We start from the raw sequence: 144,179 nt of genomic DNA on the forward strand, positions 1-144,179 counted from the left end.
AGCTTCAGAGTTAGGAAAGAGTTTTATTAGGTCAGGTCTACTCGACAACAAAAGTGCAACATTGTTCTATTAGGAATTGCAATTTTGATGCCTGTTCATCTGTGGATAACAATGTTATGAAAATATGATAGTCTGTACTTTATGAACGACTCGATACTACTCATTACAGTTCAAATAGATTATATATATATATATATATATATATATATATATATATATATATATATATAATCTATCTGTAACACATCAAAATATGATTCAGCTGTGAACGTTCACCACTTAACACTGAATGGGGACAGGAACAGAGATATGGTATAGTATTTGCTGCGAATAGTTTTGATATTTCTGAGATGAAGAACAGGAAGAAAATCCTTTTCCACTCCAGTTGTTCCCAATTAAAAATACGATAGGTTACAGAATTCCGCAAAATTTGCAACACATTGAGGATTTATTTTTGTCTGAATCGTTAACTGTTTCTCATTTGAAGAAGCACTATCACTTATGAGTAATGACTACATTTATCTTATTGGCAGGTTTAATTTTGCATGTTTTGCCAAAACACAGCATAATTTGCACAAACTCACCTTACAGTAGCTATTGCGACAGAATCTTGAAATAGTGTGTCTTATTAAACAAGTAATTGGCGTCAGAAAACCTGATTGTGTTGGTCTGCAGTAACATAAGAGAAGAAATTTCATGTTTGGTTTCATACCAGGAAGCGAATTCTCTTTTGACAAGCCATTGAAGACTTATTAAAAAATACAGAACTGGATTGAAAACAAATTTGTAGCATCTTCTATATCGACGTAGAAAAGAAAGTTCCAATGTTAACCATATCGTAAAAAATCTCCTCTTTGAGTGCTACTATTTGCCAAATTCTCGTTTCGATATCTTGAACAGATTAGGAGGTTGAGATGTGATAGAATTATTTTATTCTCACACGTGTTTGATCGGTAACGAAGAAGCTACATGTAATACATTTTTTTCAAGATTGGAGACAGAGACTTCTAAGTCTAAAGAAAAATTTAATATCTTAGCTAAATTTCATTTGCAGCAACACATGGTGAAATGTGCATTAAACTCAAATCATAGTGATTCGTGTTTTTCATTGCAGACTTTTCGAATTTCTTGCAGTGTCTTCCTTAAATGCGAAATGATCTTTATGGAGATGGCTGGCACTTCACCACGAGGCTGACACTTAAAGCTATAAGTGACGTAAAAATCGAATTCCTTTGCCGAATAGTTTCTGTAAAACTGTTCGAGAATGATTGCAGGGCGCACGCCTCTACTCTGCCAGCGCAGCGCATTGCCAACCAGCGCGTTGAAAGCGGCCAAAGAATGTCGCGTTCAGTCTGGCTCGCCGGTTTCCGCGAGACTGCGCTGGTCAGTGGTCGGTAGCACCACCCGGCTGTCATTGCGTGCTGCCTCATGAGATAACGAGGGGATGATTTTTGGGCTAGGTCAAACCGCCTGGCGCTGGGGCCCCCTGGACAGGTAGCCTGCTGTCTTTCTATGTACACTATTAGGGTTGTGACGTGGCTATTAATAGAAGTCGCTAGGATGGTCATGTGCCATGGGGTTTTAGTTTAGTCTATTGATTTTGCCATTCATACGAATATCCATCCAATCAAATGTTACACATATTGTATTTTTATTTTCATCAGAATGACAAAATTTGGTGAAACTGTAGACCTCTGCAGTCATTCTTTGCACTTTAAATTAATGACGTGAGGCAGTGAATAGACGACTACTTCATTTGCAAGGGGGAGCCTCATTATATAAGACCAGACCTATTTACAGCTTACGTGAAACTAAGTTTCATTTTCTGCCAACTCTGACATAGCTTATGGACTCAAATCGTGACTTCTGTTTCATTACACGTCCTGTTATCGTTACTGGACTGGATAAACATATTTGGTACATTGTTGAATCAACACTACGAGAGTGATCGAGTTTACAATAATGAAAAATTTTCTACAATAAGGACAGTAAGCACCATATCCATTTCGAGGAACGTATGTTTTAGAATCCGAAGTACAGATTGCCAGCAAATGTTAGTCCTCCCATGTCATATTGCACATTCATCAGAAAATAATACTGTCGAGGGATACACACTTTTTTAAATTGAGTCAACAAAGCAGGGCAGGCTGTAAGTTGTTGTTCCACGTCTTGCTGGTGACTGACCAATGAAGGTAGCATTTCCTTTTATTTTCAAATATTTTTTTTTTTAATGTTGTCATGCATTGTTCGGTGTGGAACTTCAAGCTTAGCTGCTCTTTTGTGGATTAGTTTCATTGCAGACGACTTAACTGACTGCATGATGGCAACACTCGTTTCCTCTCGCGTTTTCTTAAGTGGTACAGGGGCTGCTCGGGCATCCTGTACAACAGCAATAGCTTCTAAATGACGCAGGAAATGCGAGATGCACTTGACGGTGGTTTTTATTGTACCAAAAACCTGAAGTAATGAAATGACTTATCATTATCTTTTATTAGGTATTTTATTTCATAATGATTCCTTATATACTGCTTATCATTTTTTAGCATCTGCAAGTCTCTTCCTTGAGGCAGCAACCTTCTCGAATATTGCTTCGTACTTCCTCGCCTTGCCGCCTAGCCTGCGAGCCAAGTCCAATGGGAGCTGCCCTTGGCTGTTCCTGGCCCTGTGGTCCGCGCCGGCCTCCAGCAGGAGTCGCACCAGCCTCACGTGGTTGGCGTCGACGGCGGCGTGCAGCGGCGTGTTGCCGTCGCTGTCCCGCGACTCGACGTCGCACCCAGCGCTCAGCAGCAGCCTGCAACAATGCTCCCGTGTATTATGGAGGGAGAGGGGCGCTCACAAAGAAACGAGCCCGAGGCATAATTACAGAAACCAGTCCTTGTGTGTTAGAAGTTGCTGTGGCCTTCCCCACCAGACTGCACGCCTAGAGTATCAGCAACCAAACTGACAGCCTGCAGCCTCGGGCTGCCCGCCTCGCAGGCACACCGAAGCACTACACAACCGACGGCCACAGCAACAACCACAACAACAACACGACAGCAAAGACACCAGCGGCCACCAGGAGCCACTACCGGCCCACATAAACATAAGGAAGAGGTCGCTGCAGATCGCGGAACTATTTTCACACGTCAAACCACGTGATGGAAAATATCCGCCGAAGCGCTATAAAGGCCGGCGCTCGGCCTCACATTGGCATCTCCGGCGGTACACCGCAAGGTTACCGCCCTTCGATAGTGCCCTTCTAGCGCTTATCAAAGTGTTAGGTGTTCCAGGTGCCAGCCAGCCAGCCAGCCAGCCAGCCAGCCCAGAAGAAGCAGCAACAGCAACAGCAACAGCAACAGCAGCAGCAGCAGCAGCAGCAGCAGTAGCAGTTCCCGGTCCCGACCTGCGGCAGTGGTCGGGCAGCCAGCCAGCCCTCCGGTGGCAGCAGCAGCAGTCCCGCCAGCAGCAGCTCCGCCAGCAGCAGCAGCAGCAGCAGCCGCAGCCGCCGCCGCCGCCGCCCCGGCCCCGTCCGCGGCAGCAGCGTTCCTGCCTCTCGCCGTCCAGCCAGCAGCAGCAGCAGCAGCAGCAGCAGCAGCAGCCGCCGCCCCGGCCCCGTCCGCGGCAGCAGCGTTCCCGCCGTCCGCCGTCCGCCGTCCCCCAGTGTGTGTCCTGTCCTTTAGTGCTGTGTTTTTTCTTCTCTTTGTCATCATGTCCGCCCCCACCACCACCGTCACTACTACCACCACCGTCATCGTGTATACGTCCCCTTCCGCCGCCTCCACCACTATCACTTGGTGTGCCCAGTCCCACCCCCCTCCTTCCATCCCTCCCCTCCTCTCTATCCCTTCGCCCTCGCTCTTTGTCCCCCCCTCTTCCGCTTCTTCCTCTCGTTCTGATCCCTTCCCCCCACTCCCCCAGCCTGTCACTGCAGCTCCGGCTCGGGTGGTGGCCCGTCGGGCCACTGCCCACGCCCAGCTTTCCCCGTCGCCATCGCCATCTCCGCCGCCACCACCACCACCACCGCCATCTTCGTCGCCGTCACCATCACTGCCACCTTCGCCTGCACCGTCACAGTCATCTCCGGCGCCGACTGTTGCGTCCGTGCCGGGACCTGCCCCTTCCCACCACCTCCCCATCGTTCCCGTCCCTCTTATCACCACCCGCCCATCTGCAGCTGTCAAACGCCCTAGTGGCGCCCCCACTTCCTCTGCTCCTAAAAAGGCTCCACCCCGCCCCCCATCCCCACCCCAAAATGCCATGGACGTCTCCCCACCTGGCCCCGCTCCCTCCTCCTCCTCCTCCTCCTCCCCACCCGGTCTCTACAAATATCTCCTGTCCCGTCCCGATCCTTCCTTCCTCGAGGCCCGGAATCTCTCCCTCCTCCTCCGCCGCCATTTCCCTGGCGCCCCCATATCTCTCCTTACTCCCAGACGGGACTCTGTTCTTATCTCCTCCCCCAGCCCGACCCTCCATACTGACATCCTCTCCCGCCTCCCCGTCACCCGTTTTGGTCCTAACGCCTCCCTCACCCCTGCTCCCTCTCCTTCTCCTACCCGCCAACCCCAACCCCCGCGTCGCCCGCCGACCCTCACCGCCGTGATCACTCGGCTTAGTCCGTCGATCACGGAGGAGGAGGTGTTGGCGGAGCTGAAGGCCCATCCCACCCTGGAGGTGCGGGCAGTCCGCCGCATTTTTAACGCGACCGGCCCCACCCGCCTTATGCGGGTGTTCTCTGAGGACGCCCCCTCCATTGACCGCCTCCTGAAGGAGGGTGCCCTCCTCTTCAATCAGCGGTACAAGGTCGACCCCTCCCGTTCCCCCCCTCAATCCCTGCGCTGCCAGAGATGTCTGCGCTACAATGCACATACAACAGCCGAGTGCCGCGAGGCCCCCACCTGCCCGCATTGTCGACAAGCGCACTTTCTCCGGCAGTGCCCCAACCTCCAATCCCCTCCCTCCTGTAATACCTGCAGCCTCCCCCACCCTACCTACTCCCAAAAGTGTAAAGCCCGGCCCCCTCCCACCACCCCTGAACTCACCGTACCTGTCCGTCCCCTGGACGCCCCCACCCCTCCTGGCAATTCCCTTCGTCCCCCCCCCCACTGCTGAGGACATCATCAGGTTCCTCACTATTGTCCTCCAAAACGTCCATCCCTTTCAGCGCCCCCACACCCTCCAACAGATCTCCCTCGCCGCCCGTTCCATATTCCACCTTAAAATGTACGCCACCTATTCCAATAACCAGGCCCATTTCACCTTCTCCCGCCTTGACACCCTCGTCTAAATCCTATCATGGCGTGACAGCATCGTATCCTTTTCAACAATATCCGCTCCCTTCCCGCCAACAAGAACCTCTTCCTGCACACCCTTGCTACCCACCGTGTGGATGCCTTCCTCCTCAATGAAACCTTTCTCCAACCCCACCACTCCATTCACACCTCCCCCTATCTCCTCCACCGATCCGATAATCCCCTCCCAGTGGCGCGTGGCGGCGTTGCCATTGGCCACCACCGCCAGATCCCCGTTCGGCTCCAACCTCTCCTTCCCGACCCCACCGAACACCTGATCCTTAGTCTCTTCTTCCCCGGCCTTACCGTTACCTGTGCCACCATCTATGTCCGCCCTAACGCCCCTCTTCCTTTCGACTTCCTCTCCCACATCGACCGTACCTTCTCCTCCTATGTGATCGCCGCCGACCTCAACATCCATAGTCGCTCCGCTGCCCAGTTACGGCGGTGGCATCGGTTCCTCTCCTCCCTTCAAGGCGACCTCATCCCCATCCCCCAGCACACCCGCCCCGAATCCAATTCCACTCCCGATGTTATTCTTTCCTCCCCCAACCTCCTTGGTCGCATTACGGTGGATGTCCTGGAGCCTATTGGTAGTGACCATCTCCCTGTCCTCCTCACCGTTTCAGACGGTCGTCGCCCCCGCCCCGACCCTCGTAATGACCCTCCCCCCAAGTACATCCATGACTATTCCCGTGCCGACTGGAATGCCTACCGGGATACCCTCTCCACTCAGGTCGACAGCCACCCTCTCGCCTACCGCCGTCCCGATGATGTCTCCCATGCCGCCTCCTTTCTCCAGCAGACCTTGTCTGAGGCCGTGGAGGCCCACGTCCCTACTGTTGCCATCCACCCCCACCGTCCTACCTTGCCACCACAGGCCGTCCTCCTCCTCCGTGAATCCCGTCGTCTCTACCGTGCCTTCCTCCACACGCGTGACCCGGACACCCTACGACGCCACCGGCAACTACAGCGACACATTCGAAATTTGCTCGCGGCTAAGAAACGCCGGGACTGGCGACAGACATGCACCCGTTTAAATGCTACCCTTCCTATAAACTCGTCCAAGTTCTGGACCGCCTTCCGTCGCCTTACCGGAACAAAGCCCTCCCCCTACTATCCTCTTCTCCACGATGACCACCCATTCCCTGATGCCCTTAGTAAGGCCAACCACTTTGCCTCCTACCTGTCCGATGTGTTTTCCATCCCTGATGATCCCCGGTTCGATTACTCCCTCTTCCCCGATATCCGCGATCGAACTGACACCTCTGTCCCTCCCCTCGCTCCTGGTTTCCAGTACTTGGACAACATTCCACACACGGAACTTAATGCCCCCATCACTACACAGGATCTCATTACTACACTCCGCACCAAACGCAACACCGCTCCTGGTCACGATCGTGTCACCTACCGTCACCTTCGTGAAGCTCCTGTCTCTTTCCTCTCCACCCTGGCCAGGCTCTACAATGTAGTCCTGTCCACTGGTTACTACCCCGACCTGTGGAAAACCTCTCGTATCCTCATGTTCCTCAAACCTGGCAAATCGCCGTCCGCCGTCTCCTCCTACCGTCCCATCAGCCTTACCTCGGTCTTCAGCAAGGTCCTGGAATCTATCCTCACCCGCCGCATCCACCAGCATCTCCGCCAGCACCGCCTCCTCCCCGTTACCCAGTGTGGCTTTCGGCCGTCCTTCTCTTCCGACGATCTTCTCCTTCACCTCACTCATCTCCTTTCCGAACAGCTCAATTCCCGTCGCTCCGCAATCTTCCTCTCTCTTGACCTCGAACGCGCATATGACCGCGTATGGCATTCCGGTCTCCTCTTCAAGCTCCAAACCTTCGCCCTTCCCATTAACTACGTTCGTCTGATCGGTTCCTTTCTCTCCCGCCGTCCTTCCCATGTCACCATCCATAACACCGATTCCTACACCTTTTTCCCCTCCGCCGGTGTGCCCCAAGGCTCCGTCCTCTCCCCCCTTCTGTACTTGTTGTACACGGCGGACATGCCGCCGCCGCCACCCCCCGTCCACCTTCTCCAGTTTGCCGATGACACCGCCTTCCTTGCCCTTGCCCCCACCCTGCAACGCTCCCAACACCTTCTCCAATCCCATCTTGACCGGTTCACCGCTTGGTGCAACCAGTGGTTGCTCAAGGTCAATCCTTCCAAAACCCAGGCGATCATTGTAGGCAAAACCACTCCTTCCTTCCGCCTCCTTGATTTCTATCTCACCGTTTATGGCCGTCCCATCGCTCTCACCCCCACCCTTAAGTACCTTGGCGTCACCCTCGACCGTCGTCTCTCCTGGACTCCCCATCTCCAGACAATCCAAGCCAAGGCACGTTCCCGACTCCGTCTCCTCAAGCTCCTTTCTGGCCGTACGTGGGGTCTGGACCCCTCCACCATCCTCCACACCTATAAGTCCCTCATCCGCCCTATCCTCTGTTACGCCCATCCAGCCTGGATCTCCGCCCCCCTTCCTTTTATAAATCCCTCCAAATCCTTGAACGCCATGCTCTCCGCCTTGCCTATCGCATCCGTCTCCCCTCCCCCACGCGGATCCTGTATGACCTTATCCCCTTCCCCCACCTCCTCCTCTTCCTCGAAAGGATACGAATCCTATACACCTCCCGTAAACTCGATCCTCCTCACCCGCTCGTCTCCCCGATCCTCTCCCACCCCCGCCCGCTGCCGCGCCTGTACTCCCATGTCCCACCCGGTCTCCATCTCTCCACCCTCCTTACCCTCTCCCGAGGTGGCTTCCGCCAGCTCCCTCTCCCTGATGATGTCCTCCTCCCCTCCATCTACCCCTCCTATCAACTTTGATCCCCCCCCCTCCTCCTGTGTCCTATCCTTTAGGCACCCTCCCTCCCTCCTATCCCCTCCCTTCTCTTTCCTTTCCCCCCTCCCTCCTCCCCTCTCCCCCGGGCTTCCCCAACCCCTTCCTCCCTCCCCCTCTCTCCTTTGCCCATGGCATCCCTGCTCTCCCCTCTCGCTCTCCCTCTCCACTTCCTCCTCCTCCTCTCTTGGCAGGTCCCCGGACTCGCACACGCCTAGTGAACATTCGCGCGCCGGAGATCATCGCCTTCTGTGTCTCGTGTGTGTGCCGCCGTTTAGTGTTTTTGGTGTCCGCCGTCCCACTACTACGTTCACTTGTGCCGTCGGATTCATCAGTGTTGTGTGCGCCGTGCCAATGTGTTATCAGTGTTGTTATCGTCACGTCTGAACGACTCCGTGTTTTTTGTGTCTATGTGACATCTTTCTTTTGCCCGTCACCTTGTTTCATTGTCTTTCTCCGTTTTTCTACTTTTGTAAACCGCTGTGGCTGAAGAGCGGCGTAGTGTGCCGCTGCCAGCCTACTTGCTTTGTACAGGTATTAAAATAACAATAAAGTAAAAAAAAAAAAAACCTCACATTGGCATCTAGAGGGTTGGATCCCCTCCTTCGAAAGCGTCAGATTGCAAAGCCTGGGCTACTCTCAGGGTGGAATCTCCGTCTTCGAAGATTGTGTGTGTTTGTCTGTGTGCCCGCCGCTTGTTGCTGTCGCTGTTCGTTCGTTCGTTCGTTCGTTCGTTCGTCCGTCCGTCCGCCTGCCTGCCTGCCTGCCTGCCTGCCTGCTCGCTGTCCATCGCCGTCGTCGTAACCGCTGCCGCCGCCGCCGCCGCCGCCGCCGCCTGCTGTTCGCCGCCGACCATCGCCGACGCCGACGCTGACGCCGCCGCTGCCTGCTGCACGTCCGTCTGTCCGTCGCCGTTCGTCTGCAATGAGTACTCCCACCTCCACCGTCATCTACACCTCCCCCTCCCCTTCTCCCACAGTCACTTCCTGGAGTGCCGCCCCTGGCCTCCCTCCTTCCGCCTCCCCTTCCCTTCCCCCGCTCACACATCCCCCTATATCCTCCCCTGCTGTATACCCACACCTCTACACCCTTCCTCCAGCTTCCACGCCCTCAACAGCTCCCACTCCTACCCCCGCCCTCACGTACGCCTCTGTTGCCGCCTCTGCTGCCGCCCCTCAGGTCGTTGGCTTCCCCTCTCTCACCGACCCCGTCGCTTCGTCTTCTGCATCTCCCGCACGCATCACGTCGCGCCGAGCCACCATCGCCACCACTGAACCAGCTGCTTCTCCCGGTGCCTCCGCTATGCCACAGGGATCTGCCACCCGCCACCTCCCTCTCCTCCCCGTCCCTCTCCCCTCATCCCAGCCTCCAGTCTCCAAAAAACCCCAAAAGCGCGTCCTTACCGACTCTGCTCCCGAGACTTCCCACAAAAAATCAACACCACCTCCCCCTCCCCCTGCCGTCACCATGGACACCACCCCTCCTCCTGCCACCCATACCTTGGCCCCCACCCTCCACACCTTCGTCCTGTCAACTCCCGATCCTCAGTTCCTCGAGGCTCGTACCCTCACCAAGGAAATACGAAAGTACTTACCTGGTGCTCCCATTTCCCAACTCATTCCCCGCAGGGACTCAGTCCTTATCAAGTCCCCGTCCCCATCCTTTCACACAGACCTCCTGCAAAAACTCCCACGAGTTATGTTTGGCCCCCACGCCTCTCTGACACCCTTCCTTTCTGCTTCCACTCCTCGTCAGCCCCAGCCTCCCCGTCGCCCCCCCCCACCTACACCGCTGTGATCACCAAGCTCAGCCCGGTGATCACAGAGGATGAAGTGTTGGTAGAACTGAACTCCCACCCGGACTTGGAAATCCGCTCTGCCCGCCGTATCCACAATGCCTCTGGTCCCACCTACCTCATGCGGGTATTCTCTGAATCCGCCCCATCCATAGACCATCTCCTCACCCAGGGTGCCCTGATATACCACCGTCGCCACCCTGTTGAATCCTCCAAATCCCCTCCCCAATCCTACCGTTGCCAGCGGTGCCTGATGTACAATGACCACCTGACTCCCAACTGCAAAAACCCCCCCACCTGTCCCCATTGCAAGGCCTCCCACTTTCTTAAAAACTGCCCCAACCTCGCTGCTCCTCCTTCCTGTAATACCTGCAATGGCCCCCATCCCACATACTCCCACAAATGTAAAGCTAAACCTCCTCCAGCCACCCCTGAACTTACAGTCCCAGTTCGTCCCGTCGATCCCCCTGTCCATCCCAACAATTCCCTCCGTCCACCCCCCACGGCCGAGGACATCATCCGGTTCATTACCGTTGTCCTCCAAAACATTCACCCTTTTCAGCGCCCCCACACCTTCCAACAAATTTCCCTTGCTGCTCGCTCTGTTTTCCACCTGAACGCCTTCGCCACTTACTCCCACAACCAAGCCCACTTCACCTTCACCCGCCTCGACACCCTAGTTTAAGTCTCTTCCCTTCCCTCTCTTCCCCCCCTCCTTCCCGTCATGGCGCGGCACGAGTCTCGCATCCTCTTCCAGAACATTCGCTCCTTCCGCTCCAACAAATACCTCCTCATGCACACCCTCTCCCACCACCAGGTCGACACCTTCCTCTTGAACGAAACCTTTCTCCCGCCCCACCATTCTATCCGCACCTCCCCCTATATCCTCCACCGCACTGACGCTCCTGGTCCTCGTGCGCAGGGTGGAGTCGCGATTGGCCACCTTAAGCATATCCCTGTCCGGCCACAACCTCTCCTCAATGACCCCACTGAACACCTTATCCTTAGCGTCTTCTTCCCCTCCCTCACCATTACCTGTGCCACCATCTATGTCCGCCCCACTGCTCCTCTTCCTTATGACTTCATCTCACACATTGACCACACCTTCTCCACCTATGTGATTGCCGCCGACCTCAACATCCATAGCCGCACTCCTGCTGCCCTTCGGCAGTGGCATCAGTTCCTCTCCACACTTCAAGGTGACCTTGTTCCTCTTCCCCAGCACACCCAACCTGAAAGTAACACCACCCCCGATGTTGTCATTGCCTCCGCCAACCTCCTTGGGCGTATCACTGTCGCCGTCCTTGACCCCACAGGTAGCGATCACCTCCCTGTCCTCACCATCACATCTGCAAACCGCCCCCCTCCGGCTCCGCACCCTGCACCCCCTCCCAAGGTCGTCCATGACTATCGCCGTGCCAACTGGGATGCCTACCGGGACTCCATCTCCGCCCAGGTCGAAAGCCACGCTCTTACCTATCACCATCCTGACGACATCAACCACGCCTCGTCCTTCCTTCAGCAGGTAATTACTGACGCCGTGGAGGCCCATGTTCCTACTAAAACCATCCACCCACACCGTCCCACTCTCCCTCCGCAGGCTGTCCTCCTCCTCCGTGAATCCCGCCGCCTCTATCGCTCCTTCCTGCGCACTCGTGACAGGGATACACTCCAACGCCACCGGCAAATACAGCGACACGTACGGAACCTTATTACAGCAACGAAACGCCGAGACTGGCGCCAGACCTGCACACGACTCAACGCCACCCTCCCTATCAACTCCTCCAAGTACTGGTCCGCCTTCCATCGTCTTACTGGTTCCCTTTCCGCTCCCCACTACCCCCTTCTCCATAACGATCGCCCACTTCCTGACAACCTCAGTAAGGCCAACCACTTCGCTTCCCACCTTTCCGAGGTCTTCTCCATCCCCGATGATCCCCACTTTGATTATTCTCTTTTCCCCACGGTCATGGAACGTGCCGATACCTCGGTCGCTCCTCTTGCTCCTAGTCTCCAGTACTTGGGGCAGTTGCCCCCCTCCGACATAAACACTCCCATCACAGCACAAGACATTAAACTTATCCTCCGGTCCAAACGCAACACGGCCCCTGGTCACGACTGTGTCACCTACCGTCACCTTCGCGAAAGCCCCTATTCCTTCCTGACTGTCCTCGCCCATCTCTATAATGTCGTCCTCTCTACTGGCTTCTACCCTGACCTGTGGAAGACCTCCCGCGTCCTCTTATTCCTCAAACCCAACAAACCCCCTTCTGCCGCCTCTTCCTATCGTCCCATCTGCCTCACCTCCGTCTTCAGTAAGGTCTTTGAATCCATCCTCTCCCGCTGTATCCATCAGCACCTTGCTCAACACCACCTCCTCCCCCTTACCCAGTGTGGCTTCCGACCCTCCTTCTCTGCTGACGACCAACTCCTCAACCTTGTTCACCTTCTGTCCCTCCAGCTTAACTCCCGTCGCTCCGCCATTTTTGTTTCCCTTGACCTCCAAAATGCCTATGACCGTGTATGGCATCCCGGTCTCCTCTTTAAACTCCAAACCTACGCCCTGCCTATCAATTTTGTCCGTCTGATCGCTTCCTTCCTCTCGCACCGTCCTTCCTATGTCACCCTCCACAACACCAACTCCCGTATCTTTTATCCCATGGCTGGCGTCCCCCAGGGTTCTGTCCTCTCCCCTCTCCTCTATCTCTTATATACAGCTGATATGCCCAAGCCACCCCCACCAGTCCACCTTCTCCAGTATGCTGATGACACCACCTTCCTGGCTCTCTATCCTACCCTTCAACGGTCTCAACGTACCCTCCAAACCCACCTTAACCAGTTCACCACTTGGTGTAACCAGTGGTTCCTCCGTCTCAACCCCTCCAAAACCCAGGCAATCATCATAGGCCGCACCACTCGCTCCTTCCGCCTCCATGATTTCTACCTCACCCTTTATGGTCGTCCTATCCAACTCACCCCCACCCTGAAATACCTTGGCCTCACCCTTGACCGCCACCTCACCTGGACCCCTCATCTCCTGACCATCCAGCAGAAAGCCCATTCCCGCCTCCGCCTTCTGAAACTCCTGTCTGGCCGGACATGGGGCTTGCATCCTTCTACCATCCTCCACACCTACAAATCCCTCATCCGTCCTATCCTCTGTTATGCCAGCGTTGCCTGGATCTCCGCCCCCACCCGCTTTTACAAGGCCCTCCAAATCCTTGAACGCCATGCGCTCCGCCTTGCCTTCCGTATCCGCCTTCCTTCCCCCACACGGCTCCTGTATGCACTGATCCCCTTCCCCCACCTCCTCCTGTTCCTCCAACATCTCCGCATCCTTTACATTGTTCGCAGGCTTGATCCCCCCCACCCTCTGGTTTCCTCCTTCCTCTCCACCCCCCGCCCGTTGCCGCGCCTCTATCGCTGTATCCCTCCCTCTCTCCACCTCCACACCCTCCATCTCCTTCGTCAGGGCAATTTCCAACGCCTCCCCCTCCCGGATGACGAACTTCGCCGTGACATCTACCCTTCCTTCCAACTATAACCTGGCCTTGTTCCCCCCCCCCCCCACTCCCCAGGGCCCCTTTCCCTCTTTCCTCCTTCTCCCAGAGCGGATTTTCCTCAGTCCCCCCCCTCCCCTGAGACCCTGCACCCCATACTTGCCTCTCTCCTTCCCACATCCCTCCCTCCCTGGCCCTCCTCCATGCGCCCCCCGGTCACCTCCCCCATCTCTTCCCCTCCCTCCCTTCTTCAGGTCTCCCTCATCTCCTAGCGCCTGGCAGATCCTCTGTGTTGCTCTTCATCAGTGTGCCACATCAGTGTTGTTTAGTGCTGTTTCTCGTGTGCGTCAAGAGGTGTGATTTTAATTGTGTCCTGCCTTGAGGTTCGCCGTCAGTGTTACATTATGTGCTATGCCATACGTCGCTACCTTTATGCTCCAGTCATACTGTGCCTCGTGTTCTTTTAACCGTCGCAGTGTGTGGCTTTTTGTGTGTGCTACTTTTAAACAGTTTTTTTATCTCCATTTTACAGTCACCCCGTTTTTTGTCTATTGCCTTCCATGATGTTCCCCTTTTTTATATCTATGTTCACCTTATTCTCTCCTTTGCTGTTTTTAAATGTCTTCTATTGTTTTGTTCTATGTCTTTCGGCTGAAGAGCAGCGCCTATGCTGCTGCCAGCCCGCCCCGATGGGGAATTGAAATACAATAAAGGAAAAAAAAAAAACTCACATTGGCAGTTCATCGACTGCCAGCAGACTTGGATAGCTGCCGCCCCAGCAGCCCGGCTTGGATCTTATCGCTGGTCTCTGGATTAGGGTTGGTATACCGGAGAAGTCTCTGGCGGTGACTAGTAGGAAATTATTTCAGTTGTTTTCTATGTTATTCTTGTATGTAGTTGTGATTCGAAGATGGATCACTGTTTTGTGTTGGTGTTATACTTGGAGAATTTGTTTTGGTTAATTGAACAGTCTAATAAATTGTTTTCAGACTTTGATCGTTAGTTTCTTCTGCTTATGCAGACATATCAGAAGTACTGACCCTGGCTGTTGATACTGTGACACAAGGCGATGAATGTGTGTCTCATAAAATTCCCGGGGCTGCAATATTAACCAGTTCCGCACGTACAGCTCGACGTCGTCGTCCGAGGTGAATCGTTTGTCCCTCAGAGCCTTTTTAAGCGGACCAAAAATGGCGTAATCACAGGGAGAGAGGTCCGGACTGTATCGAGGGTGGCCGAGAACCTCCCATTTGAATTTCTGCAGGAATGCCGCGACTGTGTCGGCCGTATGAGGCTTTGCATTGTCGTGGAGCAGAATGACCCCACAGGTGAGATCGCCTGGTCGTTTTGATTTGATCGCTTGGCAAAGGGTGGTCGAGATTTGCGAGTAACGCTGGGCATTCACTGTTGTCCCGTGCTGAAGGAAGTGAATCAGAAGGAGACCATCTTGGTCAAAGAAGAACGTCAGCATATGGGCAAACGATTCACCTCGGACGACGACGTCCAGCTGTACATCCGGAACGGTTAACATCGCAGCCCCGGGAATTTTATGAGACAGCCGTTCACCGCCTTGTGTCACAATGGGACAAGTGTCACAACAGCCAGGGTCAATACTTCTAACATACAGGTACTCGTTTCTGTAATTATGCCTCCAGCTCGTTTGTTTTTGAACGCCCCTTTTAATATCCTATCCGTACCATACAGTTGCATCATTGTTGTTTTTATGATGGTGGAAATATTCTAGGTGGAAAATGGGTCCTACATTCGCAAAATATTAGCGTTTGTCCTTCAAGCGTAACTGTTCACTGTAATGATCGCATATTGAGCGCGTTTTTGTGTTGTTGACTCACTGTTGGCACATTCCACAATACACATTCATAGCTTCAGGGTGACCTGAACGTCGTCGTTTGCCTGACAGAGCGTCATCAGTCTTGTGACAAAACACTCATTCTTCGGGACGAAGCTACTTTGCTGTTTCCAATGTATACTGCTTGCAGTTTCTCAGGAATGACCTCTACCAGTCTCAGACACTTGTCTATAGTCTAGCCCTCAACAACTGAGCTGAGGTGTGCCTTGAGTTTACTCGAAGTTCTTCGGTGGTGACCACAAGTCGTCACCATACCAACACCAACTGAAATTATATGCTCTAAGTAAAAAAGACGCTCCATGAAGGAATTAGCCGAATGGAACAGAATTATGTAGATGTTGTGCACATGTACAGACAAACAAATGATTACAGTATCAGAAAAATTGGATGATTTATTCAAGAAAAAATAAAATGATCATATAGCATTGATGGCAGGGACTCCCTAGGGGAAGTTCGGCCGCCGAATGGCAAATCTTTTCAGTTGACGCCACTTTGGGTGATTTGCATGCCGATGTGCTTAATTGGTGACAGATACGGTAATCGAGGAGGCCAAGGAAGCTTGTCGACACTCTGTAGAACAAATGGGTTACAACAGCTATATGTGGACGAGCGCTATCCTGTTACAAAACACCCCCTGGAATTGTGTTCATGAATAGCAGCACAACAGGTCGAATCACCAGACTGATGAACAAGTTTGCAGTCAGGGTGCGTGGGATAACCACGAGAGTGCTCCTGCTGTCATACGAAATCGCACCTCAGACCATAACTCCAGGTGTGGGTCCAGTGTGTGTAGCACACAAATAGGTTGCTTGCAGGTTTTCAACTGGCCTCCTGCAACCAACACATTGCCATCAGTGGTATCCGAGCAGAACCAACTTTCACCAGAAAACAGAAGACCTCAAAATGCCCTCCAATGAGCTCTCGCTTGACAGGACTGATATATCAAGATGGTATCTGTTCTTTCCGACATGTCTGAAGGAACAGATACTATCTTCATATAGTTAAGGCTAACCGGTCATTGACCTCCTTCTTATGTGCGGATACACACAAATTGCCCAAACTCTTATGGGACTTGGTAAGATTGTCTGCCGCGAGCAATGAATGTAATGGGCAGGGGAACTACGAATGTAGTCTGTGGACATTAAGGTGGGACTGTGGGTGTCACAGGGAGTGTGCTAAGGATAAGTCCCTGCAGTTGCACTATCCTCTGTGCCCTCGGTGGCTCGGGTGGATAGAGCATCTGCCATGTGAGCAGGAGATCCCGGGTTCGAAACCCTGTCGGGGCACACATTTTCAACTGTCCCCACCGGAGTACATCAACGCCTGTCGACAGCTTAGGGTCTTTATTTAATTATCATTTCATGACAGCACTGAAGTCGCAAATGGCTGTGGTTTGGGGTCAGTGGGATTCATGTCACAGGGTGTCTCGCTCGGAGCTGTTGTTGAAGTAACTGATTTGTAAGAGTTCCTTGTGTTACTGTGGCGCTAGCTGCTGCTCAGATTGCTGCTGCAGATGCAGTGCGATGCGCCAGAGCCATACATGAACATGATGGTCTTGCCTCTCGATAGTGCCTCATGGCTGTCCAGAACCAGGTTTTCTTGAGGCCATACATTCTCCTGACCACCACTGCCCATAATAATATACAGCGGCTAAATTCCTGCAAAGCATTTCTGCAGTATCGCAGAAGGAATATCTAGCTTCTCGTAGCGCTATTACACGACTTCGTTCAGACTCAATGAGGTGTTGGCAATGGCGTCTTTGTCGCCTTAAAGGCGTTCTTGACTAACATCAACTCACCACGTTCAATCGCAAAGGCAAGTAACGGCCGTTACAATTACTATGTGTGTTTAAAGGAAACCTGATTGGTATCCTCTTAGTAGCACTACTAACGCCACTCTTATGTGACTGGCGCGAAATTTGAGTGGACATCGTCTTTCAGATGTAAAAACACACCTACGAGCTTTCGTTTATGCTGTACAACTCCTTCTTCGTGTTGTAATTTTTTTTCCACCCCGTGTAATTGAATGTCCTCTTCCAGACCTCTTCCACTGACCCAAGAATTTGTCTCAAGATCTTATTTCGCTAATCTCTAATTTTGTGTTTAATGCTGTAACGCGGTAAAGGTGCGCGACAGAAAGCAGCAGCGCCCGCGCCCGCTCCTGTCGCGGCCTCCGCGCGCCAGCTCACCTGGCGACGTCGTGGCGTTCGTCGGCGCAGGCGGCGTGCAGAGGCGTGCGGCCCCTGAGGTCGCGCGCGCCCGCCTCCACCCCAGCGGCGCCTAGCAGGGCCTGCGTCGTCCTCTCGTCGGCCGCGTCGTGCAGAGGTTGGCGGCCCTGCGCGTCGCGCGCGCGCACGTCCGCTCCGTACTGCAGCAGCAGCTCGCACACCTCGCTGCTCCCTGCACACGCGTTATCCTCTTTGCACACTCACTGCATTTTCCCAGTATCCTACCAACGATTCAAAGTCTGTCAACATCTTTACCTACGACTGAGGCAATGTGATCATTTTATATCGTACCTCTACAAAGCAGATTTAGAGAAGACATTTGACAATGTGGAGAGGAATACACACTCATATTTTTAAGTTATAGGAATAAAATAGAGGCCGAAAGATTCTCTATTCGTGCAGAAACCAGACTGTAGTTACAAGTGTGGAAGGATGTGAACGAGAAGCAGCAGTAGAGGAGGAAGGGAGGCAGTGTTGTAGCCTATCTTTGACGTTACGTTTGTCAAGCAGGAAAGTAAATCGAGGAAAAATATGGAAAGGGAATTAAATGTGAGGGAGAAGAAATAAAACTGTGAGGCTTTCCGATGACACTGCAGTTGTGTCAGAGACAGCAAAGGGCAAGAAAGAACAGTTGAATGAAATGGAAGTAGTGGGGCTGTGTACGTTCACACACAGCCGTTACTGTTGACACATTTCCTTCCATCCTGCGCAATGCTAACAGGTTTCTCCCCTCCTGCTCCTCCCCCAACCCAATAAAATAAGAGAGTTGTCTTGTGTCATAAAATGGTGGGAAATTCAAGAAGTGGTGGGAAATCCAAAATAGCCCAATTCTTCTACAGGATTTCTTCCATTTCTATTGTATCACAACTCACAGTCCACTGTCCTGGGTGTGAACTGGCAGGAATTCCTAGATGGGCACTTATTCTACTGGTTCGAGATCCAATATGGTGGAACTGAAAATTCGGCCACAGTCCTGTGACATCGTAGTTCAAGATGGCCAACCTGGGAATATCAGCGCAGCCTCACGCAGGTAAGTAACGAGCATCCCTAAACTTGCAACTATTCATTTCCAACAACTTTTAAGTGTAGTACAACTACACAATTTCAACAACTTTTGAAGAAAACCATCGAAACACACATGTAGATTAACATAAATACAAGACTTTTAATGTGTAAACAATTACCACTATTCGTGTGTTCTAGGATACGATAGGACAGGAACATTTATTTATTCAAACGTTGTGGTCCAAGTGTTGAGCCACATGTCGTGATCCTTGTCGTAACAGCACCAACCATCACAAAGTTCAGAAGCCCCCCCACATGTTGCCTAAGTTGTTTCAGCTGCACTGTACAAGTTCGCCGGGAAGTTCTTGCGCATCCTCCATACAGTCCAGATCTCTCCCCATGCTGTTTCCACGTTTTTGGAAACCCGAGGAAAGACAATTCGTGGCCATCGATTTGCTTCCGATGCAGAGTTGCACACCTGGGTAAATCATGTTTCCTTGTGAAACTGCCAACATTCTTCCTTGAAGAAGTTGACCATCTTGCCACACAGCGGAATAAATACAGTGTGTTTGAAAAAGAACTCCCTAGTTTTAATGTGTCCTACAATCTGTACAAAGTGATATACACTATTCTAGTTGGTGGTGTTTGATTCATCAACTCTCCAAGTTTGGCTCTCCTGCAGTTGGCAGGTCTGCTTGACCTAGAGATGGCACCAGTGCTGCTTTTTTCCTCCGTTCCCTTAGTTCAATCCAGCTCTGCATGCAGTGCAGTGCAGAGCAATTCCGTGACAGCGTGTACTCCACGACAGAAAGCATTGTGTTTTATTCGGCTTGTGAAAACAGACACTTATAACAGTGCAACGCAGTTTTAGACGTCAGTATGGCGGTGAACCATCTACAGCAAAAACTATCCGTCGTTGGGTAAAGTCATTCAAGGAAACCGGTAGTGTTTTAAAAGCAAAATCACCAGGTAGATCAAGAACTTCTGAAGATGTTGTTGAACAGATCCGTATTTCGTGTGTTCGCTGCCCAAAGAAGTCACGGGCCAGATGTAGTCTACAATTAGGAGTGCCTATAGGTACTGTGTATGATGTTGTGTGTAAAAGACTTAAGTTGTGGGCCTACAAATTGCAACTGTTACATGAAATAAAACCTACTGATAAAATCGAAAGGTATGAGTTTGCTGCTGACTTTCTACACAGAATTGATGATGATGTGAATTTTTAAAAAAAGATTCTCTTTTCTGATGAGGTTAGATTTCATGTCAGTGGAACAGTTAATCGTCATAACTGTAGAATTTGGGGGGGGGGGGGGGCAGAGCATACACACGAAGTCATTCAGCAACAACGTGACTCTCTCAAAGTTAATGTCTGGTCCGATTTGATGGGAGATCATTTTTGTAGAAAAGCAATAAACTGGGACATATACTGCGATATGTTTACAGAGACGTCTTTCCCCAATTGGACGATATCGAGGAGGAAAAGGGACATATGTTTTTCCTACAAGATGGCGCCCCAACGCATTATAGTAAACGTGTGTGCGGTTCTTGACACTCGCTTTCCAGGATAGGCAGGGCTGGCCCAATACCTTGGCCACCACGAAGCCCAGACTTAACCTCACTGGAATTTTTGTTTTGGGGCCACATAAAAAATGTTGTGTACAGTGAAAAGATCAGACACATCAATCATTTACGGGAAAGAATCGTCGTGGCAGTTGGGACAGTTACATCAGAAATATTGGTGAATACGTGGCCGGAAGTGGAATATCATCTCAATGTGTGCAGGGCAACAGATGGATCCCACGTTGATGTCTACCAACATTAAACAAATGGTTCAAATGGCTCTGAGCACTATGGGTCTTAATTTCTGAGGTCATCAGTCCACTAGAACTTAGAACTACTTAAACCGAACTAACCTAAGGACATCACACACATCCATGCCAGAGGCAGGATTCGAACCTGCGACCGTAGCGGTCGCGCGGTTCCAGACTGTAGCGCCTAGAACCACTCGGCTACCCCGGCCGGCTGTGGCCATCATTTTCACCTAATCTCACCATACTTGATTTCTTTTTGTAGGACCATATGATACACTAAGTCATCAAAAGTATCCGGACACCCCCAAAAAAGTACATTTTTCATATTATGTACATTGTGCTGCCATCTACTGCCAGGTACTCCATATTAGCGACCTCAGCAGTCATTAGACATCGTAAGAGAAGAATGTTGTCAGGTGATTGGGTGTCACTTGTGTCATACGTCTGTAAGCGAGATTTCCACACGCCTAAACATCCCTAGGTGCACTGTTTCCGATATGATAGTGAAGCGGAAACGTGAAGGGACGCGCACAACACAAAAGCGTACAGGCCGACCTCGTCTGTTGACTGACAGAGACCGCCGACAGTTGAAGAGGGTTGTAATGTGTAATAGGCAGACATCTGTCCAGATCATCACACAGGAATTCCAAACTGCATCAACTGCATCGGGATCCACTGCAAGTACTATGACAGTTAGGCGGGAGGTGAGAAAATTTGGGTTTCACGGTCGAGCGGCTGCTCATAAGCCACACATTACGCTAGTAAATGCCAGACGATGCGTCGCTTGGTGCAAGGAATGTAAACATTGGACGACTGAACAGTGGAAAAACGTTGTGTGGAGTGACGAATCACGGTGCACAATGTGGCGATCCGATCGCAGGGTGTGGGTATGGCTAATGCCCAGTGAATGTCATCTGCCAGTGTGTGTAGTGCGAACAGTAAAATTCGGAGGCGGTGGTGTTATGGTGTGTTCGTGTTTTCCATAAATAGGGCTTGCACCCCTTGTTGTTTTGCGTGGCACTATCACAGCACAGGCCTACACTGATGTTTTAAGTACCTTTTTGCTTCCGACTGTTGAAGAGCGATTCGGCGATGGCGATTGCATCCTTCAACACGATCGAGCACCTGTTCATGATGCACGGCCTGTGGCGGAGTGGTTACACGACAGTAACATCCCTGTAATGGACTGGCCTGCACAGAGTCCTGACCCGAATCCTACAGATCACTTTTGGAATGTTTTGGAACGTCGACTTCGTGGCAGGCCTCACCGACCGACATCGATACCTCTCCTCAGTGCAGCACTCCGTGAAGAATGGGCTGCCATCCCTCAAGAAACCTTCCAGCACCTGATTGAGCGTATGCCTGCGACTGGAAGCTGTCATCATGGCTAAGGGTGGAAGGGTGGGCCGACACCAAATTGAATTCCAGCATTGCCGATGGACGGCACCACGAACTTGTAAGTCATTTTCAGCCAGGTGTCCGGATAATTTTGATCACATAGTGTATGTGAAAAGTCTTGAGTACCAGAGGCCTGTAGAGATTGAAGAGCATCTCGTGGCCTAAATTCTTGCTGCCTGCGACACTGTTCAAACAACATCGGGGATGTTAGAACTCTTGAGTGACGATACCATGCCTGTATTGACGCTGGGGGGACCATTTTGAACAACTGCTGTAAATATAGCGGCTTGTGAAACTTGTGGAGGTTATGGAACTCGTTGTTACTGCAAGTAGATTTAGAATTTACGCCACCTCTGACATCAGGTTGTATGCGCCGTTACTATAGTTGCAGTCACGAACACAGGCGGTCGAGTTTAGTCTCGTTTTGCGGACCGAAGTCACGCATACTCCGACAGCCAGTGAACGTTCAGTAGTGTTCTGAGCGCTCTGCTCTGAATTCCTCAGCTAATGAGAGCATTAAATGTGATCGTAGCAAGTTGTTCAGTGAATTTCTATTTCATTCGTTGAGAGTTGTCATCACTGATGGTGGTATGAGTGATAAATTCTGCGTAAGCAAGGGAGAGACATAGTTGGCAGGATGTACGCTTCCTTCAAGCGAAAAGCACGCGCGTGCGCGGACCGCAACTGTCGCTCGGAATCGTCAATAATGTCGATCTCGTCCGTGCCTCGACATTCGAGAACCACCATCGTTCGTGGATCGGACTGTAGTTCGTGAACAGGGGAAATTATCTGAGGGTATTGAGGAGTGCTGATCGTGAAATCTGTAAGTCAGGATTAGGAAGTTGGGACCCTTAGTCTGAACACTGCTTGAAGTAGGGGGGGGGGGGGTTCATTTCCAGACTAGAGTCCCTTACCTGAAAGGTAGGAGTATGTAGAGGGCCTATACAAGGGCGATGTACTCTTGAGGGCAGTGTTATAGAAATGGAAGAGGATGTAGATGAAGATGAAATGGGAGATATGATACTGCGTAAAGAGTTTGATAGAGCACTGAAAGACCTAAGTCGAAACAAGGCCCCGGGAGTAGACAACATTCCATTAAAACTACTGACGGCCTTGGGAGAGCCTGTCCTGACAGAACTCTACCATCTGGTGAGCAAGATGTAAGAGACAGGTGAAATACCATCAGACTTCAAGACGAATATAATAATTCCAATCCCAAAGAAAGCAGGCGTTGACAGATGTGAAAATTACCGAACTACCAGTTTAATAAGTCACGGCTGCGAAATACTAACACGAATTCTTTACAGACGAATGGAAAAACTGGTAAGAGCCGACCTCGGAGAAGATCAGTTTGGATTCCGCAGAAATGTTGGAACACGTGAGGCAATACTGACCCTACGACATATCTTAGAAAATAGATTAAGGAAAGGCAAACCTACATTTCTAGCATTTGTAGACTTAGAGAAAGCTTTTGACAACGTTGACTGGAATACTCTCTTTCAAATTCTGAAGGTTGTAAGTAGGCTGTTTAGGTTTTTTTTATTGGTAACGCCACCTCTGTATGAAAATCACTGGCTGTGCTGTGTGCAGTCTGTGGCTGCTTTGCATTGTTGTAATACTCGCCATTGTAGTGTTAGGCAGCTGGCTGTGAACAGCGCGTAGCGTTGCGCAGTTGGAGGTGAGCCGCCAGCAGTGGTGGATGTGGGGAGAGAGATGGCGGAGTTTTGTAATTTGTCATGAACTGCTATATATATTATGACTATTAAGGTAAATACAGTGTTTGTTCTCTATTAATATCTTTCATTTGCTAACTATCCCTATCAGTAGTTAGTGCCTTCCATAGTTTGAATCTTTTATTTAGCTGGCAGTAGTGGCGCTTGCTGTATTGCAGTAGCTTGAGTAGCGAAGATTTTTGTGAGGTAAGTGATTTGTGAAAGGTATAGTTTAATGTTAGTCAGGGCCATTCTCTTGTAGAGATTATTGAAGGTCAGATTGCGTTGCGCTAAAAATATTGTGCGTCAGTTTAAGCACAGTCGTGCATAATTGTTCAAAAGGGGACGTTTCATATGTCGACCCTTAGCCTAGGATACCTCACTGGAATCTTCTGATTTTTGTCTTGTAGTTTGTGTAATTAGTGTAGCTATTGTTTATTGCTAGCGCGTAATTATAGAGAGAATTTCCTTTGTAGTTGTAGTTTTTCATTGTTGTACAGTAAAACAGTTGTGGCATGCATGTAGATTTGCACCAAGTATTTCGCAGCTGCAATTAACTAGATATTATTTTCAGTGTTATGTTAATGTGTTCTCTTATTTTTGCTCTTCAAATTGTGTTTTTCTGTGTTGTCGTGTGAAATACTGTGACAATAATGGCGTGTGAGAAACGTAATACTAGGCTCCAAAGTAAACTGAGAAATGACAGTGAAAACGAAAGCAGTGTGTTAGCGCCACCGAGTAATGAATTAACTGATGTTCAAAGTAGTAATTTGGTAATTGTGCATAGGGAAATGGAGCGGGCGGCAAACAATGGCGTAGACAGTGAAACAATTAGTGAGCAGGGAAGCATTATCGATCGGTCGGTCGGCAACAGCTCGCCTCAGGAATCCGAAATGATAGGACATAATTTTGCAAATACTGTAGATTCAGGTTTTGCGTCCTCACCGTTTTCTCAAATGAGTCAAGACACATTTTCCGCTTGTCAAAATGTGAATGTTGCCGGTGCAAATTCACTGCCGAAAAGCGTAGAGAAACAGATTCCAGACACTAACACATTATTATTGCAATTAATGCAGCAAATGAAACAAAATCAGAGACAAACACAGCAACAGTTAGACACAATGGAACAACACCAGAGACAAACACAGCAAAAGCTTCAACAGTTAGACACAATGGAACAAAATCTTCAAAAGTTAGACACAGTGGAACAAAATCTTAAAAAGTTAGACACGACGCTTGAACAAACACTGTATTTACCTTAATAGTCATAATATATATAGCAGTTCATGACAAATTACAAAACTCCATCTCTCTCCCCACATCCACCACTGCTGGTGGCTCACCTCCAACTGCGCAACGCTACGCGCTATTCACAGCCAGCTGCATAACACTACAATGGCGAGCAGACTGCACACAGCACAGCCAGTGATTTTCATACAGAGGTGGCGTTACCAATTAAAAAAAAAACCTAAACAGCCTACTTACATAGATAATAATTTTTTTTTGAAAATGAGGGAGCACAAAAAGACATTTACCTTCACAGGAACTGCAATCATAGTTTTCTTTTCAAGTACTTGTTAATTTGTAGAATAAATTGTGATGCATCACTCTAGTGTTAAGATGTGACATAGGTATTAGACATGGCCATTTTTAGTGTAATACTTTTTCTACTTGAACTTTGTCATGTTTAGGTATAAGTTATGCTGTTTGCCAGGCATAGTGCTACTGAATTTTAATTTGTGTTACTCTGCTAAGCCAGATTTATTTTTCTTGTTTGCTGCTCATTGCCTTATATTAGTTGTAATATTGCATTTGCTTTGCTAATTTATGCTGCTTGCTTTGCCTTTTCTATTTTTTATCATTGTTGTTTGTGTTAATTGTTTTATGTGCTGCTGAATTGCCTCGTCCCTTAGTTTAGCATCTGAGCTCAGTAGATTTAAGTTAGCTTAAGAGGGGGTAGACTATATAAGAAACTAGTTGTGATGAATGGAAAGAAATGCATTGAAGGTATATGAAAACGTTTTGGGCCAAAATGAGTATTGTACAATGATCCGTAATTATTTTGAAAGAAATATGGTTAGAATACAGAAAGGAGGTATAGATAGGACTTTTTGGGAATAATGATGAACGAAGGGAGATCTCCAAGAACAAAAAAAGTTTTGTTCGCAAGATACTGCAGTAAAACAAACCCTGTCCTTTCCCTTTCTGTTATTACACTATGTGTATTTGTGTTTTTCCTGTCTTAATGTGTTTAGCTAATAAGAGTTATGTTGTAGAATTTTTCTAATAATATGTTATTTTCTTTGTAAAGATGTTTAGACATTATTTATTCTGTTTTGTTTTAATGCTCATGTGTGAAATTAATGTTTCGAAACTATTCTCACTATTTTATGTATTTACTTATCTCATAATTCCTGTAACACTGATGTATATGTTTATTTCTATTCTGTTGTAAAACCTGTACTACAAATGTTATCTGTATTGTTATGTCCTTTAATGATGTATTTTGTACCTTTGTAATTGTATTCTCATGTTATAAAATTGTAATTGACACCAGTTTATCAAACTAAGTAACTTGTAAGCATTCATTTCACTGCACACATTTCTGTTGGTCATAGTATATGGACAATATGTGAGAAGTAGGGACTGTCGGTGTTTTCACGTGTGTTAATAATTCAGCAAGGGACTGGTTAACAGCATTGCTGGTTCTCAGGACAATTCAAAAACTTTGTGAGTGCACAAGTGGTGGTTATGGACTTGCTATATTATCCGCAAGATTCTTCAATGGTGATTGTGCACCTGCACAGTCACAACAGATGGCTGCTGGCCATCTCTACAAGGACTACAGTGGGTCTGCATCTTTGATGACCCACCAGTACCATTATCTCTACAAGGACTACAGTGGGTCTACTGATGATCCATCAATACCATTATTTCTACAAGGACTGCAGTGGGTCAGCACCTCTGGTGGCCCACCAATACCGTAATCTCTACTAGGACTACAGTGGGTCTGCTCTGTGATGACCTACCCACCAATACTCTTCAAAACTTCGACTGACTCCGCTGTGGGTTTGCTCTGTTGTGGCCCATTACCTGTCAGCATGTCAAGAGTCAGCACTGTCTTTCCGTTGGAAGGACAACGCTACTTCTTCAAGACTGCATGGAAATCCACTACTTCCGTGAGCATTTTCTTTTACTGCTCAGACTTTGAGAAAAACACTACTATTTTACTGTGATAAACAATCAGGACTGTCGTTATGGACTGTGAGAAAATTTTAGCTTTTGACCAACATTGTATCGATAAGTGTGTGCATTTGATTTCTTTGTTATTGTAATTATGAAAATTTTTTTCAAATCTGTATTGGGCACTGCCCAAACCGATTTGTAAAATTTTTTGTGGGGAGCATGGGGGCTATGTAAGTAGGCTGCTTAGGTTTTTTTTATTGGTAACGCCACCTCTGTATGAAAATCACTGGCTGTGCTGTGTGCAGTCTGTGGCTGCTTTGCATTGTTGTAATACTCGCCATTGTAGTGTTAGGCAGCTGGCTGTGAACAGCGCGTAGCGTTGCGCAGTTGGAGGTGAGCCGCCAGCAGTGGTGGATGTGGGGAGAGAGATGGCGGAGTTTTGTAATTTGTCATGAACTGCTATATATATTATGACTATTAAGGTAAATACAGTGTTTGTTCTCTATTAATATCTTTCATTTGCTAACTATCCCTATCAGTAGTTAGTGCCTTCCATAGTTTGAATCTTTTATTTAGCTGGCAGTAGTGGCGCTTGCTGTATTGCAGTAGCTTGAGTAGCGAAGATTTTTGTGAGGTAAGTGATTTGTGAAAGGTATAGTTTAATGTTAGTCAGGGCCATTCTCTTGTAGAGATTATTGAAGGTCAGATTGCGTTGCGCTAAAAATATTGTGCGTCAGTTTAAGCACAGTCGTGCATAATTGTTCAAAAGGGGACGTTTCAAGGTGGCAGGGGTAAAATACAGGGAACGAAAGGCTATTTACAATTTGTACAGAAAGCAGATGGCAGTTATAAGAGTCGAGGGGCATGAAAGGGAAGCAGTGGTTGGGAAGGGAGTGAGACAAGGTTGTAGCCTATCCCCGATGTTATTCAAAAGCAATAAAGGAAACAAAAGAAAAGTTCAGAGTAGGTATTAAAATCCATGGAGAAGAAATAAAAACTTTGAGGTTCGCCGATGACATTATATGAAAATCAACAAAAGCAAAGCGAGGATAATGGAATGTAGTCGAATTAGGTCGGGTGATGCTGGGGGAATTAGATTAGGAAATGAAACACTTAAAGTAGTAAAGGAGTTTTGCTATTTGGGGAGCAAAATAACTGACGATGGTCGAAGTAGAGAGGATATAAAATGTAGACTGACAATGGCAAGGAAAGCGTTTCTGAAGAAGAGAAATTTGTTAACATCGAGCAAAGATTTAAGTGTGAAAGTATTTGTATGGAGTGTAGCCATGTATGGAAGTGAAACGTGGACGATAAATAGTTTGGACAAGAAGAGAATAGAAGCTTTGGAAATGTGGTGCTACAGAAGAATGCTGGAGATTAGATTTGTAGATCATATAACTACTGAGGAGGTACTGAATAGGATTGGGGAGAAGAGGAGTTTGTGGCACAACTTGACTAGAAGAAGGGATCGGTTGGTAGGACATGTTCTGAGGCATCAAGGGATCACAAATTTAGCATTGGAAGGCAGCGTGGAGGGTAAAAATCGTAGAGGGAGACCAAGAGATGAATACACTAAGCAGATTCAGAAGGATGTAGGCTGCAGTAGGTACTGGGAGATGAAGAAGCTTGCACAGGATAGAGTAGCATGCAGAGCTGCATCAAACCAGCCTCAGGACTGAAGACCACAACAACAACAACCCTTCTCCTCCATCGCCGAGTGTTTGTGACGTCACTGTGCCGCATCGAGGACGGCCTCGTGTCAGAGAACTGACCTGCCGCGGCGGCGGCGTGCAGGGCGGTGCGGCCCCCCGCGTCTGCGGCTGCGGCGGGGAAGCCGTAGCACAGCAGCGCCTCGAAGACCCCCGCGTCGCCGCGGGTCGCAGCCCGGTGCAGCAGCCGCAGCCGCTGCGAGTCGTCGTCCAGCAGGTCGCCCGCCTCCACCAGCGTCCGCGCCGCCTGCGCGTCACACCGCTCGACGGCGCGCCACAGCGCGTCTGTGCTCGAACCGGCAGGGTAAACACTAATCTGGCATCCGTCATTGTTGTACATCGTTACAAAACTCTTACGTCAAAGGGAACGCCGCGAGAAGGAATTTGCCATCGTGAAAGGCTAATAGTAAATTCTTAATTCTTGTCTTACACAATATTCTAGAAAAATTTAAAATCGACGTTGTAGTGCACTATAATACGTGCTGGATGCACATGACAACACGTGATCGTCTCTCAACCTCTCAATGTTAGTCTCTGATACTCCATAGAACCTTATCAGCCTGAGTTACTGGCTCACAGATCAAGTAACTGCTGGTGTACTGCCCAACTGATGTATCGATACCACACTACTGGCCATTAAAATTTCTACACCAAGAAGAAATGCAGTCAAAGATTTTCTGTATCCAGAAAGGTCCGTACAGGACCTACAACATGCGGTCGTGCATTATCCTGCTGAAATGTAGGGTTTCGCAGGGATCGAATGAAGGGTAGAGCCACGGGTCGTAACACATCTGAAACGTAACGTCCACTGTTAAAAGTGGCGTCAGTGCGAACAACAGGTGACCGAGACGTGTAACCAATGGCACCCCATACCATCAAGCCGAGTGATACGCCAGTATGGCGGTGACGAATACACGCTTCCAATGTGCGTTCACCGCGATGTCGCCAGACACGGATGCGACCATCATGATACTGTAAACAGAGCCTGGATTGATCCGAAAAAATGACGTTTTGCCATTCGTGCACCCAGGTTCGTGGTTGAGTACACCATCGCAGGCGCTCATGTCTGTGATGCAGCGTCAAGGGTAACCGCAGCCATGGTCTCCGAGCTGATATTCCATGCTGCTGCAAACATCGTCGAACTGTTCGTGCAGATGGTTGTTGTCTTGCAAATGTCCCCATCTGTTGACTCAGGGATCAAGACGTGGCTGCACGATCCGTTACAGCCGTGCGGATAAGATGCCTGTCATCCCGACTGCTAGTGATACGAGGTCTTTGGAACCCAGCACGGCGTTCCGTATTACCCTCCTGAACCCACCGATTCCGTATTCTGCTAACAGTCATTGGATATCGACTAACGCGAGCAGCAGTGTCGCTGTACGATAAACCGCAATCGCGATAGGCTACAGTCCGACCTTTATCAAAGTCGGAAACGTGATGGTACGCATTTTTCCTCCTTACACGAGGCATCACAACAACGTTCCACCAGGCAACGCCGGTCAACTGCTGTTTGTGTATGAGGAATCGGTTGGAAACTTTCCTCATGCCAGCACGTTGTAGGTGTCGCCACTGGTGCCAACCTTGTGTGAATGCTCTGAAAAGCTAATCTTTGCATATCACAGCATCTTCTTCCTGTCGGTTAAATTTCGCGTCTGTAGCACGTCATCTTCGTGGTGTAGCAATTTTAATGGCCAGTAGTGTATTTAATGGGCCCAGGAAATGACCTGGGAGGGGCTCTGCAGACATCATGAGACTCTGACATAAAATGGGGGTGATACGCGATTACAAGAACTCAGCAAGAGAGTTCTCACAGCCTCTGTCACCTCAATTCTCCAACTTCCTACCTACACGTGATGCCCCTGTTAAGCCGAGCAACTCAGCGGAAGGTTGGGTAACCAACCCCACCGGGAAACTGAGTCGGTGAGCAGATAGGAGTTGGAGGACAGTGGAAGGCAACGGGAAACCACCACTGAACTATCCCAAGAGAACCCCATGGCTTCGCTCAGCTCAAAATGTTCCGGAGTTTCAAGTTCCCCGATCGGATCTCCGGGGGGGAACCAGGTTGAGAGGAGCTTCACGAAGAGTAAGATGGTGCAAAGAGAAGCACTGCATAGGAACATGGAATGTAAGATCCATGTATCAAGGAAAACTAGACATAGTGAAAAGAGAAATGGAGAAAATTAATATCGACATATTGGGAATAAGTGAAATGAGGTGGACTGGCATGGGAGAATTTGCTTCGGATGGCCATATGGTGTATTATTCTGGGCACGATAACAACAGAAGTAATGGAGTAGCCTTCATAGTTAGTGATAAAGTGAGAAAAGCTGTGATGGCATGCAAATATAAAAATGATAGAATGATGTCCATCAGACTTCAAGGTCAGCCCCTCAACATCACAGTAATTCAAGTTTATGCACCAACAACCGATGCTGAAAAGGAAATTATTGACCAGTTCTATGGAGATTTACAAGAATTACTACTGTCAACACCAAAAAAGGATATCGTCTTCATAGTTGGAGATTGGAATGCAAAAGTGGGAAATGAAGCTGTAGAAGGTATAACAGGGAAATATGGTCTTGGTACAACAAATGAAGCTGGACAGAGACTCCTAGAATTCTGCCAAGAAAATTCATTGATAATTACTAATACACTGCTTCAACTACCAAAACGACGCCTATATACCTGGACTTCGCCAGATGGCCAACACCGGAACAAAATTGGTTACATACTTTGTAATCAGAGGTGGAAGAGCGCGGTTCAGTCAGCTACAACAAGACCTGGGGCTGACTGCGGATCAGATCATGAGCTCCTGATTGCAAAATTTCGGCTGAAACTTCAGAATGTAGCAAAAAGTATCCCAACTTGCAGATACGACCTTAACTCTATACCCTCCGACTATGCTGTAGAGGTACAAAACAGATTTAATGTATTACAGCTGGAGGACAAAAGCTAGCAAGAGATGTGGACAGAAGTAGCTAATACTGTCAAGGAGGCCGCAGAGAAACACATTCCCAAGAAAAGGAACAGTAAGAAGGCTAGATGGCTATCAGTTGAGGCACTGCAAGTTGCAGAAGAACGAAGGAAAGCAAAAATCAAGGGAGATAGATCAGCTATGTTTGAATTAAATAAAGATTTTCAGAAATTAGCTAGAAGAGATAAAAATATATTCTTTAATGAACAGTGCAAGGAAGTTGAAGATAGTAACGTAATGGGGAAGACAAGAGATCTTTATAAGAAAATTACAGAAATTAAAGGTAAATTCCAGGCAAAAATTGGAATGATAAAAGATAGAAACGGGAAAGATCTGAGTGAGGCAGAGGATGTTAAGGAAAGATGGGCAGAATATGTAGAAGACCTATACAAGAAAGAACTGCATCATGACAGGGCTCCTACTGCTGATGTTAATGTTAATTTAGAACTAGAGCCAGATATTTTGGAGAGCGAAATCCAGTGGGCCCTTGAAAATATGGCTGATAACAAAACTAGTGGACATGATGAAATACCAGCAGAATTGTTTAAAGTCACTGGAAAAGATGCAGTGAAAGTGCTGCACGCAATATGTCAAAAAATATGGACCACGCAGCAGTGGCCAGAAGACTGGAAAAGATCAGTATTCATCCCCATTCCAAAGAAGAAAAGTTCTAAAGAATGCACAGATTACCGAACAATCGCACTTATTTCACATGCTAGCAAAGTTATGTTGAAAATCTTACAAAATAGACTTCGCCAATATCTAGATCGAGAGCTGCCAGAAGAACAAGCTGGATTTAGGAAAGGAAGAGGAACTAGAGATCAAATTGCTAACATTCGGTGGATTATGAAAAAAGCGAGAGAATTCCAGAAAGATGTGTACCTCTGCTTTATTGACTATGCCAAAGCCTTTGACTGCGTCGATCACAACAAATTATGGAACGTAATGAAAAACATGGGTGTACCAGATCACCTCATTCATCTGATACGGAGTTTATACCTTGACCAAGAAGCCACGGTGAGAACTATGTATGGAACAACGAAATGGATAAAGATTCAGAAAGGGGTCCGGCAAGGCTGCATACTGTCACCGTACTTATTCAATCTGTATGCAGAACATGTCATGAGGAATGCGAGGCTAGATGAAGGAGAAACAGGAATTAAAATAGCTGGAATAAATGTAAACAACCTCAGGTACGCGGATGATACTATCCTGTTGGCAGAAAGTGAAGAAGAATTGAGAACACTCTTACTGAAGGTGAAAGACGAAAGTGAAAAGGCCGGTCTTATGCTGAATGTGAAGAAAACGAAAATTATGGCAACTACACCTACCAATTCGTGGGATATAGCAGGAGAAACCATGGAGGTAGTGACCACATTCAGTTATCTCGGTTCCCAGATCTCTGCTGACGGCGACTGCAGCCATGAAATCCGGAGACGCCTGTTGCTCGGTAGACAGGCGATGTCAAACCTTGACAAGATTATAAGGTCCAGAGATATAACACTAGCAACAAAGATCCGTATTGTGAGGGCTATGGTCTTTCCAGTTGTGATGTATGGATGTGAGCCCTGGACCATTAGAAAGGCCGAGCGGCGAAGAATTGACTCCTTCGAATTGTGGTGTTGGAGGAAACTTCTTAGAGTTCCATGGACTGCAAAGAGAACCAACAGATCAATATTGGAGCAAATTAAACCAGATTTCTCCCTGGAAGGTCTAATGCTAAAACAAAAGCTGACCTACTTTGGACACACAATGCGAAGGCATGCCTCGCTGGAAAAAACATTAATGCTGGGGAAGATTGAAGGAACTAGAAGAAGAGGACGTCAGAGGATGAGATGGATCGATGGCATCACAGAAGCAATGTGTTCCAACCTGGAAGGTCTACGGGAGAAAGTGCAAGACAGGAAAAAGTGGCGTGATTTGGTTCATGGGGTCACGAAGAGTCGGAACCGACTAAACGAATAGAGAGAGAGAGTGTGTGTATTTAATTGTGAGGGTGTTTGTGTTTGCCTACATGCAAATGGTATGGGAGGTAACTGCACATAAGTCCCCTCTTACTAGCATACAGTCGATTCGTAATGCTCTATATGGTGCACAACTGGTACCAGCATGTCTCTCCATCGCTGACCATTAGCTGTGGCAGTGAAATGGTGTGTGCCAGTAGATTCCATGGAATCAGCTCAGGAAGATGGGCGACATAGGGGCTTGACGGAATGGCAGAAAGGAGCTGTCAAATTTGGACACTATGTATAAAGTTACCTGATAGTTCATGGATCAATGCGAGTTGTTCCATTCATTTTCAGGAAATGGTGTAGGCCTACTTCTCCCAGCTATGTAACAATGGCTGTGAAAAGATCCTGACAAGAGGCAGTGACAGGTGTCATGTGTCAACAACAACAATTATTGCCTAGCCTGGGAGGAGTTGCCGATGTCAGTAAATGCAGGTCCATATCGACCAGTTTCAGTGGGCACGTTGGGAAGGGAACTGCATGTTGCTGATTTTTTGAGTCAGATACATCGCAAATTCTAATGGCTCACAGTGGCATATAACGGTGAATCGCTGCAGAGGCTTTCGAGAGTAACTAGATGGGGCCGAGTACTGCAGTGTGATGAACTGTGGTTTTGTCTGATTTCAGACGATACAGGGCACAGAATGCACTGTGGTGTGTTTAAACTGCAGCGTGCGAAGGCTGTTTCAGGTGGGAAGTGATTCTGTGATGTTTTGGGAGAGTTTTTCGTAGCATGACTTGAGCCTACTCGTAGAGGTTACTGTGAACATGAAACAGGATGATTATGTCAACATTCTCACTCACCCACCCAGTTTTCCCCTTTCTTCTACATCTTTGTGATGAGAATGCTGTAGCAATTCCCGTCTTCCAAGATGGCTACAGACGTGTTTACAGACATACGTTTCCGGCTTGACGACCACACTGCATCTCGACTGACTTGTTAAGTCACCCAGTCTTGATTCCACATAAAATGTCTCTGACTACTTGGCACAGCAGGTGAAACACAGCAGTCAAGATCCCTACAATCTTGTAGTTCTAAGGGATCTAATCGTCCACGAGTGGCTTCAGCTGAATATGGCATATCTGAGGCACCTTGTGGACTCTTTTTCTCTTCAAGCTAAAGCCATCATCAAGGTTTGAGACGTGGAAGTGACCAAATTTCCGCACAATCTTCATAAATCTCAGAAAACCACTTTACCGCTGTGTACACATTCATACTGAAACAGCAGCTGACAAGTTGGTGGGAACTACAAACTCAGTCAAAGGCTGACATATAATTCTTCAAAAACTCACACAGCTACTTTGACTTCAATAACCTTGAAACACGTATGTATTCAGTGTATTCATTGACAGCGATGGCGAGGCATGACAGAATCTCTGACCAGACAGTTTTTTATCGTTGCTAGTCTGCGCTTGAGCGCGCGAGAGCTCAGTTGCGAGTTGGACTCAGTGGAAGTTGCGTATAGGGAGTCGCGAGGAACAGTTGTGAGTTGGACTGTGTCGGTAGTTGTGTGTGAGGAGTCGGCAGTAGCAGTAGCGAGTGGACGGTTGTAGTGAGCGGGCGTCGACATGGGTCTCTGGTCACGGTTCTGGACGAGGTATATTGTTATCAAAGGCAATGAAGCAGCATTGCGCTCAGCTAATAACATATGTTAATTGTAATTAATTTGTTCAAGAATTGCCCCAATAATAATTTTCTTTTAAAGTAACTGTTTTAAACAAAAAGATTCATTTCAAGTTAAATAATATTTCCTATGCATTCCCTCCAAGAATCAAAATTAAACATGGGCCAGCATTGCACGAAGCTGTGCCATAAAATAAGAGCAGATATAGATGCAGTTTTACTGAGGTAAGAATTTTGGTTTCTCTATTCAGGTACAATTATTGCACAGGGCCGGAGGTCAGCGGAGCTGCCCTTATAAAATTTATCAGGTTCATCTTAACGTTAATTTTGTGGGGACTTAACATTTTTGCACATTTTTATATAATCATTGACTTTTTATTATTTTCACGGGGAGGTTACAACCTGGTAGTCTGCAGCCCAATCGCTGGTTCGGCCAATAGGGTTCTGATGTGCAATGTCACCTAATCTATTACATCTGACATCTGGTAGATGCATCATAGGTTTTCTTCCAGCAGCTAGTAATTTCCTTGCTACCTACTTTTACATTTGTGTATAAGTTTATACATCCTTGCTATTCAGATAGGTAGGTCAAGCTCCTCATTCTTCGTCATATCTTATGATCATCAGCAAAGTATCTTAGTATGAACATCTCAAGTTAAACCTGAAAGGATTCTATTTTCACTGTGATGTACAGATTCCCTCACACGGAAATATGTGAAATTACAGATATGTTGTGCGCCTGGCTAGAGGTACTCGGCAATTTCACGAGAGGTCGTCACTACGCAGGCACAACTACTTGCGTGGCTCCTTCTCAGTTCTGAGCCGCTAATTGCGACTGTACAGGGTGATTCAAAAAGAATACCACAACTTTAGGAATTTAAAACTCTGCAACGACAAAAGGCAGAGCTAAGCACTATCTGTCGGGGAATTAAGGGAGCTATAAAGTTTCATTTGGTTGTACATTTGTTCGCTTGAGGCGCTGCTGAGTAGGCGTCAGCGTCAGTTGATGCTAAGACGGCGACCGCTAACAGAAAGCTTTTTGCGTTATTGAGTACGGCAGAAGTGAATCGACGACAGTTGTTCAGCGTGCATTTCGAACGAAGTATGGTGTTAAACCTCCTGATAGGTGGTGTATTAAACGTTGGTATAAACAGTTTACAGAGAATGGGTGTTTGTGCAAAGGGAAAAGTTCTGGACGGCCGAGAACGAGTGATGAAAATGTAACACGCATCCAGCAAGCATTTGTTCGCAGCCCAGGAAAATCGACTCGCAGAGCTAGCAGAGAGCTGCAGATTCCACATCAACTGTATGGAGAGTCCTACGAAAAAGGTTAGTTATGAAACCTGAACGTCAACTACCCGAGGCGATGGATCGGCCGCCAGGCAGCCCGTGACAGAGCACTTCATCACTGGCCTCCAAGAAGCCCTGTTCTTACCCCCTGCGATTTTTTCTTATGGGGGTATGTTAAGGATATGGTGTTTCGGCCACCTCTCCCAGCCACCATTGATGATTTGAAACGAGAAATAACAGCAGCTATCCAAACTGTTACGCCTGATATGCTACAGAGAGTGTGGAACGAGTTGGAGTATCGGGTTGATATTGCTCGTGTGTCTGGAGGGGGCCATATTGAACATCTCTGAACTTGTTTTTGAGTGAAAAAAAACCTTTTTAAATACTCTTTGTAATGATGTATAACAGAAGGTTATATTATGTTTCTTTCATTAAATACACATTTTTAAAGTTGTGATATTCTTTTTGAATCACCCTGTACTCTGGTTCCACGCCATGTTCATAAGCGCTCCCTATACGTCCGCCGATAGCGTTGCCAGCCTCCAGGGAGAGCGCTGTGAACAGTGGACTACTTCGCTTCCACGTAGTGCTGATGCAGATGGAGATGCTTCTGCCAGCGCGAACAAAAGACGATGCGTCGCCGACACTTGCTCAGTTTCTGCAGTTAAGTTGTTCTTACAGTGCCAGCATTTCTTGCAATTACGCTTCGGAGGACATTTCCGTATGTTGCTCACAGAAGGCAAAACTTCCTACTTACGAAGCAACAGATAAAGCTAATCACGAGTGTTTGCATAGTACTTTCAGTCATAGTCACAATATCATAGATAGCCAAGAGACAGCAAAGTTATCAAGATTTCATTGTGTTAGTTATAGGAAATCAAGTGTCATGAATCAGACTTTTACCAAAGTTCTACTATTAATATACAGGATGTCTTAGTCCGTTTGGGTCAAACTGAAACAGGTGATAGTAGGTCCACAACCAATCGTATTGAGATAGGGAACCAATGGCGGAAATGCATACTGACTGTGTTATGGACATGCACAGCATACACTGCTTAAAACAACGTAGTTCATAGTAATTGTTCAATGTGATGACCGCCATTCTTAAAGGTACGTATTGCAATGGCTCATGCCTTTATCACTCTCGCAAAGATGTTGGGTGTGTGTTGTACACTGGTGCCAAACGACATGCAACCCTGACCACAAGCGGCATACAGTACACAAACTTGCTCATAGCATGTGTGTCATGTGATGACCACACGCATCACACTGGCACATTAACTTGTGCCTGACAGACATCACTATCCCTGGTGTCAGACAGCTTGTCAGACTAATGGATTTTGAGCCCAGCATTCACGTCTGTCAATGTACTTGTATTATGCACAGCAGTGTTGTAGTGCTGAACTTCGTACAGTTTGTATTATTCATGGATGGGGCCTCGTTCACCTCTGACGGTCTTTTAAAAGCCGCAATGGCAGCGTCTGGAATGAGAACAATTCCTGTGTCCCCACATCAGTGACCGAGAGCAACGATTCGCAGTCAATGTGAGAGTGGGAATCGTCCAAGATCACCTAATAGCACCTTATTTGCTGCCTCCCCCTTTAACTGGCCCTTGTTACCTGGTGTTCGTGCAATATGTGCTGCTGCAGTTCTCGGAGACTGTCTCCGTCACTATCCATAAAAGAATGTGCTTTCAACACGATGGTGCACCAGCCCACTTCAATGTTAATGTCCAGAGCACCTGAATAACGCGTATCCTGACCATTGGGCTGGAAGGGGAGGTTCTGTCCCACGGCCAGCACGATTGCCGGATCGCACACATCCGGATTTTTTCCTCCACGGTTACGTCGAGATGTTGTTGTAAGAAACCCTTGTAGAAATGGTTGAAGACTTGCTTGCAAAGGTCCACGTTGCCTGTCTGCCATTACAACAGATACCAGGAATCTTCTAGACTTCATGCACTGTTGCCATGCAAGCACTGAGACCTAACATTTGCTATGAGTGACACTGTTATTACGTGATGTGCACTGGGTATGTCCATTGGTTGTGGCCCCACTATCACCCATTCAAATTTGACTCAAAATGATTGAGATACTCTGTATCCTGTTGATTATTTCTTGCTGTGTTGCCATATTTCTGTTTGAGTGCTACTCTCAAGCAAGTGTAATAATAGATTTTAGCTAGCGTGCGTGCATACTGCCATCTTTTTAGTGAACTATATAGAAATACGTTTTCCACTACTGTGGGTGTTTGGGTTGAATTGAGGGTAACATTCAGTTACAAAATTGCAACAATACATAACTCAGAACTTCATTTTCACTAGCGAACAGACAAAACGCAGACCGTGAAACATGTGGTACAATTACTGTCAGACAGTCTCAAGGCGAAGACTACGTAAGCTGTGAGAAAGATTCGGACAGCACGAGAAATTACAGGAAGAGCCTCTCAGCTGGGGCCATTCAGCAGGTGCTAGCAAGCCCTGTATGCTAAATCTGACTTGTGGCTTCAGACGCCCTGTACAGCTGCGAATTGGTCCGACCGCTACATACCTTCGGCGGCTTTCTTGTTGTTCTTCATCATTATGGCGACCGCGTGAGTGCTTCCAGTGCTCGCCGCCACGTAGATGGCGGCGTTGCCGTCGCTGTCAGCGGCCGTGACGTCAGCGCCGTGGTGCACCAGCGACGCCACCAAGTTACTGAAAGGTCAAGCACAGCCTTCTGTAGGACACGAAGAAAGATGCATACCCCACTTTTCTCGGCCTTCAAGGCTCTACAACTAGCTGAGACGCTCAAGGAAGCGCTGGAACTAAACAGAGACAAAACGAGCTGTTTCAGTATTTGGAAAATAATATACAAGGTAACTCCCGAAACATATGGAACCGTCGTCTGCAAAAATTACAGATGATTTGAACCTCCGTGACAGATTAGCGCCGTGCACTGGACCTGCTCGCATAGTACTGGCGGAAGTGAACCTGTAAGGGTGGGCCGTGAAATGTGGTACGAAAGCCAAGTCGGTAGACCATTTTCCCGTGAAAGGCAATGGTTTATGGTTCGACTCCTGGCCTGGCATATAGTTTTAAACTGCTAGGAAGATTCAGATCAGCTTTGGAGAGTAAAAATTCATTCTGGATACAGGCAATTTGTAGGTGAAATTCATGTTACATTTTGTTTTGTTTGGACAACGGTGAGTAATTAACTAACGTCAAAGATTTCGTTTATATTCCGTACTGGAGGCAGTCAGTGCCCACTTGTTGGAATGACCAGCTGAGCGTCAGGCTTGCCGAAGCCGTGCAGTCTCAGGGTACCCTGGCTCGGTTGCCGTGGCTCCCTCCGTCGGATGTTCGAGCCCTCGGGCATGGGTGCGTGTGTTGTTGTTAGGGTAAGTTAGTTTAAGCTACACCACGAAGATGTCGTGCTACAGACGCGAAATTTAACCGACAGGAAGAAGAAGCTGTGATGTGCAAATGATTAGCTTTTCAGAGCATTCACACAAGCTTGGCGCCGGTGGCGACGACTATAACGTGCTGACATGAGGAAAGTTTCCAATCGATTTCTCATACACAAATAGCAGTTGACTGGCGTTGCCTGGTGAAACGTTGTTGTGATGCCTCGTGTAAGGAGGAGAAATGCGTACCATCACGTTTCCATCTTTGATAAAGGTCGGATTGTAGCCTATCGCGATTGCGGTTTATCGTATCGCGACATTGATGCTCGCATTGGTCGAGATCCAATGACTGTTAGCAGAATATGCAATCGGTGAGTTCAGGAGGGTAATACGTAACGCCGTGCTGGATCCCAACGGCCTCGTATCACTAGCAGTCGAGATGACAGGCATCTTATCCGCATGGCTGTAACGGACCGAGCAACCACGTCTCGATCCCTGAGTCAACAGATGGGGACGTTTGCAAGACAACAACCATCTGCACGAAGAGTTCGACGACGTTTGCAGCAGCATGGACTATCAGCTCGGAAACCATGGCTGCGGTAACCCTTGACGCTGCATCACAGACAGGAGCGCCTGCGATGGTGTACTCGACGACCAACCTAGGTGCACTAATGGCAAAACGTCATTTTTTCGGATGAATCCAGGTTTTGTTTACAGCATCATGATGGTCGCATCCGTGTTTGGCGACACCGTGGTGAACACACATTGGAAGCGTGTATTCGTCATCGCCACACTGGCGTATCACCCGGCAGGATGGTATGGGGTGCCATTTGTTACACGTCTCGGTCACCTCTTGTTCGCACTGACGGCACTTTGAACAGTGGACGTTACATTTCAGATATGTTACGACCCGTGACTCTACCCTTCATTCGATCCCTGCGAAACCCTACATTTCAGCAGGATAATGCACGACCGCATGTTGCAGGTCCTGTACGGGCCTTTCTGGATACAGAAAATGTTGGACTGCTGTCCTGGCCAGCACATTCTCCAGATCTCTCACCAATTGATAACGTTGGTCAATGGTGGCCGAGCAACTGGCTCGTCACAATACGCCAGTCACTACTCGTGATGAACTGTGGTATCGTGTTGAAGCTGCATGGGCAGCTGTACCTGTACACGCTGTCCAAGCTCTGATTGACTGAATGCGCAGGCGTATCAAGGCCGTTATTACAGCCAGAGGTGGTTGTTCTGGGTATTGATTTCTCAGCATCTATACACCCAAATTGCATGAAAATGTAATCACATGTCAGTGTTAGTATAATATATTTGTCCAATGAATACTCGTTTATCATCTGCATTTCTTCTTGGTGTAGCAATTTTAATGGCCAGTAGCGTAGATTAAGTAGTGTGTAAGCCTAGGTACCGATGAAAGCAGTTTGGTCCCATAGGAACTTACCACAAATTTTCATAAGGCTTGCCGATTCGTACTGACAACACAAGGCGAATACACACAAGGAAAAGTACACAATATTTGACGTGCGACAGTCACCAGGCAGAGATACCAGCGGCGGTGGAGGCTGTATGCTGTTACAAAGTTTCGTGAATTTTGTGGCTTGTCGTTTGTGGGTTACAGTAAAATAGTGATTTCCATAAAATATTGGTTTCCATTAAAAATGGTACATAACGTGTTTTCCTTTCAGCATTATTTGTCGGATCCCTTGAGCAGACAGTGTAGACAGATAGATAGGAGGCTGAAAAGTGGACCTGTAACGATTTTTAAAACGGTAACTGCAAACAAACAGTGCCCACATACGTAGTCGCTGTGCCGTGTCTGAAAGTTTTAATTAGGAGCCGAACAAGGAAATCAGTGGCCTGCGGTCCATTATTAAATGTAATTTCATGTCATGTAAATAATGTTGAACTTAATAGCGGCAAGTGGTTCCTTCTCTACATGGGAGTAATTTATTTGTGTGGTGCTGATAGTGTTTCGGGGGCATACACAATAAGTTGCTTCGTGAAATCAGTATCTTTGTGTGATAGTATCACACTGATTCTATACTGTAATACGTCAGTGGGTAGCCTTTTGTCACGTGCATAGGTTGTGAGGCAGAGAGAAAATGGCAGGCTCGTTTCTAAGTGAGTAATAGTCTTTTGAAACATTGTGGACCACTTACAGCTAATATCCTTGAAGTGTAACTGGCTTCATGGGAAAGCTACCTGAACCGTGTTGGCTATGAATTTGCTATTGTGTGTTATCTTCCCCAGAAATTATTGTAATTCCTTCAGATTTTTAGCTGCAGTCAGATAATGTATTGCATTTACATGCTTGACAGTTGGATTTACCTCAGCTTTGGTTAGTATATGCCCTAACTAATGACACTAGGTTGGAAAAAACTACATTTACCGAGATGACAGTGTAACCCATTCAACTGGAGTCTATCAAAGAGTAACCGATTAACTGTAAACTGGTCCGCCTACACCAGTTCACACATGGTGAATGAGACTGCACGAGCTCTGCAATATACCGGCTGAGTCGAGGGGTTGGCGATTTGCGAATTGCAAAATTTATTTTCCGTAACTCACTTCAGATTAAAACAGTTTCATGCACTGTTGACACGATGTTACCAAGTGATTGAATGGTATCATGTGAGAGGTGAGCTTAACATTGTCACTAACTGAACAATGAAAAAATTTCAAGAACAAAAATGTTAGCTGCTAAGCGTGAAGCTACTACTGAAAATGTTAAAATTCTACACACGTTTTTAGCCCCAATTCGCACCGACGTTTGGACTTTGAGTGGCAGTGTATGCTCAGTCTACAGAACCAGCCGCCATGCCTGCAGTGCTGGAGAGCGCAGAGCCAGTATGCAGTGGCGGCTGCTTGTCATGTGCTAATGTGCTGCAACACACTGTAAATATTGCACTGAAACTGTGCCGTTTCTCTTGTAATACCACAACCCCTTTTGGGATCCTGTATCCTATTCCAATCTCACCTCTACTCCCCCGAAAAGGGCATATGTGTAAATTAGTAATTTACAACAATTTAAACTGTTGCTTTGACATTGTTGACGCTGGGCTTCAGCAGTATATAGAATGAAGGAAACATCTTGGATTAAAAACTAACGTACCATCATAATTTACACACAATACAAACCATAGGCACATGGTAGGAATAAAATTGCTATTGTAATTATGGAGTAATTAACGACTAAAGTTCGAACATTTCAAGTCATCGAGAGACAGCTATTTTTTGTGTTTTTTTTAAGTCACAAATTGTTCATTCTCCTAACGGGAATATGACATGATGATTTTTTAGACAGTATCAAAACATGCTTAAGTTCTAATTGGTGTTAGTTAATACAACTATGATTACGACTATATACAAATGTAAAATTTTATTTACACAAAATTTAATTAATTGAATCTAGGCCTTTCATTCAATAAAACTGATCGCTCTGTTAACCTGAAAATGATAGGATAATTTTACTTTTAAGTGAGTAAAATAATAGCCAGCTGGGGTGGCCGAGCGGTTCTAGGCGCTACAGTCTGGAACCGCGCGACCGCTACGGTCGCAGGTTCGAATCCTGCCTCGGGCCTGGATGTGTGTGATGTCCTTAGGTGAGTTAGGTTTAAGTAGTTCTAAGTTCTAGGGGACTGATGACCTCAGAAGTTAAGTCCCTACTCAAACTTCTCTACTTCTTCATGGAACATTTCGAAGGACAGGCCCTGGACTCGGCGACTTGTAAACTTAAAGTGTGGTACAGGTACGTCGATGATACTTTCGTTGTATGGAGCCATGGTGAAGAACAGCTCGGTGTCTTCCTAAGACACGTGTACAGCCTCCACACCAACATAAAAAATTGACCATGGAAGTAGAGAAGGACAAAAAACTACTATTTCTAGTCGTTCAGGTCACAAGGGACGGCGAAAACCTGGGACACAGCGTGTACCGAAAACTGACACACACGGACCGATACCTGCACAAACTATCAAACCACCACCCAAGCCAGAAAAGAGGCATGATTCATACGCTCGTAACGCGAGCAGGACGAATATGTGAGCCGCAACACCTCAAACGCGAAATGCAACACTTGGAAAGTGTTCTGAGGAGCGATGGGTACACCACAAGTTATATTAGAAGTGTAACGGAGCCAAACAGTCGGCGAAGTAAGCAATCAGAAAAAGAAATGTCGGGTACGGCCTTTCTGCCATACATTCCCAGAGTGACGGACAGAATCGTCAGTATATTGCACAAACACGGAGTAAAGACAATTTTCAAACCGACAAGGAATATCAAAGAATGTCTTAGATCGGCAAAGGATAAAAGGGACCCACTTGCAATGTCGGGAATATGCCGCTTACCACGCACATGCGTAAAAGTTGATGTCGGAATGACTGGACGATCAATCAGCACCAGGATCAAAGAACATACGCGACATTGCAGGTTGGGGCACATGGAGAAATCGGCCGTGGCAGAGCACGCACTGAATGAGACCGACCACGTAATAAAATTCGCCGACACGGCAGTTCTGGCTGTAGAGAAGCACTATCACACGCGCATGTTCAGAGAAGCTGTAGAAATACAAAAACACGTGAACAGTTTGAACAAGAAAGAGGAAAGCCTTAAGGTAAACGGATCCTGGCTTCCCGTACTGCAGCGAACGACCGTCGCAGGTAGCAAGAGGAGAACCGCACCGGAAATGACCGCGGAGAAGCCCTCGGACGTTGGCGCGCCAGGTACATATAGTCTGCGGCCGCGAGCTCGCCTCCAGTTCACCACCGGCAATGGAGGGTGAAGCTTTGACAATGCCAGCCACTCGTGCTGGCGAAACGTCAGAAAAATCATTAGATGAACGTCGGCCGAAGAACCCGAGATAGAAGCAACAACTGGCCACGAAAGCCTGAACAATTTTATAAAGGCAAAAGACCGACATCCAAAAAGTTTGTATCCCGTACGTCAGTCGACCTGTATAGATCAACTGACGAATAGGATACTAATGTTAGCAAAGACGAAAAAGCAACATACATAACCCATATACGTAGGTCAACTGAAGTATGAGACACAAACCTTATGTATGTCGCTATTTTCCGCCTGTGCGAGCGTGATACAAATTTTACCTGTGTCGAGAATTTCGCTTTCGCTAGCACTAGTATCCTATTCTTCAGTTCACATGCATAGGTCAGCTGAAGTGCAGGATAAAAATTTTACTGTTGTCGATTTTTTCGCCGTCAATACTAATGCGATAATTTTCAGTCGATACAGTTGTAGCGGAGGGGAAAACGTTTGTATCCCATATTTCAGTAGACATATACAAGTCAACTGAAGTGTTGTTATTGTTCTGATCTTCAGTCCTGAGACTGGTTTGGTGCAGCTCTCAATGCTGCTCTATCCTGTGCAAACTTCTTCATCTCCCAGTACCTACTGCAACCTACATCCTTCTGAATCTGCTTAGTGTATTCATCTCTTAGTCTCCCTCTGCGATTTTTACTCTCCACGCTGCCCTCCAATACTAAATTGGTGATCTCTTGATGCCTCAGAACATGTCCTACCAACCGATCCCTTCTTCTAGTCAAGTTGTGCCACAAACTCCTCTTCTCCCCAATCCTATTCAATACCTCCTCATTAGTTATGTGATCTACCCATCTAATCTTCAGCATTCTTCTGTAGCACCACATTTCGAAAGCTTCTATTCTCTTCATGTCCAAACTATTTATCGTCCACGTTTCACTTCCATACATGGCTACACTCCATACAAATACTTAAATCTGACACTTAAATCTATACTCGATGTTAACAAATTCCTCTTTTTCAGAAACGTTTTCCTTGCCATTGCCAATCTCCATTTTATATCCTCTTTACTTCGACAATCATCAGTTATTTTGCTCCCCAAATAGCAAAACTCCTTTACTACTTTAAGTGTCTCATTTCCTAATCTAATTCCCTCAGCATCACCCGACTTAATTCGACTACATTCCATTATCCTCGCTTTGCTTTTGTTGATGTTCATCTTATATCCTCCTTTCAAGACACTGTCCATTCCGTCCAACTGCTCTTCCAAGTCCTTTGCTGTCTCTGACAGAATTACAATGTCATCGGCGAACCTCAAAGTTTTTATTTCTTCTTCATGGATTTTAATACCTACTCCGAATTTCTCTTTTGTTTCCTTTACTGCTTGCTCAATATACAGATTGAATAACATCGGGGAGAGGCTACTACCTTGTCTCACTCCCTTCCCAACCACTGCTTCCCTTTCATGCCCCTCGACTCTTATAACTGCCATCTGGTTTCTGTACAAATTGTAAATAGCCTTTCGCTCCCTGTAGTCAGTAGTTCTAATGGAATGTTGCCTACTCCCGGGGCCTTGTTTCGACTTAGGTCTTTCAGTGCTCTGTCAAAATCTTCACGCAGCATCATATCTCCCATTTCATCTTCATCTACATCCTCTTCCGTTTCCATAATACTGTCCTCAAGTGCATCGCCCTTGTATAGACCCTCTATATACTCCTTCCACCTTTCTGCCTTCCCTTCTTTGCTTAGAACTGGGTTGCCATCTGAGCTCTTGATATTCATACTAGTGGTTATCTTTTCTCCAAAGGTCTCTTTAATTTTCCTGTAGGCAATATCTATATTACCCCTAGTGAGATAAGCTTCTACATCCTTACGTTTGTCCTCTAGCCATCCCTGCTTAGCCATTTTGCACTTCCTGTCGATCTCATTTTTGAGACGTTTGTATTCCTTTTTGCCTGCTTCATTTATTGAATTTTTATATTTTCTCTTTTCATCAATTAAATTCAATATTTCTTCTGTTACCCAAGGATTTCTACTAGCCCTCGTCTTTTTACCTACTTGATCCTCTGCTGCCTTCACTACTTCATCCCTCAGAGCTACCCATTCTTCTTCTACTGTACTTCTTTCCCCCATTCCTGTCAATTTTTCCCTTATACTCTCCCTGAAACTCTGTACAACTTCTGGTTCTTTCAGTTTATCCAGGTCCCATCTCCTTAAATTACCAGCTTTTTGCAGTTTCTTCAGTTTTAATCTACAGTTCATAACCAATAGATTGTGGTCAGAGTCCACATCTGCCCCTGGAAATGTCTTACAATTTAACCTGGTTCCTAAATCTCTGTGTTACCATTATATAATCTATCTGAAACCTGTCAGTATCTCCAGGCTTCTTACATGTATACAACCTTCTTTTGTGATTCTTGAACCAAGTGTTAGCTATGATTAAGTTACGCTCTGTGCAAAATTCTACCAGGCGGCTTCCTCTTTCATTTCTTCCCCCAATCCATATTCACCTACTACGTTACATTCTCTTCCTTTTCCTACTATCGAATTCCAGTCACCCATGACTATATAATTTTCGTCTCCCTTCACTATCTGAATAATTTCTTTTATCTCCTCATACATTTCTTCAATTCCTTCATCTGCAGAGCTAGTTGGCATATAAACTTGTACTAGTGTAGTAGGCATGGGCTTTGTGTCTATCTTGGCCACAATAATGCGTTCACTATGCTGTTTGTAGTAGCTAACCCGCACTCCTATTTTTTTTATTCATTATTAAACCTACTCCTGCATTACCCCTATTTGATTTTGTATTTATAACCCTGTAATCACCTGACCAAAAGTCTTGTTCCTCCTGCCACCGAACTTCACTAATTCCCACTAGATCTAACTTTAACCTATCCATTTCCCTTTTTAAATTTTGTAACCTACCTGCCTGGTTAAGGGATCTGACATTCCACGCTCCGATCCGTAGAACGCCAGTTTTCTTTCTCCTGATAACGACGTTCTCTTGAGTAGTCAACTGAAGTATGGGATACAAATATTACATATGTCCGTATTTTCGCTTCCGCTAATACTAGTACCAGGTGAAGAGTAGGATGCTAGTAATAGCGGAGGCGAAAAAAGCAACACTTGTAAAATTTGTATCGCATATTTCAGTTGACCTACACAGGTCAAGTGAAGAATAGGATACTAGTGCTAGCGAAGGTGAAAAAGTTGACATACGTTAAATGTTTATCCTGTCCTGCAGTTAACCTATAATGATCAGCTGAAGTTCAGGATACAACTCATATGTCAGCTGAGGTACACCATGCTAACGTTATTTCTCTTCCTTTTTTATCTTTCTTTTCGCACTATGTGACCGTACAAGCTTGGGGGGGGGGGGGGGGGCGTAGGGAGATTAGAGTGGCAGTTTTCCGCCGCAGAGCACGTGGCTGGCGGTTGCTACGGAGCCGTAGGGAGAGGCCAGCGTCTATGCGTCTTGGAAAAACCCGAGCGCTTGGCAGGGGCGCGTATGGTCGTGTCTGCGCGCTTGGAAAAATTTATATGCCAGAGAAAAGTTGATAAAAACAAAACTAACAGTGACACGGAGGTGTGAGTTGGCACTCATGGACAAAAAAATATGTAAAGCTAAATTATCTAGACGCGCCACAAAATTATATAATAGTTTAAAAGTTATTGTCGTCTTAAAAATTGTAAATTTATGAAAGTTCAAAAGCCAATATCTCGGCAATGCTTTGGCCGATTAATATGAACAAAGTTTCTATGGATGCGGCTATTAGAGCTGCATCGGGCAATCATAGCCGATTTAGCATAGTGTGTTTTTTTTTTTTTGAATGAGAGGTCGGAATATGGGATTCGACTGAGAGAAACTGTGTTTTTGGTAATAAATAAATTTAAGGAGATCAAACTAGCGGCAGCATTCTAAGGTTTAAAGAGGTACATGAGTCATTAAGTATGTAGTTTTATTTGCTTTTTTATGTTTAGTATTGAAACTACGGGAAAAGCAAAATCACGCCAGAAGAACATTATTTGTGAAAAAATGGTGGCAGATACAAAAAATTGGGGTTTAAATAGTTATTGCCCGGAAAATTTTCATATTTTTCAATATATCATATATGTTTTTCTGTTTAGTTTTAGAATATTCGTAATTTTTGTCAAACATTGTTTTGAGTTAGACAGTCGTTACGAGGGTGCATGGGGCGGCTATCTTTGATGACAGGGGAGTTGAATTTGAGCGATGCTAAGAGACGGACGTGCCGTCCATCTGGGTGTAGCAGTGGGTTGGTAGCCACGTTCGGGGACAAGTATGTGTGTAGCGACGGTCGAAAGCGATCAAGTGGAGTGCAATACATTGGATTAGGACAGCAGATTGTCGAGTGTCGTGATCGCGACAAATGAATTTTATAGTGGACTGTTGTAGCATCAGTTATTAACGGCCGCCCTTACGTAAAAGCCCCTCTGGCTGAATTTCAAGTGTTTACTCAATATAATGAAGACTATTCGTGGAAAAAATAAACTTCTTGTTCAAATTATAAATCAATATTTTTTAAATTTCACCGCACTACCTGCCTGCATTGTTTTTTATATTTTATTTCAGCTTTAAAAATTTAGTTTACGACAGGTGTGAGCTGGCACCCTATGACGAAAAACGTAGCCAAACGTTGAGACAAGCCACCTCTCTGGGCCGCTCAATTAAGCTGAGTGTAAGAAATATATAGATTTTCGTGCCATAACACGTGGAGGCTCGAGCCAAACTATTCAAACTGCAATGTGTAGTGCCCAGGACAGTCCTAACTAGTATCCCAACCTTCAGTGGAGCTGTATAGGTCAACTGAAGAGCAGGATACCAGGACTCAAAGAAGCGATGTACTTAAAATTATGTTCGAAATATGAATGTACATGATATATGTCTGCCATCTGCTTTCTCCATAGACCATAGATAGCATAGACTGCGCATGACGTCATTTTACTGAAACTGACTCGGGGCACGAAACCGAGCATGTCATTACGCATTTATAGTGCACAATTTATGACATTGTTGCTACAGATAAAATGTTGTGCTGTTTGCTAGATACAGAAGTAAAGACCACCACATATGCTCAGATTATATAGTTGTTTCGTATCCTGCAGGTTAGGTCAAGTGACGAAAATCTCAGTTGTGTAAGTGAATTACTTTAAAATACTTGCAGAGGTACTTCCATAAGTTGAAAGCTAGTATGAATGTTGAGCCTTGGATGTAAAACTTCGTGAATGACAAAGATTTTGAGACGCCCTTTCATTAATATCTAGCTTACTACAGCAGTATAATCGACGTTTTGAAATATATTATGCTTCCTATCTTGATATCGTTTCGGTATCTGTACTGGATTAAGCAGAAGTCAGGAAACATACGTGCTTATTTTGTGTAAATACCTGACATTATGTACATAAACGAATTTCCTTTGTTACAAAAGCTTACTAAAGCATTTACACATATTCTTGTGGAAAACTAATTCTGCTTTCGGAATGTTGTTTTCCATTTCTGTGGAAGCTGCGATCTACAAGAATTCACAGTTCGAAAAAAATAAGTATTCACTAAACAGTTTAGATTACTTCCGCTCGACGTGCTGTTGTCGCAGTGTATAACAAAAATGAGCAGCGTTCATAGAGGCGTTGCCATAGAAACGTAAATAAAATCGCGTTACGGGATTCGTTTGTGGAGGACACGTGAATTGGCCGAGCCGAATCCACTTTAAATGTCAGGGATCTTCTCCCGGCCAGGCTCGTTAACAGAGCGACTAAGTGGATGAGAACATACGGGGTGCAGCCGTTGGCGACGGCGAGAGACAGCGGCGTGATCCCGTCATCGGATGGCTGGTTGGGGTCGGCGCCCGCCTTCACCAGCTCGTCGACGCACTGGCCTGTGGTGGCGTAGTGCAGCGGGGTCCGTCCAGCACGGTCCCTGACGCCGGGCGAGGCGTCAAAGGCCAGCAGCAGCCGCACCTCCTTCACGAACCCGTGTCCTGAGGAAACACACAACGTAAGTCTCCCGGGGTTCTTACCTGCTGTGCGTTGTCCCCTGCACATCTACTCACATCCTTCAACTTCATTAAACTCATTGTGCATCAAGATGTCCAACTGTGGAAAAATTACAAGAACGCTTGCAAGCGATGTACATTACCGGCCGCCGGCCGATGTGGCCAAGCGGTTCTAGGCGCTACAGTCTGGAACCGCGCGACCGCTACGGTCGCAGGTTCGAATCCTGCCTCGGGCATGGAGGTGTGTCATATCTTTAGGTTAGTTAGGTTTAAGTAGTTCTAAGTTCTAGGGGACTGATGACATCAGATGATAAGTCCCATAGTGCTCAGAGCCATTTTTTTTTACACTACTGGCCATTAAAATTGCTACACCAAGAAGAAATGCAGATGATACACGGGTATTCATTGGACAAAGATATTATACTAGAACTGACATGTGATTACATTTTCACGCAATTTGGGTGCATAGATCCTGAGAAATCAGTACCTAGAACAACCACCTCTGGCCGTAATAACGTCCTTGATACGCCTGGGAATTGTGTTAAACAGAGCTTGGATGGTGTGTACAGGTACAGCTGCCCATGCAACTTCAACACGATACCACAGTTCATCAAGAGTAGTGACTGGCGTATTGTGACGAGCCAGTTGCTCGGCCACCATTCACCAGACGTTTTCAATTGGTGAGAGATCTGGAGAATGTGCTGGCCAGGGCAGCACTCGAACAGACCTGCAACATGCGGTCGTGCATTATCCTACTGAAATGTAGGGTTTCACAGGGATCGAATGAAGCGTAGAACCACAGGTCGCAACACATCTGAAATGTAACGTCCACTGTTCAAAGTGCCGTCAATGCGAACAAGAGGTGACCGAGACGTCTAACCAATGTCACCCCATACCATCACGCCGGGTGATACCCCAGTATGGCGATGACGGATACACGCTTCCAATGTGCGTTCACTGCGATGTCGCCAAATACGGGTGCGGCCATCATGATGCCGTAAACAAAACCTGGAATCACCCGAAAAAACGACGTTTTGCCATTCGTGCACCCAGATTCGTCGTTGAGTACACCATCGCAGGCGCTCCTGTCTGTGATGCAGCGTCAAGGGTAACCGTAGCCGTGGTCTCCGAGCTGATAGTCCATGCTGCTGCAAACGTCGTCGAACTGTTCGTGCAGATGGTTGTTGTCTTGCAAACGTCCCCATCTGTTGACTCAGGGATCGAGACGGGGCTGCTCGGTCCGTTACAGCCATGCGGATAAGATGCCTGTCATCTCGACTGCTAGCGATACGAGGCCGTTGGGATCCAGCACGGCGTTCCGTATTACGCTCCTGAACCCACCGATTCCGTATTCTGCTAACAGTCATTGGATATCGACTAACGCGAGCAGCAGTGTCGCTGTACGATAAACCGCAATCGCGATAGGCTACAGTCCGACCTTTATCAAAGTCGGAAACGTGATGGTACGCATTTCTCCTCCTTACACGAGGCATCACAACAACGTTTCACCAGGGAACGCCAGTCAACTGCTGTTTGTGTATGAGAAATCCGTTCGAAACGTTCTTCATGTCAGCAAGTTGTGGGTGTCGCCACCGGCGCCAACCTTGTGTGAATGCTCTGAAAAGCTAATCATTTGCATATCACAGTATCTTCTTCCTGTCGGTTAAATTTCGCGTCTGTAGCACGTCAGCTTCGTGGTGTAGCAATTTTAATGGCCAGTTGTGTATATCGAACGGGCGACTGTCACGGAGCAATATATCAATTTGGTTTACGATGACACATTATCTGTGGCAAATTATCTCGTTTCGAGCAACAGCACTGACACTTAATAAGTGGCAAAGAATATTCATTTTCAGTAGTCTCGTAGAGATTGCCGAAGCTGCAACAGTTTCCAGTAATGTTGGTCTCACGTGGCATGATTTGATTCCTAGGTTGTGTATTGTTGAAAATTGTTTATACTTTTGTGGGAATACCATCTGCTATCGAATCACGACGCTAGAAATTGCGTGCACTGCTCCGGGCAAAACTGGGTCAAACTTGGTTCAAAAAGTAGCGATTGTGAGTTCCCATCACAGTTGTAGCAAATGTCGAAAAAGAACAAGTAGAAGAAAAACACATGGTCTCATAATCCTAAACTGACAATATAGCAGAGCACTATCTTGGTTTCCAACTGGGTTAAAGACTGCATCAAACCAGTCTCTGGGTCGATGACCACACACACGAACACACACACACACACACACACACACACACACACACACACACACACACACACACGCTGGAAAACACAGGACTGGCTATTACGGTTTCTGTCGAGAATTGTAACTAATGACAGTGGTCCAGTAGGTGATGTCAACAAAATTGGAAATAGGTGAGTCCCACATAACTCGAAAATATGCGAAAGGACGACTTCTCAAGAACAAACCTGAATAGATTTGGGTATTCGGAGGCATAGAAAGAGACGCAAAAAAATGATTATATGAAAGTGTATTCGACGACTAAACAAACTTTCGTCCCTCTTATTAAGAACTTCATGTTGCTGGCGCCTAATTCATTGCAGGTGGATGGAAAACGTACAACACTTTGAAAGTAGAGGGATTTAACCACGAGTTTTTAATCCATTCTGTCGAATTTGTGCCTTCTGTGATCCGTCTAGGCGCTTCAGTCCGGAACCGCGCTGCTGCTATGGTCGCAGTTTCGAATCCTGCCTCGGGCATGGATATGTGTGATGTTCAAAAAATGGTTCAAATGGCTCTGAGCACTATGGGACTCAACATCTGTGGTCATAAGTCCGCTAGAACTTAGAACTACTTAAACCTAACTAACGTAAGGACATCACAGACATCCATGGCCGAGGCAGGATTCGAACCTGCGACCGCAGCAGTCGCGCGGTTCCTGACTGAGCGCCTAGAACCGCTAGACCACCGCGGCCGGCTGTGTGTGATGTCCTTAGGTTAGTTAGGTTTAAGTAGTTGTAAGTCTAGGGGACTGATGACCTCAGATGTTAAGTCTCATAGTGCTTAGAGCCATTTGAACCATGATCCGTCTGTGCAGACACATAACATCGAGCAATTATGGAAATTCCTAAAATCATCCATGAAAAGAGAAGGACGACAGGGAGATCGGTGTGAACTGCATATTTTCCAGTATATCTACTACCATAGTATGCGCTTACACGGTATAAAACTTCACTGTGAGACTTTCACAATCCTCATAACAGAAACTGCTGGAGTGTACCCCGGTTATGTAAAGAAAAGAACTTCTAGCGGCAGTATACAAATCACCCGGAATTGTCCAGATATCGGTGACGAATAGGGTAAGTGAAATTACATTTAATGCCGTCACCGGACATTTTCACATATTGTTTTTGCCGTTGGCAACGCTATAACCGAAAATTAACATCGTTGCTCTTTTCTCGTAGTAGTTACGATCACTGTATACCAAATCGGTATCTAGCTCCGCGACAGTCGCGCGTTCGGTATATATCGCTTGCAAGCTTATGAAAGTGTGATATGCAACCAGACGCTTTCAGAATTTGATACGATTGATTGTACCACCAACCAGTTTTCGAGGTACAGCAGGATCATCGGATGTAGAAACATTATTTTATGGACCATGTTCAGCTAGACGCTAGGGACATGGTACTGAATAAATGAGGAAATTAAGGCATAAGAAGTGTCCACACCTCTCCTGGACAACAATTTTTTTAGGCACAGGCTAACGCAACAGTCACGAAACGAAAAGTTCGTTATGTTAAGGTTACTTACATTGCATTGCTCTGGTCTTTGCTGTCCGTGACAAAAATTCATTTCAGTAATGTAAGTTTTAGGCAGCTGAGCCGATTCACACACACACACAGAGAGAGAGAGAGAGAGAGAGAGAGAGAGAGAGAGAGAGAGAGAGACAGAGAGAGAGGAGGGGGGGAGGGAGGGAGAGAGATATTTAGGTGGACTTCATTGTACAGTAAACAAACACTTAAAATAAATACAAAGAATGTGAGGAACCTAGATGTTACACTCCATCACATCGCAGCCTTTACCGTGAGCTACATTAAATTACGGAATAAAATACATGGAATCATGGATAATGGACAAAAGTAAACATTGCAATCTGTAGATATGTCCATACGTTGGCAACGTACACGTACTGTCAGGCAAAAAAGTTACAAGTAAACAAACAGAGTATTTATGTATAAAGTATGAGTATTATTTATTAATGAATGAGTGAATGAGCTACCTATACTTATGTGATAGGCAGAAATGAACATGGAAAATTGTAGGCGTGTACATGGATAGGGCTTTTGTTTGTGGAAACATAGCAGTGTAAAATAATGAGGAACAAAACAGTTTCAGGTAAACTAACAGAGTTAAATAATTGTAACATGAATGAAGGTGTAAAAGAATTTCAAGCATACATGGTAGGTACAAATAAACCATCTGTTTAGTTGAATTTGACTCTGAGCACTATGGGACTTAACATCTGAGATCATCAGTCCCATAGAACTTAGAACTACTTAAACCTAACTAACCTAAGGACATCACACACATCCATGCCCGAGGCAGGATTCGAACCTGCGACCGTAGCGGTCGCGCGGTTCCAGACTGAAGCGCCTAGAACCGCTCGGCCACACTGGCCGGCTTTAGTTGAATTTAATTGCTGATGTCTGTTGGCGGAATAAAAAATTATACAGAAGGATGAACATATCACATCATTGTGTGTTCTGAAGGTGATTTAGTGCCGAACTGTCTTACAAGTTCTGGAAGCATGCGTTTTCGTTTGGTTCAGTTTTTTCGTTAAGTATTTTAGCCTCTTTGGTGACCTTAGCTCATGAATGTGGATCTCTAGCTGTTCAAGGAGAACTATGTGTAAACCTTTGTCAGCAATGTAAAACAAAAAAAGGCTGTCATTGGTACCACCATCAGAGTGTTCATGATTGGGAATATTTAATACCTCCATCTGACGATGGGCCTGCTCTGGCTAAAAAAATAGGGACAATAAGTCATTTCAAATTTTAAAAAAAGCCACAGGTCACATAATATCATACATACGTAAATGGGCAACATACTTTAAACGACAAAAACATTTAATATTTTTGTAACACAATAAAATTTGGTGGGAACTTGACAAGCAGAAGGGCTCCCTCCAAAGACACTGATCATGATAAGTCAACGCGCTCTCTTCACTTGGCAGTCTGAAAGCTATGTACGTAGGTAACCAGCTGCATTTGCCAAGTTTTCGGAAAAATTGGGATATAGTAAATTGGTATCTTCTTAGTGTACAAATACTCAGTAAATGTCTGAAGATGGCCTTGTAAGCCGAAAACCAGTTAACAATAAAAGTAATATTATAGAAAAAAAGCAAACTGGTGCTTTTCATTTATTATAATGTTGTTCTACCAAGAACCGTCGGAAGATTTTGTTAATACAAATACAGTCTCTGTGGACAAATGGAAGGCTGTTTGTTGGTCGCCATGCGCGAGTCTCTTCGTTCATTTCTGCAGCGTTTTCAGTGTTCTGTAATTCATGTTTTGTTTCTTACTATTTTTATATAGCAGACATGTAATGAAAAATTGTGAAATTCTTTCTACGTAACAGCTTTCTGGCTTTGACAAAGCAAACACAAAGATAGGCTACAAATTTCTGTAGTACTACAGATATGTGACAATATAATACACTAATTCTCGTAGATAAAGCATCAGGGAAAATACACTAACTCTGTGCAGATGTAAACATGGTACATAAAAATATTGAGTTCAGTGTAGAAAATTTGATACAAAAATAAGTACACTTCCTGGACATAACAATAAAAAATGAAACAATAATCCTAAGTTTATTACTTACAGGGAGCCAACAGCAACAGACACAGTTGCAGATCTTGCACATAGTAGCGTTGCTCTTGCTCAGAGACGCATTCTTGTTCTTACCACTGGGTGTGTCCACCCCTTTGTTCAGAATCTAATTTCGCTTTCCGTGTTGAACTGGTTACTTCGCCTGTTTTGAACGAAATATTCTTTGCCAGCTTAGGCTTGGCCAATGACCGACTCGCCACAAAGCGGGAACGATAGCATATGTACATCATCTCTCTACAATTTTTCTAATATGAGGGTCATACACAATGACGAATCGCTACTGGACCACCGACTGCGACCGAAACACGAGTCACATACGAACGACAGACTTCGTCCGCAGCGTTCGCTCGACTTTATAAGATTGTAACAGATTGCGCGGCCCTTATATCCTCGCATATCGCAGTTGTATACCAGTGGCATGCTTCCGGGTGTTCTGCCGAGTTGTTTCCCCTTTCTGCACAATATTTCGATGACCGACGCAGCTGTCTTCTTCAAGTGCCGCGAGTTTTTCTGTTATGTGTACTCGCCAGTATGCAGTTTATGCTTTTACCACTGAGGCGAGGATGTCCTTGTGGGTTGCACATATTTTAAATTTTATATTGCAACTATATTAAACACTTTTTCTTATGTATAATGCCTCTTAATTACCTATATATAATTTGTGATTGTCTTCTTGATGTATCTTCAGTGCACATTATAGATAAAGCTTATTTATAAATATCTTATTACGGTATGTACTTGTGATTTTAACTTACAGAGTTAAGTTGAACAGACGAGGTGAATGAGTCTGCTCTTGAAGATTCGAGGGTTCCGTGCAAAGTTTAAAGCGATTCGTACAAGTTTAAAGTACAGAAGTGGCAGGCTTCAAAAATCTCCGGAAAAAATATGTTTCTTGCGCGCAAAATTCAAACGAAGCAAGTTTTTTTTCAAACGGTTAAAACTTATCTTAGACTAAGGTCCAACGAATCAGTGGACCAAATTTGATCCATCAGTCTCGGTCCAGTCCGAAGTTATTTAAAGGTTATTGTTTTTGCGCGTAAAATCCAAACGGCGTACATGGAAGTGGTACCCTTAGCTGAGAATTAATTTCAGCTCAGATAAAATCTTTTTAAGAAGAAATTAATCGATTCGCACAACTTGCCTAGGCGCCAGCCCCGGTTCATCGTTCACACCATGCTTAATATACTCTAACGTAGCTTCAATAAGACAGATGTTCGAGTGGATATACAACTGGCTGATGGACCGCTATAAAGCAAAAACTCTTTACCCCATATCCCCAGCTCAAATAGGAACCAAGCGCCAAGACCTCAACCCCCCCCCCCCCCCCCCCCTTAAAATAGCGAATCTACGTGCGGCCTTTTCAAACATAGTTTTATTGGAAATCGTTGTACTTTGCCAGCTGGGGTGGCCGAGCAATTCTAGGCACTTCAGTCTGGAACCGCGCGACCGCTACGGTCGCAGGTTCGAATCCTGCCTCAGGCATGGATGTGTGTGATGTCCTTAGGTTAGTTAGGTTTAAGTAGTTCTAAGTTCTAGGGGACTGATGACCTCAGCAGTTAAGTCCCATAGTGCTCAGAGCCATTTTGAATGTTAAGTTTTGCGTAACCAGTGAGTGGGAAATGGACATCCCCGATTGGGAGGTTGGGAGGGTTTGATACAGAAGGGGAGGCGGGGGGAGTGGGTGCTTCAATTCCCCCCCCCCCCCCTCCCTCACCCTTCAGTACCCACCACTCCCTGCACGCACACTGTGAGCTACTATTGATCTCATGCCGCTGTTTGAGTTCGATACCCACTGCTCTCTTTGAAGCTTTGTAAAACAAAAGAGCATCAAAGGGCGTAGTGGGCATCGAACTCAAACAGCTGCATGAGATCAACAATAGTTCACAGTAAGGCTGGTGACCAGCCAGCGAATAAAAGTAACAGCAAAACTCCCAGCACCTGAAGACGACGACTCGATGGGTCGTCGGAATATTGTGCATAAAATGGAAACAACAACTCGCCAGAATAGCCGGAAGCTCAACCTCAATAGGTCGCACCGAGAAAGCGTAAACGATGGCAGCTATTTCTTGGTATTTTTCTAAAAGTTGTTGCTCTCTTTTGGATTCGTATCGAACCCAGAACTATCAACAGCCATGCACCAACAGTTGGTTCAAATAATCCTAGCACTAATCTTTGCCTACCGACAATGTTTTATGATTTATCGTTGTACGCGTAGTGTGCGTTTTAGGAGTAAAACTTCAACCAGACACCATCTATAGCCAGCGCTCGTTTGCTGTCAGCGAAGAATTATCGATTGGGGGAAAAGTTCATGTAGTCACTGATTTTTGTACAGTGATAACGTAGGAGGGATAGTTTCATGAACAACATACAAAAAATCCTAACCAGTGGGGTGTGAGTGACTTATAGTTTTCATGACTGTCTCGAAACTACGGTTTCTAGCGAAAACGCTTCCCAGTAAAAAAATAAACTACATTAACTTTCCTACCAAAAAGGTCCTATTTATTTTTTTCTCATGTTTAAATCTTCAACAGTACTGTAATACATTGCTTGACTTGTGCTGAAATACCCAAAGTTGGATAACTCCTAGGCGACCTTTTTCTGTTACAGAGGGACCTAATTTACGCCTCTGGGCCTTTTCAGATGTTGGGAGAGCTGAGGGTGAGGTGATGCATTTGATACCATCAAGCTGCGAAAAATATACCAGCTATTGATAGTGGAGACAACGAATCCGACATTATCCAATACGTATTGACAGTTTGTTACACTTGGGGCAGGGTATTTAGTGTGTTAGACAGTTTACAGCTCCATTGTTGAGCTTTCTTACATAATAGTTCATTTAACCACTGCAAATAAATCCTCACTCAGTAAACTGAAAATAGGAAATTTGTGGTAAGCTCCTATGGGACCAAACTCCTGAGTTCGTCGGTCCCTAGGCTTACACACTACTTAATCTAACTAACTTACGCTAGGGCAACACACACGGCCATGCCCGAGGGAGGACTCGAACCTCAGACAGCGTGAGCCGCTCGAACCACGACAATGCGGCTGAGACAGCGCGGCTACCCCGCGCGGCAACTGAAAATACCTCCACTATACAAACACGAGCTCCCTGAAGTTATTTTGTCTATTTAAATAAGAAAACTGGACGGGAAATGCTGGGGAAATTCGGTACGTCTCTGAACTCAAGAGCGAACAGAACTCGTGTTGGAAGAAGTCGCCTTTTGCAGAAGAACGCCAGAACTAACGTACAGGATGACTAATCAGTGTCCCCTATAGCAGTGTAGAATTGTGTTCTGAGATTTACGAAGCGTCTGTCGATACGCTTTTCTTGCCTTTGTATTATTGGCAGTTCATATCTGTTTTCGATGTGGTGTTAACACACCATGTAGAAGACGAGCATCCATTGCACCCCACCCTGGAGTGGCCAGTAATTCATAGGGCGAGCTGTGGAGGGTCGGTAAAACTTTGTGAAATACCCTGTAGTTGCTTTTTGTGACGTAGTGCTGTAGCGAGAATGGGGCATTGTCCGTTTTTGTTCATTTTGGAGACCTATGAAGGAGCGATATGCATGACCACAATCCAGAGCGACTATCTTCCTTCACACTTTTCTTTGCACTACCCCATTCCACTGTTTTACATCCCTAGAACAGGGATGTAAATTTATCTCTTAACATGGTTGCAACTCAGATGTAATAAAGACATTTAATATTAGTTCTTAACCCAGTTCATTTAACAATAAACCCAAATTTTATACCATTAAAATGCTATCTTTGATTTTTAGTCATCCGTGATCTTTGTGATCTTTAGAAGGTGGCTAGGTGAGGGCGTGTAGTCAACCTGTCTGCGTGTTAGACGCACTGTACCTTGAGCTATGGTCTGGGGTGCGATTTCGTATGAGAGTAGGAGCACTCTCGTTTTTATCCCATGCACCCTGACTGCAAAACTGTACGCCAGTGTGGTGATTCGACCTGTTGTGCTGCCATTCATGCACAGCATTGCAGGGGGTGTTTTCCAACAGGATAACGCTCGTCCACATCCCATTGTTGTTGCCCAATATGCTCTACAGAGTGTCGACATGTTGCCTTGGTCTGCTCGATCACCAAATCTGCCAAAATAGACAACTCCACCGTCATCCACAAACAGCATTAAACGTCCGTTTATTGACTGGCCAATTGAAACAGGCGTGGGACTCCATCCCACAAACTGACCTCCGGCACCTGTACAGTACAATGCGTGCTCGTTTGTTAGCTTGCATTCAACACCAGTTATTAATGCGCCACCATTTCACATTAGCATATCTTACCCGTATGTTAATCTGTAATCTAGCAATGTTAATCGCTTAAATCTGTCGCCTAGACAAATACATTCGTGAAACATCATTACTCTACATTAATAATTTTTCGGTGTTGCGATTTTTTCCCATCGGTGTATGTCTACAAGCTATGATTGGCACTCTGGGTTGACATTAGATGGCCATCTGTTACAGGCTGGATTGGCATCGCTCTTGACATTGTGTCTGCCTTCAGCGTTCAGAAATCACAGAGGCTGCAGGATACGAAACTAGCCGCTGGTAGCAGCCCGCAAACAGTGACTGAGTGACACCACGCACGAACGCCAGGTGTTGTTTACTTGAATGGAGGGGGGCTGCATGCTGAGGGTGCTCCTGGCAGCAAACGCAGTAGCAAGGAGGTTTTAAAGTCCAGGGTACCTACGATCCTCGGCATTCCAAATTGCAGCACGCTAAAGGCTAACCACCTGTCTTTCTCGTAGGCCTCGTGTTGAAATTTTTAGTGGCTGTCATGGAAATGACAAAAAAAATCAACAGTTGTTCGTTGACAGATGCTGGGGGAGGTGATGTGACGAGCACCATTAAGTGCTCCGTGATTAATTAAGTTGTTGCAACTGAGGGGGCTAAAGTTGCTGCTTGATTTTGTTTTATTCTTGTTTATTTCAAAGCAGTATGATTTGATTTGTATTAATTTTATTTTATTTGTCTTTTATGTTGAGGATAGGTGTCAAGTGGTGGCTGAATGATTTTCGGAAGACGGGATGTGGTTTAGTGAAGTTGGGACGGATTTTTTTTTCTGTTTTGTCTTTTAGTATTTTGTTCGTTAATGACTGCTGGCGTTTTGGCTAAACTTAAGTGTTAGTCTGGACCAAAGGAAAGTTGGCAACAGTAAATGGGCACTACAGTAGCCTCTCTCGAGGGTGGCACAAAACGAAGGAAGTAGCACCAATTTTTTGTCGGCCGTTGTGGCCGTGCGGAGCCGAGCGACCGCTACGGTCGCAGGTTCTAATCCTGCCTCGGGCATGGATGTGTGTGATGTCCTTAGGTTAGTTAGGTTTAATTAGTTCTAAGTTCTAGGCGACTAATGACCTTAGAAGTTAATTCGCATAGTGCTCAGAGCCATTTGAACCATAGCACCCATTTCCGTAAATGTACGAACAAGCACGTAAGAAATGTGAATATGGCGAAGGACTGATCTGAAGTGTAGTCAGAGGTCTGAGTTGGGTTGAAACGTTACAGTTTGGTTGTGAGCTGACGTAGCCGACGAATGAGAATGGAAGAAAACTGGTTGTGGTAACAGACGGATCTGCACTGAAGCCATAAGTTGAGGTTTCCATCTGGGTATTACTCACGCCTTCGTTCTCGCTATGTTGGCCAAGTTAAGTCTTTGATACCTGTTTTTGCACTGACTTGGCACCGTGAACTTCGTTCTAGCGACTTAGATCAATTGAAGTTTTAGACACCAGCATTTGCTCCAAGGTTTTTTTTCTGTTACTGACTTATTCGTAGCCATTTCTTGTAGATGTAATTGGTTGCTGGTGTCATACAGTTCAATTTACCGAAATAAGTTAATTGAAGGTTACGATAGCGAGTTGTGTGGTTTATTCGTGTTCACCTTTCGATTTTTTCCTTTTATTATTATTATTATTTCGATGCCTGTGTTGGACCAAGAATGTCGTTTATTTTGTTTCTCCCACCCCAAACTCTCGAAGACCCAGGCGTGTCCCGTTTATTTCACATCTTTCTTCACATTATTATGATTAAATTTTGGATTTGTTTTCTTTTTTTTAAACCGTATTGAATCTGTTATGTTAAGTAAGGTTACAGGTTTTTTTTCACTTTGCTCTAGTTTGCTTGCTCTGTTGAGGCTTATTTTATTTGGCGCCGTTTAGTTCTGGAGGCCGGACAGCGACTGCTTTGGTCCACACCAAGTGAGTCAAGTCCCTTCATATGGCTTCAGGCTGGCGAGTTAATGACACAGTGAGCCTTCAGCTATTTATTGAGTCATTTCTTCTTCTTTTTGCTCCGCAAACAATCTCATGCGCGTTACTCATTAACTACTCTAGTTAAAAAAAAAGAAGTTTCTGACTTCGGGTGAGACACAGTTACTCTTCTAGCAGTGATCTGGTGCCGGATTGCCGAATATTCAAACTGGAGCCCTGGTGCCTCTCGTCCGCTCTCCCGCTCGTGCCGGCAAATCTAGATCTTTGAGCTCAAATTGACGCCTGGGAACTATCCAGAGCATGTTCGCTGAAATAAGAGCAACGCAGTTGCCAATCTAGGTGCACTATATTTACACGAGCGCTTTCGATTAATTTAAGAATAATTTTTATTTTTGTTACATCACGAATGACGCACAAGGTATCATTACATTGTGAGACGTGTACAAATGTCATCTGTCGTTTTCAGATGAAGTAAATTTTACTCCCGCTGAGGAAGATAAATGTCGTCCAACTGTGTGTGTGCTCTGCCACTACCCATTTCAGCCAGCAACAGTAGAGGAAACGCCTGAGTCAGACATCTGAAGACTGACGACGATACACCGTATTTTCGTAGAGCACAGATACAGGGCGCTGAAAGAAAACATTCAAAGCTCTTGCTGTTGACGGTTTAGGAGGGTTACTTACTGTACGGGCCGTGGGCAGAAAGTGAGAGTAGTGTAGACCCTCTGACGCACAAAGGTTCTTTTCTGTCTTCGACAAAGATGGCAGTACTGCGTTGAAGGATAAGATGTTGGGTATAGCTGTTGTCTCAGTCGGCTGAAAACTCTTGTTTAGTGCCATATTGAGACGAGTGACTCTGGATCCCATCAGATGCGAGGTGAGGAGCATAATCAGGTCTCTTCTTGCAAAGGAAAAAGCGCCGTTCCAGACGTTTAGCGAAATCGTGACTGTTTGTGTGTGTGTGGTGTGAGGAATAGTAATAACGAGTACAAGTGGTGTCGTGAGTTCAAAGCTGGCAGGACAAATGTTGCCGCTGTTTCAACCTGAAAAATCGTCGCCTCTTCTTTTCAGGGCAGTGATTCTCCTCGTTGAATTTTTGCCTCAGGGTGAAACTGTTAAATCACCATGGTACTGTGACACCCTATAAAAAACGGAGGGCCGTACAGAGAGAAGGAAGGGGAACATTAACGAAGGCAGTCTGGTCGATGCCTGACACTGCACATGCCTACACAGTCGACGTGACTTCGACTGGCCTCCTGAAGTAATTGACCAAAACAATTTTCAGATAAACCATTTAGTACAATTTCAAACGATGTTTTATGTACAATTTCAAACGATGTTTTTATGCCAACCACAGACTTAAAAAGCGTGTTGTAGTCGACATGTCAAGTGTAGATTGAAGTGACCACCAGCTGCAACTGTATGAGTGTGATACCTATTTGAAACGAGACTCAAGGTTTTTTTTTTTCTTTTATTTTGAGGAACTGTATCATCTGAATCAGGGGGCGAGTAAAACGAACCAATAACTAGTTTATTCCAATTGTCAAGTATACCCTCTACCCATACTAAGTGACAGGAAGAGCTTTGCTACGAGCTACAGACATTAACTGTCTTCTCGTTTTACATATCTGACGGTTGTGGGTGATGTGGTTTAGAGACAGTGAAGTTAGGTTTCCCATATTTATTTGAGTTCAACTCAAGACTTTTTACCATATTTTTTGGTTCCACGCCAGGATAGTTTACTGAAACATTAAACTTTATTCACTCAATTATATTTCTCATTAGACATAACATTCTTCAAATATCTTTTGTTTGTTTGAAACACCTAATAGAATCCAGAATAAGAAAGTTGTTGTTGTTGTGGTCTTCAGTCCTGAGACTGGTTTGATGCAGCTCTCCATGCTACTCTATCCTGTGCAAGCTTCTTCATCTCCCAGTACCTACTGCAACCTACATCCTTCTGAATCTGCTTAGTGTATGCATCTCTTGGTCTCCCCCTACGATTTTTACCCTCCACGCTGCCCTCCAATACTAAATTGGTGATCCCTTGATGCCTCAGAACATGTCCTACCAACCGATCCCTTCTTCTGGTCAAGTTGTGCCACAAACTCCTCTTCTCCCCAATCCGATTCAGTACCTCCTCATTAGTTATGTGATCTACCCATCTAATCTTCAGCATTCTTCTGTAGCACCACATTTCGAAAGCTTCTATTCTCTTCTTGTCCAAACTATTTATCGTCCATGTTTCACTTCCATACATGGCTACACTCCATACAAATACTTTCAGAAAAGACTTCCTGACACTTAAATCTATACTCGATGTTAACAAATTTCTCTTCTTCAGAAACGCTTTCCTTGCCATTGCCAGTCTACATTTTATATCCTCTCTACTTCGACCATCATCGGTTATTTTGCTCCCCAAATAGCAAAACTCCTTTACTACTTTAAGTGTCTCATTTCCTAATCTAATACCCTCAACATCACCCGACTTACTTCGACTACATTCCATTATCCTCGTTTTGCTTTTGTTGATGTTCATCTTATATCCTCCCTTCAAGACACCATCCATTCCGTTCAACTGCTCTTCCAAGTCCTTTGCTGTCTCTGACAGAATTACAATGTCATCGGCGAACCTCAAAGTTTTTATTTCTTCTCCATGGATTTTAATACCTACTCCGAATTTTTCTTTTGTTTCCTTCACTGCTTGCTCAATATACAGATTTAATAACATCGGGGAGAGGCTACAACCCTGTCTTACTCCCTTCCCAACCACTGCTTCCCTTTCGTGTCCCTCGACTCTTATAACTGCCATCTGGTTTCTGTACAAATTGTAAATAGCCTTTCGCTCCCTGTATTTTACCCCTGCCACCTTTAGAATTTGAAAGAGAGTATTCCAGTCAACATTGTCAAAAGCTTTCTCTAAGTCTACAAATGCTAGAAACGTAGGTTTGCCTTTCCTTACTCTTTCTTCTAAGATAAGTCGTAAGGTCAGTATTGCCTCACGTGTTCCAGTATTTCTACGGAATCCAAACTGATCTTCCCCGAGGTCGGCTTCTACCAGTTTTTCCATTCGTCTGTAAAGAATTCGTGTTAGTATTTTGCAGCTGTGGCTTATTAAACTGGTAGTTCGGTAATTCTCACATCTGTCAACACCTGCTTTCTTTGGGATTGGAATTATTATATTCTTGTTGAAGTCTGACGGTATTTCGCCGGTCTCATACATGTTGCTCACCAGATGGTAGAGTTTTGTCAGGACTGGCTCTCCCAAGGCCGTCAGTAGTTCCAATGGAATGTTGTCTACTCCGGGGGCCTTGTTTTGACTCAGGTCTTTCAGTGCTCTGTCAAACTCTTCACGCAGTATAGTATCTCCCATTTGATCTTCATCTACATCCTCTTCCATTTCCATAATATTGTCCTCAAGTACATCGCCCTTGTATAGACCCTCTATATACTCCTTCCACCTTTCTGCTTTCCCTTCTTTGCTTAGAACTGGGTTTCCATCTGAGCTCTTGATGTTCATAGAAGTGGTTCTCTTATCTCCAAAGGTCTCTCTAATTTTCCTGTAGGCAGTATCTATCTTACCCCTAGTGAGATAAGCCTCTACATCCTTACATTTGTCCTCTAGCCATCCCTGCTTAGCCACTTTGCACCTCCTGTCAATCTCATTTTTGAGACGTTTGTATTCCTTTTTGCCTGCTTCATTTACTGCATTTTTATATTTTCTCCTTTCATCAATTAAACTCAATATTTCTTCTGTTACCCAAGGATTTCTACTAGCCCTCGTCTTTTTACCTACTTGATCCTCTGCTGCCTTCACTACTTCATCCCTCAGAGCTACCCATTCTTCTTCTACTGTATTTCTTTCCCCCATTCCTGTCAATTGTTCCCTTATGCTCTCCCTGAAACTCTGTACAACCTCTGGTTCTTTCAGTTTATCCAGGACCCATCTCCTTAAATTCCCACCTTTTTGCAGTTTCTTCAGTTTTAATCTACAGATCATAACCAATAGATTGTGGTCAGAGTCCACATCTGCCCCTGGAAATGTCTTACAATTTAAAACCTGGTTCCTAAATCTCTGTCTTACCATTATATAATCTATCTGATACCTTTTAGTATCTCCAGGGTTCTTCCATGTATACAACCTTCTATCATGATTCTTAAACCAAGTGTTAGCTATGATTAAGTTGTGCTCTGTGCAAAATTCTACCAGGCGGCTTCCTCTTTCATTTCTTAGCCCCAATCCATATTCACCTACTACGTTTCCTTCTCTCCCTTTTCCTACACTCGAATTCCAGTCACCCATGACTATTAAATTTTCGTCTCCCTTCACTATCTGAATAATTTCTTTTATTTCATCATACATTTCTTCAATTTCTTCGTCATCTGCAGAGCTAGTTGGCATATAAACTTGTACTACTGTAGTAGGTGTGGGCTTCGTATCTATCTTGGCCACAATAATGCGTTCACTAAGCTGTTTGTAGTAGCTTACCCGCGTTGCTATTTTCCTATTCATTATTAAACCTACTCCTGCATTACCCCTATTTGACTTTGTGTTTATAACCCTGTAGTCACCTGACCAGAAGTCTTGTTCCTCCCGCCACCGAACTTCACTAATTCCCACTATATCTAACTTTAACCTATGCATTTCCCTTTTCAAGTTTTCTAACCTACCTGCCCGATTAAGGGACCTGACATTCCACGCTCCGATCCGTAGAACGCCAGTTTTCTTTCTCCTGATAACGACATCCTCTTGAGTAGTCCCCGCCCGGAGATCCGAATGGGGGACTATTTTACCTCCGGAATATTTTACCCAAGAGGACGCCATCATCATTTAATCATACAGTAAAGCTGCATGCCCTCGGGAAAAATTACGGCCGTAGTTTCCCCTTGCTTTCAGCCGTTCGCAGTACCAGCACAGCAAGGCCGTTTTGGTTATTGTTACAAGGCCAGATCAGTCAATCATCCAGACTGTTGCCCTCGCAACTACTGAAAAGGCTGCTGCCCCTCTTCAGGAACCACACGTTTGTCTGGCCTCTCAACAGATACCCCTCCGTTGTGGTTGTACCTACGGTACGGCTATCTGTATCGCTGAGGCACGCAAGCCTCCCCACCAACGGCAAGGTCCATGGTTCATGGGGGGGGGGATAAGAAAGTACTGTATTCATTTTAACATTTAGCCTATCCCTTTTTGCTGATTAAAGGTTTATATTTAAAAAGAAACCTCTCTAAGCTGGAGCAGACATCTCAGGCAAGGGCAACACAAAGTCAATCATTTTAAGAATATTGCAACAAGAAATAGTAGCTTTTTGAAAAACCTTAAAAAATTCTTTCCAGTTCTATTCAATAGTATCTGGTGCTCCTTCAGTACATGAACCACAATCTATCCTTCTGCTATGAATAACCTGGTTAAGGAATGACACATTCATCAAATAGGTCATCAGTATTTATGGAATTCTTTATGGTTTCATTAACAGTGTGTGAACTCTCTTCCAAATCAGACCAGACAATTTCAGTTCATAAATTTAGTCTCTGAAACTTATTAATTTTATCAAAACTGTTATAGCCATTTTCAGCTTACAAAATCTACCATATTTGGTGGGGCTGTAGCGTTAACAGCACTCCTGAGTGTAGCTGTTTTCATGTCATTTTTAATATCACCCTTTCCTTTACGTGCAACAGAAAACACAGGCCAACGATGGAAAAACTTTTTTGCTGAAGATACCTTATTATTATGTTTTTAGGGTGGTAAATCCAAATATGATACTTACAAATCTATAACCCACCATTTCTTTACATTTTACAGTTAAATTTATTAAATTGAGCGATTTTTAAAGATATTAATCGCTTTTATATAGTTAAAATAATTTAAAAAAGAGGTGTAATGAACGTAGATGACGTTGGTAGCACTGCTGAAAAACATTTGCTGGCTTAAAAAGTTCGATTCTATTTTTGTGTTAACAGATAGTGTTTTGTTTACTGTCAGCCTAACCTCACTTTCCCATTTCCTGCACATGTGCTCATTACGATGTCTAATCGTGGTTGTAAAAACTCTGCTGACAGTTTTTGTTATATTTGTGGTGAATCTGTGATTAAAAAACACCAAAGAAACATTACAGACTTTGTTAAAAAAGTTTATCTATCATACCTTTGATCTAAACTTGGTGATCAAGATAAATCTTGGGTTCCCTATAAGGTATATTATGTGTGTGTTGAAGATCTGAGAAAATGGTCCAAAAAGGAGAAAAAAAGCCTTTAGATTTGCTGTTCCTATGATATGGAGGGAGCCAAGAAATTATTCTGATGATTGCTACTTTTGCAGTGTTGATATTACTGGTCATAATCCGAAAAACAAGAAGTTAATGAGCTACCCTAACCTTCCATCCGCCATCTGATCAGTAGGGCATGGTGTAGATTTGCCGGTTCCTGAACCACTGGAGGATTCAAATTCTATTCCAACAGAAGTATTTTCTGATGTACAATGTGATATAGATGAAACAGATGATGATGATTCCCATTGTAATACAGAAAGTCTAGAGACCAGATTGTTTACTCAGACTGAGCTTAACAATTTGGTTAGGGATCTAGGCTTAACGAAAGAAAAAGCTGAATTGCTTGGTTCTAGATTAAAAGAATAGAACTAATTGGCAGTTTGAACCAGCATATACATGTATAGAAAGAGAGAGCAGCAATTTTCCAAGTTTTTTCAACAAGAAGGTGATTTAGTGTACTGCTCAGACATTCCCAGTCTGATGAATGAATTTGGTATTGAATACAAAAAGGAAGACTGGATGTTCATTGATTCATCCAAAACTAGTTTAAAGTCTGTTTTACTACACAATGGTAACATGTATGCATCTATACCTGTTGGACATTTTGTACATATGAAAGAAAGCTATGAAAACCTACAAATAGTGCTAAATAAAATAGGTTATTCTGCTCATGGTTGGATGATATGTGGCGTTCTGAAAGTAACATGCATGCTCCTTGGGCAGCAAGGTGATTTTACCAAATTTCTATGTTTCTTGTGTGAATAGGACAGTAGGGCTAGGGATCAACCCAGGTGCAGAACAAACTGGCCTGTGAGGGAGTCTTTAAAACCTGGTGAGAAGATCATTCTATGCAAAAACCTTGCAGATCTAAAAAAAACGTACTCCTACCACCTCTACATATAAAGTTAGGCATAATGAAACAGTTTGTAAAGGCTTTGCCTAAAGATAGACCATGTTTTAAGTATCTCTGCCAAAAGTTTCCACACCGTTCAGAAGCTAAACTAAAGGAAGTCGTCTTTGTCGGACTTGACATTAGAAAATTAATGTTTGATGTTAACTTTGAATACACAATGACCTTAAATGAGAATAAGCATGGGTATCGTTCAAGCAAGTCGTCACAAAGTTCTTGGTTCAAATGGCTCTGAGCACTACTTCTCAGGTCATCAGTCCCCTAGAACTTAAAACTACTTAAACCTAACTAACCTAAGGACATCACACACATCCATGCCCGAGGCAGGATTTGAACCTGCGACCGTAGCGGTCGCTCAGTTCCAGACTGTAGCGCCTAAAACCGCTCGGCCACTTCGGCTGGCTCACAAAGTTCTTAAGACATGAAAAAGACCTGGGATATGTTTCTATTATAGCTACAGTGTTAAAGAAGTTTAAAACTTTAGGACTTTTAATGAACCTGAAAGTTCACTTTTTGAACAATCACCTTGATTACTTCCCGGACAATATGGGAGATGTAAGTGAGGAGCAATGAGAGCATTTTCACCAGGTCATTAAAGTGATGGAAAAACGCTACCATGGGCGCTGGAACACCAACATTATGGGGGACTGCTGTTGGTCACTTCACTGAGAAGTTCAGCAAGCGACTCATCATAGAAAAAGCTACACAAGAAGCTTCAAAGGAAAAAGAGAATGAAAATACAAACCAATTCCAGCTCATAAGTGAAACCTCTATTAACACATATCATTGTCTTATGTAGCTTACTGTAAATACAAACCATGCTTATGTTGTAAAAAAGTGTTTTTGTAACAAAGCGTTTCATTAATTTCCCTGTTTACCATATGGCATAAGATTTTTATAACATATAATAAAAAGCATATTGCTTTAAAACTATGGGTGATATAAAAAATTGAGGCTAGATTTGGATTCAGCTCATAAAAATCTATAAAGATCAGTTATCAAAATATAAAAAGCTTTTTAAAAAAAATTTTCGTTGGCCTGTGAAATTCTTCAGTAGAGAGTGTGTAATAAACATGTTCATTGTTACTATCATCACAAAATTTCAAAATTTTGTAATCCTTCCATTGTTCAACATTAAATACACACTTTCTTTTACCCTTTGCTAAACGATGAGACAAGAAATGAACAGAGATGAAACGATGAAAAATGTGTAGAAAACTTACTTCCGACATGAAAACAACATAACATAAACACAGTGATAAAATTTTCTCGGGCTTTCAGCCGTGTCTAGTGATTTAAAATCCACTTGACAGTGGCCAAAAACTCGGCCGAAATCTTTCGGATTTTAAACCACTGGACGTGGCTGGAAGCCTGAGAAAATTTTATCATCACGAAACTATGCATTCATATACAATATCAACACATTGTCCATGTTTTTTTTTTTTGCAAAATGACTAACAAGAAGTGAAAAGTAGTGGCGGAAGGGGTAGCCACACTACCCTGTTTTCAGTCCTTGCTCCAAGATTAGCTGAGATGGACGGCTTTCAGAGAGTTTTAAAAGATGTGATGCCAAACATATTCACTATGGGATCAAAAGTATCCGGAAACCCCCAAAAACATACAGTTTTCATATTAGGTGCATTGTGCTGCCACCTAATGTCAGGTACTCCATATCAGCGACTTCAGTAGTCATTAGACATCGTGAGAGAGCAGAATGGGGTGCTCCGCGGAACTCACGGACTTCATCACTTGTGTCATATGTCTGTACGCGAGATTTCCACACTCCTAAACATCCTTAGGTCCACTGTTTCCTATGTGATAGTGAAGTGGGGGTGTGAAGGGACACGTACATCACAAAGCCTACAGGCTGACCTCATCTGTTGACTGACAGAGATAGCCAACAGTTGTAGAGGGTTGTAATGTGTAATAGGCAGACATCTATCCAAACCATCACAAAGGAATTCCAAACATCATCAGGATCCACTACAAGTACTGTGAAATTTAGGTGGGAAGTGAGAAAACTTGGATTTCATGGTGGAGCGGCTGCTCATAAACCACACATCATGCTGGTGAATGCCAAATGATGCTTTGCTTGGTGTAAGGAGCGTGAACATTGGACGATTACACAGTGGAAAAACGTTGTGTGGAGTGACGAATCACAGAACTCAATGTGGCGATCCGATGGCATGGTGTTGGTATGGCGAATACCTGCTGAACGTAATCTGCCAGCATGGGTAGTACCAACAGTAAAATTCGGAAGCAGTGGTGTTATTGTGTGGCCGTGATCTGCATGGAGGGGGCTTGCACCCCTTGTTGTTTTGCGTGACACTATAACAGCACAGGCCTACACTGATGTTTTAAGCTCCTTCTTGTTTCCTAATGTTGAAGAGCAATTCAGGGATGACGATTGCATCTTTCAACATGATCGAGCAACTGCTCATAATTCACAGCATGTGGCGGAGTGGTTACATGACAATAACATCCTTGCACAGAGTCCTGACCTGTATCAGCACCCCTTTTACAGGGGGTGCTGCCTGTATCCTATAGAACACCTTTGGGATGTTTCAGATTGCCGACTTTGTGCCAGGCCGCACTGACCAACATCGATACCTCTCCTCAGTGTACCACTCTGTGAAGAATTGGCTGCCATTCCCCAAGAAACCTTCCAGCACCAAATTGAACGTATGCCTGCGAGAGTGGAAGCTGTCATCAAGGCATTACCGATGTCATCCAGCATTACCGATGGAGGGCACCACGAACTTGTAAGTCTTTTTCAGACAGGTGTCTGGATACTTTTGATCACATAGTATAGGTCTAAAACTGAGGAATGCTCACCATTCATTACATCCTAAAACCCTGGACATTTTTGAAACCTCAGACATTACCGCAGACAGCACTAAAATTTCACGACTGTCTGGGCTATTTCTGGACTTATGGTACGCCTAAGGAAGGATCTGTAAAAAACATGAATTTCGTTTTGTGTAATGGTATCGAGAAGCAGACACAGTGTAAGTAAGGCAGCATTCGTTTTGGTGCAGTTAGTTATGTAATGAGGCCAGGCAGTCCTTACTGGCAGCGAGGTGCAGCGGCGTGGCTCCCGTCTCATCCGGCGGGCGGGCCGCGGCCTCAGGGTCCGCCCCCAGCTCCAGCAGCGCCTGCAGCGCCTCCGCGCGGTTGCTGGCCGCCGCCACGTGCAGCGCCGTCTGGCCCTTCTTGTTTGGGAACACCATTGTCTCTGGCGTCACTCCATGCCCTGGTAAAAAAAAGAAAGTATTTCTATATCTGCCACATCTGCAGCAAGATCTGCACTGAAGTGACAAAAGTCATGGGCTAGGCAATATGCACATATACAGGAGGAGGTAGTATTGTGTACACCAGGTATAAAAGGAGAGTGCATTGGTAGAGTTATCATTTGTACTCAGTGATTCATGTGAAAAGGTTTCTGACGTGATTCTGACTGCATAGGGGAACTAAAAGAAATCCACCATGCCAAGTGTGTGCTGAGATACCAAATTTAAGGCATGGGCTCTCGCTACAGACAGCGTAGTGACCAATAGCTTTCACTTAACGACCGAGAGCAGCAGCGTTTGTGTAGAGTTGTCACTCCTAACAGAGAAGCACCACTGTACGAAATAACAACAGAAATCAATGTGAGATGTATGATGATCATATGTGTTGGGGTAGTGTGGCGAAATCTGGCGTTAATGAGCTATGGCAGCAGATGACTGACGCAAGTGCCTCTGCTACCAGCGCGACATCGCCTGCAGTGCCTCTCCTGGGCTCATGAGCATGTTAGTTGGACCCTACATGATCGGGAAACTGTTGTGCAGCGTTTCCTTTTCATATGTGTGTATGACGACTTGACTGTAACACCACTGTATGGCGGATTTGTCTGTTTGATGTGGTCTATGTTACCTTTTACTGTTCTTCTTCACTTTGTCTCGAGGCAGGATGATGTAAGAGAGTGTCTCACTATTTCCAGCAACTGAATGACGAACACGTCTTCAGTGAAAGTATGCTGTATTCTTTCAACATTGTTCATTAATTCTGAAGACAGATCAAATTATCAATGAGTCACAATTTCAAATACATCTATTGTGAATTATGGCTGATCTCACAGGCAAAAACAGCAGAGGTCTTTTCTTTGTAGATGATAACTGGGAAGGATGCTTGCCTGCCTGTCGCCACTGTGCAATTGAGACTGGCGTTCCTGACCTATGCATCTGAGCCTTGGTCAGGAAGCACCTCCAGTTTTCCCTTGGACACACTACAACCCCAACAAGATACTAAGCTGTAATCATCCATATTTCACTCCTTCCTTCCTTCAGCAAATCAGACAGTGCTAGTCCTGTTGCCTGATTTCTGTATAAGTGCAATGCATCTGTAAAGGAAATTACATACTAGAAGCCAGTGCGCTCAATAATCAGTAGGTGTGGTAAAGACATAGTATAAATTCAAAGGATTTGGATATTTGGAAAGATTAACAGGTCGGTTTAGCCCATACGAAAGTTTAACACACACACATGAGGTACATAAATGGAAATGCTTGGAAGAATGGTGACCTAGTTCTCGTGGCATCCTGCAGGGTGAAATTGTAACAACTGTGTTTGAAGATGACTGAGTGACCAATGTATTGCCACCAGCACAAATTTCGCATAGGTATCATGAGTACAAATATGGGAAATTAGGATGCATACAGAGGTATATCCACTGACTGACAAAGAAAGGGAAGCATCCAGAAGGGGAATGTGAGATGAAAGGAAACTTTATGGTTTGAGATGGGATGTGATTTTGTTTTGGTGTGGTCAGCACACTGGACTCATGTTTGGGAGGATGACGGTTCAATCCTGCATCCAGCCATCCTGATTTAGGTTTTCCATGATTTCCCTAGATCACTTCAGGCAAATGCCAGGATGTTTCCTTTGAAAGGGCACGGCCGATTTCCTTCACTATAGTTCGCTAATCCGAGCTTGTGCTCCGTCTCTAACGACCTCGATGTTGACAGGACATTAAACACTAATCTCCTCCTCCTCCTCTGTTTTAGTGTTTACAAAATCGAGTCATTTTTGCAAAGGATGTGGCAGTATGAGCCCACTCATCAGAATGATCCCCTCTGGCTTGTATGCATGTACTGATTCAGTTGGGAGCAGTATCATAAAGTCCGTTATATCCTCACCTGAGGCACTCTAGCCTACAACTGCCATGACTGACCCTTGATATCCTGGGTACTGGCACTGGGACAGATTTTGCATCTGAGAGCTGGTATAAATAACCATCAGCTGTATCATGGAATGATAACAATGAAAATGTGCCGGACTGGGACTCTAACCCAGATATCCCACTTATGGCGAGTGGTCGCTTTACCATTAGGCTATCTGAGCATGACTCATGGAACCCAGATATCCTGCTTATCACGAGTGGTCGCTTTACCATTAGGCTATCTGAGCATGACTCGTGGAACCCAGATATCCTGCTTATCGCGAGTGGTTGCTTTACCATTATTAGGCTATCTGAGAATGACTCGTGTAACCCAGATATCCTGCTTATCACGAGTGGTTGCTTTACCATTATTAGGCTATCTGAGAATGACTCGTGGAACCCAGATACCCCACTTATCACGAGTGGTTGCTTTACCATTAGGCTATCTGAGCATGACTCATGGAACCCAGATATCCTGCTTATCATGAGTGATCGCTTTACCATTAGGCTATCTGAGCATGACTCATGGAACCCAGATATCCCGCTTATCATGAGTGGTCGCTTTACCATTAGCCTATCTGAGCATGACTCGTGGAACCCGGATATCCCACTTATCACGAGTGGTCGCTTTACCATTAGGCTATCTGGGCATGACTCGTGGAACCCAGATATCCTGCTTATCACGAGTGATCACTTTACCATTAGGCTATCTGAGCATGACTCATGGAACCCAGATATCCCGCTTATCACGAGTGGTCGCTTTACCATTAGCCTATCTGAGCGTGACTCGTGGAACCCAGATATCCCGCTTATCGCGAGTGGTCGCTTTACCATTAGGCTATCTGGGCATGACTCGTGGAACCCAGATATCCTACTTATCACGAGTGATCGCTTTACCATTAGGCTATCTGAGCATGACTCATGGAACCCCGATATCCCGCTTATCACGAGTGGTCGCTTTACCATTAGGCTATCTGAGCATAACACGTGGCCAGACCCAAATTTCCATTTGTTGTCAGCCACAAGTCTACAACCTGCACTTATCAATATATAATCCTTATACTCACCATCAATTTTCGTCCAGGAAACCTAGGAACTACGATTCGTCACTGAACACAGTGTTTCGATATTCATCTGCGACCTGTGCTCTCTGATCTAGACACCACTCCAAATGCAGTAATTTGTGATGTGGTGTTAATGGTACCCAAACACGTGCGACAAGTATTTCCTGGTGCTGCTGCTTTTAGTCTCCAGCACTCTGGTGGCTACTGTACCTGTCGCAGGCAACTGCAACTCTAACCATTTAAACACCGACTGACGGTGTGTGGGTATACAGGGTTACGTTGACATCTGACCCGGTTAGGTAGTATAGATATTCATTTTCCCTCGCTCAGAACGTGGGTGGAATAGGAATGGAAATTGATATTACTGCTACTACACGCCCTTCGCCAGGCACTATCCACGGACTTTTTGGCAGGTGTAGGGTTGACCCAGTGGGGTGATGCAGATGACCAAACACCTCGGTTCGCGAGTGGGCGGCTCACCCCCGGTGAGGAGGCAGCGCAGCAGCGGCGCGCAGCCCTTGGCGGCGGCGTCGTGCAGCGGGGCGGCGCCGGCGCGGCTGAGGGCGGCCGCCACCCGCGCCCCGCTCGCCAGCAGCACCTCGGCCGCCTCCACGGCGGCGCGCTCGTCTTCGCCCGCCGGGTGCGCCTGCGCGCACAGCAGCTGCAGCGGTGTGCGGCCCCCGGTGTCTCGCGGGTCCACGTCGGCGCCCGCCTCCAGCAGCACGCGCAGCATCCGCGCGTCGCGGGCCTCCGCCGCCTCGTGCAGCGGCCGGCGCTGCCGCGGCTCGTCCGTCACCTTCTCCGGCGACACTCCGCACTCCGTCACCAGGAAGCGCGTCAGGTTGCAGAGCCTGTTGACGTGTTCTTTTAGTGCACAAAAAGTGCCTGCGGAGTATTGCAAGCTGTCACAACTTGCTACCCACCCAGTTGCAACACGAACTCTATAGAGCTAGCCAGTACCCCACCATCAAAGTTTCAGATGTCGGATGGACCAAAACAAGAAGAAAAGTATCTAGTAATCATGGGCTCCAAAATGCACACCTTCAGAACTGTCAGCATTTGCTCATCTCCAATACATGTCTGTTTCAAGATCTTTGAGACTCGTATTTGGTTCAAATGGCTCTGAGAACTATGGGACTTAACATTTGAAGTCATCAGTCTCCTAGAACTTAGAACTACTTAAACCTAACTAACCTAAGGACATGACACACATCCATGCCCGAGGCAGGATTCGAACCTGCGACAGTAGCGGTCGCGTGGTTCCAGACTGAAGTGCCTAGAACCGCTCGGCCTTAACGGACGGCCTTTCCGTATTTTCGGAAGAGAAAAGAATGTCCAATAAACATGGAATTCAAGATCAGTACTTTAAGATGTGTTCCACAGTAGCGAAGGTGAACAGCTGGACATCCATACTGTCAACTCTGCAAGTTTGTCAGTGGAGTTCTGATTCACCCTTGTATATTCATGTATATATATGCCAAAGGAAAAAAAATGCACTGGGCGAAAAAATGATTAATGAGTAATGAAATTTCTGGAATACATTTGTCTGGGTAACATTGTAAGATCACAGGTTAACGTAACTGTTAATAAACGGTGTAGACGCCAGAATGTCGAATGCGAGCATCCAGTCGTGAATACAGTCTTGTACAGATGCTGGATATCAGTTAGTGGGATGCAGTTCCATGCCTGTTGCACTTGGTCAGTCAATACAGGAACATTTATCACTGGTTGTGGATGATGCTGAAGTTGTCACCTGATGATGCCCCATATATGTTGGATTTAAGACAGATGTGCAGGCCGAGGCAACATGTCGACATTCTGTAGAGGTCAGGGTGCATGGGATAACCACGACAGTTCTCCTACTGTTGTACGAAATCATGTCTGCGACTATAGCTCCAGAAGTAGGTCCAGTCTGTTTAGTATGCAGACAGTTTGGTTGCAGGCCCTCAACTGGTCTTGTTCCAACCAATACACGGCCACTGCTGGCATTGAGGCAGAATCAGTTTTCATCAGAAAACGCAACAGACCTCCAGCCTGCTCTCCAAGGAGCTCTCGCTTGACATCTCCGAAGTCGCAAGTGGCGGTGGTTTGGGATCAGTGGAATACGCGCTACAGGCCATCCAGCTCGGAGCTGTGCTTAAAGTAACCGATTTGTAACAGTTAGTTGCGTTATTGTGGAGCTCAGATTGCTCCTGCAGATGCAGAATAGTGCATCCAGAGCCCAGTATTCTCGCGAGTGTACAATCTTGTGACCACCACTACCAGCAATCATGTGGAGTTGCTACATTCCTGCCAAGTCTTTTTGCAGTATCAGAGAAGGAACATCCAGCTTCCTGTCGCTCTTTTACGCTACCTTGTTCAAACTCAGTGGAATGGTGACAATAGCGTCTTTGTTCCCTTCAAGGTATTCTTACCTAACATAAGCTCACCACGTCCAGTCTTAAAGGTAACTAATGCTCACGACCCTTACGGCGTGTATTTAAAGCAAACCTGATTTACATCCTCACAGTGGCGTTACTACCGCCACTCTTATGCGACTGGTGCGATATTTGATTAGTGATCACCTTTTAAGATGTGGATACCTGCCTACAAACTTTCGTTTATGACACACAACTCTATCTCGGTGTTATGTTTTTCTTCCGTCAGTGCATATCAGTGCGTACGATGTTACATGACTGTTTGCGACAGAAGCTGCATCGAATTACGACACAGGCGAGCATCGCTCGTGAATGGGTAGCCACAGGAGTCGTCTGCTTCATCCAGCAGGTAACGCGTTAAGCATCTGCAATGTCCACAGAGTATGCGGCAGTCGTTAGCCTGTAGTGTTACTGTCAGCGGGGAAAACACGGACGCTTGACCAGGTAGATAATTCGTGTCACAGTCCGAAACGACTTAACACCCAAACCGTTATACACTGAAGCACCAAAGAAACTGGTATAGGCACGCTTATTGAAATACAGAGATATGTAAAGAGGCAGAATACGGCGCTGCGGTCGGGAACGCCTATATAAGACAAGTGTATGGTGCAGTTGTTAGGTCAGTTACTGCTGCTGCAATGCCAGGTTATCAAGACTTAAGTGAGACTGAACATGGTCTTATAGTCGCCGCATGAGGGATGGGACACAGCATCTCCGAAGTAGCAGTGAAGTGGGGATTTTTCCACACGACCATTTCACGAGTGTATTGTGAATATCAGGAATCCGCTAAAACATCAAATCTCCGACATCGCTGTGGCTGGAAAAAGATCCAGCAAGAACGGGACCGACGACTGAAGAGAATCGTTCAACGTGACAGAAGTGCAACCATTCCACAAATTGCTGGAGATTTCAATGCTGGGCCGGGCCATCAACAAGTGTCAGCATGTGAACCATTCAACGAAACATCATCGATATGGTCTTTCTGAGCTGAAGGCCCACTTGCGTACCGTTGATGAGTGCACGACAGAAAGCTGTACACCTCGTCTGTGGCTGTCAACACAGACATTGGACTGTTGATGACTAGAAACATGTTGCCTGTGTAACATTACGAGTCAAGACAGCTGTAACGGAACTTGAATAGCGTAAAGTTATCGTTAAAAACGCACGCCGCGCGATTTGTTACGATTTGGTCGGTCATAATAGTAGTAACATGCTTTTGAATACAATTAAAATATAACGGCGATATCTGTTTAGCGTTATTGGAAATAATATGTAATAAATTCATGGGTAAGGTAGCCGATCCTATAAGAAGAGGTAAAATTGGGCATATTAAGGTGTTTTGCTTTATATCGACTAAGCCGATGATACGGCGTCTTTTTTTTCCGTTTACTCTTTGAAGAAGAAAAAAAAAAACAAGTAACGAAGTGCTAATTGTGCGTTGTGAAAATATAGGGGCGAATTTTAAATAGCTACAGTGTATAATCAGACTAAAAAATGGACAATCAGTTACGTAAAATAGCGGACAGTGAAGTGTGGTCACTAAATTGAGTACACCTACAGGGCGGTAAATTCCGGGATAAGTATATTCGCATCTCACGAGGGACGCGGTATTGAGACCGGATTTTTTAAAATTATATCACGGAGAGCGGGCTTCAATTTATAAAAAGGAGAAAAGCTGTATCATTATCATTGACTGTTGGTGTCAAGCAACCAAAACTGTTCATCAAAGGGTTTCGGTGAATGAGTGGTGAATGGGAAATGAAACTGTGAACGAAGTTATGTTAAATAAAGCAGAAGAGACAAGACAGTTTGGTCGTATCTGTTATTATTCCATAGACTGTAACATTTCTTCTCGTTGTACGAAGCCTTTATAGACGATCGTCATGACAATTTGCTTTGAAGGGATCTCGTTACGAGTTAAGTTTTGGGGACCTGGTCAAGAGGGGATAGTTCGTAGATCTTAACTACTGCAGCTATTCTGGAATCAGGTGCTACCGTGACCGTTGTGTGTTGTCAATGGCTTAAGGTCATCATATCTCATGCTCCAAGATCGACGCGCCTTTCCTCTTGGTATAACGGTGTCTCACGGTAACAACGACAACGCCGACGGCGAAGGAAGATACGGTAGAAGTGGCGCCACAACGTGCGGCTCGATCGAGGAGGATTGCTGCATCGAGTCGAGTGTCATCCGGATTCACGAACCCTAGAGTTGGAAAATATTGTAGCAGCCAGTGAGTCTGTCCAATGAAAGAGGTATTCTTCAATAATCGCTAAAAGTGAGCGATACTACCAGGTATGATTAAAATAACTGTATAATTATAAAAAAACAAAAAAAGGAAGTTGAGACTTGTGATTTCGGTAGATAAATATATATAAATACATAGTGAAAATAAGTGTATGTCTTGGTAGTGAATAATCATGTCAAAACGAACGAAAAGAATACATGATAATGTGCAGTTGAGTAGAGTAATGAGTAGAGAGAGAGAGGAAAGTGAAGAGGATAGGGATGATGCATCCCATGAGCTCAATGTGGGACAGGAGACATGTACAGATAATAATACAGTTATTGATTTAGAGCCGTTAGGAGATTCAAATACAATGATAAGTAAGGTAAGCAGCGTGGGAGAACATAAAGATCTTGAGGTTTCGGAAGTAGATCAGCAAGTTGATCCTCAAAATGGAAATATTAATCAAAAAAATGTTTGATATGCTGGTATCAATAAATACTCAAATGGGTGTAATGAATGGAAGACTTGGTTCACTAGAAAAAGATAATAAGCAATTAAAAGAGGACAATCAAAAGTTAAATGAAAAATTTGAGGCCAAATTTGGTTCATTAGAAGTTAAAATGGATTCTTTGGAAAGCAAGCTGAACACCTTTGATTATAAACTAGAAAATACTAAGAAAGAATTAAAGACGGACTGGGAGACTCAATTAAATGCGAAATTTGGAGAACTAGATGTAGAGTTTTCTAACACCTTAGAAAGGCAATATAATAATTTAATGGGAAAACTTCATGATGTAGAAAAGAAATATGAGGTAGTTTCGAAGAGTTATGATGGCCTGTCCAATAGGATGGTTAAGTGTGAAAGCAGCTGTTTCAATGCTAGCGCACAGATAGAAGAGCTTTCTAAACAAATAGTCGAGTTTGAGTCCGATGCTCGTAAGGGGATTGACAAGTATTTAGTAGATCAAACTAAAAGACTTGACGAAGATCTAACTGAATGGATAGAAATAAAAGGAAATGAAATTGTAGACAAGGTTAAGACTACTATTGGATCCCAGCCAAATGAAAATATCAATGAGCACCTAAGTAGAAATGATGAATTAATTAAGCTCTTCACTAGCGAATTTCAGAAAATAAAAGACAAAATAGTTGATGAGTTACCTAAATGGCAAAAGGAAACCAATCATAAATTGGCGGAGTTAGAACGAAAGTCATCACAAAATTTGTTGGCAGAGGACGAACGTTCGGAGAATAGGTCGAAAAACAACCGAACATGTGATAATACGAAGTACAATTGTGGTGCAAATTTGCATTGGGAAGTTGATGATTCGGTTGGTAAAGATGATGATTCTTTTGGTCAGCGAGGATACTTGTCTTCTTTAAAGGTGGAGAACAGCATTTTTAAAAGTAGACAATTCCCAACATTCTCCACTGAAAAGAACAACCTGCATCCGAAAATCTTTATCAATAATTTCAAAAGAATATTTCCACGTAGCTGGTCAGAACACGACCGACTTCAATTTATAGTATCCAAAATTACCGGAGAAGCCGCATTATGGGCCGCCGAAGTAAGTGAAAGTTGCCATACTTGCGCTGAGTTTGAACAACTTTTTTTGGCTAAATACTGATCGTCGAGTAAACAAGAGAAATTAAGAAAAGAGGTTTACCAACCTGAGTATTTTAACAGTAAAAGGAGTACTTTAAGGCAATATTTTGAAAAGTACATAAATAAGACACGTTATTGGAGTGATCCAATTTCTCACAAGGAAGTGATCAGAATTTTGAAGGGAAGGTTGCCCATAAATATACGTGAAAAGTTAATAAATGTTCCTGACCACGATGTAGAACAGTTCTTGTCGGTGATTGACTCTATAGATATGATTATGGAAGACGCAAGACAAATGAGTAGTAATCAAATGTCGACTCACACTCATAGTAATACGAATAATTATAATAATAATTTAACGTATGATAATAATAATACCGAAAGCCAGGTCAAATCCGCATCACAGGAGCGTGGACAATCTTCATCCTATGGTTGCAATAAAAACAATGATTATAATAAATATAGAAGAGATACTTACTGTGCTAAAGGTAAACCTCGATATGGTGACGCGAATGTGCATAGTAGTGATATTAATAAGAGTAACAGGTACCCAAGTGATGAACCCAATTGCATTCGACCTTGGGAAGATAATTCGAAGCATAATGTTCATCGGCAGGATGGAACAAATGCCTCGAGTCCTCATCCAGCACAAGGAGTTATACCAATGGGCGAAGGAGCCTCCAATGTGCGACGGGGTGAATACCATAACTCGGATCATACTGTACGGATTGTGGAAGTTCATGAACCCCCACCGATGACTCAACGAGATAGATTAAACTAATACCAGTCACCAAATGCCTTCCTAGGATGACTGGAAAGGAGAAGGAAGGCAGGCATCAATTTGAAGTGAGCGTATTAAGGTACAATAATGATCAGGATATAAGGAATGAGTTAATTGAAGAAAAACCTGAAGTTTCTAATAAATGCGGACAAATTTTACAGGCAATAATTCCAACAAGTATAAATAATGTTGATGTTGAAATATTAATTGATACTGGAGCAACTATTAGTGTCATGACGTTGGACTGTTTAAAACAGATAAGCCGAGGGGTGAAAATGCCCACTTTTCCTGTCACAGGATGTACCGTGTCTGGCGCGTTCAGCGCAAAAATGCAAAAAGTTGTGAAACAGGTACGTGTTGACGTTACAATACAGGGGGCTCAAATAGAAAGTAAATTCCTGGTTGTTCCTAAAATGACAGTACCATGTATCTGGGGTTTGGATTTTTTATGTGAGACCGGTGCAATCATTAAATTAGAGAAAGGTGAATGTATATTTAATTCCAATGGTAATGTTTTGACAGCCACCCTGAGAAAGGGCCGAGCAATTCCATATCAATTGTGTATGAATCTAATGGTAAAATATGTCAGTATTGATGATGAAAATGTGTATGATATATGCCTTATTGAATGTTCTGAAGAAATGATGGATAAAATGTCATTGCAGGAAAAGGTGTTAGAATCAGAATATTTATCTGTTATCCAAAGGGATGAACTGTACTACTTGTTGGAAGCATATCAGTCGATTTTTAGTAAACGTCCGGGTATAATAAAAGACTTTGAATACCATATAAAGACGTATGCACATAAACCCTTTTGTCGTACTTCCTATTCTATCCCATGGACAAAGAAAGAAGTAGTCAGAAAGGAAATCAATGTTAGAATGGGGTATTATTGAGCCCTCAGATTCTGAATATTGTAACCCTCTTGTGGCGGTAATTAAACCCAATGGTGACATCAGATTGGTGTTGGATGCCAGAGAGATCAATAAGATCATTATACCTGTACAAACGCGACCGGAGAACCTAGAAGAGTTAGTACAAAAGTTTTATGGTGCCCGCTTCTTAACTTCTTTGGATATGCGTAGTTCATATTGGCAAACTAGAATGTCGAAAGAATCTAGAAAATATACTGCATTCGTTTTTCTGGGCCGAAGTTACCAGTTTACTGTCATGCCATTTGGGTTGAAAATAAGCGGTGGTGTTTTCATATCGGCCTTAGATACCGTACTGGGCAGAGACCTTTTGAATGAAGTTACTTTATATGTGGATGATTTGCCAATTGCTTCTGAAACTTGGGAGGAACATTTGGACTTATTAAGAAGAGTTTTTGCGAAATTTTTGGAATACGGAGTTACTGTAAATTTGAGAAAATCCAAGTTTGCTCATAACCAATTGAAATTTCTTGGACATATAATCACTCCTGAAGGGATAAAACCAAATCCTAAAAAGATGGATGCGATTAACAGATGTGCTTATCCAAAGAATAGAACGGAATTAAAGTCATTTATCGGCTTAGTTTCATTTTTTCGGCGATTTTTACCCGATCAGTTAGGAAGCCAAGACTGTTTGTTACGGCTGTTAAGAAAAAATGTCATGTGGGAGTGGAATTCCGAATGCACGCAAGCTTTTGATAACATCCGCAATGCTTTGACTAATGCTCCACTGTTACATCATCCGAGACTTGATCAAGATTTTTATATTGCTGCGGATGCTTCTGAAACAGGATTGGGTGCCACTCTTTTCCAGATGGACAATCCAGAAGATATCAGTACCATCAAGATAATTGGGTTTGCCAGCAGAACACTCTCTAGCTGTGAACGTGCATATTGTACTACTGAATTGGAAGTACTGGCCGTGGTCTGGTCACTTAGAAAGTTTCGCTATTTTGTATATGGAAAGAAGATCATTGTATTCTGCGACCACAAAGCTTTATCTTTTATTTTAACAGGAAGGATGTTCCATTCACGTTTAACCCGGTGGGCCTTGCTACTGCAAGAAAATGATATTACGCTCAAATACATCAGAGGGAAAGACAACATCATAGCTGATGCTCTTTCAAGACTACCGAAAAGAAAGAATAACAACGAGTGTGAAGAACGGACTATTGACTTTAAAGTCATGAATTTATCAAGGCAATATTGTGAGAGGCAGATTTCACAGCTATCTCGAAGTCTTCCACAACTGCAAGAAGATGATAAGTTGTGGAAAGCCATTAGGCATGCTGTTGAAAGCAAAACGCTAAGTCACTCTCAAGAACAGTATCAATTAAAATCCGGAATATTGTATCGGAGGAAGGATGAAGAAGATGTTTGGAAACTTTGTGTTCCAAATAAATATTTAGAATCACTAGTATGGTACACTCACTTGAATTGGGGTCATTTTGGTTCCGCTAAATGTACAGCCAAAATAGCACAATACTGCTATCATCCAAATTTGGGACGTATAGCTACAAATATTATTAAGAAGTGCAAAATATGTCAGAAGGCGAAACCCATAAACTATTGTCGGAAGATAGAATTACATCCTATCATCCCACAACAACCTTTAATGTTGGTGTCATGTGATGTCTGTGGGCCATGTCCCGTGACACGTGGACGGTTCAAATATGTATTGGCTTTCTATGATCTCTTTTCAAAATATGTGAAATTATATCCTTTGAAAAATCTCCACGTTCGACCCATGTTACGCAAATTTATCAACAACTATATAACTGAGCTTGGCAAACCTATAATGATCTTGACAGACAATGCTGCTTATTATACAAGTAAAGTATGGAGAGACACTATGAAAGAACAAGGAATCCAGCACATTTACATCTCAAGATTTTACCCTTGTGGAAATCCGGTTGAAAGAATCTTCCGAGAGTTGAACCGATTTTTACGGACGTATATACCCAAACAACATTATAAATGGATCGATTGGATTTATGAATTTGAGAAAGTGTATAATGACTTACCACACTTATCGACAGGTTATTCACCTAACCAAATAGTATTTGGTGAAAGTATTGTGCCAGAATGGATGAAGAAATTACCTGCGATAGAACAAAAGATTACCAAGAAAGAAGATATGGTGAAGAAGGTCTACGAAAACCTGAAGCATCAAGCACAATTGAGAAAAACCCGTTTTGATAAAAATGTGAAGAAAGTAGTCACATATGATGTAGGGGAAGAAATTTTATTGAGAAATCACCCAAAAGCATCAACCAGGAAAAGACTGAATAAGAAATGGCAATATTTATATACAGGTCCATATAAAATAATGAAAATACCTCATGAAGGGAGCTACCTCCTGGCAGATTGTGATACTGATGTAATTAAAGGCTTGTTCCCTCACATAGACCTGAAGAAGTATTATCAATAATGAGCAAAATATAGATTCAAGAAACACTGAATGATACCAAGACTACACTCAGTGGACTAAATAAAAGCACCAATGGATAAATACGTACTTATACTAACTTACAAAGAAAATTAAAGAATGTACCGACGATTTCCATGAGATACCTTCTTGGTATCAGCAACAATGACGACGCTGAAATACGATTTATCCTCTCAACGAACAGCGAGGATGGATGATTTAAAAGTGGAATTAAGAGGAAAAGAAAAGGACCAAATCCTCTCTGGTTAAACAAGTGGCCTGATAAGGGTTTTGGCCTAGGATGCCAATCGTCGAACCCGGCTGTGATCCCTGCCTTGCACAGTCGGTTGAAGAACTGAGGGCTTCATCCAAGAAAAAAAATGTGGTGTGAAAATGAAGTGATTAGTGCGAAGTGTTCCTAAGACAACCTATAAACAAATGTGGAATTTAGTTAAGGGCATTTTGTCTAGGCCCATTAACTCAACTTAAATATTGTAGAATGTATGTGCTGACTTGTTGAGTGAATCTGAGAGTGAGTGTATTCGCCGAAACAAATACCCTCTCATGTCACAGTACACAGAAAAAAAATAAGCCTGTTCTGTCTGGAACCCTCTTCAAGACATCACAGTCTGGGGGGCCGTGTAACATTACGAGTCAAGACAGCTGTAACGGAACTTGAATAGCGTAAAGTTATCGTTAAAAACGCACGCCGCGCGATTTGTTACGATTTGGTCGGTCATAATAGTAGTAACATGCTTTTGAATACAATTAAAATATAACGGCGATATCTGTTTAGCGTTATTGGAAATAATATGTAATAAATTCATGGGTAAGGTAGCCGATCCTATAAGAAGAGGTAAAATTGGGCATATTAAGGTGTTTTGCTTTATATCGACTAAGCCGATGATACGGCGTCTTTTTTTTCCGTTTACTCTTAGAAGAAGGAAAAAAAAAAAACAAGTAACGAAGTGCTAATTGTGCGTTGTGAAAATATAGGGGCGAATTTTAAATAGCTACAGTGTATAATCAGACTAAAAAATGGACATTCAGTTACGTAAAATAGCGGACAGTGAAGTTTGGTCACTAAATTGAGTACACCTACAGGGCGGTAAATTCCGGGATAAGTATATTCGCATCTCACGAGGGACGCGGTATTGAGACCGGATTTTTTAAAATTATATCACGGAGAGCGGGCTTCAATTTATAAAAAGGAGAAAAGCTGTATCATTATCATTGACTGTTGGTGTCAAGCAACCAAAACTGTTCATCAAAGGGTTTCGGTGAATGAGTGGTGAATGGGAAATGAAACTGTGAACGAAGTTATGTTAAATAAAGCAGAAGAGACAAGACAGTTTGGTCGTATCTGTTATTATTCCATAGACTGTAACATTTCTTCTCGTTGTACGAAGCCTTTATAGACGATCGTCATGACAATTTGCTTTGAAGGGATCTCGTTACGAGTTAAGTTTTGGGGACCTGGTCAAGAGGGGATAGTTCGTAGATCTTAACTACTGCAGCTATTCTGGAATCAGGTGCTACCGTGACCGTTGTGTGTTGTCAATGGCTTAAGGTCATCATATCTCATGCTCCAAGATCGACGCGCCTTTCCTCTTGGTATAACGGTGTCTCACGGTAACCACGACAACGCCGACGGCGAAGGAAGATACGGTAGACCTGGTCAGACAAGTCTCGTTTCAAATTTCATTGAGCGGATGGACGTGGACGGGTATGGAGACAATCTCATGAATCCATGGACCCTCCATGTCAGCAGGGGACTGTTCAAGCTGGTGGTAGCTCTGTAATGGTGTGGGACGTGTGCAATTTGATTCATATGACGCCCCTGATACGTCTGGATACGACCTCTGCCACGTAGGTACATAAGAATCCTATCTTATCACCTGCATGCATCCATGTCCATCGTGTATTCCGACGTACTTGGGAAATTCCAGCAGGACAATGCGACACCCCAAACGTCCAGAATTGCTACAGATTGGCTCCAGGAACACTCTTCGGAGATTAAACGCTTCCGCTGGGCACCAAACTCCTCAGACATGAACATTATTGAGCGAATTTGGGATGCTTTGCAGTGTGCTGATCAGAAGAGATCTTCAGCCTCTTGTGCTCTTACGGATTTATGGACAGCTGTGCAAGATTCATGGTGTCAATTTCTTCCAGCACTACTTCAGACAGCAGACTCCACGCCATGCCGTGTTGGAGAACTTCAGTGTATTTACAGATTAGGCAAGAACACCTAATCCAAGAGGGTAACGAGACGAGAATGTTCTTCTAGTCGTCCTCTACATAGACAAAATAGTACTTAACATATTAAAGATGTAAGACTTGGAAATACCAATTAACTTTCGAAATTAATAAGTTCTTAACACCTTCAATGATGTTAAAGATCCAGGAGTCCACAGACAGCTTTATCAAAATACAGTTCTACGATATTAATAAATGTAATAGGCCTACATTTTGCATTATATATCAAAAAGTTCTCTTCGAGACCTGAAACATGTATTTAAGTGTAAAATAACTTACAGATCAGTAAATGCAGTTGGAATACGAAAGTGTAGACTACAGTATGTACGTATAGTCATTTGAATTTCATCATGTGTAACAGTAATAAATAGCAAATAGGAGTAAAATAATTATCTCTCTAATTAAAATATAAGAAAAAAAGAAGCGTAAAGACCGCAGCTATGTGATGGGAACAGTAGTGAAACTCTGGTCCTAGGTGATATGAAGAATGTATGGTAGCAATAAATTAAACGTAAAGTTGAGAAATTGACAACGAGAGATCGTGTCTGTATAGTACAACGAGGAAGGATGTATGTTCCCATGAGTGGCGCGTCGGTCACACGGTTTAAGTGATAGAAATTTTTGAATGACAGTTTCGTGGACTTGTAACATTTCCAGAGTCATTAAAGTTTAAATAGTTAGCTGTGGGCTCTAACCGCGAGCTCAGGCGAGATGTAAAGCGTTTCGGCAGTTAGCCGCAAGAACTTTAGTACTGAACAGTAACATACTGTTTTACACTTAGCACTTTGTTAATTGCGAGGGACTCTATCTGTTCTTTTTGCTTTCACAGTTTTAAAGGTTTAATAAACTGTTTTATTTCTAAACGGAAACCGGCTAGTCTTTGGAACATTATTATTTGACACCACTGAACACCATATTGCCTGCAGTTAATTATTATTAAGAAGTTAACCGAAAAATCTACAGAGTGATGCGTCAAGTGAGTGATGTCCCTGGACACCAACGAAGCAACAAACATTAACATCGATCGTGCACTCAAACCATTTGACTTGGACGAACTATACCGACAAGAGAAAAGAACGTCGCATTTCGTAGGTGAAAAAAGTACGACTTCCAAATGTATACGTCAACAAAACTACATACAGAGAGAATGGGAACTTTTAACTAGCCATGAAAGTTTTAGGGATTCGTTTCGAAGGTAGCATAGTCAGTGGCGCTAACCGGCTTAGTGGCAGGTCAGAGCGCCGACCGCAGGCATCGAGTGTCCTGCCGAGACCACGCCCACGCGACGTCACTGAGTTAACAGGAATGCTCGACTCTGCAAGGTGAGAGCACGCTGTTATCCAGTACGGTGGCAGACTGCAGCGCCAATGTTTGCGCCAACAGAGGCTGAATATGTAATTGCAAACCAACTAGAAACGAATGAAACATGATTGAGCAATGAATGAGGTTGACCGCGGTGTCTCTGGCTCTCTTATGGCCTCAATAATGTGCTTTCACGGTTGGAAGCATTGTTTACACTGCCAGGCCTTGAAGGAGGCTACGCAGACCTACCTTTATGGCACGGACGAGGGCTTTCCGAGCATTAAGTTGTCGCTCTCTACATGGTGCCAACGTGTGGATTCATTGACACACTGTAGCGATGCGAGGAGTACCAAATTTGTTATAAAAGTCAGTAAATTATTCAAAGGACAGTATTTTTCAGTACAGGTATTTCGTTCATTCCAAGCAAGTGTTTATTCGTGACGTCATCGTGCAGACACGAGTTGACTGTAATCTGAATCCGTTTTAGCAAACTAATAGTTTCGCTCAGGCGATAAAATTTTATTGATTATGAAATACAAGTTCCTGAACTTTATTTAGAATCGGAAATGTTTAATTAGTAATTACATGCCATAATTTATTTGTTTGTTTAATATAAAGGTGTTTCGAATTTTGTATGCATAAAAAAGTGTGAATTTGTGTGCGGCTTTTACTCTGAGACGAGTTATCACTTAGAGTGGTAAAAGTGCGCGTGTACAGTTCGTTGACCTGTGTAATGAATTTTATTTTGTGGTATTGACCCGAAAAAGAGTCGTTTAGCTCATTAGGGAAAAATGAAACCTGGGCGCTCGATTTGAAATACGTTACACGCCAGTTCGCTATCGAGCTGTCCAGCAAATCACGTACTATAGTTACAAATGCGTTTGCACGTAATGCACGAAGCTGGAAGTTAATTTTGAGACAAGTGCTGATTTTAACAAAAATGAACCGGAAGTTTATTCAAAATATCGATGTCTAGTTTTAATTGAGAGACGCATCACCTTGTTGGTTACGCTGCCTAGCAACACTGTAATGCAGTTTAATTAATTCATTAGAACTATTTGCGACGTAGAAAGGCCCATTACACACACAAAATGTTACACGAGGTTCGCTGACCGCATGAGAGTATGAGAGTGTTTTTCTTTCCATAAATGTCAATAAACCGGCAGTTTCAAAAGTTAAATTATTACCTGTTGTGTAACTTCATTGAATGTCCTACACCACTACGGAACTTGTTCTATCGTGTCTCTTCACAAGAGATCTCAAGAATCCGGGATAAACAAGAAGAAGAAGTAGAAGAAGACTAAAGAAGAGGCATCGGTATAAGACGTCTCCCTGCGCAACAGGTTGGGCTACGAACGAAATCTGAACGGAAATAGCTTCTCCTAAGGGTCAACTCTATATTGGGATTATTAATAACACATTAGTCACATAATTATTTTGGAACCACTGTCTGACAGTCCTATCTTTCCACATCACTTTGGTTGTTTTAGAATTTCGAGCATAATTAATTTACCGAGAGAAATTTGAATCTTCATTGGCTCGTGATTGCGGTCGTTCGACTTGTAATTTGGTTAGGCGTTAAAATCTGTTATCAGAATTAGGTGCATTCATTTGGCACTGCGCCTTCCTTGTTGGTTAGTGGATTTGGAGAAGGGGACCAAACAGCGAGGTCATCGATCCCAACGGGTCAGGGAAGGATGAGGAAGGAAGTCGAACGTGCGCTTTCGAAGGAGCCATTCCGGCATTTGCCTGAAGCGATTTAGGGAAATCACGGAAAACCTAAATCAGGATGGCCGAAAGCGGGCGTCGTCCTCCCGAAGGCGAGTCCAGTGTGATAACCACTGCGCCACCTCGATCGGCCCTTCCTTATTAATGCTGGATGTAAATGTTGACTTGGCTTCATCAACGTCAGTATGAACCGCTCTGGAAAAGTCTATGATCTACAGTCGAACACTGGACTCACAGACAGGAGGAATGCGATTCCAGTCCTCGTCTGCACACTCCACTTTCCCTCTTTCCCTCTGAGAGCTGTAAGGGTAGTGTTATCGACACCCTTGCTATTGAGTGACCACAACCAACAGCTTCTGCTAACTGCTGTGTCGTTCGCCTTCTAGAAGGTTCCGGAGGGGACAGTTTCGCGTCAACAGGCGGGGAGTGCTCCATTAGGTCGTGTACTTTGATGAGAGACTTGGAAGAGGCAGTTCCGGATTGCACGAGTGGCTGATGGTGATGCTCGGAGTGTGGCCCCAGTATCAGAGAAAGTTGATGTCTTTGAAGAAAGATTACTTTGATTTAGATTTTGAGATGTGCCGTGACAGGGGAAGCGTTTCTGCAGATGTGGAACAAGTTTTGCGAAATCATCAGGGAAGCGTCGTGTAAATGAAGAGGAGCATCGTGAACATTGTGTGTGTGTGGCAGGCACTGATGCCATGCACAAACCTGAGTATTGTTAAGGTGATCTGTGACGTAACTGGATACCGGAGCAACTCACGTTCTGAGCTAGTGAGACATAAATCGTCCTGGGCGTCATTTTGAAGTGAAATCTTTTCGTTGTTGTTGGACAGAATGAGCGCTGTTAAACTGTGCGAGACACAGTAGGGATATTTAGCTTGTTTCAAGGATTACCCCTTAACTACAATACATACATACCAGTTGGGGTCGAAAACTACCCCACGAAGTTATAAACGTTACTTTTCTTACTTGTCATCACAAATAGTTTTAAACTGATTTAGACAGGATGGAGCGATTTGTGAACGATGATCAAATTTTGGAGTTGTTGTTAGCTAGCGGAGACTGCTGATTCACTGGGTACACCACATTCTTTTCAACATGCAACCGAATTTAACGACAACGAAAGAGAAATATCTCACATGAAACCGATAGCGAAACAGGACGGTGAAGAGGCAGGAAAAGAGAATGTTTACGAAGAAAACCAAGAAATAGCAATCTGGCTATTTCTATGGAAGAAACCGTTCTAAATACGAGTATCAAGACGGGGCATATATATATATATATATATATATATATATATATATATATAACCTCGGCATAGCATTGATCAAAGCAAACATCAAAGAGAGCAAAATGAATTCCAGATTTTCTTTTATAGACTTTCAGACTACAATGGACAAAGTTCTTCGCAAAAATTTTGAAAATGTTAGTAGAGTCGACGTATCCAAGGGGGGCTGAATCAGTCAAAAAAGTCAAAGACATAATGATGCCACATATGTTCACGCCTTAAAGACAAAAAAATAATAATAAACATATGTCCTAAATGGCAATGATACATGCGCAAAATGCATTCTATTGACGCAAAGGTACGGCTTGACGGTGATGTACGAAAATAAACGCGTAGTTGATTCGTTCATGCTTTTTTTAAAGTCGGCTTTTTTTAAAGTCGGCTTTGACCCGTGACGTAAGCGTGTTGTGGTGTGTGACGTCATTACGGCGCGGAAAACCTAATACATGGTTTGATGTACTCTTGTTTCAAGAACATGTATACGTAATATGAAGCAATTTGATGAACATATTGATCTGTAGCGTAGCCCACTTGAGGTTAGGTTGGGAGTTTTTTTTTTGGAATACGGCCGCGGCAGCGGCCGCCTATGATTCGAAAATATTGATTTGACACTAATGAAGCCTGTGGGGGGGATGGGGGGGGCACTGCAGACTCCCCCCACCGCATAACGACATATTTAGTTTCTCCCCACCCAAAAACCCCCAATTTCCCACGCTTGTCCCGTTACAGTCATTAGGCTTTTTGTGAAACTTGTGTATTTCAGTGTTTACAATACGTATTCGATGTTTTTATATCCGCCATATTGGAATTGTTGTTTATGGTCGTTTCCGTGGTATTTGTGACGTCATGGGTCAAAGCCGACGGGTAAGATCGGACGCTTCTGTATTTCCGTTTTCTCTATAGTTTACTTAAATGATCATTATTTGATCGCAAAACATGTTTCTGAACGTTGCTGAGGTGGATTTTCTTTGTTTTTTAAGTTAATCCTTTATGAGGCCAATGCCAATGTAAGATTCTTAATTGGTCCTAAGATCCTGTTTTCTTCTTAATAAACATTGATTTTTCATAGAAGCGTTTCTTTTATTGAGTCTTTAACAACAGTTCAGTGAACCATAGAAGTAACTAAGTTTCAGATGGTTTTCCTTTCCATGTCGAAAACAACCTCACGAAGTTACTGATATCAGTCTAAACAGCGAGTTTAGCTAGGGGTTAATAAAGTGTGTTTCAATTGAATTATTTTTTATCAATCCAGTAATATCCTTAAATATAGATCCCTATAAGCATAGGAAGCAGTTCATTGGTCAGTTCAGGCACACAGTGTAATTCAGTTGCTGTCTATCCATCTGCATGTAATCATCACCCTTTTTTTACTCATACGACTACCGAATAAATAGTTCGATAGCGGGAAATAAACTATTAAAGTATACAGGAATGGTTACACAGTGCCGTTTCTAAGAAGTCATAAGCAACTACAACGTCCATACTCTCAGCCTGAAATGCCTTTTGTACTCTGTTAATTGTTTCTAGTGGTTTATATTACATCTGAAAGAGGTAAGATTATTTTTTAAGACCTATACTACGCTTTGTTCGTTATTCTTCTTATTCTTGAGAATTATGTTTGTCAGCGCTTTAATCAGTGATTCTCTTATCTGCATTGGATTTCGTGTTTCTAACGTTACCTTGGATGTATTCACGAAACAAGTTTTTAAATCCTAGCACTGCAACATGCTTATGAACCAAAAATTTGTTATGTTTCTACCTGTTTCGAAATACTGTGTTGTTTCCTCACTAGTCTCTACATTGCCTTTAAAGACTAAATTTATTTATTTATTTAACCTGGCAACAAACCCTCTCTTACAGATAACCTGGCGTTCTACATACACTGCAAATATTACAGTAAGTGTCTTACACTTAGTTTCGAAAAATAAAAGTAACAATAGCACAGATAAGAAAAGCATGCACACAATTTATATTCGTACACGGTATATACAACAATATGGTTCAAATGGCTCTGAGCACTATGGGACTTCTGAGGTCATCAGTCCCCTAGAACTTAGAACTACTTAAACCTAACTAACCTAAGGACATCACACACATCCATGGCCGAGGCAGGATTCGAACCCGCGACAGACTGAAGCGCCTAGAACCGCTCGGTCAGTGCGGCCGGCGTACAACAATAATTAGATATTGCAGTAAGATAGATTTTTAATTACCAGTGCTAGCAGCAATTGGTATGCAGAAAGGGATGGATGAGGGAGGGAAAGATGAATGTAGAATAGGAGAAAAGAGAAGATGGCGTTACTCACATAGAAAGAAAAAGAGAAAGAAGCATAAATGGGAGAAGACAGGAGCGTAGGCAGTGCTGTTTCACAGAGGGGAAGTTTCAAAGTAAGAAGACATCGAGCAGTGCGAGAAGAGCAGGACAGCTTATTCCAGAGGCGAAGAGCCGCGACAGCGAGGTAATTTGCAAATGTTTTTATTTTTAGAATCGGAACATTGATCCTTTTTTTGCACATCATTGTATACACCATTCATGTCTGATGCTGAGTCGTAGTATTCACCGAAAGTCTTGCTCACGTCTAACCCATTTCGTTCTGTATATTCTACTAACTGATGTTCCTATTCTGATTGAGTTTGATCTTTGAACTGGGTAAAAAACGTAAATGATATCTTAACGTCGGAATGATTTCGAAAACAATGTTTTATTATTTAAATATAGTGTAAGATTTCTAAGGACTAATCGATTTTCTAGATTTTCTGCTTCCCCTACCCATTTCCATTTTTTGCAATTTCTTCACTATTCTTTTTCAAATTCCAGAGGCACATGATCCATAGGAGTGTGGGATCGACCGCCCCAGCTTAGATACGCCCCTGCTATTATCGCTAGATAATCTCTTTAAATGCGCGGTGATTATTTGTCCTCATAGAGTCAAGGAACAACAAACATATCACGATGTGACGTAGTTCTCAACAATACAGAGGTCTCCTCAGCGGCCGACGCCGTTGCTTAGCAACAGTCTTAGACGAGTCGATTGGTGAGCAATGTGGATGCTACAGTCCTCGTTCAGTGAAGCGTTAGGAAAATGTGAAGCGTGGTAGCAGCACTGAGCAACAATATGAGTCAGAAGGTAATCCACCAAAGAAACATACGAGTCACGCCAACCCGTGGCACCCAGAACACAGACGTCAAATCGACTGCACCTTTCTGCGTACGCGAAATGTAAGTTGTCACACACATGTAGGGTCTAGTGCAGCAGGGGATACAACCCGTTGGCTTTGAACAATGACGTCATTCCTTAGTCATAGATCGTAATGTCTTCACTTCGAGGCATAGATAATAAAGCAGTTCTGTGTTCTAAAGGTACGTTTACACTGGGATACATGTATCGCGACATGTATGAGCGACATGTCAATTTGACATGTCGCGATACATCACCTCATACAAAAATTCACGGAACTTGTATGCGGACCCTCCAGCTCATACATGTCGCGTATACATTTTGTATATCGCTTTTTGGCCATATAAGCGACATGTATGAGCGACATTTGAAGAACTCGCGCATGCGCAGTACTATCATTTCCTGTCGTCTTGTCGACTGCCGCGTATTTCGACGATTAGCGCATGCGTAGTACCAGGCTCTTTGGCGGCTGTTTGAGTTTTGAAGGTGCCGACTGTCGTTTCGACGTTAATGTATCTGCATAGAATATCAAAAAGTGCCATATGCAACATTATTCTTCGTGTTTGCGAGGCCATTGTGCAAGTTTTATCCCAAGAAGTGAAGGTAAAAGTTTTATATATATATATCAGAGTATGTAATACATTATATACTTTTTTCATGCATCTGGCACGTATATCAATGTTTTGCTATTATTCCGGCGGCCTCTCGTGACAATGTTGACAACGGATGCCGACAATCGTGTGTGAGACGTTGGCATTAGCAATCGCGCGACAATGCAAATGTTTTGTCATGAAATCTTCGTTTTACTGCCAACTGATCCTCTGGTGGAATCGCTTCCCGAAAGTTTGTGTTGGTTTTGGACACAAGAGGAGCCACAAGTGATAACAAACCGCGGAAATCCTCCATACTCATCCTAACATAATTTCTAAAATATGCGCCATCCTCTAGCGTTAATTCGCGAGAAACTCTCTGTGCCACCATCTACGCTTCCTCCGCCTTTTCTTCCTATCATCTTCCAAAAGAGTAAGTGTATCAGCACATAAAAATGTGAAATCTTCCAAATCGTCGTCGGAAGCTATCGCACAGTGATATATATCAACCAGTGTAAACGCACGCTCATACATGTATGAGGTTGATACTTGTCAACTCATACAAGTCGCGATACATGTCGCAAAGTCGCATATACATGTATCTCATCATGTGCCGATACAAATCGCAGTGTAAACGCACCTTAATAAGGACTATCATTAAAATAATTGAATGTTAATCTAAAAGCGATCGCTTGATATTCGGTGCATCATTAAATGTGTGATTTAATTAACTTAATTGTTTGTATTTTATTCGTCCGGTACTTAATATTTTTCTTAATGATATTGAGGTAATGTGGATTGTGTTTTTTGGCTTTTTTTTTAAAAAAATCTCACGAGATAGAATAAACTGATCCTACTTTATTCAGAAATCAATAAAAAAACTAAACTAAAACATAACAGCTTTTGCTGTTATCTTTCCATTTCGTTTTTTTACTGATTGCTTAATAAAGTAGGATCAGTTTATTCTATCTCGTGAGATTTTTTTTTAAAGCCAAAAAACACGGAAATACAGAAGTGTCCGATCTTACCCGTCGGCTTTGACCCATGACGTCACAAATACCGCGGAAACGACCATAAACAACAATTCCAATATGGCGGATATAAAAACATCGAATACGTATGGTAAACACTGAAATACACAAGTTTCACAAAAAGCCTAATGACTGTAACGGGACAAGCGTGGGAAATTGGGGGTTTTTGGGTGGGGAGAAACTAAATATGTCGTTATGCGGTGGGGGGAGTCTGCAGTGCCCCCCCATCCCCCCACAGGCTGGAAATACAGAAGCGTCCGATCTTACCCGTCGGCTTTGACCCATGACGTCACAAATACCGCGGAAACGACCATAAACAACAATTCCAATATGGCGGATATAAAAACATCGAATACGTATTGTAAACACTGAAATACACAAGTTTCACAAAAAGCCTAATGACTGTAACGGGACAAGCGTGGGAAATTGGGGGTTTTTGGGTGGGGAGAAACTAAATATGTCGTTATGCGGTGGGGGGAGTCTGCAGTGCCCCCCCATCCCCCCACAGGCTGGAAATACAGAAGCGTCCGATCTTACCCGTCGGCTTTGACCCATGACGTCACAAATACCGCGGAAACGACCATAAACAACAATTCCAATATGGCGGATATAAAAACATCGAATACGTATTGTAAACACTGAAATACACAAGTTTCACAAAAAGCCTAATGACTGTAACGGGACAAGCGTGGGAAATTGGGGGTTTTTGGGTGGGGAGAAACTAAATATGTCGTTATGCGGTGGGGGGAGTCTGCAGTGCCCCCCCATCCCCCCACAGGCTGGAAATACAGAAGCGTCCGATCTTACCCGTCGGCTTTGACCCATGACGTCACAAATACCGCGGAAACGACCATAAACAACAATTCCAATATGGCGGATATAAAAACATCGAATACGTATTGTAAACACTGAAATACACAAGTTTCACAAAAAGCCTAATGACTGTAACGGGACAAGCGTGGGAAATTGGGGGTTTTTGGGTGGGGAGAAACTAAATATGTCGTTATGCGGTGGGGGGAGTCTGCAGTGCCCCCCCATCCCCCCACAGGCTGGAAATACAGAAGCGTCCGATCTTACCCGTCGGCTTTGACCCATGACGTCACAAATACCGCGGAAACGACCATAAACAACAATTCCAATATGGCGGATATAAAAACATTGAATACGTATTGTAAACACTGAAATACACAAGTTTCACAAAAAGCCTAATGACTGTAACGGGACAAGCGTGGGAAATTGGGGGTTTTTGGGTGGGGAGAAACTAAATATGTCGTTATGCGGTGGGGGGAGTCTGCAGTGCCCCCCCATCCCCCCCACAGGCTTCATTAGTGTCAAATCAATATTTTCGAATCATAGGCGGCCGCTGCCGCGGCCGCATTCCAAAAAAAAAACTCCCAACCTAACCTCAAGTGGGCTACGCTACAGATCAATATGTTCATCAAATTGCTTCATATTACGTATACATGTTCTTTAAACAAGAGTACATCAAACCATGTATTAGGTTTTCCGCGCCGTAATGACGTCACACACCACAACACGCTTACGTCACGGGTCAAAGCCGACGAGTAAGATCGGACCTTTCTGTTGACCCCACAGGCTTCATTAGTGTCAAATCAATATTTTCGAATCATAGGCGGCCGCTGCCGCGGCCGCATTCCAAAAAAAAAAACTCCCAACCTAACCTCAAGTGGGCTACGCTACAGATCAATATGTTCATCAAATTGCTTCATATTACGTATACATGTTCTTTAAACAAGAGTACATCAAACCATGTATTAGGTTTTCCGCGCCGTAATGACGTCACACACCACAACACGCTTACGTCACGGGTCAAAGCCGACGAGTAAGATCGGACCTTTCTGTTGACCCAAGGGTCAACAGAAAGGTCCGATCTTACTCGTCGGCTTTGACCCGTGACGTAAGCGTGTTGTGGTGTGTGACGTCATTACGGCGCGGAAAACCTAATACATGGTTTGATGTACTCTTGTTTAAAGAACATGTATACGTAATATGAAGCAATTTGATGAACATATTGATCTGTAGCGTAGCCCACTTGAGGTTAGGTTGGGAGTTTTTTTTTTGGAATGCGGCCGCGGCAGCGGCCGCCTATGATTCGAAAATATTGATTTGACACTAATGAAGCCTGTGGGGGGATGGGGGGGGGCACTGCAGACTCCCCCCACCGCATAACGACATATTTAGTTTCTCCCCACCCAAAAACCCCCAATTTCCCACGCTTGTCCCGTTACAGTCATTAGGCTTTTTGTGAAACTTGTGTATTTCAGTGTTTACAATACGTATTCAATGTTTTTATATCCGCCATATTGGAATTGTTGTTTATGGTCGTTTCCGCGGTATTTGTGACGTCATGGGTCAAAGCCGACGGGTAAGATCGGACGCTTCTGTATTTCCGTATGTTTATGGTGGTCACTACAACAACGGCAAAATAAGAGCGTTACAAAAATATTTGTAATTACGAAGGAGACGACTTACCTTACTCGTCGTCAGTTTTATCGTCATGTGAAAGTTCATTACGCTAGTCTGGATGCATCATTTGGAAGAGTGGTACCACGTATTCTTCATTACACTCGTTCGTTTTTCGCACTGCCCGCAATGAAATTATAACGGTATTTCAGCATCGAAACTGTTCTTACGAAATTTTACACACCTCTCACCACCACAGTCTATACAGTCCCTCCTTTCGTCGTCCGGTAGTACTCCATATTTGCGACAAAAAGTCGAACAATTTTCTATGGGGGATAACACTGGAATTAGATTTTTCGATGTGAGGCATTCCGCCGAAACAACGTCAAGAACACTAGACATCGCATTCACTACCGACATAAATCGTCTGCGTTTCCCTGGCAACTCACAAATAATTCGCGGAGCTATGTAATTTAGAGAAACTAAGGGAACGACGGAAAACAGATAAAAATGACGATCACAAATAATTGATCATAGCGCTTGCCACCAGAGTCGCATGATCGATTTACGATAGCACGTTCGATATGTATCGCTTGGACACCGCGACTTCGATAGGCAATCATTCTTGGAAATTACCGAAAATCGGAACACTACAAATCATACATTCTCCTACCATGTTTCCGTGCCACGTAATCTCTGTATTCGCTTTTATAGACATTGTTCGACAAGTCGAGTGTGTCACTGTGGTGTCTCGCGACACGTTTTCCATGCAGATATCACGAGAAATACGAGCGGACAGCAAAAAGTAAGTTACACATTATTATGACAGGCCAATAACTTCTACTGAATGCTGCACTACGTTTTACAGTGAGCCAGACACGTGACAGTATTTTGCACACTAGTCATCAAGTCACTGTCACAAGCGGTCGGAACGTTCTACGAATCGTTCATTTTCTCGAGGACACATATCCGCTCCTTAGTCAACGCGCTACTCCACACCTACTATGTGAACGTCCTTATTGTTGGAAAATCGCTTTCTTGCCGATGCTCTTTCAGCTTGTCGAAAATACGAACATCGCACGGTGCAAGACCTACATCTCGTGATCAGCGCCATCTCTGTGGCCAAATTACTGTCACCATTTCAGTATGCGTGGACGCGACATTCCGTTTGATACACACAGTGTTAAAATTTGACGGTGAATCTGTGTGCAATTCAGACGTTTTGGGCACAAGAATCGTACAGCCTCGCCGACTTGGGCTTTTGGAGTACTTTTCTAGTTGCAAAGGCAATTCATTCGCACACTGTGATGCACCTGTTTTGTATGTACCGCAGCAAGCTGTGTATTCAGAAAACACGGAACATGCTAAGCGAAAATGCGCTCGGCAATGATCTTAGCGTGGGACGAGATGTTTCACTTAGTCAGACGTACCTAAGTAATACATTTTTTAGATTATAGATGAATTTCGAACAATAAGCTGTAGTTTGATCGTAAAAAGTAATTTTCATTTTAAATCATAGGTGTCTAATAAGATATGAATTTCGATATGAAATTGCTGTTTGCCATTACGAATAATTAAGTAAGGTCGGTCAGCTTTCGTCCCTGTGCCACTGCTGTTGCTATCTTCAAACCCCATACAGTGTGCCCACGCTTCCTTAGCGTCTCGTCTGCCTATAATATTACTGAAACGTGTCGTTGGAATGCAAGGTGCTAATACGTTCCTTCTTATCGCTGCGAGTTTTGGTGATCAAATGGTTCTGTACACATTAGACACAATAATCGCCATTGTTTAATGCTGTGTTTCATTTCGGTGATAAGTAATGTGCAGGAATGGGTTAGCATTCGTACATAACCTCTTTCAGCACTGTGTAATGGATTTAGACAACATTGTCTATCGGGCGCAGCGATGTGGTGCTTTATTTAGGTTAAAGTAAACAGTCGATATGGCAATAATATTCCTTTCTTTACCGGTTTCGGCTTATGTTAAAGCCATCCTCAGTATTTTTGGCCTCCTATGACTGGCGCTGGCTGTCAAATGACAGTGTACGATCGTGGTATCACGAGAAAACCGAGGAGCTGCCAGCCCCAGCCATAGGGGGCCAAAAATACTGAGGATGGCTTTGACGTAAGCCGAAATCGGTAAATAAACAAATATTGCGATATCGACTGTTGTTTTTAACCTAAACTGTGTACTGAGTCATCTGACACAAGTATTAATCGTTAACTATGAGAAGGCTGTCGCAGCAGTGGCTGTTCCAGCGGAACGTCGTGTCGGACTGACATTCACTTTTTCGGTTTCGCTACCAGTCCTAGCTTTCAATATTCCGTGGAAAGGGTATCTTCGTTGAACGCTTTGACACAGCCATACAGGTTAAATAAACACAAATTCAGAAAGGATGTAGTTGTTGTTGTTGTTGTTGTGGTCTTCAGTCCTGATACTGGTTTGATGCAGCCTTCCATGCCACTCTATACTGTGCAAGCTTCTTCATCTCCCAGAACATACTGCAACCGATATCCTTCTGAATCTGCTTAGTGTATTCATCTCTTGGTCTCCCTCTACGATTTTTACCCTCCACGCTGCCCTCCAATACTAAATTGGTGATCCCTCGATGTCTCAGAACATGTCCTACCAACCGATCCATTCTTCTAGTCTAAGTTGTGCCACAAGCTCCTCTTCTCCCCAATTCTATTCAATACCTCCTCATTAGTTACGTGATCTACCCACCTTATCTTCAGCATTCTTCTGTAGTACCACATTTCGAAAGCTTCTATTCTCTTCTTGTCCAAACTGGTTATCGTCCATGTTTCACTTCCATACATGGCTACACTCCATACAAATACTTTGAGAAACGACTTCCTGCCACTTAAATCAATACTCGATGTTAATAAATTTCTCTTCTTAAGAAACGCTTTCCTTGCCATTGCCAGTCTACATTTTATATCCTCTCTACTTCGACCATCATCAGTTATTTTGCTCCCCAAATAGAAAAACTCCTTTACTACTTTAAGTGTCTCATTTCCTAATCTAATTCCCTCAGCATCACCCGACTTAATTCGACTACATTCCATTATCCTCGTTTTGCTTTTGTTGATGTTCATCTTATATCCTCCTTTCAAGACACTGTCCATTCCGTTCAACTGCTCTTCCAAGTCCTTTGCTGTCTCTGACAGAATTACAATGTCATCGGCGAACCTCAAAGTTTTTATTTCTTCTCCATGGATTTTAGTACCTACTGCGAACTTTACTTTTGTTTCCTTTATTGCTTGCTCAATATACTGATTGAATAACATCGGGGATAGGCTACAACCCTGTCTCACTCCTTTCCCAACCACTGCTCCCCTTTCATACCCCTCGACTCTTATAACTGCCATCTGCTTTCGGTACAAATTGTAAATAGCCTTTCGCTCTCTGTATTTTACCCCTGCCACCTTCAGAATTTGAAAGAGAGTATTCCAATCAACATTGTCAAAAGCTTTCTCTAAGTCTACAAATGCTAGAAACGTAGGTTTGCCTTTCCTTAATCTTTCTTCTAAGATAAGTCGTAGGGTCAGTATTGCCTCACGTGTTCCAACATTTCTACGGAATCCAAACTGATCTTCCCCGAGGTCGGCTTCTATCAGTTTTTCCATTCGTCTGTAAAGAATTCGCGTTAGTATTTTGCAGCTGTGACTTATTATGGTAGGGAATTAAAGATTAGGTCAGAGTTTACATTCAGGTAATACATATCGTTACAAGTTTCAAAGCTTTTGCTCGGGGAAACTCGAGTCGATGGTTCAAATGGCTCTGAGCACTATGGGACTTAACATCTATGGTCATCAGTCCCCTAGAACGTAGAACTACTTAAACCTAACCAACCTAAGGACATCACACACATCCATGCCCGAGGCAGGATTCGAACCTGCGACCGTAGTAGTCGCGCGGCTCCGGACTGAGCGCCTAGAACCGCTAGACCACCGCGGCCGGCAAACTCGAGTCGTGCTTCACTTTTTAAAGGGCGCTGACTCCCCACTTTTGACATCACAGGAAGTACAGCTAGGCCAGTGGTTTTACGAAGGCTTCGATGCAACCTTGTTTTTGAGGTTCTGGCCAGTTGTCTGAAAAACACTGGGAACACATGTTTTTCACAGTTGTGTGTTGATGTAAGAAATTGAGTGCAGGGCACCATTGAAGTCTTTGATATGCCAAAGGTGCCTCCGTCTCTGAGTCAGTTACAAGTACATACATAACCTCTCCAAACGTTTTTTGCACAACAATCGATTTTGTCAAACTTCACGAAATTATCGCTGAGGGAAGCATGGACACGCGAAAATTCTGCAAACCAATTGTAACCGGTCTTTTCTGACGGAGATTTATTATAGAAGAACGGAACGAATCGTTTCGAGGCGTGAAAAAAATCACATGATATTTGAATTTTTTCACAACATTGTTTCCTTAGACACACACTGCACCCTAACCATATGGCGACTTTCTGAACTGCCATTGTTTCAACTATAACAAACTACAGTAATGCCATATCCACATAGCACCACCTAGTGCAGTCTCCCTTTATAGAGGAAACAGAAGATTCAAAGAAGGGCAGCGCATTTTAAAAAAAATGTTCAAATGTGTGTGAAATCTTATGGGACTTAACTGCTAAGGTTATCAGTCCCTAAGCTTACACACTACTTAACCTAAATTATCCTAAGGACAAACACACACAACCATGCCCGAGGGAGGACTCGAACCTCCGCCGGGACCAGCCGCACAGTCCATGACTGCAGCGCCTAAGACTGCTCGGCTAATCCCGCGCTGCTCAGCGCATTTAGTCATGGGCTCTTTTGGTATGCGTGGGCGTGACACAGAGGCGCTCATCCAGCTCCAGCTCCAGTTCCAGTGCCTTAGGGTGCGCACCTGCGTGGGAGGACCCAGCATGAAGAGGTGCTATCCGGCGCGGAAAATATCCCCCTGTATCACAGTGGAGAAGGTCCTGAGTGTCACCACTTAGCGCCAGCCGGCGAGCAGGGATGTACGAGGCACTCTTTGCCAACCTTCTGCACACTGGCTGGCGACGTGCTGTGCTGACAGAATGGAGGCGCACGGGCTGCAATCTTTCTCAAACGATTTTACATAAACTAATCATTAAAAAAATATTTTCACGTAACTTACAGTTTTGTGTGTCAGCTTCATAGTGAAATGCGAAAAATTTCGATAATGGTCGTACTCAACATGATATTCGCATTTTTAAGTGCGACACTGCACGAAATTGGAAAAGTTTTCAATGAAAAATACAGGTCGCTATGATTTTGCTTTTGGTGCATGTTACACCATAAGTTGCTGTAGATGAAGTTTAGCTAAGATATTGAATGCTTCGTTAGACTTGGGAGGAGGTCTCTATCCATCTCCAATCTTAAGAAAATGGAATTATGCACCACCTTCCCTTCTGACCCCACACACAACAGAATGATATATTCATAACATCCCTCGTATATCCTAAACCGTTTGCAATATCAATATGAGATTTTGGGAAGTGATAACACACAAAAAGAGAGTATTTTGCTATATGGTTAACAAAGGGTCTTTCTTATCTTTGGCGATATAGCAGAAACTATGGTCTTTATTTTATTTTTTCAGTCCTGTACTGTAATTTTTTAAGAGTCTTCGACAGTTATTGAAAAGAAAATTTGCTAGTATGAAAATAAACATGAAATTTCTTCTTCTGTATTATTGCAGATCAAAACATGGAGGTTTTTCATAAGCTCTTGACCTCTCTGGTCGCTAATTGTTTGTTTAAAAAGACACACTGTTTCAGAATAATGTCGCAGTAGCTACTGCAAGGCGAAGTTGTCTAAATTACGCTGCGTTTAGGCAAAACAGGCAAAATTAAACCTATCAACAAGAGAATTACAGCTGTTCCTCACAACTGATGATGCTTCTTCAAATGAGAAAAGGTTAACAATGCAGACAAAAGTAACTCGCCAATTCTGTTGCAATGTTGGCAGAATCCCATAACCCTCGTATTATTAATAGTGAGTGGCTGGAATGGAAACTTAGAAAGAGATTTTCTCACTGTTCTTCATCTGAGAAATAAGGAAAAAATTCGCAGCAAGTTCCTCTCTCCTTTCAGAATGAAGTGGTGATCTTCACCGCAGTTCTCTTTTGATGTGTTAAAGACAGAGTCTATGTACTTTTAATCTATTTTAAGCTTCATGAATAAAGTAGTGACTATCATACTTTTGCAACGTTGTTATCCGCAGATACACACGCACCTAATATGTTATTTCTGAAAGAACAATGCTGCATTTTTGCTGCTGAGTACTACTGACACAATAAAATACTTCCATAACTCTGATGCTGTAACCACACTGACGACTTGCAGAATGTTGACAACTATTTGTCGAAGGCAGTATCACTGATGAATTAGAAGATATTTGTGTAACAAGATTCACTCCCTCACTCTGAGTAGGATACTAATGGAAGGTGGTACATCATGTGCTGTGCCTTTTGATATGTCAAATGTAACTGAGATGTAGAAAGAAAAATCGTTCGGCAAGTTTCAGTCCCACCTGTTCATTATTAAAGATACACTCAATTATAGAATTCCCTTGAAACTGCAACAGAATTGGCGATTTATTTTTGTGTGAATTGTTGACCATTACTCATTTAAAGAAGCATCATAAATTATGAAGAAGGCCTACATTTCTGCTGCTGGCAGGTTTAATTTTGCTTCTTTTGCAAAAATGCAGTATAAATTGCAGAAAGGCACCTTGCAACCTTGAAACAGAGTCTGTTATTAAACAAGCAATAGGCGACCAGAGAGGTCAATACCTTATGGAAAACCTCGTTGTGTCGGTTTTCTGTAACATAAGAGAAGTAAATTCGTGTTTATTTTCATATTAGGAAATTATGTTCTCACTAGCTATTATGACTTTTTAAAAATTACGGTAATGGACTGAAAAAAGAGAAATTAAATAAAAATTGTAGCCTAAGCTATATCGACGTATATAAGAAATTCCTGTATGTTAACGGTGTGCCAAAATGTTCTCCCACTTGTGTGTCATCATTGGACAAAATCTCATTTTGACATCTCCAACGGTTTAGGAGATATATGAGGTATGTTATGAATGTTGCATCCTCTGGTGCATGCGGTCAGAAGTGAATGTGATACATAAATTCCAATTTCTTGAGGTAGGTAGAGACCTCCTCCCCTAGCCTAAAGAGAATTTAAATATCTTAGTTAAATTTGATTTACAGCAATATATGGTGTAAAGTGCACCAAACACAAAATCATAGCGACCCATATTTTTCATTGCAAACTTATCCGAATTTTGCACACTGTCTTATTTAAATGGGAATATCACAATAACTATGGCGATTAGGTAGATGATGGACACTTCGTCATGAAGCTGCCAAGTAAAGCCGTATGTAGCTTGAAAATTATTTATTTATGTTTTTTAGGAAATTTCTGTAAAATCGTTCAAGAAAGACTACAGCGGTAATGGAGAGCATGTGACGTTCTACCCGTAAAGCCACTGCTGCATTTGACCAGCTGTGTGCTTCTCAGAGTGTGCATTACTAGACGAGTTAGCCAGTATACTTCTCCCTCCTGTTGAGTTGATACTGAGGCTTACGGACAGTTGTCATCGGGCACTATTTGCAACTGAAAATAGGGAAAAGGGGTGGGGATGAGGGCGCGGACTGGGGTTGGGAAAGGACAGGGGTGCAGAAAGTGCGCTCTGCCACACACCGTAAGGTGGATGTGGAGTATAGGTGCGTACGTTGATGTAGATCCCTCACCAGTTGTGGTAACATGTAGAAGTGTGAAACACTATTTCTCTGGTCGTAACGAAATGTTTTCCGAGACAATCTGCTCATAATAGTAATACCCAGTGACTACACCATCGGCCGTTAAAACTGCTGCACCACGAAGATCACGTGCTACAGACGCTATTTTTAACCGACAGGAAGAAGATGCTGTGATATGCAAATGATTACCTTTTCAGTGCATTCATACAAGGTTGGCGCCGATGGCGACACCTACAACGTGCTGACATGAGAAAAGTTTCCAACCGATTTCTCATACACAAACAGCAGTTGACCAGCGTTGCCTGGTGAAACGTTGTTGTGATGCCTCGTGTAAGGAGGAGAAATGCGTACCATCACGTTTCCGACTTTGATAAAGGTCGGATTGTGGCCTATCGCGATTCCAGTTTATCGTATCGCGACATTGCTGCTCGCATTGGTCGATATCCAATGGTTGTTAGCAGAATATGGAATCGGTGGGTTCAGGAGGGTAATACGGAACGCCGTGCTAGATCCCAACGGCCTCGTATCACTAACGGTCGAGATGACAGGCGTCTTATCCGCATGGCTGTAATGGATCGTGCAACCACGTCTCCATACCTGAGTCAACAGATGGGGACGTTTGCAAGACAAGAACCATCTGCACGAACAGTTCGACGATGTTTGCAGCAGCATGGACTATCAGCTCGGAGACCATGGCTGCGGTTACCCTTGACGCTGCATCACAGACAGGAGCACCTGCGATGGTGTAGTCAACAACGAATCTGGGAGCAGGAATGGCAAAACGTCATTTCTTCGGATGAGTCCAGGTTCTGTTTACAGGATCACGATGGACGCATCCGTGTTTGGCGACATCGTGGTGAACGCACATTGGAAGCGTGTATTCGTCATTGCCATACTGGCGTATCACCCGGCGTGATGGTACGGGGTGCCATTGGTTACACGTCTCGGTCACCTCTTGTTCGCATTGACGGCACTTTGAACAGTCGACGTTACATTTAAGATGTGTTTCGACCCGTGGCTCTACCCTTCATTCGATCCCTGCGAAACCCTACATTTCAGCAGGATAATGCACGACCGCATGTTGCAGGTCCTGTACGGGCCTTTCTGGATACAGAAAATGTTCGAATGCTTCCCTGGCCAGCACATTCTCCAGATCTGTCACCAATTGAAAACATCTGGTCAATGGTGGCCGAGCAACTTGTTTGTCACAATACGCCAGTCACTAATCTTGATGAACTGTGGTATTGTGTTGAAGCTGCATGTGCAGCTGTACCTGTACACGCCGTCCAAGCTCTGTTTGACTCAATGCCCAGGCGTATCAAGGCCGTTGTTACGGCCAGAGGTGGTTGTTCTGGGTACTGATTTCTCAGGATCTATGCACCCAAATTGCGTGAAAATGTAATCACATGTCAGTTCTAGTATTATATATTTGTCCAATGAATACCCGTGTATCATCTGCATTTCTTCTTGGTGTAGCAATTTTAATGGCCAGTAGTGTATAAACATATTGAGGGACATCCTGTAAATGTGTGAAAGGGTCTTCATTCGTGTGTAACCGTTGTACGTCACATCCTCCTTGTGTATCAGACCCCTCGTCGACACACGTATCGTGGCACTAGAACGTAGCTGAGAGTGCGTGAGGCTCACCCTTTCGCCACGAACGCGCGCAGGAGGTCCGCGGCGAGCGGCGCGGCTCTCTGGAGGCGGTCCCTCGTGTGCGCGAGGTCGCCGGGCGAGTAGTGGGACGCGAGGAGCGCGTCGGCCACCTCCCAGGCGCCGTGCAGGTCGGCGTACTGCAGGGGCCGCCAGCGCAGCACGCGGTCCTCCGCGGTCAGCGCGCCGTCCGGCACCTGCAGGCGGCAACCAACCGAGAAAGACTCGCCGCCCCTGCAGCCCCAGGGTCTCACCAGTAATTCTGTAAGCTGGTGGACACGCTATGCGCACCTCTTCTAGGGTACTTGCCCTCCGGTCGCTACCATCACGAGTACCACAACTTTGATTTCTGAGATGCTGACATTTCGAGAGCAATATGTTTTGTGAATAAGGTCAATTTTGAGAGTATTCCATGGGAGTACTATAAACAGTTACCCTTCAGAATCTGCTCTACATGATCCAGTCAAATCGTTCAAATGGCTCTGAGCACTGTGGGATTTAACATCTGAGGTAATCAGTCCCCTAGAACTTAGAACTACTTAAACCTAACTAACCTAAGGACATCACACACATCCATGCCCGAGGCAGGATTAGAACCTGCGACAGTAGCGGTCGCCCGGTTCCAGACTGTAGTGCCTAGAACCGCTCGGCCACACCAACCGGACTGATCCAGTCAATTAATGTGAATACCGCCTATGTTCGACGTGAACGTGCACTAAGCTCTCACAGACGGCAAGTAGCAGCACCAGCAGTGGAGGGTATATAAAGCGTCTTTCAGGGTCGAATAAAAGAAAGTAGTCGTCATCGTACGGAAATAGCAGCTGGTAACACTGACTGGTAATTACCAGCTGCTAATAGAGCCGACCAACAGGCCACAGCAGGGACACCGACGAGCTCGCCCACTGACGCACAAACAGTTCGCCAACATCACCCTACAATGTGCATCCGATATATGACCTATCGGACACAAAAACGACAATAAACCTAACTGTTGCAGGTTGCTGATGCTGAACGAGAGCTCTACACCGGCACCCAGCGGCAGCCCCCGAGCAACACCACCGCACAACGGAAAGGTATCGACATGTACGATACCCACTACTAACAAAGCCTACCCTTGCACGACGTATCGGAGGCAGCAAGATATTTGCTACTGCTCTTACCACCCGACCTAACTATCGCAGAGGTTTTTTTCCTTTGGCTCTTGCCTTGGCACTGTTTTTTCCTTTGTCCTTCAAACCGCTACCCTTCGTTCGACTTCGACCCAATCTATCTGCAGATGAGCGCGTATTACTAGTTAACCTTAACCAGATGTACGCAACCATCGCAGCACCCAGATCCTGCGACACCTCACTTTAGTGAAAACTAACCCTTATGCAGAGATGGCAGTAGACCTTTTGAGTTGGCCGTCATGCCAGTATGGGCGTGGAGGGGCTCCACCTCTTATTAAAAGAATCTATGAAGAAAACGGAGCGATTTGTCTGATATCCAAAAGGGCACGATCATTGACTTCCGGGCCAACTGTGCAAGCATTACCTAAACGGCTGCATTTCTAAACTGTTAGTGTGCCACAGTAATGAAGTGTATTGCGCGTGGCAAAATGGAGCTATCCCGAGCTGACGGCGAGGTACCTGTGGTGCACCACAGGCCACAGATGAGAGGGGTGAACAGCGGCTGCAGAGATGTGTGCGAGTGAACAGCAACTGACCGCTGACATTAATCAACTGGCTGTCAACACTGTCTCCTCAACGACAGTTGATCGAATGTTGCTGCAAACGGGCCTCTGTAGCAGGCGCCTGGTTCGTGCACCAGCACTGTCTGTTAATCATCGGTGGCGGAGGCTGGAATTTGCGCACCAACACTGCAACTGGAGGTCCACAGAGTGTTGACAAGTGACCTGCCAGATGACTCGCGCTTTAGGTTCGACTGCACAGATGGCCGTTGGGCACACGGCGCTGCAGCAATCGCCAGAAGGGTCTAGTCCATACCAGGGAGCCTTATTGTCTGCGGAATGTTTTCGTGGCATTTCCTGGGTGACCTCATCTTTGTCCAAAGTACAATGGATCAGCACAAGTATGCTTCTATCCTTGTGGACCTCGTCCCCCCCCCCCTTACATGCAGTTTTTTTTCCCTCGGCACAATGGCATATACCACCAGGACAATGCGACATGTCAGAGAGCTTGCAGCGTACGTATGTGGTTTAAAGAGCACGACCATCAGTTTCCCATACTCCTCTGGCCACCAAACTCCCCATCGAGAATCTGTGCGAGCACCTCGTTCGGGCTGTTCACGACATAGATCCTCAATCCTCAACTGAGAAACTAGCTTAGCTGGCCACGGCACTGGGACGACATGGCTCCACCTTCCAGAACCTCACGGACTCTCTTCCTGTACGTCTCGCAACGGTCTGGGCTACGTAATCGCGTTGTTCAGTCTTTTGACAGGTGGTCACATTAATGAGACTAGATGCTGTAGTGGGTAACGTTTCAGGCTCTGTGATGCTGTCATATACAGGAAGTTTGCAAAGCCAGAAGACCATAGCGATTTGTAGTAAGACCTGCAGAAGATGGAGGGCTGGTGAAGGGACTGGCAGCTGACGTTGAACGTTAATAAATCGTAACGTATTGCTCATAAATACGGAGAGAGATCCACTACTGTTCGATTATATTACTGGTGGCAAGTCATTGGAAGTAGTAACTGCTGTAAAACATCTAAGAGTAATCATACAGAACGACCTGGAGTGAAACGACCACATTAAGCAAATGGTAAAAGAAGCAGATGCCACATTGAGATTCATTAGAAGAATTCTGAGGAAATGTATTTCATCCATGAAAGGTGCCTCTTTCAGAACGTTTGTTCGACAGATTGTTGAGTATTGCTCATCATTGTGGAGTGGACACCAGGTAGAATTAATAGAAGAGATTGAAAAGATCCAGCGAAGAGCGGTGCGTTTTGTCATAGGATCGTTAACTACGCACAGGAGTGTTATGGAGACTGTAAAGGAACTGATCATTAGCTCATCTTTTGCTATATATGGTACTTGCTGATACAGTTAAGCAAATGGATTATTCGATACACTTTACAATATTCACTATGTGACACAAACTAGTTCAAAATTGTAATTTCACATTACCCGTAGCTTTAATGATGTCCATGAAATAGTTTTGTACACTTACATAAACATATGTGTTCAAACGATGGGTTTGACATAAATAATATTAATTTTAATTATTTTCAAAAAACTTGATTACTTGTCTTATATTTGATTTATTTCAAAATTTACTTATTCAATTTTATTTCCATTTGAAGTCATCGACATTAAAATTGTAAATTATGAAGTTTTAAATTAAAGAAAAGAATGTCGATTGGTAACTCATTTGTTATGCAAAACAATTTCTTTTGTAGATGTATGATCTTTGTTGTTCTTCACACTCATTACACAAGACTTTCTGCTACCATGACGTCAGTTTGATGCCACAAACAGTATCGACAATCACAGAAACTGCTATCGACTTTGTGAGAAGGAAGAATATGTATGTTATTGCTCCTCGTTTCACTCACAGCAAGCTTAACGACACGCTTGGAAAACGCCACATATTCTTTTGTGTCGTCTCGTTGGCACTGTGGTATCTTGTACCATGGGAAGCAAGGGGAGGATGTTGTTTGGTGGTCGGTATCCTCTTTCTGTAACACAACTGCACATATTCAGAAATACAGAGCCAAATATTTGTGAAAAGGGAGAATACCAATTTTATTGGTGCCTAGTTTAGTCACACCAATCACATCTGTCCCCTTTGGTTCCTGCCTAACCACACACTTGGAAATCAACAAATATTTGAAAATAAAGAGCTAAATATATGTGAGAAGGAAAAAATATGAATTTCATTGCTGTTCATTCTAGTTGCAGCAATTAAAGCTGTCATCTCAGGTTCCTGTCTAACCACACACTCGAATCGCCAAATATTTGTTTCATCATTCATTCTCTAATGAAACGGAAACGTAAATAATATCGACTATTCCAGAACATACTTGTATTATATTTATAAGGATGTCTTAGAATATGCTAACAACGCTAAGATGAAAAACGAAATATCTGCGTGTGGACTTACATCTTTCTACTGCAGAAACCACAATGTTAGCCATAAACTAGCACTTAGTGAAGTGATATTATTGTCTTGTCTTGGTTATCATAATATTTCTTGAAGGATTGCAACCTCTGACAACAAAGCTCGGTGACTGTAACATTATCGTAGATGAACTATGAACTACAGTTACATTACTGTCCTTCGAAATAGTTACCTGCCATAACTATGCACAGTTGAGCTCTGCAATACATGTCCTGGAAACTTTACACGAAGTCTTCCTTTGCGATGCTGTTCTAAAGCCTCGTCACATTTTGCTGGATGTCAGGAACATCGTCAAATCTCTTTCCTTTCAAAGCGAGTTTGAGTCAGACGAAGAGGAAGAAGTCTGGAGGATAGAGGACCGGCGAATATGGTGAATGTTCAAGTTGCACCACCCCATTTTTTGCCTGGAACTGTTTGATGATAGTGGCTTTGTGTGCGAGCGTTGTCGTGAACAAATAACCAGGAACGTTGTTTTGCGTATTGGGGTCGCACCCTGCGTAGACATTGCATGAAACGGGTCAAAATTTCAACGTACCATGCAGCGTTCAGTGTCGTTCCCTCAGGTAGAAATTCCTTGTGAATAATGCCCTGACTATCGAAAAAGGTGATGAGCATCGTTTTGATGAGTGAGTGTTCGGCTTTGACGTTTTTCTGACGAGGTGATGTCGGAGAATGCCATTCCATGCTTTGCTGTTGCATTTCAGAGTCATACTGCAGACACTAGGTTCCATCTTCAGTGACAATACGGTTCAAGAATTTGAGTGTTGCATCCACCGTTTCGACAAAATCCTGTGAAGCCTCTAAACAGCCTGCTTCTCATCGTCAGTCAAGTAATGTGGTGCAAGACGACAACACGTTTTCCTCTTCCGTAACTCCTGGGTAAGGATTTGTTGCACAGATTCATGGGTCACCTGCAGTTCATCTGCTATCATTCACACATTTAATCGACGGTCGTTCGTGAAATATGTCCTCAGATTCTCAATGTTTTCGTCACAGGGATTGTCATAAACACTTTCCCAGTCTCCTCGAAAACAGGCGAACCAGGCATGCACACACCTCGTGGACGGTGCTTGATCTCCATAATCACGTACCAACATTGCATGCGTTTCTTTCTGTGTTTAGCCAAGCTAAAAACAAATCTTTAAATTGATCCTTTGCTCGTTCATTGTCCTGTTCTCAGTTCAGAACCAACGCACTAACCAAGCACTTCGTCCAACAGGTGTAACACGGAACACACACTATGCTCAACTGAACTGCGGTGGGGGCAGGTTGTCAACACCGGGGTGCAGCGGTGTGAGTCGCCAGTGCTGCCCGATCGACCTTTCTGACTTCACTCAGCGAACTTTATTGTCAGAGCTTGTATATTGTTGATGCAGTATTAACTCACATTTAATGATAATGAAGACGTGTTTGTGATAAATCTTCAATGCGGCATACTGCAAGTTATAATACAAACGTGTTTCATGCTTAATTTGTTAATTAATGTCGATAACGACCGACTCCCGCGAGAGCACTCTTATAGGAAAACATTAACCGTCAATAAATCACTATGTGACCTTTAATTATAATAAGTATTGTAAAACGTACGAAGAACGACGTGGTCCGCAGCTCGTGGTCGTGCGGTAGCGTTCTGGCTTCCCACGCCCGGGTTCCCGGGTTCGATTCCCGGCGGGGTCAGGGATTTTCTCTGCCTCGTGATGACTGGGTGTTGTGTGCTGTCCTTAGGTTAGTTAGGTTTAAGTAGTTCTAAGTTCTAGGGGACTGATGACCATAGATGTTAAGTCCCATAGTGCTCAGAGCCATTTGAACCATTTTGAAGAACGACGTGCTTTTATGTCTGCAATACGCGTGCGTGATGTCTTGCGAGCGGCCGGTATCGATCGCTAGCGAAAGTCGATAGCAGTTCCTGCAGTTGTCTATACTACGTGTAACGTCAAAATGATGACGTCACGTTAAGAGAAAGTCTTGCGAAGTGAGGGTTGTTACCCTTCTTGTTAGTAGTTGGAGCCCGTTTGTTAGCGGGAGTAAGATGTAGTTGGCGGTGCATAGTGTCATTTGAACATTTCTAATTTCATGATTTTATACATGCAAGTTAATGAAAATGATTCTTCTTAATGAAAATTACGAGCATATATACGCACTGATCTACTGTTTCACTCACGTAAACTTTTTTTCTGAAGAGAAAGTGCTGTGTTGGCAGAAGAGCCAACACCGTGTTGCTAGAGGAGGCCGAAATGCACGCGTTTAATTACACGCAGACTGGTGTGAGGTCTGGAACATTGCAAGGATATGAGAACTTAGAAAAACGGACGCAGTTGCTGTAATACTTAACTTTAATCCATAATTGTAGAACATCGCTCTTGATGATACATGCTTCACAATATAAATATCAATTGAATACGGCGCCTTGCTAGGTCGTAGCAAATGACGTAGCTGAAGGCTATGCTAACTATCGTCTCGGCAAATGAGAGCGTAATTTGTCAGTGAACCATTGCTATGAACGTCGGCTGTACAACTGGGGCGAGTGCTAGGAAGTCTCTCTAGACCTGCCGTGTGGTGGCGCTCGGTCTGCAATCACTGACAGTGGCGACACGCGGGTCCAACGTATACTAATGGACCGCGGCCGATTTAAAGGCTACCACCTAGCAAGTGTGGTGTCTGGCGGTGACACCACAGAAAGTATGATTGTTGATTTGTGAAACCACTGTGCCTGACTACAATAAAAAAATAAAAGACAATGCAGAAACATGAAAAACGACTATATGAGACATGAAGGCAATAAATCAATAGATGTGTGCTTCTAAACCACACAGTGATCTTATCTGAAAATATAAATCTGTATCCTACTACCCAGACGCAAATTATTCTTTCAGCGAGTCGCGTTTCCATTGGGAAGCCGCAAGAAACAGATGCGTAATGAAATTTTTATTGTGCGATCTCGTTTGTCGGACATTTTGGCTACACTAGAATAGCATTTGTTAAAAAAAAGTGCAATCGATTTGCTGGCCAGGGTGGCCGAGCGGTTGTAGGCGCTACAGTGTGGAACCGCGCGACCGCTCCGGTCGCAGGTTCGAATCCTGCCTTGGGCATGGATGTGTGTGATGTCCTTAGGCTAGTTAGGTTTAAGTAGTTCTAAGTTCTAGGGGACTCATGACCTTAGAAATTAAGTCCCATAGTGCTCAGATCAATTTTTTTTTGCAATCGATTTAAACATCAGTTAAAGCCATTTCTCAGGTTAGCACGTTTAATTGCTTTATGCGTCAGTAGAGGAGAGAGTCGTGATAAGATTCACAACGCACTCCAGCGGCAGACGCTACAAGAGAAGCGTTGTGCGTCATTACTGTTGAAACGAGTATTTCTGGAGCATACGTTCCAAGCAAAGTCGGGAAACAGAACTTTACCGACACTCATTCTCCCCACGCGTCACTCGTGAATGGAACAGCGGTGGGGGGCAGGTGGCATGGCGGGAGGGCACCAGGGGTTGACCTCATTCAGCAGTCCGTAACGTGAACTTTGGAGTACAGCTGTAGGTACAGAAGCGTCTCTGATTACCAGCTACTCAGTGGGTCACTGCTTGTTTCATTAGGGCCTATTTCGAAACAACCACATATCCGCTTCGCAGTAAAACCCTATGGCTGGACACCCTGCCAAGTGGTTCCTTGAATTCAGTTCTCCTGTTTATTGAGATCGCTCTGTCAACGAGAATTCAGAGGTTTTTTTTTTAGAGACAATAGATTACAAAAGCACATATTTTTTTACGAGACAGTAATGAACGTTTTTCAGAACACACAGACGAGAAATTTTGCGAGCTGCTTGAGAAGGTTGTTAGCAAGTTTCTAACGTAGGGGTGACATGTTAACAGCCGATATATTGCGCGATCTGAAAGTAAAGAGAAACTCAAAAATTAGTAGTTCTAGCAGTATTGTCAGAATGTGCTGCGGCCCATCTCCAGAGACACACATTCCACACAGCGGGCGGTTAGCACCGCCACGGAACCAACTTATACCATGCCACACATTATCTCTAATCTGTCTGTCAGTGCAACTCTTTCTCTCTAAGTCTAAGCGTTGTCACTCGGCCTCCTTTACTATTCTGAATAGCGAACTCGGCCTATGTCACGAAATTGCATTCGGTATTCCTTTGGCTTGCATTTGGATTAAAGTTAAGTAAAAGAAGTTTATCAAACACTATGTGTGCATCTTACTTATTTTTTGTCTGTTATAGAACCCACAATTACTTCGCATCCACCAGCGGCACAACAAGGCATCTGGAGACGAGGAAAAACTACTTTTAGTTGCGACTTGGTTCCGCTTCCAGCCATACAAACAACTGGCGACAATTCCTATTGTGTGTATTTCTTGCAGAATTGTGGATGTTAGCCGTCCCTGCCCGGCACATCGCTCCAGCATCATTGTGTGTTTCTCAAAGGTTCTCTCCCAAGGAACCATTCAGTTAAAATTGTGGACACAAACATCAAACGAGCACAAGTTACGCACTCTCTTGGGGCGGGGTGGGGTGGGGGAGGGGGGGGGGGGTACACATATAAATTTAATTTCCACGAGCACACAACGCTAACAACAGACAAAGCAGAAAAAATACTACATAAACTGGTGAGGATAAATTCAAAACAGACGCCACTGTGCACTCTTCGAGTCAGTACTAAGCTTCGCAGCTAGCACGTGGGCACACAGACTGAACCTGGTCACCAACAAAGCATTAGCCAGACGAGAGCAGAGAAGTGTCCTAATTAGGCTATCTGGAGCCTTCGGCACCACCTCAGTGGATGCACTGTGTGTGCTGCTCGGAGTATGCCCCATAGATATCACGATCAAATACAGAGCTGCAAGGTACTGGCGTTCCGATATAGACGACACGTCGCCTTCAAAGTGGGCGTTTGGATACATGGCAAGGCGAGTGCGATGTAAGTGATAAGGGACGTAGACTGTACGACTTCCTCCCTGGCGTAAGGGAGTATGCACTGCGAGATGTCAATAAGCGCCCACTGCGCCACATGCATTGGAATGAATGCTATAGTTCACGATTTGGATGGTATGTCTTGTGCTAACAGTGGGACGTCATTGGCTCGTCATGCAGAAGATCGGGTAGTTCTATTACCTTGATATCTGTGGCGTGATGGCGCAATATCATTCACCCATAACTTTGTGGCTAAGATGCTTAAACGGTTAACAAGCGTCAAATGAATTTCGTTTGGTGGTGAACCCACTTTAACAAAGAATTTAGCAACAGGAGGAGGAGCAGGAGGACTTAGTGTTTAACATCCCGTCGACAATAAGGTCATTAGAGGAAGAGCACAAATACGGATTAGGGAAGGATGAAGAAGGAAATCAGTTGTGCCCTTTAGAAAGAACCATCGCGGCATTTACGATATTGCAGTGCCTGTCTCAGTCCGGATTACGATGAAATGCTGTCATGCATGTGCAGACGAACAGGCGCTGGGACGAATACAGCCGTTATGAACTACATTAAATGTATTCGCAATTGCGAATATAGATAACCACCAGCTGTAGAATGCAATGACGACAACGCAAATTTGTGCCGGACTGGGACTCGAACCCAGATTTCTCATTTATCGCGAGTGGTCGCCTTACCATTCGACTATCTGTGCAAGACTCACGTCCAGACCCAAACTTCCATATATCATCAACTATCTGTCTAAAACTTGTACACCCATTACGTATATTGCTGTCATTCCATTACGCAGCTGATGGTTGTTAATATTCACAATTGCAAATTATAATACATATGTCCTGGAATTTGCCTTAAGCAATTTAGGAAAATCTAAATCAGGAAGGCTGGAAGCAGGTTTGAACCATCTTCCTCCCGTATCCGAGTCCAGAGTGCTATCCACTGTGCTACTCCCCTCGGTAATTTGTCAACAGTGCGTTAGCTTTATCCGTTGGCGCAGGTACCGACAACACTGACGTCTTTACCAGCTTTACAAACAGAGCTAGGTCGGTTTTAGGCAAATCATTATGAGACATTTATCTAACTTACTGGAAGAAAAAAGTAGTTGGATAACACTGCCGCCTGTAGTAAATGGCGAGAACTTGAAACTGGCACCGTAATTCCGTGCTGCATAGCTCGCGCTCTCTGAGAAAGAAATTGCAGAGAGGGAGAGAGAAGCAGAGCGGGCGCTCACCTGCGCCAGCAGTACACGGGCGGCCCTGGCCGAGTTGTAGATGGCGGCCAGGTGCAGCGGCGAGCGCCCCCCGCTGTCCGGCGCCGCGGCCGCCGCAGCCTGCTGCTGCGCCAGCCGCCGCACCTCCTCCTCCTCGTCCTGGATGACCGCCACGTGCAGAGGCATGTCCTGTCGTGAGGGTCAGCGTGAGGGCACTAGGCAAACAGTGCGGTAAAACAGGAAGACTGGACAGCTCCAGACATCTCTGTGAAACATTGGAGACAAGAAGTAGCTACAGCAGGAGACAGAAGGTGGTTTCTGCTTTTCGTAGGTTGTCCCATATGAGCCAAAGTCACCTCAGTAAAAGCTAAAATCTGGTACGGTAATATACTGAACAAAACAGAATGTCTGTAGGTAAGGGAATGCCTCAGAATGGCTGGTGTCCCACGCCCGGGTTCCCGGGTTCGATTCCCGGCGGGGTTAGGGATTTTCTCTGCCTCGTGATGGCTGGGTGTTGTGTGCTGTCCTTAGGTTAGTTAGGTTTAAGTAGTTCTAAGTTCTAGGGGACTTATGACCACAGCAGTTGAGTCCCATAGTGCTCAGAGCCATTTGAACCATTTGAATGGCTGGTGAGGCTCGACTGAGGAAAGCTGAGATGTTTGAATGTGGGAAAATAGTGGGTCCTTGGCTCCTAGATGGACGGTACAGTCTACGAACAGGAGGTGAGTTAACTGGGATATTGTATGGCTGATGGGGGATGTTTCCAGAATGAGTTTGGAAGGTAGGAGACGAGGTACTGGCAGAAGTAAAGCTGTGAGGACAGGGCGTGAGTCGTGCTTGGGTAGCTCAGATGGTAAAGCACTTGCCCGCGAAAGGCAAAGGTCCCCAGTTCGAGTCTCGGTCCGCCACACAGTTTTAATCTGCCTGGAAGTTTCATATCAGCGCACACTCCGCTGCAGAGTGAAAATCTCATTCTGGAAACTTCTGACTTTGTCTTCTGAGTGCTTCACTTTCTTTGTCAGGCAGGTTCTCCCATTACTTTTGAATACATTGTGGGAGTGAAGAGTGATCAATGTGTTACAAATATTTACTATCAAAAACAGTCTTGATCACAATTTATTTATTACGGTGACCAGTTTCGACCACTACTGTGGTCGCCTTCAGACCGATGGGTAAGAACCTCTTTCTGGTGGTAAATCACTACTAATTGATAACTGGTTCTGACTCATGTAGGATTCTAAAAATATCAAGATTCAAACAAAAAAATTGAGTAACACTGAAGTGAAACAAGAAAGTACTGCTTTTCAACTACCGGAGGACGTTTTTCTGGAGCGCAGCTAAGTTGTGGAGCTACCAATGTTTGATGTGGTCGCCATGTCATCGTGGCAGTGACGAGGGCATCTTCTGTCCATTTCGCATCAATGTATTTTTCAACGGAAAGCGTTAGAATTTGTTCCATAACGTTATCGAGCTTTTAAGAATATTCTGCAGTGTTAACAAATGTTTTCGAATGTTTTACAATATTCAGGAATCGTGTAAAATGAAAGTTGGATATGCAAATATAGGGTGATGGAGCTGTCCCTGACAATAGGTTTTATGCAGTAGAACCATACGCGAGATTTTCACGTTTTCCCGCTTGTTGCACGCAGACTATTAGTCCTACAGAAAAAATGAACAGAACCTTTTTGTAGTAAATTTAATGCACTTAAATTTTGTAGCAGGAGAAGATTTTTCTGGAGGCCACGGTTTTCGAGTTATTCAAGAGAAACGCGCGCGCTTGAATAATTGGAAAACTACGGCCTCTAGCGAAAGCGTATCTCAGTACGAAATGTAAATACATTAAGTTTCCTACCGAAAGGCCCCGTTCATTTTTTCTGTTGGGATAATACTTTGCGCGTACCGAGCGAGAGAATGTGAAAGTCTTGTCCCAGGTATTTGTAGGCGTTGCGAGTTGCATGAAAACCCTGGATAGCGGCCGCTGTATCACCCCGTATAAGGAACGATCAAAAAGATTCCGTCTGAGCACGTTGCTGCAGCTTATATGCATCCCAACGCGATTCCGATGAGGGTGTATAAGCACCGACATGTAAGCAAGTAGTTAGTATTAGAACAGAAACTTTTCGATTGCCAATTACAGCGTTGGTCTGAACTCTGGCAAGTTCCTCTTAACCCATGAATCGTGCACCGTGCTAAAGAGAGAGGACCAGCTGACGGAAAAAGTGTATCCGGATAAGGAACGAAACTACTTAAACAAAGAATGGTTGTCTGAGAGGACAGTTTTGCCAACAAAAAATGAGATAGTTCAATAAACAAATCAATAAATACTGAATATGATACCAAGAGCAGCAAAAACATTGAAATCAGTCGATACAACGACAAAGCAAGTGAAAAGCGTGAGTTCCGTAACAGAATTCCTAAATTCGGTCGGTGCTCCCGTTATGCTCTCGCACAAAGGTTCTAAACAATGTCACGGAAGAGAAAATATCAACCAGAAAAGAAGGAGAGAAGTGAGTGTTCATGCCACGAATTCCCCTCGATTCAACGGACTTATCATTCTCTTTTAAAAAGCTCGAATTTGGGGAAATACTGACGTACTGTATGACTTATTTTAAAGTACAAGGGTAAATAAAGCAATGCAGTGGAGCCTGAAAAGAATAGTGTTTCTTGCATGGCCAACTATAAGTAGTGTGTTGATGTGTCGGACAGCCTAAAAACTTATTCGTCTTTGCTCTAAAAAGAGAAACACCGAATGTACTGTACAACAAAATTTTTTGAAAAAATTAGATGCTGTACAAATGAGACGATTAACTGCATATTTTGTTTCAATTGAGAAACTGATGTGTCCTCCAGAAGATATGAGAGACAGCCTACACAGGGAGGGCACCGTAGGTGGAGCAGGTAACGGAGACTGTCTTATGCTTCCGCCTTGCGTCATCTAAATAGTTCCCAGGTGGACATCTACACGTCATATGCGAATGTAAGCAGATGTGTGACTGCTCACAGTGAGTCAGTTATCAGCATTACCCCAAGACAGCATCAGGGCCGTGTCTTCAGCAGTCGCCAAGTAGAAGCGAACTGGACGTTCCATTAGTCATGCTGGTCATCGTTCACTAGATTTAGGATCAGACCAGAATTGAAAGCTCGATCGCTGCGGGTGAGTTTTGAACTACAACCACTACAGTCAAGGTATGTAATGTATAATTTGTGTTAACCCATAACTTCCCAGCGTGTCCATATGGACACAATTGTTGACTAGTTTTGTTTTTACTTCATTGTTGGCTTACAATTATTTTTAGCGTTGGCGGCCACGTATTGTTTTCAGGGAGGGTTTGAATTTTACGTACATTGTGTTAGCACTTCATTGTTACTATTTACACTGTGATTGTGACAGCCTGTATTTCAGGGAGTGCTTTGACGTCCGCAGTGGAGCATGTTGATGTAAAGTAAGTAGTGTTTCGTAAAGAACTTCTTCATTCTGGCATGTGAAACTGTTTGCAGTATATCTAATTATGTTTATAAAGATTTTCATTTGAGAAAAGTTGTTATCCATTGATTACCTTTCTGTTTATGCAGTGATTATTTCAACCGTGTCCATATGGACACGCTGGGCAGTTGCAGGGTCAAAAATGATTTCGTTTCTTTTTCTCTTTTCATATCATAACATAGGTCTGGCAGAATCTGTAGAGCCTGGTTTGACTGTGCAGGATGTTTTACACATCCTGTTTGAGGATTCAAACGCTCCTCAGGCTGATGGAATTTACATCACGCCCCCTGATCCAGCAGTCCTCATGGATGAGGATTCGGGTGATCAGGATGAAGGAGGAATAGCAGATGATAGATGATTTGACACTGCATGTAAAGCTACTGCCATTCCACTTTTTCTTTGACAACCTATTTACAGGTTTTTCTGTTCTGTGATATCTGAGAAAAAAGGGCTATGGTGCAATAGACACTATCAGAGAAAACAGAGTTCCCAAATCGTGCCCAATTTCCTCAAAGAAAGCGCTAGTTAAAAAGGAAAGGGGGTATTTTGAATCCTCACTTTGCAAGGATGATGGGATTATAATCACAAAATGGGTGGACAATTCAGTGGTTACTGTAGCTTCTACCTGTGAAGGAGTTGAACCTGTATCATTTGTAAAAAGATATTCCGCAAAGGAGAAGAAGACAGTTCAAGTACAACGTCTTCAAATTATCACAGCCTATAATAAACACATGGAAGGAGTGGATAGGATGGATGAAAACATTGCCATGTGCAGAATAAACATTTGAAGCAAGAAGTGGTACTGGGCTTTACTTTCTTGGCTGATTGACGTATCTGTACATAAGGCGTGGCAGCTGAAGAAAGGAATGGTAGCTAGGACTACTCAACATGAATTCAGAAGAGAAATTGTACAAGTTTACCTTAAAAGATATATGAATCCCGTAAAAGGAGCAGGCAGGCCGTCTATGAGTCCTATGTGTGGATACAATTCGCGTGTTCCAAGTGATATCAGATATGATGGTATAAAGCACTGTATCAAGAAAACTGAGAAGAAGATAAGATGTGTAGGTTAGTACTGCAAACAAAAATCATCAGCTGTTCACCTAAAATGTGGGAAATGTGATGTAGGACTGTGTCTATAATGCTTTGAAATGTACCATGAAAGTCAGTCAAACAAATGATTGTGAATTATTTTGTGTATGGTGTTATAAATTGGTTTGTAAAAATTATTTTGTTCAAATTTTGCCTTAGTTGGATTAAAAATCTGATTAATAAAACATATCTTCAAATGTATTTCAATATCACAGAAAATATTTCAAATATGCATCTGAGTCTCATTCTGGAAACATCCCCCAGGCTGTGGCTAAGCCATGTCTCCGCAATATCCTTTCTTTCAGGAGTGCTAGTTCTGCAAGGTTCGCAGTACAGCTTCTGTAAAGTTTGGAAGGTAGGAGACGAGGTACTGGCAGAAGCTGTGAGTACCGGGCGTGAGTCGTGCTTCGGTAGCTCAGTTGGTAGAGCACTTGCCCGCGAAAGGCAAAGGTCCCGAGTTCTAGTCTCGGTCGGGCACACAGTTTTAATCTGCCAGGAAGTTTCAAGTTTCATGCATCTGAGTGCCCAGCGTGTCCATAGGGACACGTTATGTTGCAGACAAACTAAGACAGAGAAGAGTCAAATAATAGCTTATATGCACTACTTAGATGCACAAGAAGTCAAAAAATTGAAAATAAATTTAAATATCCAATTTTCAAAAATTCGGGCAGTTAAGGGTTAATAAATTATTGTAAAGTGTTGTTAAGCTGTGTTGACATAAATCTTGCTGCAGTTTGCCTAAAATTATGTGGCCCTGTGATGTGGCTGTATGGTTGCTGCTGCGTACAAGCCAGCAGCCTCATAACAGTAAGTACTGTCGATGGTAGGGGGTTCTCTTCCTGCCATATTGGTGATAGACGCCAAAAGTATTTGGTGGATACCACAGACAGCGAAGCGGACTATTCTCAGCTAGTAATCTATAATTCGCGTGTTGACATACACACTGAAGTGAAAAAAGTCATGGGACAGCTCCTAACATTGTGTCAGACCTGCCGGCCTACTGGAGTAGGTCGATGTGGAATGGACTCAACAAGTCGCTGGAAGATCCCTGAAGAAATATTAAGCCATGCTGCATCTATAGCTATCTATTGGGAAAGTGTTCCCGGTGAAGGACTTTGTGCATGAAACGACCTCTCGATTACATCACATATATGTTCGATGGAATTTATGACAGACGATGTAGGTTGCTAAATCATTTTCTCGAACTGTTGAGAATGTTCTTCAAACCGGTCGTGAAGATCTGGTCGCCGGCCGCGGTGGTCTCGCGGTTCAGGCGCTCAGTCCGGAACCGCTTGACTGCTACGGTCGCAGGTTCGAATCCTGCCTCAGGCATGGATGTGTGTGATGTCCTTAGGTTAGTTAGGTTTAGGTAGATCTAAGTTCTAGGGGCCTGATGACCACAGATGTTAAGTCCCATAGTGCTCAGAGCCATTTGAACCATTTTTTTGAAGATCTGGTCTGGTGACATGATGTCATTGTTTGGGAACATGAAGTCCAAGAGTGGTTGGAAATGGTCTCCAACTAGCCAAAAATAACCGTTTACAGTCAATGATCGGTTCAGTTGGACCAGAGGACCAAATCCATTCCGCCGGCCGAAGTGGCCGTGCGGTTAAAGGCGCTGCAGTCTGGAACCGCAAGACCGCTACGGTCGCAGGTTCGAATCCTGCCTCGGGCATGGATGTTTGTGATGTCCTTAGGTTAGTTAGGTTTAACTAGTTCTAAGTTCTAGGGGAATAATGACCTCATCAGTTGAGTCCCATAGTGCTCAGAGCCATTTGAACCATTTGAACCAAGTCCATTCCATGTAAACACAGACCACACCATTACGGGGCGACCACCAGCTTGCAGAGTGTCTTGTTGACAATTTGGCCTCGTGAGGCCTGCGCCAGACTCGAATCCTACCATCAGGTTTTACCAAGAGAAATCGGGACTCACCTGACCAGAGGCAGTACAGGCGATGTGCTGTTAGCAAAGGCACTCGCGTCGGTCATCTGCCATAGCCCGTTAGCGCCAAATTTCGCCACACTGTGCTAACGGATAAGCTCGTCGAACGTACCACATTGCTTTCTGCGGTTGTTTCACGCAGTGTAGCTTGTGCGTCAGTACTGACCATCTCTACACAAACGCCGCTGCTCTCGGTCGTTAAGTGAAGGCCGTCGGCCACTGCGTTGCCGGTGGTGAGAAGTTACGCCTGGCATTTGCTATTCTCACAACACTCTTGACACTGTGGATCTCGGAATATTGAATTCCCTAACGATTTCAGAAACAGAATATCTCACGCGTCTTGCTCCTACTACCATCCCACGTTCGAAGTGTAGTAACTCCCATCATGTCGCTATAATCACGTGAATCACCTATGACAGCTCAGTCAATGTACTGCCCTTTTATAACTCGTGTATGCGATACTACCGCCGTCTGTATATGTGCATATCGCTATCCCATGACTTTTCTTCACCGCAGTGTATAGTGCTCAACCACTGTCAGTGTAATTCCTTACAAGTTTCCAGATTTTCGAGAATCCAGGTAACTTACATGCAGCCCCACCTAGTCGGACTAAACGAGGATCTACTGTATAGTAAACGGCTGTTTTCGGCAAAGACGTGTATATTTGGAATTGCCCGTGTGTGTTTGTGTGGTGATGGGGGGAGTTGGCGACAGTGTGGGAGGCGGCGGAGTGCGGCGCGCGTCACCTTGCAGAGCATCCTGGCCAGCATGTCCCTGAAGAACTCGAGGTCGTCCCTGGCGAGCGCGGCCGCCAGCACGGCCCGCGGGCGCTCGTCCGCGGCGGCGGCGGCGGCGCAGCAGCGCAGGTGCGAGGGCTGCCGGTGCGGCAGGGGCGCGCGGCCCCTGCGCCGCGGCTGCGGCAGGTAGCCCCAGCAGAAGAAGAGCGCCGCGAAGTACTCGGCGAAGGTGCGGTGCACGAAGCGCGGCCGGCCGCTGCCCGCGTCCGCGCCGTACACGATGCCCGTCTGCTCGTGCGCCGCCACGTCCGCCAGCGCCGCCTCCCCGTCCTCGTCTTCGTCCGCGTCTTCCAGCTCCCCCAGCAGCAGCGACGCCTCCTCCGGCGAGAACAGCGCCCTGCGCACCAGGCCGACACCTGCATCTGCTTCTACATCTACCCAGGGCAGCTATGATTATACTCTGCCTATTTGACACGTTGTTATTGTTGTTGCTGTTGTTGTGGTCTTCAGTCCTGAGACTGCTTTGATGCAGCTCTCCATGCTACTCTATCCTGTGCAAGTTCCTTCATCTCCCAGTACCTACTGCAACCTACATCCTTCTGAATCTGCTTAGTGTATTGATCTCTTGGTCTCCCTCTACGAATTTTACCCTCCACGCTGCCCTCCAATGCTAAATTTGTAATCCCTTGATGCCTCAGAACATGCCCTACCAACCGATCACTTCTTCTAGTCAAGTTGTGCCACAAGCTCCTCTTCTCCCCAGTTCTATTCAATACCTCCTCACTAGTTATGTGATCTACCCATCCAATCTCCAGCATTCTTCTGTAGCACCACATTTCGAAAGCTTCTATTCTCTTCTATCGTCCATGTTTCAATTGCATACATGGCTACACTCCATACAAATATTTCAGAAACGACTTCCTGACACTTAAATCTATACTGGATGTTAACAAATTTCTCTTCTTCAGAAACGCTTTCCTTGCCATTGCCAGTCTACATTTTATATCCTCTCTACTTTGACCATCATCAGTTATTTTTCTCCCCAAATAGCAAAACTCCTTTACTACTTCAAGTGTCTCATTTCCTAATCTAATTCCCTCAGCATCACCCAACTTAATTCGACTATATTCCATTATCCTCGTTTTGCTTTTGTTGATGTTCATCTCATATCGTCCTTCCAAGACACTGTCCATTCCGTTCAACTGCTCTTCCAAGTCCTTTGCTGTCTCTGACAGAATCACAATGTCACCAGTGAACCTCAAAGTTTTTATTTCTTCTCCATGCATTTTAATACCTACTCCGAATTTTTCTTTTGTTTCCTTCACTGCTAGCTCAGTATACAGATTGAATAACATAGGGGATAGGCTACAACCCTGTCTCACTCCCTTCCCAACCACTGCTTCCCTTTCATGTCCCTCGACTCTTATAAATGCCATCTGGTTTCTGTACAAATTGTAAATAGTCTTTCACTCCCTGTATTTTACCCCTCCACATTCAGAATTTGAACGTTAACACGTTATAACACGGAAACTAATAACTGTGCGAGTACCAAGCTTGTTAGCATTAATGTCTGGAGTATGGGGTGCACGATTTCCATGTGTCACGGCGCTACCGTCCAGTTCCAAATACGGCCAGCAGGTACCGTGATTATAGTCTCGCCGACGGCTACCCGCGCAACTTGTAAGTCGTTTGGGCAGCTGCGAGTTCCGCGCCTATGGAACAAGTCCCGTGGCAACTCTGAACTCTGGAACTCGGCGGCAGACCAGCAGGTGCCAGCGAGAGCATTCCATCCAGACCACCAGGCAGCGCACATGGCGACTATAGACATTGTAGGCGTGCCACACCTTTTCCTGCACCTGTGGGGTCCCGTGCCAAAAGCATGACCGCACGGATCCTTTCGTGCGACAGCTATTTACGCCAGTGCGCAAACTTAGGAGAGCAGTTCAATTGCAGCGAGAAATCGACCAGAAGATGTCCGCTACGCCTTGCTCTGGGCTTCACCACCATTTTCCAGGACAGCACGCCGCCTCCAATACCTGGACCTTAAAAGTGATCCGTGATATGCAAGCTGCAAATTGGTATAATTTCTACTGTTTATTTTCTTCAGCGAGAAGATAGTGTCAACACTTTACTTTGTACATCTGTCCTTGCTAGACTTTGAAATTTTTTTGAGCTGTGGAGTACCACTGCAAGATACACACATTAACAAAAGTTTTGCATCACCTCGGTCCCGAGAGTTCCGGAACCTGTACAGAAAACTGGAACAGATAACAACATAAACATAATTTTCGACCTTTTTATTGCTCATGAAAACCGCACATTGCATATTGTACCACCATACAGCGAGACCTTCAGAGGTGGTGGACTAGATTGCTGTACACACCCGTACCTCTAATACCCAGTAACACGTCCTCTTGCATTGTTGCATACCTGTATTCGTCATGGCATACTATCCATAAGTTCATCAAGGCACTGTTGGTCCAGATTGTCCCATTCCTCAACGGCGATTCGGCGTAGATCCCTCAGAGTGTTTGCTCGGTCACGTCGTCCATGAACAGCTCTTTTCAATCTATCACAGGCATGTTCGATAGAGGTCATGTCTGGAGAACATGCTCGCCACTCTAGTCGAGCGATGTCGTTATCCTGAACGAAGTCATTCACAAGATGTGTACGATGGGGGCGCAAATTGTCGTCCATGAAGACGAATACCTCGTCAATATCCTGCTGAAACGGTTGCTCTATCGGTCGGAGGATGGCAGTCACGTATCGTACAGCTGTTACGGCGCTCTCCATGACCACCACCGGCGTACGGCCCCACATAATGCCACCCCAAAACAGCAGGGAACCTCCACCTTGCAGCACTCGCTGAACAGTGTGTCTAAGGCGTTCAGTCTGACCGGGTTGCCTCCAAACACTCCTCCGACGATTGTCTGGTTGAAGGCATATGCAACACTCATAGGTGAAGAGATCGTGGCCGGCCGCGGTAGTCTAGCGGTTCTAGGCGCTCAGTCCGGAACCGCGCGACTGCTACGGTCGCAGGTTCGAATCCTGCCTCGGGCATGTATGTTTGTGATGTCCTTAGGTTAGTTAGGTTTAAGTAGTTCTAAGTTCTAGGGGACTGATGACCACAGATGTTAAGTCCCATAGTGCTCAGAGCCATTTGAAGAGATCGTGATGCCAATCCTGAGCGGTCCATACGGCATGTTGTTGGGCCCATCTGTACCGTGCTGCATGGTGTCGTGGTTCCAAAGATGGACCTCGCCATGGAGGTCGGTAGTGAAGGTGCACATCATGCACACTACTGCGCACAGTTTGAGTCGTAACACGATGTCCTGTGGTTGCACGAAAACCATTATTCGACACGGTGGCGTTGCTGTCAGGGTTCCTCCGAGCCATAATCTACAGGTAGCGATCATCCACTACAGTAGCAGCCCTTGGGCGGCCTCAGCGAGGCATGTCATCGACAGTTCCTGACTCTCTGTATCTCCTCCATGTCCGAAGAACATTGCTTTGGCTCACTCTGAGACGCCTGGACACTTCCCTTGTTGAGAGCTATTCCTGGCACAAAGTAGCAATGCGGACGCGATCGAAACGCGGCATTGATCGTCTAGGCATGGTTGAACAACAGACAACACGAACTGTGTACCTCCTTCCTGGTGGAATGACTGGAACTGATCGGCTGTCGGACCCCCTCTGTCTAATAGGCGCTGCTTATGCATGGTTGTTTACATCATTGGACGGGTTTATGACATCTCTGAATCCTCAGAGGGACTGTGGCTGTGATACAGTATCCACACTCAACATCTATCTTCAGGAGTTCTGGGAACCGAAGTGATGCAAAACTTTTTGTGATTTGTGTACTTCGAAAGTGTTTTCTTTCCGCGACATAAACTAGAGAGTGTGTGGACTTGGTTCTCAAACCGTAGAACTGAGGAACTAGCTTCAAGCCGAATTTAACTTTATTCAGATTTCAAAATCCGACTCACTTTTAAGGATTGTTGTTATTAATTGCACACATAGAGGAGCTTAATTACTCGTTTGTGGGATACATGAACGTTAAATTTGTTTGTCACTGAAGAACTATTGCTTGTTTGTTCGCTTTTGGAAACATTTTCATTAATTTCAGACTTAGAGAATTTTACCTTCATAATGCAGTAAGGTTTTGTTCACGCACCTCAGGGTACCACTATACCTCACGGTTTTCGCAGCGAGTGCGCAAACGTGAAGAATACTTTCCGACTCTGTAACCGTCAGTGGCTTGGTGACGTCACGGGAGCGCGAGAAATCCAGACGTGGTCCGCGTTTTGTCTGAAACCACGCGGACGGACGTCGTGGCGACGAAGCCGCCCCGCTACCTTAACGGCTCGTGGCAGAGCAGAAGACGCCCTCGGCCAGCGGCCAGAGACAGGGTGGATGCCCCCTTCCCTCGCACACCGCGAGGCCGTGTAATTCAAATGTCGCGGCTGACCAAATTGCATTCCGACAGGCTTACACGGATATACATTGTCCCGTTACACGCTGAGCTTCTGTGTTTCCGACCATGGTTTATACGTATTTGCAGGAGACTTCTGGAAAACCGTTTAGTCTATCTTAATTGTAGTATTTTCATTTAGGGTGTCTTTATTACAATGGTGAGACTTCGTCCAGCGTTTTGTTAAACTGAAAGATACGTAAAAAGTATCCATAGTTTGATCCAAAGGTAAAGGTATTTTAATAATACAAAAGAAATTTTGTATACATTTTTTGAGATTACGTCAGAATATATACAGGCTGAAGGAAAAGAGTGATATCGTTACCAAGCAGATGAGAATAGTATTGTATTTGAGAGTATTTATCTGTGTGTAAATATTACGAAGTGAATGGTTGGTTGGTTCATTTGGTGGAGGGGATCAAACGGCGTGGTGATCGGTCCTATAGGATTAGAGAAGGATGGGGAAGGAAGTCGGCCGTGCCCTTTCAAAGGAACCATGCCGGCATTTACCTGAAATGATTTAGGGAAATCACGGAAAGCCTACATCAGGATGGCGGGACGCGGGTTTGAGCCGTTGTCCTCCCGAGTGCGAGTCCAGTGTGCTAACCACTGCGCCGCCTCGCTCGGTGAAATGAATGACAATGACTGTACATCTATCTTGTAAAAGTATGTGCGGGAATTTACAAACTATTAATCGCAGAGCCATCATTTTTCTGTTCAATTTCATAACGTTGTTTTAAGTAGTCTCAAAACCAGTTACAATTTTCCCAAAGATGAAGTACGAAGGAATGTTTGGAGACTTGCTGGTAACTCGCTCAATGACTAATATTTTGAGACGACAGAATGTTGTTATAAGTCACTACAGTAGTACAACTGACGTTTTTTAACAAATTGTACTTCCTATTTCGTAGTGTTTCGGCATCTATACTGAATTAAGAAAAGGCCATAAAATGTCATAAAATATGAACGCTTATTTTGTTTGAAAACCATACTTTATAGATGAAAACCGATTTCTGTAATGTAACATTTCACAAGTATTGTTGAGGAATTGCCTAATTGTTAACTTATGTTCTGCTTCTGTGGGAGAGGTGAACTAAAAGACTCACAGCAAAACAAAGACAGGTATTCACTGAAAAACTTGTCATATATTGACCACATACTGACTTGTACATTGTTAAGCTTCAGCCAGTTGGAAGCCAGTGAGGGCACTGTCACACAGGAAATCAGTCACACAATCCAGAGACCAGGCCAAGTGCTAGCGCTTAGGTCACCAGAGATAAACAGTAACACTGGAGCCCTGCGAACTGCAGACGTTGTGGACAGCTGACACAGGGGAGAAGTTTCACTCCAGAGAATTAACTGGTAACTCCACCCACTGCCCAGACGCTGGCGTAAGGCATCACAGTAGAAGCTGGTCACAAAGCGGCACGTCTTAGCACAGCCAGCAAGCTTGATTCTGGCCCCTTAGAACCGCAACGTCAGTGGGCTTGCAAAGTTTAGAGTGCTGCAACAGCAGTCCACACTCACGAGAGGCCTCAGGGCGGGCCAAGTGACGTGGAACTCTGTTGTTACTGGCCGTAGCAGGAAGGGCAGCGACGTTTAGCTGTCAGTTCAACGCTGCAGCTACCAAACTCAGAGACTTTTGATGTAAAGTCCAGAAAATTCCCTACTTATCGAGCAGGAGAAGGGGAGGAATCTGAAATGTGGTCGGCCAGAGGCGTCCTGGTGATGCGGAGTCACTTGCCAGATTGGCGGAAGCCTGCAAAGTGCCGGAGGATTGGTGGGCAGACTGTGGTAAGAGAGAAATAGTGCGCCGCGACAATCCTTTAAGAACCCGTGTTTTATGTATGTAGAAGAGTTAACGAACACATCGTTCGTGCCCAGCTTTGTGCCATTCGTCGCCAGGCTCGGGTATCTACATCTGCATCTACATCTACACGGCTACTCTGCAAATCACACGTCAGTGCCTGGCAGAGGGTTCAACGAACCACCTTCGCAATAATTCTCTATTACTCCACTCACGAGCAGCGCGAGGAAAAATGAACACCTATATCTTTCCGTGCGAACTCTGATTTCCCTTATTTTATTGTGATGATCGTTTCTCGCTGTGTAGGTCGGCGTCAACAAAATATTTTCGCGTTTGGAGGAGAAAGATGGCGATTGAAAATTTGTGAGAAAATCCAGCCGCAACGAGAAACGCCTTTGTTTTAATCATGTCCACCCCAATTCCTGTATCACGTCCGTGACACTCTCTCCCCTGTTTCTTGATAATACAAACCGTGCTGCCCTTCTTTGAACTTTCTCTATGTAGTCTGTTAATCCCTCTGGTATGGATTTTGCACTGTGCAGCAATACTCCAAAAGAGGACAGACATAGTCAGTCTGTTTAGCAGATTTGTTACATTTTCAAAGTGTCCTGCCACTAAAACGGAGCCTTCTGCACAACATTTTGTATGTATTCCTTCCAATGAAACTTGTTCATAATTCTGTTTCCTAGGTATTTAGTTGAATTTATGGCCTTTAGATTTGACTGATTTATCGTGTAACCGAAGATTAACGGATTCCTTTTAACACTCATGTGGATGACCTCACACACTTCGTTATTTAGGGTCAATTGCCAACTGTTGCACCACACAGATATCTTTCCTAAATCGTTTTGCAATTTGTTTTGATCTTCTGATGACTTTATTAGTCGATAAACAATAGCGTCATCTGCAAACAACTTAAGACGGCTGCTCAGATCGTCTCCTAAATCGTGTATATAGTTAAGGAACAGCAAAGGGCCTATAACACTACATTGGGCAACGTCAGAAACCACTTCTGTTTTACTCGATCACTTTCCGTCAATTTATACGGACTGTGACCTCTCTGACAGTACATCATGAATTCATTCGCATAACGGATATTATATTCCATGAGCAATTACACTACGAGCCTTTTGTGTGCTACAGTGTCAAAAGCCTTCCCGAAATCCAGAAATATGGAATCAATTTGAAATCCCTCGTCAATAGCACTCAGCATTTCATGCGAATAAAGAGCTAGTTGTGTTTCACAAGAACGATGTTTCCTAAATCCATGTTGACTCTGTGTCAACACACCATTCTCTTCGAGGTAATTCATAATGTTCGAACACAATATATGTTCCAAAATCCTGCTGCATATCGACGTTAATGATACAGGCCTGTTATTTAGTGAATAATAATAATAAAAAAAAAGGTTCAAATGGCTCTGTGCACTATGCGAATTAACTTCTGAGGTCATCAGTCGCCTAGAACTTAGAACTAATTAAACCTAACTAATCTAAGGACATCACACACAACCATGCCAGAGGCAGGATTCGAACCTGCTACCGTAGCGGTCGCTCGGCACCAGACTGTAGCGCCTAGAACCGCACGGCCACTCCGGCCGGCTTTAGTGAATCACTCCTACTGCCTTTCTTAAATATTGGTGTGACCTGTGCAATTTTTCAGACTTTGAGTACGGATCTTTAATCGAGCGAGCGGTTGTATATGACTTCTAAGTGCAGAGCTGTTGCATCAGCATATTCTGAAAGGAGGCTAATTGGTATACAGTGTGGACCGGAAGACTTGCTTTTATTAAGTGATATAAGTTGATTCACTACTCCGAGGATATTTTCTTATACGTTTGTCATGTTGGCAGCTGTTCTTGATTCCAGTTCTGGAATATTTACTTCGTCCTCTTTGGTGAAGAAATTTCGGAAGGCTGTGTTTAGTAACTCAGCTTTAGCAGCACTGACATCAATAGTACTTCGATTGTTATTGCGCACAGAAAGCACTGATTGTGTCTTACCGCTAGCATACTTTACATACGATCAGAATCTCTTTGGATATTCTACCAGCTTTCGAGACAAAGTTTCGTTATGGAAACTGTTATAAGCATCTCGCATTGAAGTCCACACTAAATTTCCAGCTTCTGTAAAAGATCGTTAATCTTGGGGATTTTGCGTTCGATTAAATTTGGCATGCTTTTTTTTGTTGTTTCTGCAACAGTGTTCTGACCTGTTTTTAGTACCAAGAGGTATGAGCTCCGTCGTTTGTTAATTTATTTGGTATAAACCTCTCAATTGCTGTCGATACTATTTCTCTGAATTCAGCCACATCTGTCTAGACTTACACTGTTAATTTGAAAGGCTTGAAAATTGTCTTTCAGGAAGGCCTCAAGCGAATTTTTATCTGCTTTTTTGAATAGGTATTTGTTTCGTTTATTTTTACAGGATTTGGGAGTTGTGATATTCAGTCTCAGTACGACAACTTTGTGTTCACTGATCCTTGTATCCGTTTTGATGCTTGTTATTAGCTTAGGGTTATTTGTTGCTAAGAGGTCAAGTGTGTTTTCACAACCGTTTGCTGTTCGAATGGGCTGTGAACTAATGGCTAGAAATAATTTCAGGAGAATGCGTTTTGCACAATTTCGGTTGATGTTTTATGCGTACCTTCTGACTTAAATATGTATTTTCGCCAACATACCGAGGGTAAATTGAAGTCCCCGCCAACTATAGCTGTATGAGTCGGGTACGAAATTAGACTCAACATTTCAGCAACTGTATCATCTGAGCTGAGAAGTCCGTAAAAGGATCCAACTATTAATTTTTTCCGGTTGTCAAGAATAACCTCTGCCTGTACTAACTCACAGGAACTATCTACTTCAATTCCGCTACAAGATAAGCTACTTCTAACAGTAACAAACGCGCCATCGCCAACTGTATTTAGCCTATCTTTACTGAACACCGTTAAGTCCTTCACAAAAATTTCGGCTGAACTTATCTCCGGATTTAGCCAGCTTTCAGTGTCTATAACGATTTGAGTATCACTGATTTCTATTAACGCTTGGAGCTCTGGTACTTTTCCAGCACAGCTAAGTTCCCACAAGTCTGTTTTTCTCTCTTGAAGTGGTGCTCTAAAAGTTCGTATTTTACAATGTTGCTAGTGATTACTGTTTCTGTTATCTCTCACCCCAAGGACTCAGTCACTTTTGTTGTACAACCAGTTGCACGTTTTGATTTTTCTAGTGGTTAGATCTAGGCTTCGGTGTAGTAGTTTGTCTGATTGCAAATAAATAGTGTTAATCAGACCTCTGCGTTCCTGGAGTCTTTACATCTACATCACATAGATACTCCGCAAGGCACCATACGGTGCGTGGCGGAGGGTACCTTGTGCAACTACTTGTCATTTCCTTTCCTGCAAATAGAGCGAGGGAAAACGACATCTATATGCCTCCGTATGAGCCCTAATTTCCCGTATTGTAAGCGTATTGTCATATCGCTGGCTTAGTTGTGGAGTATCTTTGCGGGCAGCCGCGTCTGTAGAGAGTCGAGCGCGGGACGCGGTACTGTTATGTCGTGTAGTGTGTAGTTCCGCGCCGGCCGCGGTGGTCTCGCGGTTCTAGGCGCGCAGTCCGGAGCCGTGCGACTGCTACGGTCGCAGGTTCGAATCCTGCCTCGGGCATGGATGTGTGTGATGTCCTTAGGTTAGTTAGGTTTAAGTAGTTCTAAGTTCTAGGGGACTGATAACCACAGCAGTTGAGTCCCATAGTGCTCAGAGCCATTTGAACCATTTTGTAGTTCCGCATGTGAGAGGCTTTTTGGTATTCGGGTTGAAGTGTTGCTACAAGTGCTATTACAGTAAAGTGATGATATATGGAGATGGTTCAGAGGAAAGTGCGTCAAGAAGTAATTGAAGCAGTGCCGTAAATAACGTATTTATGTATCCTCTCGTTGCGTGTCGCACAGCATCGATCATCCGCGCCGTGTTCGGTCTACCAGAATGAACCAATGTGAATCAGTAAAAATTAGTTACCATAAAAGAGTGCAGTCAAGTGCCAGTGTCTTGAAGCGAGCGTGAGGATGTGCGTTCGATCATCGCGTTTCCGCATTATCAACAATCAGCCGCGCCACGACGGTTACACGCACGCTCGTACAAGTGAGGACTGAGAACTGAAAAATTAACTTTACGAGCAGTATTACATCATTACTAGTGACAAGGAGGACTGTTACCAGATGTCTGTATGTGTGACGAGCGTAAGAACTTTCGGCTTCCGCATCATCAACAATGACCCGCGTCGTGTCGGTTACGCGTACGCTCGTCTGAATTATATTTTGGACTGTTAATCATCAAGATTGTTAATTGGGATAAACATTTACGATTGTTAATTGGGATAAACATTTACGATTTAGAGTGTAAACAGTGCAACCTGTGGTTTCCATATCGTCTCAGAATATAGATGTTCATACCAGACATAGGACAGTGTTGTGTTCTAACGTTGAGTGTCTCCCCTAAACCCGCCTGTATATGTCGATAGATAACTTCGGGCAAGCCAGCAGCAGTGTGGAGCAGGACAGTACGACTGCCGCGGGATTACCAGGTACGTGGTGTGGACAGGGCGCACGTTCACGAAACGAGAAGTCAGTTTAAAAGTACCCCACCCATTTGTACTCCCGGGCGTGTTACAGTATGTATCTTCGCAGTCCTTACAGGGAATGTATGTTTTGCGGCAGTAGAATCGTTAGGCAGTCAACTTCAAATGCCAGTTCCCTAAATTTTCTCGATAGTGTTTCTCGAAAAGAACATCGCCTTCTCGCCAGAGATTCCTGTTTAAGTTCCCGAATCATCTGCATGACAGTTACGTGTTATTCGAACCTACCGGTAACAAATTTAGCAGCCAGCCTCTGAATTGCTTCGATGTCTTCCTTCAATCCGACCTGCTAAGGATCCCAAACACTCGTGCTGTATTCAAGAATAGGTCGCACCAGCGTCCTATATGCAGTCTGCTTTACAGGCGAACAACTCTTTTCTAAAATTCTCCCAGTAAACCTAAGTTAACCATTCGCCTCCTGCTGCGAACATCCTATCAAGTTCGAAAATCCCCACGTTTTGAAGTTACAATGTGACACCGTGCTGATCCAAGCAATCAACCAGCTTTCATTGGAAGTTTCTTCTTTCTGCATTTGTCCCTAACGACTCAGAAATCGCAGACTGATCTGCAAATCCCATCTTACCTTTGTTCTGTGTTAGGACGCGACAAACCATACTTGTAAGGAGAACGGCCAACACATTTCACCCGGCCACATGCAGAAACGATAACCATCCTGTTTATATAAGGAATTTTGGAGACATTGGGTTAACTATACTACTACACATGTAATATAATGCAACAGTTCGTTCAGTTCTTAAAAGTAATGTTTGATTTCAGCTATAAATCAGAAAAGCTGTCATTTACACTTCACACAGCATGAAGTGACACAAGGTCTGCTTTCCAGAGTCCGCACAGGACACGATGGCTGATGAGCAATGAACAGTCTTCGTAAAATGCGCTGGGTGAGTTGATTCGTTTGTTCGGAAGTGAAGGACAACATTGTTTGTCCACTTTCAAGCGGTTGGCTGCGTGCTGTGAAGACAGAATCGAGGCGATCACTTTACAATCTTTCTCAAACGATTGTACAGAAACTATTCAGTAAAAAAAATTAATTTGATTTACTTATAGATTTATACGTATGCTTCGTGCTGATGTGTCCAGCATTTCGTTAATGTTCATAGATATTGTGATATTTGCATTTAAGTAAAACAGTCCACAAAACTCAAAAAGTATGCAAGAAAAAAATAGGAATCGCTATGATTTTACGTTTGGTGCATCTTACATAATATGTTGGAGCAAATGAAATTTAACTAGCATATTGAATTTTCCTTTAGACCTGGGAGGTAGCATCTATCTATCATCAATTTCGAGGAAATGTGTTTGATGTGGCACACTCATTTGTGATTGCTTGTGACAGCGATAAAGCCAGAATGAAATATCCACAACATATTTTATAAACTGTTTGAGATATGGAAATGAGATTTTGGATAAATATAGCATGCAAAGAGAAGAGTATTTTGCCGTATGGTTATTGTGCAAAACGTCGTTATTACCGTGTTATTCCACTAATTACAGGCTTTTCCAGTGAAAGAACATGGTTTTTAAGAGCGATCGATAGCTGATTAAATGAGAAATGCTGTGAGTTCTAGAACAGCATGGGTGAAGAAAAAATGTTCAAATGTGTGTGAATTCCTAAGGGACGAAACTGCTGAGGTCATCAGTCCATAGACTTACACACTACTTACATTTACTTATGATAAGAACAACACACGCACCCATGCCCGAGGGAGGACTCGAACCTCCGGTGGGAGGGGCCGCACAATCCGTGACATGGCACCCCAAATCGCGCTACTACTCTGCGCGGCCATAGGTTAACACATTACACGTTTATTTTTGTACCGAGGATATGTTTTTTCATGTTACTGACCTTACTTTTATCAGTTCCTCACTTAATGAACTAAATGAACCAGTGTTTCAGAATTCTGTCGTTAGTGAGGAGATATTGTGTAAACTCCAGTGGCAAAACAAGCAAATTTTAACAAGGCAATGTGGTGTCACCGCCAGACACCACACTTGCTAGGTGGTAGCTTAAATCGGCCGCGGTCCATTAGTACATGTCGGACCTGCGTGTCGCCACTGGCAGTGATCGCAGACCGAGCGCCACCACACGGCAGGTCTCGAGAGACGTACGAGCACTCAGCCCAGTTGTACGACGACTTTGCTAGCGACTACACTGACGAAGCCTTTCTCTCATTTGCCGAGAGACAGTTAGAATAGCCTTCAGCTAAGTCCATGTCTACGACCTAGCAAGGCGCCATTAACCATTTCAAGATAGAGTCTCACTTGTATCATCAAGAATGCTGTATACAAATGATGGAATAAAGTTAAGTATTCTAGCAGCTACGTACTTTTCTTTATAGCATTCATTACGTCTCCTGTTTTAGACCTATCTCTAGCCTGCGTCAGTAACGCGTGCCTTTCGGCTACTTCAGTGTGGCGTGGTTGTCTTACTACGCCACAACAAAAAATTCGCCGCTCATGATGCTTCTCTGAAAGTTCAAATAGTTAACATGCCTGGCGAAAATAAATTGCTAGTTTTCTTGCACTTGCAGCGAAATTCTTCCTTGATACTAACCAAAGTGGAGGTGACAGTAGATCTTTTTGAATGGTCACTATGCAAGTCCGGGTAAGTAGGGCACCCACTTAATGTTTACAAAAAATATGAAGCCTTCAGTTTAGAGTGGCACTTCCCCTCCAGCGCTTGGCATTTCCCCTACATCGCTTGCCTGCGATCGCCACCACAATCGCTCTCCCCACATGTGCCCTGCTGATTGTGCATCTACCAGCCACGTTGTTCTGTGCGCACTCTACCCCGATTTTTGTGTTGTTGGATGTTGGTTTCAAACCCTAACATGGCAGAGGTAGGGGACATGAGCTATCTACACTCCTGGAAATTGAAATAAGAACACCGTGAATTCATTGTCCCAGGAAGGGGAAACTTTATTGACACATTCCTGGGGTCAGATACATCACATGATCACACTGACAGAACCACAGGCACATAGACACAGGCAACAGAGCATGCACAATGTCGCCACTAGTACAGTGTATATCCACCTTTCGCAGCAATGCAGGCTGCTATTCTCCCATGGAGACGATCGTAGAGATGCTGGATGTAGTCCTGTGGAACGGCTTGCCATGCCATTTCCACCTGGCGCCTCAGTTTGGACCAGCGTTCGTGCCGGACGTGCAGACCGCGTGAGACGACGCTTCATCCAGTCCCAAACATGCTCAATGGGGGACAGATCCGGAGATCTTGCTGGCCAGGGTAGTTGACTTACACCTTCTAGAGCACGTTGGGTGGCACGGGATACATGCGGACGTGCATTGTCCTGTTGGAACAGCAAGTTCCCTTGCCGGTCTAGGAATGGGAGAACGATGGGTTCGATGACGGTTTGGATGTACCGTGCACTATTCAGTGTCCCCTCGACGATCACCAGTGGTGTACGGCCAGTGTAGGAGATCGCTCCCCACACCATGATGCCGGGTGTTGGCCCTGTGTGCCTCGGTCGTATGCAGTCCTGATTGTGGCGCTCACCTGCACGGCGCCAAACACGCATACGACCATCATTGGCACCAAGGCAGAAGCGACTCTCATCGCTGAAGACGACACGTCTCCATTCGTCCCTCCATTCACGCCTGTCGCGACACCACTGGAGGCGGGCTGCACGATGTTGGGGCGTGAGCGGAAGACGGCCTAACGGTGTGCGGGACCGTAGCCCAGCTTCATGGAGACGGTTGCGAATGGTCCTCGCCGATACCCCAGGAGCAACAGTGTCCCTAATTTGCTGGGAAGTGGCGGTGCGGTCCCCTACGGCACTGCGTAGGATCCTACGGTCTTGACGTGCATCCGTGCGTCGCTGCGGTCCGGTGCCAGGTCGACGGGCACGTGCACCTTCCGCCGACCACTGGCGACAACATCGATGTACTGTGGAGACCTCACGCCCCACGTGTTGAGCAATTCGGCGGTACGTCCACCCGGCCTCCCGCATGCCCACTATACGCCCTCGCTCAAAGTCCGTCAACTGCACATACGGTTCACGTCCACGTTGTCGCGGCATGCTACCAGTGTTAAAGACTGCGATGGAGCTCCGTACGCCACGGCAAACTGGCTGACACTGACGGCGGCGGTGCACAAATGCTGCGCAGCTAGCGCCATTCGACGGCCAACACCGCGGTTCCTGGTGTGTCCGCTGTGCCGTGCGTGTGATCATTGCTTGTACAGCCCTCTCGCAGTGTCCAGAGCAGGTATGGTGGGTCTGACACACCGGTGTCAATGTGTTCTTTTTTCCATTTCCAGGAGTGTATATTACCTCTAATCTATGGATGGTCACCTTGTTTAACATCATTTGTAATGTGTGAAAAACACCGTACGTCAGATACTGGCAAACTGCAATGGATGTCAGTTAGCATTGATATGTGCAGGTGATCGTAACTTGGGGATGTGGCATCAATCAGTCATGGCTGCTTTGCGGTGTTCGAGGATATCTGTCCCTGCAGAGTCATAGGTTGACAGAGAAAGACACGGTGCAGGACCTCGAGTGCTACATGAAGGACTGTTTATCACACACACTCACTCACCTGAGAGCGAAGACGATGATGGTTTCCTGGTACGCGTCCCGACCGGTTGCAGCTTCCCAGCCAGTGTGCGACTCGTGCACGGCCATTTTGCGCTTCTCGAGCTGGTAGATGTCCGCCTTCTTGTTGAAGAACGTCTCGTAGAGGCGGCACAGGTCGATGCCGCCATCGGAGAGCACCTGCGAGCCGTCCTCGCCCGTGGCGACCTCGGCCAGCATGGCGGCGTGCAGTGGAACCTCCAGGAAGCTGAGCGCCTGCCGCCTCAGGCTCGTCCGCTCCTGCAGCGCCTCCACCTGCCGCAGCACCTGCAGGCGTTCCGAGGGGCTAACGTTACCCACTGACGTTCACACGCTACAAGGCGGGGGCCAGTTCCACAGTACTGACGCGACCTTTAGCCATCTGTGGCGACTTTTTGTCCCGTAGCCATTAGACTGTGGTCCGTTCTGTTTCTGTGCCTAAAGTTCTGTCTCGGAATGCTCGAGTCATCAATAAACTCACCTAGCCGAACTGTTTTGTACCTATATTCTCGACTGAAGAGCCAATGAAACTGGTACATCTGCCTTATATCGTGTAGGGCTACAGCGAGCACCCAGAAGTGCCGCAACATCTCAAGTAGTGCTGGAGCGAACTGACACTATGAATCCTACAGAGCTGTCCATAAATCCGTAAGAGTACAAGGTGGTGGAGATCTCTTATGAGCAGCACATTGTAAGGCATCCCAGATATGCTCAATAATGTTCATGTCTGGGGAGTTTGGTGGCCAGCAGAAGTGTTTAAACTCCTGGCACCACTCTAGCAATTCTGGACGTGTGGGGTGTCTCATTGCCCTACTGGAATTGCCCAAGTCAGCCAGAATGCACAATGGACATGAATGGATGCAGGTGATCAGACAGGATGTTCTCCTACGTGTCACTTGTCAGAGTCGTGTCTAGACGTGTCTGGGGTCCCATATCACTCCAACTGCACACATCCCACACCATTATAGACCCTCCACCAGCTTGAAGAATCTCCTGCTGACATGCAGTGTCCACGTATTCATGAGGGCGTCTCCATACCTGTACTTCTACATCTACATTTATACTCCACAAGCCACCCAAAGGTGTGTGGCGGAGGGCACTTTCCGTGCCACTGTCATTACCTCCATTTCCTGTTCCAGTCGCGTATGGTTCGCGAGAAGAACGACTGCCAGAAAGGCTCTGTGCGCACTCCAATCTCTCTAATTTTACATTCGTGATCTCCTTGGGAGGTATAAGTACGAGCAGGCAATAAATTCGATACCTCATTCAGAAACACAATCTCTCGAAATCTGGACAGCAAGCTACACCGCGATGCAGAGCGCCTCTCTTGCAGAGTCTGCCACTTGAGTTTGCTAAACACCTCCGTGATGCAATCACGCTTACCAAATAACCCTGTAACGAAACGCGCCGCTCTTCTTTGGATCTTCTCTATCTCCTCTGTCAACCCGACTTGGTACGGATCCCACACTGATGAGCAATACTCAAGTATAGGTCGAACGAGTGTTTTGTAAGCCACTTCCGTCCACATGATATAACTTGGAACGAGACTTGTCCGACCAGGAAACATGTTTCCAGTTATCAACAATCCAATGTCAGTGTTGATGGGCCCAG

At 44.7% G+C, this 144,179-nt stretch overlaps 1 protein-coding gene across 1 annotated transcript; it reads right to left on the reverse strand.

Annotated features, from left to right (window-relative positions):
* Nucleotides 1–2,471: 2,471 nt before the first annotated feature.
* LOC126259866 (serine/threonine-protein phosphatase 6 regulatory ankyrin repeat subunit C-like) lies at nt 2,472–76,490 on the reverse strand. The gene is made up of 7 exons (XM_049956925.1): nt 76,401–76,490; nt 72,728–72,910; nt 50,180–50,384; nt 38,760–38,905; nt 28,377–28,598; nt 17,454–17,664; nt 2,472–2,791 (listed from the first exon to the last, which is right to left on the reverse strand). The coding sequence occupies exons 2-7, from the start codon at nt 72,885–72,887 to the stop codon at nt 2,533–2,535; spliced, it is 1,203 nt and encodes a 400-aa protein (XP_049812882.1). The 5' UTR covers nt 72,888–72,910; nt 76,401–76,490; the 3' UTR covers nt 2,472–2,532.
* Nucleotides 76,491–144,179: the final 67,689 nt, after the last annotated feature.

This window comes from Schistocerca nitens, chromosome 5, assembly GCF_023898315.1.
Source record: "Schistocerca nitens isolate TAMUIC-IGC-003100 chromosome 5, iqSchNite1.1, whole genome shotgun sequence".
Taxonomy (NCBI): Eukaryota; Metazoa; Arthropoda; class Insecta; order Orthoptera; family Acrididae; genus Schistocerca; species Schistocerca nitens.

Coding starts and splice junctions, on each gene's coding strand:
- LOC126259866 (XM_049956925.1), bottom strand. CDS start 72,887: ATGGTGTTCCCAAACAAGAAGGGCCAGACGGCGCTGCACGTGGCGGCG. Junction 38,906..50,179: donor GTCGCCAACGGCTGCACCCC/GTATGTTCTCAT, acceptor TTGACCTTTCAG/TAACTTGGTGGCGTCGCTGG. Junction 28,599..38,759: donor CAACAAGAAAGCCGCCGAAG/GTATGTAGCGGT, acceptor GTTCGAGCACAG/ACGCGCTGTGGCGCGCCGTC.